We start from the raw sequence: 144,179 nt of genomic DNA on the forward strand, positions 1-144,179 counted from the left end.
TAAAGTCACACCAGCCATCTACTTCTAAAAAGCCCTTATCAAAGCTATTTCTTCAAACTCAACATTTACTAATTCAACAGATGGGTTTTTAAAATGAGGAATGTAATTTTACTTTCAACTCACTGATTATATACTCAAATGGCGGCTTAAAAAATAATTTTAGAATACACAAAGACCTGAATTAAACCATTCTCAACATTTTTTCAGGACTGTTTGCTAACTGGCTTGTTTTTATTTACATATGAGCTTTAAACATGTCTACAACAGGTAGTACACAGAAATAATTATTTGCAACTAAAAAACCTGTCAAGTAAACCCCCAATGTAACATCACTGCTTTTTCCTTCTCTTATAAGAATCATTACTATGAACTCGAACTCGCTGGTACACAGAGGATGCTATTTTCATGCTGTCTTTCTTTGTAAGCGTCTTCTCTACTGCTCCAGGTTTCCAAAGTAACAACTGTGCATCTTCTCCTCCAGTTAGCAAAGAATCATCCTGCATATTCCAACAGAAAGAACGGACTGTAGCAGCATGCCCTCCCTGAAGCCTGGTCACATGGACCAATCCTGATGTGGTACAGCTCATTATGTGAATAATTCCTGTGTTTGTTCCTCCAACTACAAACAATTTGTCCATCTTTTCATGATATAGGCCGCCAATCAAATAGTCCAAAATCCCTTCTTTCACATTAATTACTTCTCTGACATCCGGGATGTTCAAACATGTAATTGGTTCATCGGTATCCAGATGATTAAGATCCCACCAACAAAATCCTTCATCGTGTGTCATGCAGTAAATCTGTTTATAATCTTTCCCAGACCAACCAATATAGCTTACTGATGAAACTGAGTTACAGGTTGTAACCAGTGCATCTTCTTCATTATCAACAGTAATATCAAATACATTTACCAGGCCGTCAGTTGAACCTGAGACTACCATGTTGGGATTGCTGGGATGGAAACATACTTGAGTGATATCATCACTATGTGTCTCTGAATATGCACCAAGTGGGTCTTTAGTAGTAGACAAATCCTGAGAATTAATTCTTGCATCCCAAAATACCAACAATGCATCATCATCAACTTTTTCTGTACCAGCACAAATGACATGATCATTACAGCTGATATCAAAACTGATAAAAATATTGGAAGGGTAACCCTTGAACAGCTGGACAGGTTTTTCACTGGCTAATCGAGCATCCCAACATTTTACAGTGCCATCAGTGCATGAGGAATACATGCTGTCACAGGAATTTGCAAACTTGACTCCATTAAGTCCAGGATATCCTCTAAATTCTCGTAGTACATTTAATCTTTCTTTATCATATATTCTGATTGATCCATTAGAACATAAAACAGCAACCAAGCTTCCTTTTTCTGCTTGTACAGTCTTTGATGTGTCTATGCCAAGCAGATAAGTAGGCTCTTTAGTTTCTGAGGAACGTTTAACAATGTTCAAATTAGCAAATTGTTCCTCAATCTTCTCCATATCAGGAGTGCATCCAAGGGTAGTAAAAATCTGTAATAAAAACAAAAATTAAAATTAAACCCAAAGCGTCTCTACATTGTGATTAAATCAATAACATTTCCCTCTGAGAGCTGGCACAAAACAACAGAACTAAAATCTAATATTTTAATCATTTCCCTACCATGATGTAACTAAAACTCAGTTGCCTACTTCTAATTCAATCACTTTTTATATACTGAATCTACTGCCAGTAAGAGAATTTTAAAACATGTACATACCTTGCTTAGTAATTCCTTTCAGCTCAAACTTAATAATTGGTCCTACGCACAGTCCTCAGCATTAGCCAGGATGTCCACTTTGAGATCATCTTGACCTGGCTGCAGCTGCCTTAACAACTATAGAATCTAAACATAGATGTGTTAGCAGAAAAATGGTCCCTCAAAGATGTTCATGCCATGGGGCTTCCCTGGTGGCACAGTGGTTGAGAATCTGCCTGCCAATGCAGGGGACACAGGTGCGATCCCTGGTCTGGGAAGATCCCACATGCCGTGGAGCAACTAAGCCCGTGTACCACAACTACTGAGCCTGAGCTCTGGAGCCCGTGAGCCACAATTACTGAGCCCGCGTGCCACAACTACTGAAGCCCACGCACCTAGAGCCCGTGCTCCACAACGAGAGAAGACACCACAATGAAAAGCACTGCAACGAAGAGTAGCCCCCTGCTCGCCGCAACTAGAGAAAGCCCGCGCACAGCAACAAAGACCCAACACAGCCAAAAGTAAATAAATTCATTTAAAAAAAATGTTCATGCCTTAATCCCAGGAACCTATGAGTATGTTAGGTCACATGGCAAAGAGGAATTGAGGTTGTAAATGGAATTAAGGTTGCTAATCAGTTGACCTTAAAATAGGGAGATTATTCTAGATTATATGGGTGGGCCCAAAGTAATCACCAGTGCCCTTAAAAGTACTGACAGAAGAAGCAGGCAGAATATGAGAGTCAGAGGGAGATGTTACTATGGAAGAAAGGTTCAGAGAGATACACTGCTGGTTTGGGCAAAGGAGGCCAATAATTGGGTGGCCTCTAGAAAGCGGAAAAGGCAAGGGAACAGCCTCCTTTAGAGCTTCCATGTGAAAGTGCAGCCCTGCTAACACCCTGATTTTAGCCCATTGAGACCCATTTTGGACTTCTGACCTCCAGAGTTATAATAAATTTATGTTGTTTTGAGCCACCAAGTTTGCGGTAATTTGTTACAGCAGCGATAAAAAACTAATAGAGGTACCCAGTAGGAATTCTGGAGATGTGCTTCTCAGGCAGTAGCAGCTTGTAAATGTTGGAGATGCAATCTGAGCTTAGGCATTCTGGCTTCAGGGACTGTGCTCTTAACCACCACACTAGATTGCCTCTCAATGGTAGGTTGTATACAGAACAAGTTCAAGGCCAGAAAAATATGCATGCCTAGTGACTTTATCACAAACTTTTCTATCTTGCTTTCACCAACGAATATTCCAGCCTGCCTCACAAGTTCACATTTTCATTCTTAAGATGAAATGCTTTTTTTTTTCTGTTGCTTTAGTGATAGCTTTTTAACCGTCTGTCTTTTCATCTTTACAAGGAGAAACGAATACTAATTCAAGAGTTGTTAGAAGGATTAACTGAAATAACGTGTCTGGCATATCATGATACACATTCAACAAATGTTATGTAAAAATGACCAGTATTACCATTATCAATACCACTAACACCACATGGGGAAGAATTTGGATCTATCAGAGTGGCTCCAAACAAAACAATTAAACCAAAAGGCAAAAAATATTTATAAGTTGCATTGGGGTTCAAAAAAAAGAATAAGGGGCTTCCCTGGTGGCGCAGTGGTTGAGAGTCCGCCTGCCGATGCAGAGGATACGGGTTTGTGTCCCGGTCCGGGAGGATCCCACATGCCGCGGAGCGTCTGGGCCCGTGAGCCATGGCCGCTGAGCCTGCGCGTCCGGAGCCTGTGCTCCGCAGCAGGAGAGGTCACAACAGTGAGGCCCGCGTAACGCAAAAAAAAAGTAAAGAATAAGCATCCTCCCCAACTTTAAATTTTGACTATTTAAAAACTTACAATAGGGCTTCCCTGGTGGCACAGTGGCTGAGAGTCCCCCTGCCGATGCAGGGGACGCGGGTTCATGCCCCGGTCCGGGAAGATCCCACATGCTGCGGAGCGGCTGGGCCCGTGAGCCATGGCCGCTGAGCCTGCGCGTCTGGAACCTGTGCTCCGCAACGGGAGAGGCCACAACAGTGAGAGGCCCGCGTACCGCAAAAACAAACAAACAACAAAAAAAAACTTACAAAAGTTGAAAGAATAGTACAACGAACACACACACACATAGCCTTTCACCTCCAAGGTTCAACAACTTGCTTTCTTCTATCTCTATAAGCACACACACACACATTTTTTGATGAACTATTTGAAAGTTAAATGCAGACAAAATATCACTTCATTTCTAAATACTTTCACACAGAGCACCTCCCCAATCTTTTGTTTTCTTAACACTGAATTTTTATAAGTCCAGGCCAGTTGTCTGATAATATGTCCCATATTCTGGATTTTTCTAATTGTTTCCTACTCATGATTAGATTCCAGTTTAATATTGTTATCAGGGATAAAATTTAGGTGATGCTGGGTACTATTTTTTTTGGCTGCATTGCATCTTCGTTGCTGTGTGCGGGCTTTCTCTAATTGCAGCGAGCGGGGGCTACTCTTTGTTGCGGTGCGCGGGCTTCTCATTGCAGTGGGTTCTCTTGTTGCAGTGCACAGGCTCTACGCACGCGGGCTTCAGTAGTTGCAGCACACGGGCTCAGTAGTTGTGGCAGGCGGGCTTCAGTAGTTGTGGCACATGAGCTCAGTAGTTGTGGCTCATGGATTCTAGAGCACAGGCTCAAATTGTAGCGCACAGGCTTAGTTGCTCCGCAGCATGTGGGATCTTCCCGGGCCAGGGATTGAACCCGTGTGCCCTGCATTGGCAGGTGGATTCTTAACCACTGCGCCACCAGGGAAGCCCTGGGTACTTCCTATTGCATCACATCACAGAGACTCATAATAACAAGTTTGATCACTTAAATTCTTCTTGGTGCTCAAACTGTCCCCAACTTGACGACTGAGAAACTCCTCAAGCAGCCAGCTTCTGATATGTCGTTATCACAATTAGTATGTGAGCCCTAAATGGAACAACTCTGTATAAGAATAAGTCTGAAAATGGTGAGCATCCTTCAAGTATTCTGAGACTAAATGACCATTTACCTCCACAGCATAACTGTTGGCTTTACAACCAGATAGGCTAAAATGGCCTTCTCTCCTTAAACATGTCATGCTTGCTTCTGTCTCAGGACTGTAGCAATAGCTGCTTCTCTGCCTGGAATACTTTCTGTACCTTTTTTGTGTAACTCCTTCCTGTTATTCAGGTCTCAATATGTTACCTCCCCAGAGAGAGCTTCCCTGATCAACCAACCTAAAGTAGCCTGTCACCCCCCTATTATACTGCCCATTTGATTAATTAAAAAATTAAAAATGCTTAATTATAAAATATTTCAAATATACAAAGAAGTGTAGAAAAAAGGAAACAGACACCCAAGTACCATACATATTACCCAGATTTAACATTTTGCCACATTTGCCTCAGTTTTTCATTTAAAGAAATGAAACCTTATAGACACAACTCCTATGATTAAGAAATTTTTTAAATGGCATCACAATTATATGTAGCTTTGTTGCAATTTGCTCTTTTCACTCAATATTTTTTAAAAACCTGATTTTACTGGTGAGGTGAACTTATTACCTGACTCTCTTGCTTTTTTGTTATCAATATGATTGTTGAATAAATGAGTGAATAATTGATTCAACTTTCATGCATTAAGAGCTGAAGAGTTCCAGGAGAAACAGAATAAATCTAAAATGATATTGCATGTGTCTGTGTGTTTGCAGGGGGAGCTGCGCTTATGGAAATTAGTAAAATAATGGTATTTTTTAGCAGTACTTTAAATAAAGTACAAAAAGGAAATATAGGAGACTTTATTTGTGAAAAAAAACTTATTTAACTTAATTTTTTTTTACTACAAGCTCTTCAAATACATCCTAAAATGTGTGTTCACTTAAGAGTGTACTGCCTATACACTTCAAGGAAAAATCCTTTTTAATTCCAGATAGAAACAACTGCCCATTCTTGAAATACTAGTCAAAGTGTTAATGAGATTACAAAAGAAACAATTCTTTGCTACTGCTTCATATTGATCTCTGCATATGAAATATCAGATTTTAAACAATAAGAAAGTTTAATGTGACTTTTAAGCTAATAGTAAGTTATAGGACTATGACTATGCACTGCTACCCCCAAGCAGGACAGTAGTGCAGTACTCCTTCCCTCCACAGTGCTGCCTGGAGAGTCTGTTTCACACTGGAACAGTCCCCTGCAAGGATTCTGGGGATTGATGAGGCAAGCAGAGTGGGCCCAGATGGAACGCTACAACAAACACTTTTAAGACAGTAGTAATGGTAACAATCTCAATGGTTGTCCACCTGACACACTGTTTAAATGCAGCATAGTACTTAAAAAAAAAAGACAGATGTTAGAAGGTAGGTAGCTCGGGCTTCCCAGGTGGCGCAGTGGTTGAGAGTCCGCCTGCCGATGCAGGGGACACGGGTTCGTGCCCCGATCCCGGAAGATCCCACATGCCGCGGAGCGGCTGGGCCCGCGAGCCATGGCCGCGGAGCCTGTGTGTCCGGAGCCTGTGCTCCGCAACGGGAGAGGCCACAGCAGTGAGAGGCCCGCGTACAGCAAAAAAAAAAAAAAAAAAAAAAGAAGGTAGGTAGCTCCTACAACACTCTCATGCTATAGAGTTTATATTCATTTGTCCATAGATACAAAGAGTAAAATAGTTTAATCTCTTAGGGAAAAGATGAAAACCTCTGGCTTATGCTTTAACACATTAATATGCAAGTGAATCATATTTGAAATATAACTTCCAAGGCTACATAGTTAATTTTAATTTAATATACTAATGGATCATTCTAAAATGAGGAATAAACCCTTTTACTTCTATGTATGCCCTTCTCTGTGTGTTCTTTGTATGACCCACTTCCCAGTCCTCAAGATAAGCCATAGGCTCTCTTTTCTTCTCACTTGACATTCTCACAAGGCAACCTCATTGACATTCATGTTTTCAAGTGCCACCTAAGTGCCAATGAGCTCATCTATTTACAAGTCCATATTTCCAAGTGTCTACTAGTCATTTCTCCTTGAACATGTCCCACTACACCTCAAAGTAAAACTGATTATTTATGCCCCCACCAACCTTCTCCTTAAAAACAAAAGCAAAATATGCTTCTCAATGTTCTCCATGTTGGTCAATGGTATTGGCACCATGAAAACACTCTGATCCACCCAGTTCTCTAAGCCAGAACCTCTGGGGAATATCCAACTCTCCTACTCAGGGCTCTCTTCCAATCCATTTATTTTTCTTTTTTGTTTTTAAAATCTTTTTTGGAGTATAATTGCTTTACAATGGTGTTAGTTTCTGCTTTATAACAAGGTGAATCAGCTATATGTATACATATATCCTCATATCTCCTCCCTCTTGCGTCTCCCTCACACTCTCCCTATCCCCCCTACCTCGGTGGTCACAAAGCACCGAGCTGATCTCCCTTCCAATCCATTTCTAAATCTCACTTTTGCTGAAGGCTACTAAGAGTATATTGAACTATACGGTTCAATCTATTTCTGTAGATCAAAACAATATTGACAACTTCATACAGTTCAACCTAACAAAAACATATAAAGAGAACAAATAAGGTTATCCATAATTTTAATCTTTTCTCTATTTATTTCTGTTAGATGCATAAAAGGAAGCTTAGTTAGCATTCTAGATCTCAACAGGCTAGTGAGAGCTGAGGATGTAGAGTGAGCCTTTCTTATATTAATACATACACACACACACACATAAATGAAAGAGGGGACAAAAAGAGAGGGACAGAAAAGAGTACTAAAGCAAAGACTAGGGAGGAGAAAAGAGAAATGAAGATAAGCCAAAAGAGAACAGCAGAGAAAAGAGAAAGTAATGGATGGAGTTACCGCCACTACCTGTTGGATCATATTGCAGTTCTTACTTTCCCAACACTGACATGAGACAAGGAGAAGAGGTCCAGGTAAAGGAAGTTTAGTAGAGTCTAAAGCTATGTTGGTTCACTTGGCTAAAGAGTTTTCATTAAAAAAAATTCCTTGTCCTTGAGTTAGGAGATGTAGCAAGCAACCATAACCCAATTTAAATATTGGCCTAACTGTTCTGAAAAAATTACTAATATCTCATCTTGACCCACCTGGTACAGATCAGGAAATAGCCGACCCCCAGCAGTGCCCTGGCATTGAGCCACCACCACTGCTGTTGTGGTCTTTACTGGGATACAGAATTCTCGTGTCTGAATATAATGCAGTAGCTGGAAGATGTTTAGAAAGACACCCTAAAACAAACACCTTAGGGTAAGCTTCAAGGGGGTGAAAATATTAACTTCTTGGTGAACTGCCATCTTGAAACACATTAGAAGGGAAATGCTGACTAATCTCTAATCTGAAGAACTGTCCTTAGGTAATTAAGAGTTAGTTACTTGATAACAAAATCCCTAAATATAAGTATTTCTTTTGTGGCTTTTGCCTTAGTAAAATTTAAGTTATCTTTATCAATCAAAATATTTTTTCATTTTACTTCCTATTAAAATAAACCCAATAAAATGTTATTTCTATATATAAAGTACATCCTAAATACATCTAGCCGCAACTAGGTGTTGCTCTTATTCCTGAATTGGCCAAGTTTGAATATGAAATCTGAAGGACAGCCTAGGTAGCTTAAATCATTCCATGATGGAAGAGGAAGTAGCTTTCTTTCTCATTTAAACAAGATGAAAAAATTGTATTAAACGAAAACACACATTTTATACCTATTTAGAAACTATTGATTACAAAAGGCACTATACTAAAAGTTTTTGGCATATTACTTTGTAGGAAGTCAGAAATGAGCAGTATCCTTAGAAATAGATATATTTCTGTCTTTCGGGTATGAATAAATGTTCATCATACTTGAAAGATCTGACAGCATAAGCAACAAATACTATTACATTTTTACTACTAAAGAATAAGAGTTGTATTTGAGCTGTATGTTGGATAAAGGACTAGTTTTCTTTTGAAACAATTTATCAGACTTGGGTCAGAAAAACTAATTCCCCACAGCTGAAACTTAATACTGCCCATTGACCGCCTAGAACTAGCTCTGATGATTGCACAATGCAGAGATTCGGCTAATGTCCCCAATGCAGGGAGAAGCTAAATGGGAAAAGTGATTCAGGAATGGGCTCTAATAACTTCACAATCCACACTTATAATTTAACTACAATAATGCTAACATATCTATCAAATTGGGCTAGGATGATTGAGTCTCTCAGAGAAGAAAATAATCGTAATTGGAGTTCAACAAATGTTAGGCGGTGTGCTAGAAACTTATTCATACATCTAATTTTTTTACCCTAATCATTTAACCCTATGAGACAGGTATTATTATCACCATTTTACAGAGGAAATTGAAGTTCAGAGAAACTGAATAACTTGCCAATGCTCTCATGGGTAATAACAGGGCAGTCTGATTTGAAACCCAAATTGTAACTTTAAAACCTGTGAACCCGTGTTCATTTCAATTCTATGCTATTCCTCTTCCATGTAAGTACTAAAATATTAGTGTCAACTTTAATTAAGGAATATGCCTATTAGGCTTTGACAGAAAGAATTACATATTAATTCTACATATAAGCAGAGGAGAAAGAAAGGGAGCAGGATGGGGGCTTCCCTGGTGGCGCAATGGTTAAGAATCGCCTGCTAATGCAGGGGACACAGGTTCGAGCCCTGGTCCAGGAAGATCCCACATGCTGCCGAGCAACTAAGCCCGTGCGCCACAACTACTGAGCCTGCGCTCTAGAGCCCGCGCGCCACAACTACTGGAGCCCACGCACCTAGAGCCCATGCTCCACAAGAGAAGCCACCGCAATGAGAAGCCCGCGCACCGCAACGAACAGTAGCCCCCGCTCACCACAACTAGAGAAAGCCCGCACACAGTAACGAAGACCCAATGCAGCCAAAAATAAATAAATAAAATAAATAAATTTATTTAAAAAAAGGGAGCAGGATGATTGAAAAAACACAAACACAGAAAAAGGTTACGGTAAGCAGCCATTACTTTTAATTTTTTTGTGTCCCATTTTTTATTATGGAATTTGTATGGAATAAAGAACAGTAAAAGAAACCCCTATGCAACCCATTACCCACCACGAACAATTACATTCCTCAAAACTTGGGCTTCCCTGGTGGCGCAGTGGTTGCAAGACAGCCTGCCGATGCAGGGTACACGGGTTCGTGCCCCGATCCGGGAAGATCCCACATGCCGCGGAGCGGCTGGGCCCGTGAGCCATGGCCGCTGAGCCTGTGCGTTCGGAGCCTGTGCTCCACAATGGGAGAGGCCACAACAGTGAGAGGCCCGCGTACCGCAAACAAACAAACAAACAAACAACGTATTAGCAGTGGAGGGGTCAAACATATATCGTATTTTATTTGAAGGGCAATTAAGAAACTGTAGAGGACATCTAGCATGATGGAACCCCTCCAACTCCCCCCTCCCCCCTCCGTGTGGCATCAACGTTGTTTCAGTTGCCTGTAGCACCAGGGATGGATCCAAATTAACCTAATCATAGTAATGCCATCCTTTTAAACCAGTAATTGGTTCAGAAACCTTACATTTTTGCCAGTCCACGCATGTATTCCCCTCCTAACAATCTGTTCACATGTGGAATGCTAATTCTAAAGGGTACCCAATCCGACTGATGGAAACAACTTTAATTCCATGTGTATGAGATTCAACATTTTCTGACTATTTAAGTCAATTTGCAGTGGAGTTTTTGTTAATGCAGCCAGAACCAGCCTAACTAATTAGGGATAATCAAATAAAGTCTTGGGTGTTATCACCAAGTACTGACTTAATGTAAGAGGCTCCTACAAATAAAGATATAGGGAACATACTTTAAAAAGTCAAATGTCATTCATATTTAAGATGGGGACTTTGATCTTTTGTTCCCTTTAGAACATTCTATCCTCTCCCCTTACCCACCTATTCCAAAAAATAGGATACACAAAGGAATTGTCTGAAGACTATGAAAACCTATGCTCAGTAATAACGGTAGGATCCCTGCTTCTAAAGACATCAACAAAACAAAAAAACAAACAAACCTCTGAAATGCTACAATATTTTAAAACTTAATATAAAACTCTCTCTGGTAAGTTTCTGTGTACTTTAAAAATTTATCTATATTTTTGAATTTCTAAAATAGTCCCATGGTTCAAAATTCAAAAGGTTCCAAAACTAATATCTTAGAACATTTCTGTCCTCAAGCCCCTTTCTTCTCCCAGGAGTCGTCAAATGTTACCAGTTTCTTATGAATATTTTCAGAGATTGTCAATTTGGAAATAATGCAGTGAAGTAATTTTCAGCTTGTCAATAATCTGTCAGTGTGATACAATAAAAAAGCAATACGTTTAAGAATAAAACATACTAATTTCAAGCCCTTGTTCTACCACAAACCAGCAAAGTCATCATTGTACAAATTAACCTAACCTCTGTAAGCCTCAGTTTCTTCATCTTTAAAATGGGGATAGAAATGGACATACTTGATATTGAGCACCTTTTATAGCCAAGTACAGTGCTAAATGCTGGAGATTCAGATGAGAAACATACTTGCTGCCTTCAAGAACTTAGGAGACAGACCAGTAAACAATTACACTATAGGGTGATGGTACAAGGACAGAGATAATCAGAGGATGACACAGGAACACAAAGCAGAAGGAGGTAGTGGGCATAATTCTTGGCATAAAGAAAATAAGCAAATATTGATTTCCTTTCTTTCTAATAACTTCATTTGATTTGCCTTATTTCATTTCACATTCACATTTTAAAAATACCATTCTACAGCTTTTAAAAAATGAAAGCATTCTGTTACTTTTATATTAAAACTATTTTTTTTAAAATGAACCAATATGCAAAATTTCATGAACATGAATATTAAATCAGCAACTCAATTCTGAATAAACCACTGACATATCAAATTGAGTGGGTGCTTTTTAAGATTTCATTTTTCATTTTTTAATGAAAAATACATTTCTAAAGAGCAAATGAACTTCAGTATTTTTTTTTTTTTTTTTTTTTTTTTGCGGTACGCGGGCCTCTCACTGCTGTGGCCCCTCCCACTGCGGAGCACAGGCTCCGGACGCGCAGGCCCAGCGGCCATGGCTCAGGGGCCCAGCAGCTCTGCGGCATGTGGGATCCTCCCGGACCGGGGCATGAACCCGTGTCTCCTGCATCGGCAGGGGGACTCTCAACCACTGCGCCACCAGGGAAGCCCCCTTCAGTATGTTTTAGAAGATTATATAGTTTCACTGAAGTAAAACAAGCTCTCAGTGAACTTCTCCAAAATTCTTGTCTTTTAGTTAGGTACTAATCAGAAAGGCTTAAGATCTACCCTATTAAAAATACCCTTGAGGGGCTTCCCTGGTGGCACAGTGGTTGAGAGTCCTCCTGCCGATGCAGGGGACACGGGTTCATGCCCTGGTCCGGGAGGATCCCACATGCCGCGGAGCGGCTGGGCCCGTGAGCCATGGCCGCTGAGCCTGCGCTTCCGGAGCCTGTGCTCCGCAACGGGAGAGGCCACAACAGTGAGAGGCCCGCGTACCAAAAAAAAAAAAAAAAAAAAAAAACAACCCTTGAATCTAAAAATATGTATATGTATAACGGATTCACTTTGCTGTATACTTGAAACTAACACAACATTGTAAATCAACTATACCCCAATAAAAATTAAAACTACCCTTTGACCTCCTTGGACAAATGGCCTGAATCTGGGTCTGGGACAGGGAAAATACAAGATGAGCCTACAGCATCGAATAGTGCCTGAAAGTAAAGAAGTGCTTAAAAAAAAAAAAAAAAAAAAAAAAGACACAAGAGCCAGGATCTCCCACTGGTCACTCTAGACCAGCTTGGGCAAAAAAGCAACCAAACAATAAAATAAACACCCATGAATCCATACTGATAAAAATAAATGATTGAGTGAGTAAATAAATGAGGGAGAAGGGACATAGCTTCCTTACAGAAAAATTCCAACTAATATAAGCAGATACAACCTCCTCCAGGAGGTGGAGCTCAGTTCTCCTCTTCTGGAGTATAGGCTGGACTTAATTACTTGCTTCCAAAGAACAGAGTATTGAAAGAGTAAAAGATAGTAAATTCAACTAGAGAAAATCAGAAGACACCACCCTAACCAACTGATCACGGTCAGCATCTTTGGTAGTAAGTCATGTTGATGTCACTTGCCCTCTGATGTGATGTGATGAGAAAGACAGTTTACTTCTGTGGCATTCCTCTCAAAAATTCATAACCCCAGCCTAATCTTAAGAAAACGTCAAACAAACTCAACTGAGGGATAATTTACAAATACCTGGATAGTACGCTTCAAGTTTCAAAGTTGTGTTAGCAGAGCATTTGGAAGCAGTAGCTGCTAATGTCTAATGTCATGTGCTAGTGGCAAGGTCAGTGGCAAATGGGAAAAATCTAATGTTAGCTACAAAAGTTCTATACTGGACATTAAAGAACAGTCCCTGATATGCACTACTAATATGTCCTAGAGAAATCAATACCTTGGTATAAAAAGCATGCATTGGTTTAACTTCTGCAGAACATTTCTAAGAAAACTTTTAAATCAAAAATTTAGAGAGGGCTTCCCTGGTGGCACAGTGGTTGAGAGTCCACCTGCCAATGCAGGGGACACGGGTTCGTGCCCCGGTCCGGGAGGATCCCACATGCCGCAGAGCGGCTGGGCCCGTGAGCCATGGCCGCTGAGCCCGCATCCGGAGCCTGTGCTCCGCAACGGGAGAGGCCACAACAGTGAAGCCTGCGTACCACCAAAAAGAAAAAAAATTGAGAGAAATTTGTGTGTATGTTTTAAACTGACACATAATTGGCCTTAAAACAATCTATCAAAGAACCATTTGTTTTAAATTGGGCAGAAGTGCTGCATATTTAGTGGAAGGTATGCTAAACTGACATCTGCTACAATTTCAATGTAATTTTAAATATCATATTCATTAATGACTGAGACAATGTCTTTGTAAATTAATCCTGGTTAGCGAGCCTGAATATGCTATTCTTGTTCACACGAATGTTCAAGATACTGGTTGCAGCAACATATGGCACTTCATGCATTAAATACACTAAAATTCTTAGGGAGAGCAGTTTTTAAAGTGCAGGAATTTGTTACCAAGGAAAAGAGGAAGGGGGTGGGAAGGAATGACACACACACTCTCTCATGCAGTATGAGATTATCCTTCAGGTTCCAGATATAACATTCAAAGTATCTTTAAAAAACAAAGACATTTTCCTCAATAACATCTTGAGATATCCAGTTTCTCAAGTAAATCTTTCACCCCAAAGTCACCCTTTATAGTAAGTCTATGAATACCCAGCTTCTTTCAACAAGAACAATGAACTGCCTTTGCCTTTCCAAAACAACCAGCTGGTTAACCAAACAGAGAAGAAACCAAACTTCTTCAGTCACCAGATGTCTTAATTTGGAACAGATAGTAGCAATGTGGAATAATCCAATTCTTGAATTGGTACTCTATGTTTACTACTTCTTTTTCTAATTCTCAATAGATGCTTTTCAAAATTAAGCAAATGGGCTTCCCTGGTGGCACAATGGTTGAGAGTCCGCCTGCCTATGCAGGGGACATGGGTTCGTGCCCCGGTCCGGGAAGATCCCACATGCCAGGGAGCGGCTAGGCCCGTGAGCCATGGCTGCTGAGCCTGCGCGTCCGGAGCCTGTGCTCCGCAATGGGAGAGGCCACAACAGTGAGAGGCCCGCGTACCGCAAAAAAAAAAAAAAAAAAAAAGAAATTAAGCAAATGCTCTCTGTAATAACTGCAAAAAAAGGGAAGGGGGAGGGGGAATAAAAAGAGTAATGACCTATAATAGAATGATGTTAACATTATCAAAGAATAATCCACTTGAATATTATGTTATAGTTAGAAACTGATAAGCAATATCATTAAATCCCTAGGACTTCCCTGGTGGTCCAGTGGCTAAGACTCCATGCTCCCAATGCAGGGGACCCAGGTTTGATCCCCGGTCAGGGAACTAGATCCTACATGGAGCAACTAAAGATCTTGCATGCCACAACTAATACCTGGCACAGCCAAATAAATAAATATTTTTTAAAAATCATTAAATCCCTATTCAATAATTCAGAAACGATTCTCGAATGGCTAACATGACAGGCCTAAAACACACTGGATTTGGCAAAGTCCCTGCTCTCAACAAAGAGCAGCGGGGAGACAGACAGATATATAGACAAATAACTAATTATAATAATGAAAATAGTGATAAATATTATAAAAAATAATATTGGGTAAGGCAAGAAATGGGGCAGGAATAGCCTTTTAGATTTGGTCATTAAAGGCAAGCCTCTCTCATGAGGTGAGATTTGAGCCGAGACCAGAATAAAATGACGGAGCAAAGTACTGGACCTTGTGAACCAAGAGAAAAATAATGAAACAAAAATAAAAACAAAAATAAGCAAATGGGACCTAATTAAACTTAAAAGCTTTTGCACAGTAAAAGAAACCATAAACAAAACAAAAATTCAACCCTTGGAATGGGAGAAAATATTTGCAAACGAAGCAACCGACAAGGGATTAATCTCAAAAATATACAAATGGCTCATGCAGTTCAATATCAAAAATACAAACAACCCAATCCAAAAATGGGCAGAAGATAATTTTCTCTCCTGGGCAGAGAAAAATAGCAAGTGGGCCAGTGCAGCTAACACTGAGCCAGAGAAAGAAAGGGATGTAGGAAATAAGGTTGAAGAGGTAGCTGCAGTCAGATAAGAGCTTTGCAGGTCCCAGTAAGGACTTCAGATTTTATTCTCAAGAGAGAAAGCAAGCCACTTCAGGTTGACAGCAGGTGAGAAACGTCTGTGAAGAGATTCCTCCAGCCGCTGACTGGAGAACAGACCTAGGGCAAGAATGAAAGTAGTAAAGAGGCTTGTGCACAATTCTGGGCAAGAGATACGAAAGTAGGGAGAAGTCGCTGGATTCAGGCCACAAGTATGAAAGAGGAATAAACAGCATTTTCTCATTAGACTTCAAGAGGGGTATGAGAAGAAGTGTCAAAGATGATTCTTAGGTTTCTGGCCTCAGCCACAAAGTGAATAGACCACTGGCATGTTACTTTTAGGATAATTACAAGATGATTAATTAGATAATTAGACAATTATCCAACTGTTTAAATAGTCTTTATAAACTGTGGTATATTAGTACAATAAAATTATACACAGCAAAAAACAAAACAAAAACCCACACACCACTGGGACACGCAACAAGGTGCATGAATCTCAGAATTGTTTAGTGACCGAAGCCCGACACAAAACGTTGCTACAGAATTTCACTTATATAAAGTTTAAGAACAGGTAAAACAAATCTACAATGGTGGCAACTGGAATACTGGTTATCTTTTGGGGGAATCCGGACTGGGGAAGAAAGCAAGAGAACTCTGTGAGTCGTGATTATGCACAGATGTATACATTTGAAAAAACAAACAAATCATCACGGAGGAGAATGACCCTCTGCCTCCATCACGATTCTCACACGGAGTAAAAAGCATCAACAGTCTACTGCTGGAGGAGAAACAGCATGGTGAGAAATCCCCTATCTGGCACATGCCAGCAGTGCCTGCTAAAAGTTGCGAGTGGAGAAGGACAATGAGGAAAGCCCTCCAGCATCCCAGGCCCAACACTGCAGTGGCTTATTAACATCAGACAAAGGAGAGGTCTGAACAAGCACTATTAATTCACTCAAAATTATCATAGACCTAAATGTGAGGGCAAGAACTACAAAACTTCTAGGAAAGAAGCAGAGAAGTTATGACCCTTGGGTTAGGTGAAGATTTCTTAGAATCCAAAAGCACAAACCAGCAAAGAAAAACTTGAATTAATTAAAATTTTAAACTTCTCTGCTTTTTGAAAATCAGTTAGGAAAATAAAATGTCAATCTCTGATCAGTTAGGAAAATAAAATGTCAGTCTCTGATCAGTTAGGAAAATAAAATGTCAGTCTCTGGGACGTCCCTGGCAGTCCAGTGGTTAAGACTCCGTGCTTCCAATGCAGAGGGCGCGGGTTCAATCCCTGGTCAGGGAACTAAGATCCCACATGCCGCTGCAGTGCAGCCAAAAAAAAAAAAAAGTCAATCTAAAAGAAAAGAGGTGAAGCTCAAGGTACCAGAAATCAAGTCTATTTGGGAACAACAGAGTAATTGCAATTTGCGACAGCCAAGCTGCAACGAGTTACAGGCAAGTCTGTTGAAGGTTTAGGATGGGTTCCTTTTATGGGCAAGCAGTGCAAAAAAGGAGAGTCCAGGGCTTCCCTGGTGGCGCAGTGGTTGAGAGTTCGCCTGCCGATGCAGGGGACACGGGTTCGTGCCCCAGTCCGGGAAGATCCCACATGCCACGGAGTGGCTGGGCCTGTGAGCCACGGCTGCTGAGCCTGCGTGTCCGGAGCCTGTGCTCCGCAACGGGAGAGGCCACAACAGTGAGAGACCCGCGTACCGCAAAAAAAAAAAAAAAAAAAAGGAGTCTAGTTGGGGGCCATGCAGCAAGTCACTGGTTCGAAGATGGGAAGAGATTCTTGGAGGATGCTCATTAGTCACAGGTTAAGTTTTGATAAATCTGTAAATTTGATAATTCTCTAAATCGGGTATTCATGGGAAATCAGTCTCTCAGTGTTTAGGTTTTGTTTTTCTGAGGGCACATGAATGGGTCTACATTTCATATCCTTTGGTTCCATTTTAGATTAAAATCCTTTCACTCTTCCCTCGCTTGAGCAGGATCTTTCTCAGACAGTATCGCTGATCAACCTTATTGCGTGGGCATTTGTTTAGTCAGAGATGTTGTTAGATGTTGGGCTGTGTGTCCCTTGGAGCTGCAGAGGACCATTCTAAGATGTTCTGTTCCACCGAAGAGGGAAATGGCAAGTGGATTTTTGGCTTCATTTGAACAACATGGGGAATCTCAGTCATAGTCCTCTAAGGTGGTCAGGTTGGTTTCCATGGTCAATTGAGCCTCATGATAAGCCTTAGGAACTTTATCCTGTACGTACATCTGAGGGAAAGACATTTGCCTACTGAAATAAGACAGCAGAAATTTCATTAGGAGGATGACACCCAGGGTCAGAAGTCCAGTTATGGTTACTGGCCGGAACAAACTTCTCAACCAGTTTCCCCAGCTACCTATATTTAATAGGTTGAGAATGTCCCAAGTCCTGGAGCTTGGCCTATTTCAGTTAACAGATTGATACTGTCCATCATTTTTTATTTCTTGCATTATTTTTCCCCATTTGTTAACATAAAAACAGCCTTCTGCCCCAAGCAGAGCACAGGTTCCTCCCTAGTGTGCAGTGAGGAGGTGTAGTGCTCTGTGGTTTTGTAAGACTACTTGCGCTAGGCTGTCTGTTTGGGTTTGTTGATTTTCAAAGGCTCTAAGAGAAGCATGAAAGGTAGTTGCCATGACTACAGAGAGGTTTCAAATTGCTTTTTCAAGTCCGTTACTCCAACCCAAGGGGAAAAAGACTCAGGCAAAGCCACGCCCAAACCCCTTTCTATCTACTATGGGGTTATTTGTGGGCATCCATTCAAAATTATATCCATCCCAGCTTTGACGTGCTCTTTTAAGTTGTTAGGAGAAAGAACCCAGACTGGGTACATAGGCAGTGGAAGGGCAACGACTCCACAACGTCCCTTCCATTTAAGGAGGAGTGTTTCTGCACAGAAAGAAATAACCAGTGTTTTCTAAAGACAGGATGTTACGTGGGCCCCCTTTTTTTTCCTGGTATAAAAGAGCTCTCAGGATCAAAAACATGGTCATTTACACATAGCACATGACAGTCAGCATGGTGGGAATGGCTGTAAGAACATTTTAAATTTCTATACATTTGGAATAACAGGTGAGTTTGATTATTGTGGGTGAGTTTCTCATGGAGGTCTGGGGAATCTCCAGGGAGAAGGTAAGTTGAATTAAGTTCCCACCAGTCACCAGATTTTTGATCAATTCCCTATTAAGTACCATCGAAAGGAAGCACATCCGCTTCCCATTCCCTGGTACCATTATAATTTTCATTATCCCACCACAGAGATACATTAATGGAGGAGACATTTAGTCTTCTTGATTCCAGCAGGGAGTGAATTCATGATCATCTGAGTCATATAGAATTGTATAGTTACAAGCGTTTAGTGGGAGGGATGCCAGAGTTTTGCCAGTACCATAAATGTTTTCGAAACACAAAGAAAGATTTTGGGTAAGAGTCCAGACTTGATTAAGGGGTATTCCTTTATGGGCAGGGGGCACCCAATGGAATGCTGTAATGTCTGGTGCCAATTTGCTGCAAGGAAGAACATGCACCTCTTCAAAGGTACCAAAGGAAAAGCCTACATCTCTGCCAGACAGATTTCGCCATCCTTCTAAGGTTAATGGCCAGGTTACCAGTTCAGGTTCATCATGAATGTTATTAGCTCTGGCACAAATCAAACAATCCGTAAGGCTGGCAGAATCAGGGAGTTTTGGTAAGGTGCACCAAGGGATGCGCTAAAGCTAATGAGAGCAGCAAGAAAGCCAAAGAAAGGGCAATTAGAACTTTAAGCAGCATGACACAGGCCTGTCTGGATATCCTGGGAAAGCTGTCTACTTCTGATGTCATCTGCTTCAGTAGAAAATTTTAGCTTTGAATCACCAGTTAGGTTGCAGATCTACTCAAGTTTGGGGGCCTTTTTTTTTTGTGGTACACGGGCCTATCACTGTTGTGGCCTCTCCCGTTGTGGAGCACAGGTTCTGGACGCTCAGGCTCAGCAGCCATGGCTCACGGGCCCAGCCGCTCCGCGGCATGTGGGGTCTTCCCGGACCGGGGCACGAACCCGTGTCCCCTGCATCAGCAGGCGGGCTCTCAACCACTGCGCCACAAGGGAAGCCCCTGCGGGCCTTTTTATAGAAGAGACGCATGAATCCAGGAGTCCATCCCTTGGAGTTTAGCGACACAGGGGTTACTCAGCAACAGCTGGTAGGGGCCCTTGCAACAGGGTTGGAGGGAAACTTTATGGATATGCCTTCTCCAACAGACGAAGTCACCAGGCTGCGAAGTGTGGTGTTTGACATCTTTGTCTCCTGGGAGCATGCTGTGGAAAGATTATTCCTCCAAAGCATTATTATTGTCAATGGATTTAATTAGACTTTTGCAAATCTGAAATATATCCCCTTTTATTATTTGTAGGTCAAAGGAAGCAGGGACTAGATGCGTTGGCTGTCCTATAATTATTTCAAAGGGTGAGAGCTTATGAATCCTGAATGGAACGGGTCCCAGAGTTAGAAGAACCAGCAGAAGTATTTTTGGTTGAGGTATTTGGAGATTTTTAACTAATTTAGCCAATGGATCTTGATAATTCCATTTGTATGTTCAACCAGTCCTGAAGAGTGAGGATGATAAGCAAAATGAAAATGTTGTAGAACTGGCCAGACAGCACAGATTTGTGAAAGTAATTGTCCAGTAAAGTGGGTTCTCCGGTCACTATGGAGTTCCAGGGTGGTTCCTCAAATGGAAGTAATCTTTTTTAAAAGGACTTTAGCTACAGAAGAGGCAGCTGCCTTTCTACATGGAAATGCTTCAGTCCATGTGAAAACATGCACACCATTACTAGCCTCATATATTTATATCCATGAGACAGGGACAATTGTATGAAATCCATCTGCCAGACCTCAAATGGTCTATTGGGTAAATCAAAATGTCCCCAGGCAGTGTAGATAGTCTTCTCTGGGTTGAATTTAGGACAAGATATGTGTTTTTTGTGGCCTTGCCGACGTTTCTCCACCAAGATTCATTCATAAATGTTACCATTTTCTCACTGGACCAATGGTTTAATTCATATATGGTAGTTAAAAAGGGAAATTTTAGATTTTTTTTGGCAGGACCAATTAATTACTGGGTCCAAACCAGAGTCCCTTTACTTCACAGTACCAACAGCCTTTGATTTTCCAATTCTGTTTTTCTCTTTCAGAGGCCAACTGTTGTACTTCCCTGGCTAGTGCCCTTAGGTCCTCGCCAGGGGGAGTAGCCTTCTGGACTATGACAGAGGTTTGGCTTATAGATCTCAGAAGGGTGGCATTTTTTGCAGGAATACTGGTGAGGTGGTTTCCTTTGGCTTCCAGAAAATCAGACTTGGAATGCCCAGGGGCTTTAATGACAGCTAGAGCTGCTGGCAGCAGTACAGCATCCAACAAATTTTGGACATAAGGGCCATTCTTAATTTTAACTCCACTAGAAGTAAGGAAACCCCACTGTTTCCGTAACATTCCAAAGCCATGGGCTATCGATACCAAAGGCATGTCAACTATCTGTACAGACATTTGCCGTCTTGCCTTTGGCTAAAACACGTTTGAATGAGAGCATGTAACTCCTCTTGTTGGGCTGAAGTGGTTGAAGGCAAGGGTGCAGCCTCAATGACCTTGCATACCTGGCACAGAATTTGCCATTCTCACTTTTTAGGTAAGAACCATCAATTAACCAGATCAGCATTCACCAAGGGGGTTTCTTGTAAGTCATCATGAGGGGTCAAGAGGTGATCCATCAAAGTCAAACAGACATGGGGAACTTCATCAGTGCAAGAGGGAAGGGGGATAGCAGGGTTTGAGACTGTTATAATGAATAAGAGTCATATGAGGGGAGGTTAGTAAGAGGATTTCATAGGTGGTAAGACATCTCGCTCAAAGGTTTTGAGTGTGATGCAAAATTTAAGAAAGGCTCAACAGGCTAAGGTACAAAGATGATCAAGGAGGATCCTATAACAGTCTCTTCAGTAGCCTTTACTAAAAGAGTGGAAGCAGGCATCGCTCTAAGGGGTGGGGGTGGAGTACTCTCAGGCCACTGAATCTCACTGTTGGCTGTAGAAACATAAAGGTCGGCGATAGTCCCCATGTTTTTGGGTAAGTAATCCGAGGGCATTCCCTTCCTTCTCATATACAAAAAGGAAAATGGGTAGCTGATAATTTAGGTGTCCAAAGGCAGGTGGATTTATTAGGCTTTCTTTCAAGACCTTAAAGCCCAAGCTATCTTGATCATCCAAACAATGGGGTCAGGTTGGTGTTCTTTAGTAAGGCATATAGGGGCTGAACCACTAAGGAGAAATTTGGGATCCAATTATGACAATGACTAGCTAGTCCAAGAAAGCCTCCAGAGAATTTTCTGTCATTTAAATCAGCCTTTCAAACTTCTGAGAAGTAAGAAGGCCTCAGTAAAGCCTTGAGGCATGACTGTCCAGATGTACTGTTGTCCTTCAGGTAAAGGCAAAGAGACACTGACTACCCCTTTCAACAGGGACACTAAAAACCCACTGTATAAGTTGACTAGAATGTAAAAGTTGCTTCTAGTATGGATGGATACCAACAGCATGTGGGGATTAGAAAAGACAGGACAGCAGAGAATTACAATGTTATTTATTGCCCTACGGTCTTGGACAAATCTCCATCCTCATCCTTTTTTTTTAACAGGCAAAATAAGGGTATTACAAGGACTAGAACAAAGGATAATAAGTCCTTGGGCCTTATGGTCCTCTGTAATGGGCCTTACGCCCTGGATATTCACAGGATATTTGTTTATTCTTAGGAGAGGTTTTGTGTGGTCAATCCAGATCATAATGGGAGGGGCACCATGAATTGTGCCTTTTTCTGTTAAGAATTTTGTCCAAAGATTAGGGAATTCCAGGTTTAATAGGACAGATGAGTACAAAGTTTGGACTGCCTTGGTTTGTAGAGTGCCAATAATGGCAAAAGGGGTTAAATTTTCCTAAGTGTTGAATTCAAACTCAAGGGATATTTCTGCCTTTTCAGAGAAAAAAAAAAGGCAGCATTGTATTTCTCCAGAAAATCTCATCCCAGTAAATGTTTGGGAGCAGGCATTTTTCTTGCAAAGGTCCAGACAAAAAAATATGGGCTGAGAAATAAGGACACATTGCAGTTTTTTAAAGATTCCCACTGTTTGAACATACATATTACTCCAAGAAAGGGACTGTTTAATTGTAGTGGGGTTGAGCACTTATAAGAGTAGCTCCTGTGTCAAATAATACTGTAAGGAGGGACTTTCCTGGTGGCGCAGTGGTGAAGAATCCGCCTGCCAATGCAGGGGACACGGGTTCGAGCCCTGGTCCGGGAAGATTCCACATGCCGCGGAGCAACTAAGCCCGTGCGCCACAACTACTGAAGCCTGTGTGCCTAGAGCCCATGGTCCACAACAAGAGAAGCCACCACAATGAGAAGCCCACTCACGGCAACAAAGAGTAGCCCTGGCTTGCCTCAACTAGACAAAGGCCGCGCGCAGCAATGAAGACCCAACACAGCAATAAACAAACAAACAAACAAATAAATAAATGTATCTTTAAAAAGAAAATACTGTAAGGAATTGGTCCCTGATCTGGAGAGTAGTTTCCTCCAGTCTATTTAATGGCAGAACAAGGAACAGTCCCTGTGTGTCCTTGGAGTCCCATCATTGGGGGTGGGTTTGGCCATGGGTTCTTAGAAGGTTGTGACTATTTGGATTTCAATTTGTAGCCATCTTTTTTCCATGGTCAGGTTTTTTACAATAATGACATAGTTCTGTAGGACGGATTTGCTTTGGAGTTTCTGTCCGTTGGTGTTGTAGATTCAAAATCTTAGTTGTCTTTTTTCTAGAGTCACTTTCTATGGTGTGAGCTAATTTATTAGCCAGATTGACAAGGTCAGGGGTGAACACTGTCTCCCATTCGATACAGGTTCTTTTGACCAACAAGGATAAGTCCTTGTGCAGGCAATTTATACACATGGAATTAAAAGCCACCTGAGTGGGGACTTCTCTGGTGGCGAAGTGGTTAAGAATCCGCCTGCCAATGCAAGGGACAGGGGTTCAAGCCCTGGTCCGGGAAGATCCCACATGCCGTGGAGCAACTAAGCCCGTGTGCCACAACCAATGAGCCTGCGCTCTAGAGCCCGAGAGCCACAACTACTGAGCCCGTGAGCCACAACTACTGAAGCTCGTGCACCTAGAGCCCATGCTCCACAACAAGAGAAGCCACAGCAATGAGAAGCCTACGCAACCAAGAGTATCCCCGCTCGCCGCAACTAGAGAAAGCCTGCACACAGCAACAAAGACCCAACACAGCCAAAAATAAATAAAATAAATAAATTAGTTTTAAAAATATATACTGTTTTAAAAAAAAAAAAACCACCTGAGTGGACTCAACGTCTATGGGGAGTCCAGAATTTTCTTTGGAAACAATTTGGAGTTTGTTGTAATAGTCATGGAAGGATTCGGCAGGCTTTTGGATGCATACCTGAGTTTTATTCCAGTCCACAGGTTTGGGGAAGGCTCTAGGGATGGTTCTGTGCAGCCTTTTGGCTATATGATGAGGTTGACCATATAAAAGGGCCACTGGTTGGTTTAGCTTAAACCCTAGAAGTTGTTCAGGGTTTCCCCAACCTGCAGTTTTAATCCATTGTGGGGCCTGACATTCTCCAACAAGCAAATGAACTAATAAATAGAGACCAGAGAGACTATGTTGGTAGGTTGGGGTTACAATACTGAATTCCTCAGCAAATGTATGGGGATCCTCAGTTACCTTGGGGAAATCCTTAATTACAGCCCTAATTTTTTGGTCTTTGTCCATGGGGCGTAGGAAATCTAGGGCAGTTTTTAGTAGGATGCTCAGAAGGTCTCATTTTGAAAAAGAAGATCTTAATGGGCTCAGTTTGGTGAGGAACGAAAGTAAATTCAGACAGAGGAGAGACTCAGGAAGGGGCAAGGAGGGATACAGAGGAGGTGGAACAGTGGGGTTAGAAAGGACCTTGGTTAGCACTGAGGAAAAGGGCTCTGGAATTTTTTTATCCATCTTTGGTTGTTTATTTTGCTTCAGTCAATGTAGAAATAAGGAGGCAATTTTAGAATCCTGAATGTTTAGTAGCCTCTAGATACCAATTAAAATAACAATCCCACTCAGATTGCTTAATATTGTAGCCATGGTCTTCTAACTTAGTTCAAAGAAAACAAGTTTGGGGAGATCAAAGTTTCCACAAAATGATAATTGGAGTTCTATGTTATCCTCTGTAAGATTGGTCTATTTAGTCAAACATGCACATGAGGAAGGACCATAATTTTTTTAACATAAAACTGGCTAGGGGGCTTCCCTGGTGGCGCAGTGGTTGAGAGTCCGCCTGCCGATGCAGGGGACACGGGTTCGTGCCCCGGTCCGGGAAGATCCCACATGCCGCGGAGCTGCTGGGCCCGTGAGCTATTGCCCGAGTCTACGCATCCAGAGCCTGTGCTCCGCAACGGGGGAGGCCGCAACAGTGAGAGGCCCGCGTACCGCAAAAAAAAAAACAAAAAACAAAAAACTGGCTAGGATTCCCCAAGGGGGAGGCCACCTTTAGTACATTCAGATGACTAGATAAAATTAGCAGAAACAAAAGAGTACTTACCAGAAAGACAATCTGTCTCTATCTAGACTTTGAATAAAGTAAGACAGCTCAACCAAAAAGAGGTAGCTTGAGATCTGAGAGGACTTACCAAACTGAAAGTTACAGCGACTCACAGAAGCAAACAGTGCAAAGGACTCAAGTGCAGGAACCTCACTTGATCCCAGAAGTTCAAGTGGTTGGCGCCTTCAGATCACTTATGACACCATGCAATGTCAACCTAAAAGAAAAGAGGTAAGCTGAGGCAAACTCGAGTTACCGAAAATCGAGTTTATCCTGGAGTAGCAGAGATATTGCAGTTCAGGACATGCATGCTGCAGTAAGCTACAGGTGAGTCCACTGAAGGTTTAGGCTGGGTTGCATTTATGGGCAAGGAGTGCAAAAGGGGAGGGTCCAATTAGGGGCCATGCAGAGTTCACTGGCTCAAAGATGGGGAGAGATTCATGGGTCAGAGGTTAAGGTTCACTCTTTTGTAAATCAGGCATTTATGGGAAATCAGTCTCTCAGTCTTTAAGTTTCATTGTTCTGAGAGCACAAGTGTGAGATTCTCCATTCCATATCCTTCAATTCCATTTTAGATTAAAATCCTTTTACAGTTTTATCCACATCAGGCTGGAGGGACGTATGGGGGGATGTAAAATAGATATTTGGATACATCAGTTTACAGCTCTGGAGGAAAGTATAAAACTGGGTCATCAGACTATAGGAAATAGGCAGTAATTAAAAACTAGGGAATTGGATGAAACTCGCGAAGGGGAATTATACAGAATGATATAAAACAACAGGTCAAGAATGGAATCCTGAGGGCTTCCCTGGTGGAGCAGTGGTTAAGAATCCGCCTGCCAATGCAGAGGACACGGGTTCGAGCCCTGGTCTGGGAAGTTCGCGGCATGTGGGATCTAACTAAGCCCATGCGCCACAACTACTGAGCCTGCACTCTACAGCCCGCAAGCCACAACTACTGAAGCCTGCACGCCCTAGAGCCCATGCTCCACAACAAGAGAGGCCACCGCAATGAGAAGCCCATGCACCGCAGCAAAGAGTAGTCACCACTCGCCACAACTAGAGAAAGCACACGTGGAGAAATGAAGACCCAATGCCACCATACATACATACACACATACACACATACATACATACATAAATATAAATTAGGGGGGAAAAAAAAGAATGGAACCCTGAAACACCAGTTAAAGAAATGGGCAGAGGAAAAATAAAAACTATAAAGGAGACAAAAAAAAAAAAAGAACCAGAAGAACCTCAGAAAAGTGGCCAAACAATAGACAGCTAGTATTAACTGATTAATAACTAGGTTCCTGTATCAGTCTCTTCACATGCACTGCTTCATTTAACCCTACCAATAACCCTAGAAAATAATCTTTTTATTACTGCTTTTTAGGTGAGGAAACTGAGGCTTAGAGAAATAGGTATTGCACAGTAGTTGAGAGAATGGGTATACCGCCAGACTGTCAGGGTTCAAATTCTGGCTTCACCAGCTGCATAGCACAGGGAGATCAGCTCCATGCTTTGTGACCACCTAGAGGAGTGGGATAGGGAGGGTAAGAGGGAGACGCAAGAGGGAGGGGATATGGGGATATATGTATATGTAGAGCTGATTCACTTTGTTATAAAGCAGAAACTAACACACCATTGTAAAGCAATTATACTCCAATAAAGATGTTAAAAAAAAATTCTGGCTTCACTAGTTATGTGTTTCAGCTTCCTGTTCTTTAGACAGAGGTTAACAGTTCCAACCTAACAGGGTTGTTATAAGATATAAACTAATTACTACATGTTAGGTGCTCAGAATGATGCCTGGCCCGGAAGAACAGGAAGTGCCAGCACAGAGAACTTCAAAGAAATGCAAGTGTCAAACGATAGACTTGCAGAATAACCTATTAGATTTTACATATATATATATATATACATATCCCCCATGCTGTTAACCATGATAACTGACATCAAACTGAATATATACACTGGAGGGAGTGGGGGCAGGGAGACAAGCAGACTAGATACTTCTACGGTGAATTCACAGTATGAAATGTTCTCCCCAAAAGTCACCAAACAGAAAGATGCTTTAACACTTTAGCATACTAATAATTCTTTTAATTTCCACTGTTAACCAGTGCCTGAAATAAGGTTAAGCCAGAATGAAGCTTCCTAATACTGGAGAGCTTATAATCATGTCCACATATCTCTCATACAAAAGGCAACAGTTTATAAATATTTATAAATTGATAGCTAAAGATATCTTCTTTTACATTTTGAAGTATAGATTCACTATTTACTATTCCAAATTATATGAGTATCCAAAAGGGATCTATTGCAATAGAAATCAAAACAGTGGTAAAAACCCTTAAACATAAATATTTATAGCTTTATATTCGTGTAAAGATTCAATAGGACAGACCAGTTCTCTTAACCACTTTGCGCCATATCACGGGAAGATGAGAATCTAGTTAAGTTCTAAACTCATTTCCTTTCCTCTGAACACAGTGAAAGATCCTGATATCAGAGAAATAACCAACAAAAGGCATAATTCTTGAACCATGCTACAAAAGCCGGATATTAAGAGGAAAAAAAAAATTCCACACTTACTGTATAGATCTGATGTGAAGGCTAAAAAGGACTGGAAATAATGTACTGTCAAGTTTAACTTTACTAAACATAAAGACTTAAGCTGCCAAATTCTTTTTTAATACTCGCCTTCTTTGCTCATGGCACTGATGACTACTGCCATCGAGCAACAGGTGCAGAAATTAGAGAATGACAAAAAACATCATTCAGGACTTAATTACAAAGTCTCCAAACAGAATAAATTTCCACTGTTACCCAGGATAACTGAGATTTTCTTAAGTTGTTTTTTCCTCTTCACCTGGCAATATAAATTCCTACCTCTATGTGAACTCCTAGATTTTATCCTCAACCCTGATCTTTCTTCAAAATTCCAATCCTATATTTATGTCTGCCTAGACCTCTACCCCTGAACGTGTTGCCAAAACTTCAAATTAAATACACTCAAAATGTAACTCAAACCTATATTCTCCATCTCTGTTAAGTGCACCATCTTCTCAGTCACCAAGGCTCAAAATCTCAGAATGACCTTTGATTAAAGGGAGGCAAATGACAAGATTCCCCTAGCTAATAAAGCCTACCTTGAAAATCGCCCTTTACATCCATCTCCTCAGTTTGTCCTGCCACTATCCTCCTGTTTTCCATTACCTCTCGCCTGCAACTGCAATAACCTCCTCTGTGCCTGATACAGAGCATGACAGGAAACACCTGACTTAACATCTGATTCCTGGCCAAAGATGTCAAGAACGGGAAAATTTCTTACCTCCCACACGAGAAATACCATGTGAGAGTTTTGTTCTTAGAAGCCAACTTCATGTTGTAAAAAATATTGACACTCAGTATATCAGAAATAAAAGCAAATATAGATTTCACCAACATTTCTTAAGTATATAAAACTAAACACTTAATTTTTATAAAGTATGACATACATTCTTTTGTTGTTTCTGCATGAACTGCAGATGTTTGAACATGTGAATTACACACTATATTTTATAGCAAGCCCAGACTCATCAATACTTTAATAGGCTAGGCAAAATATTTTCCCCACAATACAACTGCAAAAGAGTTGCTACTCTCTCCAAGAAGCCTACCTCATTTTCTTGAGTTATCTAGATAATACCCATGCTTCAAGATATAGCTCAAATTCTAGCAGTACTACAAAATCTTTCTTAACTCAGCCTAAAGTGAGTTTCTACTTCCTCTGAATGCCAAAAGATCAACTGTTATTCATTTAGCAATCATATACCAAATATACTAAAGTGTTATTTATCTCTAGTTATATGTTCTATATATTTATATTTGCTTCTTTCTCCAGTATAAAGTATAAACTTCTTAAGGACAGGAACCATATTTTCCAATTCTCTAATATCAATCCTCCACCAGCCTGAGACTAACTCCACAGCTTACCTCACGAAATGCTACTTCCTATGAGGAGTATAAAAATATAAACACACACAAAACACACTCAATAGAGGCAGGCAGGAGGCAAAGATAAGGAACTGCACATAGATGTAAAACAATGACAGTCAAAGACAGGAAACACACACGCACACGCACGCACGTGCACACACACACACACACACAGACCAAGCTTTAGAAGCAGCTATCCCTTTTGTGGAGAAATTAAATAGTAATAATATTATCAATATTGATAAAACATCCATAACCACAGTTTAGAGGTAAATTCACTCAACCTCCTAACATCATAGAAAGCACCAGGAAGGCATAACTGAGGAAGCTAAGGAAAGGGCTAGGATTTGGGAACATCACCTTACCATCTTACACAGTACCCTATAGGCAGAAAGTATTCAACAAACACCTGATGGTTTGAATGCAATTTAATAACTAGATCTACAAACCCAAATTTCAGACCAGTATGTTCAAAATGCAACTCTTCTTTCACAAAATACTTTACGGGATCAAACTAACTCAAAATTCCAGTATAATGCACTAAATACTATGTGCTTTGCTTATATGATACAAACGTGCTTTTGATGCCAAAAAGATACATCCACATTATAATCTTTCAAGATTTTAAAAAATAACCCAATGATTCATAAAATTGTATTCTTCCTATTTTTATAATGGCTCAGGGTATTTGTGTGATTTTCAGGCTCCCTTCTTAGTTCCTAAGAAATAACTTCAATTTGACTTTACAACCTCGGGGTGGGGTGGGGGCAGGGGAAGGGAAAGTTTGGAAAGAATAAAATAGTTCTGCAAAAATAATTCAGTGCTACACTAAATACACATTTATGATAGGCTAATGAAATCACAGTGGCGCAGTGGTTAAGAATCCGCCTGGCAATGTAGGGGACACAGGTTCCAGCCCTGGTCCAGGAAGATCCCACATGCCGCGGAGCAACTAAGCCCGTGTGCCATGACTACTGAGCCTGAGCTCTAGAGCCCGCGAGCCACAACTACTGAGCCCACGTGCCACAACTACTGAAGCCCGCGTGCCTAGAGCCGGTGCTCCGCAACAAGAGAAGCCACCACAATGAGAAGCCCACGCACCACAACGAAGAGTAGCCCCCGCTCACTGCAACTAGAGAAAGCCCACGCACAGCAACTTAGACCCAACACAGCCAAAATTTAAATAATTAATTAATTAAAAATAACAACAACAAACACTAACCACTATGAAAACTTTAGCTGCAGTATCTATTCTTTCTTCCTTTCTTGAAAACAGATGCCTGTCATGCATGCTAACAACTTTAGGTCTGAGTAATACAGGGCTGAAGGATTCATGAAGAAACGGAAGCAGTCTGACAGAATTAGAACCAAGATAAAAATACTCTAACAAGCAGCCAAGAATTGGAAACACAATGGAAAACAAAGGAACGTGTCTCTGAGATGGACCTAGTCAATATGAGTGAACTGAAAGGTGTTAAAGGTGGAAATGAAGGCAGTGTTTTTATGGGAAGTAAGGAGGCTTACTTTTTTTTTTTTGCATGTGACCTTCAGTAAATCACAGATCCAATCTGAATCTTGGTTGCCTCACATTTCCACTTGTTCTGTTTACTGATACTTTTGTATGCATCAGTGACATTAACAGTAACTAAGACATAATGTACTCTTGTTATAATCCAGGCACTGTTCTAAATGCCTTATATGCATTATATCTCATTTAACCTTCCAGACAGCCCTACAAAGTAGGTACACTTACTTCTCCCATTTTATATAATTAGGAAGTAAAGCTTAGAAAAGGTAGGTGATATGCCAGAGGTCACTGTGCTCACAAATGCATAGCAGGGACTGGAACTCAAAACTGGTTTCAGAGCCCACACTCTTAAATACTTTCTTATACTGCCTCTCAAATGATATAAAGGAAATATTTTACAGAGCATTCTTAAATGGCCATTCAAATGTAAAGTCCTGTTATAATTCTTATTTGCACTAATCAAAATGACTTCATACAACCAAGCAACAAAAAGTTAAAAGATTTAAAGCATAAATATGTGGAAGGCCTTAACAAAGTTTTTTAAGACAGTGGTAATATCAATGATGTGAAATCCAGTGCAAATTTTAGCTGAATGGATGTGTAAATTTCCAAGTATTTATAGGCTTAGAGACTTAAAATATCAGCTACAAGATATAATTTAAAATATAAGCCATCCCCTAGAGCTTTTTCTCTTTTAGCTATTATTTCACATTAATACTTGATGAATGATACTGAATAAAATCATTAAGGAAGGAATTTATTTAATAGTGTTTGTCAGGCACTGTTTTAAGCACTTCACAAATATTTACTCATTTAATCCTAACAGCCTACAAAGTAGTTATAACTGGAGCCAGTATTCAACTCAGGTCGTCAGGTTTAAGGATCTATGCTCTTAACCACTAGCTCCATTGCAATTCAAGAAATGGTGAAATTCTTCTTTTTTTTTTTTAGGCCAATAAAAAGTACTAATGATCAGGATGAATGTCCACAAAGAGAATGGAGCCATCACTTACCTCAGCATACATACTAATACAAAGGAACATGTAAAAGAAATATATTAACTGATATGGTAAACTAATCTACACTATCAGGAAAAGTTATTAGTCTTTGGAAGAAGAGGTTTCTTTTAATTTTCCTATGAAATTGTACTGTTAGCAAACCAAAGGAATGAAATTGGGAAAATAATATTAATTAACACTAATATTAATTTAAAAGACTTGATAGACAGGATTTTTATCATTTTTTGGTCCAGTCATCTTATGAAGCAGCAAAAAACTTAAAAAAAAGAAATCACATGAACTAGTGGATTTCACAATAGAATTCATGCTAAATTTGAACCCTTTTAAGGTATAACAGATACTTAATACAACCTTATATTTTGTTTATGAAAGAATTACATTTTTCAAAGGACTAAAGTATTTGTTATTTCATCTGTTTCTCACAACTCCAAGAGTTAAGTAGGAGAAGTACTATTATTCTTATTTTACAAATACAAAACTTAAGCTCAGAAAAGTTAAATATTTTGCATGGTCTAGATATACCTTCTGACTCCAAGTGCTTCTTCTATTACATCATGCTGCCAAAAATTTAAGCTTTATACTTTTCAAGTTGTTTCAAAGCCAAGAAAATTTGGAAAATATACAGCAGAAAACATAATGAAGTTTTATGGTCGTTAAAATGTAAAGAGATTTGCTAAAAATCTCACTATTTTATGATGTACAAGTTATCTAGCTGAAATGATGAACAAATTAATTCAGCCAAAATGAACTTGGAACCCAAGAAAAATCTTCATTTAAAGCTAAGTGATAGGGAGTTACTTACACACACACACACACACACACAACGTAACTGAATCCAATTTTAAATGCATAAATGCGAAATAACGTAACTCTACAATAATACTATTTTTCAGGAAGTAAAAAAAAAATCACTTCTAACTACCATTCATCTCAATCACTTAAATGCTAACTTCCCAGAGATTAACCGTTTCAAAGATAGTTTTTAAAAATGTTCATTCCGGGACATCCCTGGTGGCGCAGTGGTTAGGAATCTGCCTGCCAATGTAGGTGACATGGGTTTGAGCCCTCGTCCGGGAAGATCCCACATGCCGCAGAGCAACTAAGCTCATGCGCCACAACTACTGAACCTGCGCTCTAGAGCCCGCGAGCCACAACTACTGAAGCCCGTGCGCCTAGAGCCCATGCTCCGCAACAAGAGAAGTCACTGCAATGAGAAGCCTGCGCACCACAATGAAGAGTAGCCCCCACTCACCGCAACTAGAGAAAGCATGCAAGCAGCAATGAAGACCCAACACAGCCAAAAATAAATAAATTTATCTTTAAAAATTTTTTTAATGTTCATTCCTCTATATCTATTTCACCTGAATTACTACCTAGCCAAGGAACAGAGAAGGCTGGTGAACCAAATAGGAACATTTAACAAATAAGTGAAATAGCTTAGGTTTGGATTATCAGTTATATAATTAATTATCGAGAAAACACCCAATAAACTGTACCTTAAGTGCACAAAAATAAAAATGCTGTAGCTATAAACTGTGTACTATACCCTCACAGCCCTAAGTTAGGTGGTGGACCACCCACATTGGACTTGCAAAGACGGCCTAAAACTAGTCTTGTGATCATTAGCTTGACACCACTTTGAGGGAATAAAAGCACTAAAGAAGCTGATAAAGAATTTTTTTGGAATAAGTTATTTGTGGAAAAATATTACAGAATTTTTTCCTCAGGCCCACTTTACCATGCACAAGAGTGGTACAAACTCAGACCTTTTTTTAAAATTTCTTTTTAAAAATTATTATTTTTTATTGGCGTAGAGTTGATTTACAATGTTGTGTTACTTTATGCTGTACAGCAAAGTGAATCTGTTATACATATACATATAACCACTCTTTTTTAGATTCTTTACAGTCAAACTCAGACCTTGATCTGGTACCCTGTAGACTGCTGATACAAGAGCCATGCCTGGAAAAGTCCAAGAGACTGTGGCTGGATACCTGCTCAAACAGAACAAGGACAAATGGGTGCATTGCACTGCATTGTTATTTATAGAGCAAAGAATGTGAGACTTTTTCTTGTGGACCTGATGATGGCAAAGGTATGGAGCCAGCAAAAAAAGAACTTTGTGTAATAGGTTTGTCTAGAGGCATTTGGACGCCAAGAGTTCACGGGGTGAAGAAACTAAAGGCTGGAAACTAAGGGCTGAGGATAAGTCTTAAGAAGTTGACTACAGGTATTGCCCATTGTAGCAGACTGCTAACTCATCAGCAGATCACTAGGGTAGGCACACAACTAGACTGGTTAGGTGTGGCTATGTGACAGAGTTTTAGCCAAAAGAACCTGAGAAAAAGCAATGTAGGTCACTTCTAGGCCTGGCCCACAGAAATGTCCCACATGTGCTTCTCCTTGCCCTTAACCCTTCCATCTCCATGCAAAAAGCACAGAGACTGTTACAGAGTAGTTCTTATATAGTGAATGCCTACTTGAAGCTGGGTCCTTTCGTATTTTATCTTATTCCAACATATCCATACTGGGTGGAATGGTAACAAACCCAACTCATCAGATTCTGTCTCCTGAGAATTATTAATTCCAGCCAGACATGAGAGCAACAGATTATTACCTTCTTCTGAAGATAACAACAAAAAACTGAAGTCATCAGACCTACTAACTCCCTGCTGGGGGGACTAGAGGATATCAATCATGAGGGACTATCAGTCCAGTTCTCCAAGAAGCCTAGTGCATATTCTAGCCTTAGGAGCAATGAGACTCAGCGTATTTAGTTGCATAAATGGCTTCCTTATAATAAATCCCCATCACCTGAGGTCATGCTTCTTAAACTAGGGGACACACCTATGACTATAGTAAACTGGCTATTATAAGAAGCCACAAAATAAACTGTCTATCTCTGTAGAACAGCAATGTTATGATGTGGCAATAGTTCAAAATAGTATCAAATACAAATATAATGAAATTGAATGCAATACTCACATGAATTTTTAAGGTAGAAGATTAGAATATAAAGAAATTTCACTCTTCTAAGGGGTTAATTCAGGCTTTGTATTCACATTATCACAGGAATGTTCATTTACCTCTTCTGTTTTCCAGGGGAAAAGCTGAAGTACCAACCTATGGTAAATTAGAAGGGTCTTTTCACAGCAATCCAGAAGTCTTTTTTTTTTTTTTCTCTTACAGCATATCCTACTAGACTTTAAGCTGCACTAGGATAGGATGTGTTTTACTCTTCTTTATACCCTTTGTGGCAAGCTAAAAATAATGCACCCCCAAAACATCCAAGCTCTAATTCCTGGAACCTATGAATGTTTCCTTATACATCAAAAGGGATTTTGTAATTAAGCTAAGGATCTTGAGATGGAGAGATTATTCTGGATTATCTAGATGGGACCTAAGTATAAACACAAGTGCCCCCACTAAGACGAAAGCAGACGGATTTGACTACGGAAGAGAAGGTGATATGATTACGGAAGCAGAGATTGAAGTGATGTGCTTTTAAAATGAAGGAGCCACAAGCCAAGGAATTTAAGAGGCTACCAGAAGCTGAAAAAGGCAAGGAAATGGGACCTCCCTTCAGAGTCTCCAAAAGTAATCAGAACTCAGAAAAGCAGTTAAATGAGCTGATCTACTTTTGCTTTATGCTATCTACAGTAGTCTGAGGAAAGAATACAAACCAGACAAGTACCACTTCTGCATTCACAGGGAATACTATCCTGAACCCTGGATAAGCAGATAAGTGGGCCACATATGCTTAAGAGGTATTTCACACTCAAGTGGTACTAGGCTGCATGTTATCCACTGTATGTGTGTATATATAGAATACTTTAATTATAATATATATTGCATATTAATGATAATCTAGCTTCCACAGAAAGAATTTGAAAAGCAGAAAACTGTCATATGTAGTTAACATCAGTAATTTATACATATTATATCATTTGATCCTCACGACACCAGGAAGTAGACAAGTCTGGAATTGATTTCAATTCTGCAGTGGAGGAAGCGGCGGCTGAGAAGGTGACTTGCCCAAAGGTTAGTAAATGGCTCCTACTCTGAAGTCTTTCTACTAGATCATTTTACCTCGATAACATCAATCGATTTACTTCTAGGTATGTTGTATTAACTTCTAAAATAACTTCAAGTTAGGAAGGAAAACAAGACCAACATTTTACAAGCAATATCATATTTAAATTTTACGTGCATGGAAGCCGAATGTCACACTCAATTAAGTGGTCAGAGAAAAGCTGAAGAGAACACGTGGACGAGTAACTTAACATATCTGTTTCTTCGCATGAAAACGAGAACCGTAACAGTACCTAACCCTTTAGATGTTGCTGTGTGGATTAAATGAGATAATACACGTAAAGTGCCTATTATAGTAGCTAGTCTCAGAGTTCGAACTATATACTCCAGCACGTCTCTTTCCAAAGGAAAATCTGCTTTCTGACCCCGAAAATTAACCAACCCAGGAGGTGGGTAATTTAAGAATGCGAGGGAAGGGAATGAGGGTAGGGGAAAAATAGGTCCTGGCTACCTCTCCTTGAACACTTGACGAATAGGCGCTTTGTTTTTACTCAAGAATAACCCAGAGAAGTGCGGGGGGCGGCTTCGGCGACACCAACCTAACCCTTGGAAGGCCCGCGGGGCAGGGACAGCAGAGGCATGCATGACCCAGGGGCTGCACCAGAAGCCCCAACACGTGGTTCTCTCCTCCCAGCTCCTCCCCATTTCCCTCTGCTCCTCGTGCTACAGGCTCAGCGGCTTCGGCTTTCTACAGTCAACTGGCACTGTCGCTGCCCGTCTAGAGAGGTGCCCATCCCAGGAACCTGCCCAACTCAGTTCTGGGAAATATACCTCATCAGGGAGCCCACACCGGCTGCAGGAGAGAACTCGGCGCACAGCCTCTGCGCGGACCGGTCGACCGGAACTCCACCCTCCACCTCTCTGATTGGATAAGCGCACAAAGGAGGATGCAGAGGATTGGTCAGCAGCAGAGAGGCGGGCCATAGCCCAGGGGAAGGGAAAGAAGTTGGGCGGGGGTAGCGAAGAAGCGCCAGGGGGTGGCCTCTCTCCGGATTGGACGAATGCAAGATATCTGCGCCAGCGTAGACCCAGTTTCCGTATAGCGCTGCACAGCACTGCCTTTTACGTTACGTTAACGGAAGTTTTAACGACTTATCGTTTGTGCTGAAAGCTTAGGTTTCCTTGCTGCGTGGCCAATAAAGGGCAAGAATAAAACGAGTTCCGCCTCCTCCTCGGACGAATGGGTCCTTCCGTTGACATAGAGCGACGTGAGTTCCTTTCAGCGTTTAGACGCTAGAACTCCCACAGAGCCAGACTCGGGTAGAGAATTGCTATGTTGACCAGATAGTAACTGCGGGTGAGAAATACTTAGTAGTTCGAATCGGGCCCTGAAACACCCACATACGCTCAGAACTCGTATGATTTCAGCGTTGTAATGTGGAAGAATTAGGCCTTCTCGCGGTCCTTTGCTTGGCTGTGTCATTGGCTGAAAAAGCTGTTAATTTGAATGTAACTCCGCCTCCACCCCCAGGGAACCTTGGGATTTGAAGTATCGGGCGCAAAGATCCTATGGCTTTGAATGTGGTTGTCGCTGAGTTCTTCGTTGCTAACAACCGCTGACATTTATTGTGGTTTTCATGTGTTCCGTTGTGCTTTTTTAATCCTTTCACTTATCAGCACCATTAAAGCCAAAGGACACTTAGGAAAACTGGAAAGACTTCATGTATGTTTGTAAAGATAAATACTGGTGTTTCAAACATTCCACTACTGTGCCTGGCTCTCTGCTAGATGTTCGTAATTAACGTACTAAGCGGATACTAAGTCTTGGCTTTTTGCCTTTACAACAAAATGGTCTTTGATTTGCATATTAGTGTCCATTCGAGGATATTTGAAAAGTGCCCTAAACTTAACAGCTATCTATACTGTTTTGTCGCTGCTTACATAAATCAAGTGTTGATACGACATGAAGCAGAAGTGGCTGCTGTCTTGACAGAAAAATAGTGCTGTAATTAAAATGTCAAACGTGACCAGTTTCAGGAGGCACACACATTGTATATTATTCGAGATTGTATTATCACGTCTATTTTCAGTCTTATTGGAAACATGTTAGTTTAAGGCAGAATTTCCCTGCCTTTATTGAATCATGAACTCCTTTCACTTCTGTGAGCACATTTAGTAATGTTTCATCACTTTGTGTTTAGCAAAAGTAAAAATCAATGTATAAATACCAAAACTTTTGGAGTGGAATTTTTCCTTCCAACAAATTTTTTTCTATTTAATATGTAATACAAATTTTCATATATGTAAGAAAAGGGCTTGTTGCTGGACTAAAAATTAAGTACACTTTTAGAGGATTTAAGCCAAGCAGAAACCGCTTTTTTGACTGATGGTTGGAATAATTGCTTTTATGTTTAAAAAAATCAAATTATTTTAATTTTTTGTGTCTTGTTTGTAGATGATGAGAGAAGGTTTCAGGTTTTATTTCCAAATGAAACATGAGAAACATAACTTTTTTATAATTCTCAATAAATAGCCAAATTGTGTGTAATCACCACTATATTTCTCCTTTAAATATTTTATATGATGTACTAAGTGACATATATGGATACGAAAATCACCCTGAGACAAAAATGCAGATTTATTAGTTTTAATGCTTTCCATTAACTAACATTTTGAAAGAATTTTCCTTTTGACTCCTATTTTAAATCAGTGGTCCATTTGGGATGTTAATTAAATTCGTTTGACTAAGAATAAAAACCATTAAAAGCTGCAGGTATCAAGACTGCTACTGTCGTTAGCAGGGTTCAGCAGAGTGATAAATCAACTGAGTGACTGACTCCTAGACACATTTGGCTGATCTGTATTAACTGTCCTAAGTGCTCACTTGGAGTCTTTTGGACGCTCTCAAAGTGTTCCATTTTAAAGAGAAAAAACTTCAGTAGTTATTTTTTGTTTAACTGAGAATTTAAAAGTAGAAATTGCAACAGGCACCATTACTGCTTTTTAAGATGTGAACCCAGGAATCACCTTGGTACACCATCTGTTGGGAAATAGTTTAAGGAATGACCTCAAGGTGAGATAAATGCAAGATGACTTTTGAGATACAGGAAGAGAATAGTACAATCCCTGTTTGTAATATTTACTTTTTAATATCAACATTTTTCTTTTTCTATCTGTATTTTTAAAAATAGTGAACATGATATAACAGTATAAACTTTGAAATCTAACCATATATATGTATATATGTTTATATATATATGAATGGTTAAAAAAATTATTGAAAAATATTTGATATGAAAGGTGTGGAGGTGTTAAAGAAAAGATTATTCATGACACTTTTTAAGATGGTAAGGCAGACTTTATTCAACGGGGGCTACTGTGGTAGGGTTTTGTAATAGGGGAGAGAGCTTGGACTCAACTCTGAATACAACAGGAAAAGTGGGAATTTATAGCCCAGGAGTAGGGGATAGGGGGTCAGCGGATGGAAAATTACTATGAAGAAACATCAGGCATAGGGGGGATTATTGCTACATCACTCAACAGTATTCTTATTGAAAGCAGGTGGGTGTAATCAGACATCAACTGGGGGATAATGAAGGATGAGGCACTCAATCAGATATTGAGGGAGGGTGATTCTGGTTAAGCTGCCTTAGCAGAATTCTTGCTACAGGATTCTTTTTTTTTTTTTTTTTTTATGCGGGCCTCTCACTGTTGTGGCCTCTCCCGTTGCGGAGCACAGGCTACGGATGCGCAGGCTCAGCGGCCACGGCTCACGGGCCCAGCTGCTCCACGGCACGTGGGATCTTCCCGGACCAGGGCACGAACCTGTGTCCCCTGCATCGGCAGGCAGACTCTCAACCACTGCGCCACCAGGGAAGCCCTACAGGATTCTTAAACACTACAAGGAAGGACATGGGAGCTGAAGGTCAAGCCTAGTCAAAAGAGCACACATATATATACAGCCCACGCATACTCTTACTCCTATATATACATAAAAATATTTGTATTTGCTATTGTTAAAATATGAAGTCTGAATTACCCATAATAACTGCTTGGAAATACTCAGGCTCAATCACTATACCAGGGCTCAACCAGAGAAAAAGAATCAGTAGGAGACATATATTAAGGAATTTTTTGTGAGGAATTGACTTAACACAGTTGTAGGGGCTGGCTAGGGGATAAGTCTGAAATCTGTAGAGCAGGGTGTCAGGAGAGGCAGGCTGGAACTCTCAGGCATGAGCTGAAGTTGCAATCCACAGGCAGAATTTCTTCTGAGTACCTCAGTTCTCTTAAGGCCCTTCCACTTGATTGAATCAGGCCTACCCAGGTTATCCAGGATAATCTTTATTTAAAGTCTACTGATTATGAACGTTAATTACATCTACAAAATACCTTCACAGCAACACATAGATGAAGAACTTCAGATCATTCGTTTGAGAGTGCAGTTTCAGGCTTGGAACTCATTCCAAAGAACCATGTTTGACACTGTGTCTTGTATTTGGGGGAGTGGGTTAGTATAAGCATATAGGATATACAGACCAATTCCATTTTCCACTCTCTGGTAAAATACATCTAAAAGGAACAGCTCTACCTTCAAACTCCATTCCAGCCTACCTCTCTAACTCCCTACCTCTTTTGGCCAGCTAGTCCTTGAGATCTTGGCCTGACAGCCTACATTTGAAGTCTTTGGCTCCATTCTTTAGCACCAGGAATACTTTGCCCAACTCTTCAATCACAGAGGTTTCCCAGTAAATAAGGCCCACTCGTAGGCAGGCCGGCCTCTACTATATAAGGAGTACTTCCTGGTAAGCTACCAGGTCTAAAGCTTTTGAAAATGTCAGCAACACTGCCCTTGAAGCCAGAAGGTGGAGTGGTGGCTAAAACATCCTGTAACAGGTGCCAGCTGGTTTATACCAGTCACCATGCCCAAATTTTTTCAAGATAGTGGTGGTATTTTAACTACTTCAGTTTTAAGATGGACTTTCCTATCACCCCTTTAACTTAGACAGCTGAAAGTTGAGGAAGAGGCAGAGCTAGTACTGAAACTGATACTTATGTTGATCGAAAACACTACCTACCTCCAGAAAACCTCTCCATAGGGCTGCTCAGAAGTGGTGAATCAACTGCTTTAAGCTGTTTGTTCTCTTCCTGCCACTTTGAAGTTGAAAAGAATGAACAGACAGTAAAATAGCACACTAAATGGAGTCAAGAGGAGAAGAAAGACCAGACTATCTGACAAGCTGGTCTTTGGGTCTTCTGTTTAATTAAGAATTAGGACCATAGTTTATTTAAAGAGAGAGGTGTAGTTAGGATCAATAGGAACAGCTTAGGATCTTAATAATTGCCATGAAAATTCATTTTTTTTCTTTTTTGCTTTTCGGCCGTGCTGCGTGGCTTGTGGGATCTTAATTGCCCAACCAGGGATTGAACCCGGGCCCCGGCAGTGAAAGCTCCCAGTCCTAACCCCTGTACCACCAGGGAATTCCAATCACTTTTTTATTAGATAAGTTATGAAAGTGCCCATTTACCCATGCATGTGAAATTGATCCAGGGCCCTTCCTCAAGATCGGCTGTAAAAGGATATAGCTGAAAGAGTTATTGAATTGCTAAGATGAACGCTACTACACATTTACACTTTCTTTTTTATCGTAATTTTACTTTCCAGTTTACTTACTTTTAAAATCTGTTCAGTGTGGAAAAGTTCCATCGTATACAAAAGTAGAAAAAAATATCATGAACCCTAATGTATATGAGCCTATCACCCAACTTTAACTGATGGCTAAACTTACTTATATCTATGCTCTCACCCACATTCCCACGACATCTCCTATCTGATTATTTATAAGAAAATCCCAGCATCATTTCATTTGTAAATAGTACTCTTTGTAACTCTAAATAAGGACTTTCCCCCCCAAATGTAATACAACAGGCAGATATTTTAATAATATCTATTACTCAAAACTAGGTGTGTGATTTTGAGCAAGTTGTTTAATCTTTCTAAACCTCAAATTACTCATCAGGTGACCATATATTCCTTTCAATGGGGTTATGAAGATTAACACAGTGTAAATAAAGTGCCTAGCACAGTGCATGCCACAGTGCAGACGTTCAGGAACTGTTGGTTCAAATTCCAGCATTTGGTCTACTTTCACCACTTGCTCTGAGAGATTATAGGAAGGATGACCAAAAACAAGATGTTTGCTGAGCCCTTTAGTTGTTGAAAATTATCCTTGAAAAAAGAAAAAAACTTTAATGATAGCACTAAGAGTGTACAACAGCCAGGAAGTGGAATCTAAGAAGTTTAAATGAAGTAGATCAAAGTTATAGGCAAAGTAGAGTACCGCCCAGTAATAAGATAATTGATATGAACTTATGTGAAATACACTCGTTGACTAATCTCATATCCTTAGAGTTTTTCTTTTTTTCATGTCATCTCCAGTTGATCTATATGATGGTATAATACAAAACTATTGATCTGAGCTGTAAAAGAAATATGAAACCTTTCTGTTTTCTTTTGTAGGATTTCTGGAACTTTTAGCCCCCAGACTCAAATACCACTGGTATCCCCACTTATTGTCTACATCTTTTTGGATTTACATATTGTTTGATTCTCTCTCACCTCTATTCTAGAAAAATATTTAGTAAGAGGTTGGATTTAATTTTCTAAGCGTTATATTAAATAAATTTCCTTGCCGGATGACACAATATCCTAAGTCGTGCCGAGCATTATAAAGATGAATCTGATCATGATTGCCAGCATCTTGATATCTGAGCAATAATAATATCACATTGCAACAAAACCGTGTTTTCTTTCATTTAGAGAAATACGTTGTGTATAGAAAAATAAATAAATAAAATTAAATTAAAAAAATACGTTGTGATGATGGAGATAAAATACAGGGTCACAGTGAGAGTCAGCAGCTTGAATAAGTTTGTAATCAGATGATTATAAATGATTACAGATGATTGCTCTTAGGCTGATGAAGTGAAAGGTTAGAAGAGGAAAGGAACATTAAGTAGATTATCTCAGTCATGAATATATTAATCTAATTAATTAGCATTTTCTCACCCTTAAATTCCCAAATTGAAAATCTAAACATGGTAGTTGTTGGTTGTACTATAAAACTGACTACTTTTGATAATCATTTCCCACTTAAACTTGAAGCATGTAATAATTTTTCCTATAAAACTTCCACACTAAGAAAATGTATATTTCAAAAAAAAAAAACCACATATCTGAGTACTAGTTAGAGCAGCATGAGCAGTGAAGGAAAGAGAACTGTTTCAAAGAGGAAAGTCATAAATACCAAGTCTAAGTGAGCTAAATTGTAACTTCTGTCCCCCACCCTTGAGAGAAAGCTCTGTGCAGGAGAAAACAAATCTCCCTCTTTTCCCTTGTAGATGGCTTGTCTACCTATTTGGTGGACTAAGATAAGGGAAAGCAAGGACTTCAAAGTTTTGCCAGGTCTTTGAGTAGATAGATGGTGGAACCAGAGGTAGATGACTGTAACATGAAATGGTTACCATATGGTCATTTCTTATGTACAAGAAGGCCTCTGGGCATGATTAGGAAGCTGGAGAATAAAAAATGAGAAATGGAAACCACTCTGCAAAAATAGTATCAAGTACTACATGTATTATGGCCAGGAATTTACATAAAATGTGCTTTATTTAGAAAATGTTTCTCCTTAATGTGAGTTGACTCATTCATTCAACAAATATTATCTATCACCTGTTATGTACTCAGTATATTTTACATCCTGGAATTACAATGTTAAAACAAAGTTCCTGCCTTCATGCAGCTTACCTTCTAGTGGGAAGACACTAGAAATATAAATGTAATGTATGTTTGAAAAGTATATAATATAATTTCAGCTAATGACAAGTACTATACAGGGTGGAATATTCAAATATTTAACATTGGTATGGCCAGCTTTGTGATACTTGGTATGGGTTCATATTCCCTTGTACTCTTCTGTATTTGCTCCCTTCCTTCCCTGCCTCATTTCCCTTTCCTGCTCACTCCAACTTCCTTGACATTGAACTTCCCAATAACGTGTTAATATATAAGCTTTCGCTTGTAACTATGTTCCCACATACCCCTTCCTACTCCCACCCTAACCCCTCAGAACATGGGCCGGCCTTAGACTAGTTGTGACTGGTGTTATGCCTCTAGTTGCCAGATCATGGGAAAGTCTGGGAGATGCTAGGATAGCAAGAACAGGGGATGCACTCAGGATGTGGGGCAGCAGCTATCTGCTAGCCAGCACAGAAGCAGAGTATCTCAATATTATAACAATTGATGTAGCCTTGATGAAGTAAATCGGCTGAAAATCAGCCCTGCTCCTCTGAAGAAAAATAAAGCAAGCTAAGAGGGTGGAGAGTTATAAAATAGCTGTGTATTAACTCTGTATTCTTCCTGAGAAGTATAGAGTCTTTGGGAGGTGTGTGTGTATGGATATTTTATACAACAGTTATCTGTTGGATGACCAGAGAGCATGGGAGATCTGTTTACCACACACTGATTGGGAGACTTCAGTGGGAACAAAACTAGGAGTGCCAAAGACAACCTTAGACTCTTCTGATAGTGCCTCCTTTGTGTTGTCCTGGACTGAATAATTCATATTTTGGGATATATATTACAACGACAAATTGTTTCCTATAGACTGAACTGGTATGATAGAGACAGATCCAAGTACAAGACAGTTTTGTAGGTGGGTGTATTCTGTGTGTGTTTTAAGGGGAGCAGAGGTTGCAAGAAGGAAATCCTAGGAACCTCAGGGATGCCCTTCTTTCTGAGGCTGATGTCTGCCCATGCACTTAATCACATGTCCTCTGAGGCCTTGAATCATCCATTGTGTCCTCATTTTTTCAACCTTTTCCTCAGTTCTACCTTTTCCTTCTTTCTACACATATGTGAGTCTGTTCCATTCTATAAAAACCTTTCCTGTGACCCTGAGAACCCACTGATTTATTCCATTTTCTATATCTTATATGCTGCCTCTATTTCATCACCTCACCCTCATTCTTCGATCGGGTAGAATATAGCTTTCATCTCTAGGCTTCCATGAAAACTTCTCTCAGAGGTCACAAATCAACTCTTAATTGCCAAATCCAAGGGTTTTCTCTACTCTATCAGCCCTCATTTCTCATTTATCAGCCCTCTCTCCCCAGCCTCACACATCCTGCACACCAGTCACTCATTCCTTTGAGAACATGTGTCGAGCAACTACGTGAGCAAGTGGGTATAAAAAGATGAATAAGATACCTTCCCCCTCCTCACTGCACTGCCTAATGGCAGAAACAGATGCATAAAAAATAAACTCACTTCAGTGAGTTTGACTCGTAAATGAAAGTATAGACAGTGACCTATTTTATGAGAATCCAGAAGAGGGAGCAACAAGTTGCCCAAGTTTGTCCTTCACTCATAGCTCCATGCCCCTGATCATGCTCCTCTGTATGTTTGGGCTCTTTGTGGCCATATGGAAGGACATCATGAAACTTTCTCTTACGGTTCCTACCCAACCTCTCCTCAGATACAAAGGCTTTTTCTTCCTTGCTCCCCAGTCACTTTGCGCTTTATGCTCTGATTCTGTTTCACTCAGGAAGCATCATAAGATAATAACTAAAAGCTCCAGCTCTGGAGTCGAGAAGACTCTAGCACTTCCTGGATGTGTGACAGAGCAGATGACATATCCATTTAGCTTCTACTTGCTTCATCTCTTAGACGAGAAAGTAAGGCAACTGACATAATAGGGTTGTGTTGAGGATTACATGCATTTTATGCATAGAACATAGTATTTATTATGGTCATGTCAGTCTCCCCTCTTGAATACATTCCTGAGAAGGACAGGGACTGTGTTTGACTTTACTTTTGTCACCACTGTCTAGTCCAGAGCTTGACACTTGCCCGGTACATGTTTGCTATGATGATAAAGGAAGAAAAAAAAAGTATTCTGAGAAGTTTTGATGGAGACTATGTAAACTAAACTGCCAAGTTCCTCCTTACTGGTCATTGCATCCATTCCTCATATGTTGTGACTCTTGGCTGCTAACAGCTCATAGCTGTATCCTTCTGCTTGGGAGAATTGCTCTTAAATGATGGGAGCTACTTAATCAGGGAGGTTATACGCTACCACCACCCTCTCACCCAACCCAATGACTGCATGATAAGGGGGTATAAAAGGCTTGCTTCCTTTCTTGGAGGTGACACACACAACTCCAGGGTGCCATCCATACTCCAGAGCTCCTTGTAGGATCAGACTGAGGATAAACTTCAGCTGAACCCGCATCTTTGCCTAGCCCCTTCTCCTACTCTGTTCTGTTTCCTGCACTGCCTTACACGTTTCATCTGACATCACTCACTTTCTCCAGAAATCACTGGCACAAGAATCCTCATCTCAGACTCTGCTTCTTGGGAACCTGACCTAAGATAATAAACATCTGATGTTAAAACAGTCACGCAAAGAAGACAAGAATTGAAAAGATCAATAATAAAAGCAAAAGGAACAACCAAATGGCAGAACTAGATTTTTCCTACTTCAGAACAATCTCTTCTTAGCCGAAATATGTGATAAAAATGACAGTGTAATGAGATCTAACAAGTCAGCTAAAAACCAAAAAGAAGACTATTTGAAATATGGATTTCTATACACTTTTCCAGCAAATGAATCTTGCCTTAGTGACTATAATGGATTGAGGTATTAGCTAATAATACTATAAAAACACTATTAGCAAGGTATTTAAAATCGATGCATCCAGAATATGAGGCTAAATTTCAACAATCTTTTGAGCAATATTTAAAATTATGTGACATGCAACACTTTATACAATTTCACTAAACTAAGTGATAAATGTTTAGAATTCTAAGATTTCTTACTTCTGAGGTTTCCTACCTAAAAGTGAAAGACAAAACAAAACAAAAATAGCAATAACTAAAAAAAAAAATCAATTCATACGCCACTGGGGAAATATTTCTTTCCTGCAACAGTTAAAATAGCTAAAATAAAGAATTTTTTAAAAGAGACAAACTAAAATACATTCTTTAGGTAACATTCTAAAGGGAATATGCATAGAAAATATTGTGCAAAGTTGAAGAGACAAGTATCAAAACAAGTTATGCAGTGTGGGAGGTTCCTATTCATTTGGATGAACATGTAAGTGTTTCTCATCTGTTTCAGCTTATAGTATTTGTTAAATTCTGAGTTAAGAATGAAGTACAGGAAGAACTGATTTTCTTGAGCCATTAAAAGAAAGATATCCCAGAGAGGTTATGTTTTCAGTAATAAATGACTTTGCTAATAAAAACAATTTTGCATGGGAAAAGAAAACTGATTTTTTTTTAGTGGAGCAACTGGTTTCACTAAAATAAATGAATTCTCTGGAACATGGTTACAGTGCTAATAACACGTGAAATCAAATCACTGGATTCTTCATTGGTAAGTTACAATGACAGGAAAGTTGGAGCCAGACTGTATGAAATTCTACAGAATATCATCTATTTTAATAGAAACAAGACTTTAAAATTTTAGTGTAGACTCTTTACAATACTTTTTAATTATCCGTAGAAGGGGCATAAAATTTTTTTATACAACAGAGAGAGGTTTACTGATATTTTGTGGCAGAGTACTTAAAAGAGCTGCCAAAGTGAAGATGAGTTTCACATTTTCCCTTTACAAAAAAGAAAGTGTTTCAAATTTCCTGTGCTGACAAGTGGCTCTCTGCAAATGCAATGTTGGCAGATATTTTGGGGAACAGAAAAAAGGAACACTTTATCTGTTCCTTCAAGGTAATAGCGACCTTTTAACAATGAATAGAAAAGTAATTGCTTATCAAAAGCAAGTACAGGGACTTCCCTGGTGGTCCAGTGGTAAAGAATCTGCCTTCCAATGTAGGAGACTTGGGTTTGATCCCTAGTCGGGGAACTAAGATCCCACATGACACGGGGCAACTAAGCCCACACGCCACAACTACTGAGCTCGGGTAACTTAAAGAGAGAGAGTCTGTGTGCCACAAACTACAGAGCCCACACACCTTGGAGCCTGCACACCACAACTAGAGAGAGAAAACCCACACACCACAACTAGAGAGAAGCCCACACACCGCATGTAAGAGCCCCGTGCTGCAACTAAGACCCGACACAGCCAAATAAATAAACTAAATAAATAAAATTTTTATTAAGAAAAGAGATGATTCACTGAGTAGCCATCATATTAAAAAAAAAAAGCAAGTACAATTTGAAAACACGTTTGGAAATGTTTCTATCATTCTGTGACTTTATTGCTGAAAATGATGTTTTGTCATCTATAAAAAGTCTGCTGAAATTGGGAAACAGAATTGTCAAACTTGTTTGAAAGTTTTCCAATGAAGAGTTACAGTAGATATTTAATCCATATGTTAGATATAAATATTCACCATCTGATTGACATTAGGGAAGATTTCTAGTGGAATTTCAACAAAAACTTCCACTTTTCTAGTGGAATTTTCAACAGAAATTTCCATAATTAGGCTATAGATAATAAAAATGAGTATCCTGATTTTGCACCACTTCCCTTTGAACCTTAGTACCTTTTTGAAGTATGTTTTTCATACATTACAGACATTAAAACCAAGAAGTGAAATAAATTGAATGTAGAATCAGACTTTCAAGAAGCTTTATAGCCAAATTGTTAAACCAAGATTTTAAAACATAATGAAATTATAATAATTATTATCATTGCTGAGAGCAAAACATTTGAGAATCATTAATAAGTAAAAATTATTTCAGAAATCTCATCCTTTAACAATTTTGATTCCATGTATATTTTACAATACAAAGAACATTATTATAGTACATGTGGGTAATTTATTAAGTAAAGTTTAGGGATAGATGCTTAAAAAATTTTTTATGATGAATGTGTGATCAACAAAGTTTGGTGACCACTGGTCTAGTGAATAGTAAGTACTTCATTGACAGAATGCTCTTTAATCAAACTCTCCAAGCTGATACAATTAAATATTTTAATTTCATTCTGAAATAGGTGAAAATCCAAGATATAAGAATAAAAATATAATTTCCAATTTGTTCTTGGCCAAACAAGTTTACATGAAGTAACGTAGTGTGTGGAACTCAAGCATCCTTCCTATAACAGGAGAGCTATGTCAAGAGAGCAAACATGTGAACCAGCCTGCTGCAGAGTGGATTGGGTCTGCCTTACTTGTTGACTATCAAGAGCCCAGAGAGATGGGCCACCTTTCACACATTAATTCTACTCAACACAGATGTCATAGTCTCACCATTTCACCAAATAGATAAATCCCTCTTACATTCACAGAGGTGGAGAAAGCAACATCTCCCTAAAACTTCCCAAAGTATACAAGTTTTGGCAGACATTCCTGTCTTACTGGCTGAGGGAAAATGTACAAGAATAAGAGAATGAGTTCCCTCAAAAACAGTTAAAAAATCCTAAAGGCAGCTGTTTAAAAATTTAATACAAAGTTCAATCACTTTCCCATAAAGAGAAAAGACCCAGTTAGAAAATAAAATGAATAAAAGATCCCATATACTATTTCAAAGATTGTATACTCAGGGAAAAACCTAAGAAATGTTCTGGGCCTGTATGAAGCCAATTGGAGGATACTGAAGATGATTCGAGTATATTTGAGTATAATTTGAGTGAGCTTGGTTGTCATTTCAGGGAAGACTGCCCAGATCAAATCACTTTATATAGGCCCAGCATATATCTCTCCCTTCACAATTTTATGTTTATATGTACAATTGTTTGCTTAATCTCTATTTCCCCTACTGGATTTCATAAAATCTATGATAACAGATACATTACTTTAGTTACATTTATATCTCCAGTGCCTAGCAGAGTTCTTGGTATAATAGGCACTCAACAGATGTTTCTTAAGTTAGTGATGAATGAATGAATGAATGAATGAATGAGATGGAAAGACATTAGAAACAATGATGTAAAAAGTGTTATTGCTATGTAAATCTCTACACTGAATATAATAACAATCAGAATATCAACAGCATTATGTTTTGGAACTTGACAAAGTGTTATTAGAATTCATCCAGATTCTGGGGATGAGTGGTGGTGATAGTCGCACAACAGTGTGAATGTGCACAACTGTACACTTAAAAATGGTTAAAATGCTGAATTTTATGTGTATTTTACCGCAATAAAAAAATCTGCCTGGCCAAAAAAATTCTTCTAGAAATATGAGAATAGATGGAAAAAAAACTTTTTTAAAAAAGAGCATTTATGGAGAATTAATTAGTCTTATAAGAATTTTAAACTTCTATAGCTACAGTACTTGAAACTCTTTGCAACCAGATAAATCAACGAAGCTGAATAAAGAATCCAGAAAAAGACTAATATTTATATGGGAATTTAGTGTATGATAAAGATGATATTTCAGAATAATGAGTAAAAGATGGCTGATTCAACAATAGTTTTGGAAAAATAGGATAGCCATAAAAGAAAAAGACTGAATTTAAATTATCTCACCACTTTAGAAAAATTATGAACTTTGGAAAGGTGGTTTGCATTCACGATAAAACAGAAAACCCTCAAACAGCACGAAAGTGTTTACAGTAAAAAGTGAGCAGGGAAGCAGGTACCTTCATATACTATTAGTGGTGCTATAAATTCATATAACCTATCGGGAGGGCAATTTGACATCTATCAATAATAAAATCCACAAAAACGTTGACTTGTCAGTTACTTTGCATAAATGCATTAAAATGTATATACAAGGATAGACTCCGTATCACTGTAATTTTTAAAAACCTAGCAATATCTTAAATTTATAAATAGAATACTGGTTAAACTATACTACAAGAATACAATAATATGCAGCCATTAAAATTAGGTAGATCCTTCATACAATTTTTAAATGAAACTACGGAACCATATATATAGCTCATTTTTATTTAACTTTCAAAGGGATTTTTATGCTAGTGTATACATTTTTAAAAAGTCTACAGGGTCAACAGTGGTTACTTCTGAGGAGTAAAAGGAAGACTTTTATTCTCCCCTTTGTATCTCAGTTATATTTTAATTTTTTTTGTAACTATGAGCAAGTTTTATTAACTTGTGATAAACTTTAAAAAATATCAATGGACCGAAATGGCCGCATAAAATAGCTACATTAAAATGCCATGTACTGGGCTTCCCTGGTGGCACAGTGGTTAAGAATCTGCCTGCCAATGCAGGGGACGTGGGTTCGAGCCCTGGTCCTGGAAGATCCCACATGCCACGGGGCAGCTAAGCCTGTGTGCCACAGCTACTGAGCCTGCACTCTAGAGCCCGCGAGCCACAACTACTGAAGCCTGTGCACCTAGAGCCCATGCTCCGCAATGAGAGAAGCCATGCAATGAGAAGCCCGCCCACGGCAACGAAGAGTAGCCCCCGTGCGCCGCAACTAGAGAAAGACCGCGCATAGCAAGGAAGACACAATGCAGCCAATAAATACATAAATTTATAAAAAATAAAATAAAATGTCATGTACCCATTCAGAAATCTTTGCTGCAATCCCCCTTCTAGAAAAAAGCAGCCTCTAAGCTCCAAGAACAGGGTCTCTATACAGACTGGAATAGCACATGAAAATTTGTTCTTCCAGATATTGACTGTAGGAGAAAATTAGACTCTCCATTGTTAAAGGAGAATTAAATTGTAGTTACAAAGTTATGGAAGTAATTTATTTGTAAATTTTCAAAGACTTTCATTAAAAAGGGCTTTCTTTTAAACACAACTAATTTTTAAAAAAATAAGTAGCTCATCTCAAAGCATTCAGGTCAATTTCTTTTTAACTGACGTTTAGCTATAAAACAATACACTTTATCACTTTTTCTCTGTCAAAGACAGCGAAAGTAAGTTGTTAACGTTACTTCCTGATTTTGCAAAACTCCAATATATGCTTTGAATGGCTACAAGAAATAGAGAAGTTCTTTCTCTTGAAAACACAACTACTGTTCCACTCTTCTGTGGTTATACGTATTACTAAATTTTGAAATATAAATGTTGATTCTCGAGGGAGCACTCTCTTCATAAGATAAAAATATTGTGAATACTATTCTTGAAATACCACATACAGAAATAGAATCTTTTTAAGAAATGCCAACCTATATCACCAGAATTTGTATTGAACACTTATTTGAAACATTTATATATTGAAAACCTTGAAAAATGTAGCATATGTAGGTTAAGGTCCCACCAATATTATTATTATTATTATTTTTTTTTTTTTTTTTGCAGTACGCGGGCCTCTCACTGCTGTGGCCTCTCCCATTGTGGAGCACAGGCTCCGGACGCGCAGGCTCAGCGGCCATGGCTCACGGGCCCAGCCGCTCCGCGGCACGTGGGATCCTCCTGGACCGGGGCACGAACCCCCGTCCCCCGCATCGGCAGGCAGACTCTCAACCACCGCGCTACCAGGGAAGCCCCCACCAATATTATTAATGATACATTAGTAGGTATATAATATTGGAAATCACCATCTTGCTCTCCTTTGAACATAGTGGAGAGGAAAAGCTGTGTAAGTCTGGCAACAAAGACTAATTTCCAATCTGGTAATAATACATATTAGCCTTTTACAGTTTGAACTGGTAGTTAAATTATTAACAGTTGGGAAGTCTTCATTCTTTGTCATCTGTTAAGGACTCCAATAGCATGAGAGGTATGGGTTTCTTACAGCTGTTTTACACTTTTATAATTATTATGGTACTAACTTATGGGTTTTTCCCCCCTCCTTGCAATAGAAATGTCTTTAAGTGCAGTATTTCAAATTTGGGATTTTAAGGAAAGTTTGCATAGCAGAAAATAAAATGCTGATTTGATAATCTGGATAAATTTAGGGCAATAGTCAGAAATTTCAGTTCAACTTACTCTAGAAGAAACTGAGTTTATTAAATACACATTATTGAATGTACTAGATGTATTTTTAAAGAACTTTCATAAACGTTCTTCCTCTTTTCTTTCAAACCAAACCACGATTTATAAGGATTATTATTTTTGAGGCAGGAGAAATTATTTTTATATTGACAGTTTTTCAACAAAATACTGTCAATTTAAATGTTGATAAATGTTTAGAAGGTATTTGAAACATGGTAGTTTATGCTATTGCATGATTATTAATAAACATTAGTGGGCTTCCCTGGTGGCGCAGTGGTTGAGAGTCCGCCTGCCGATGCAGGGGACACGGGTTCGTGCCCCGGTCCAGGAAGATCCCACATGCCGCGGAGCGGCTAGGCCCGTGAGCCATGGCCACTGAGCCTGCGCATCCGGAGCCTGTGCTCCGCAACGGGAGAGGCCACAACAGTGAGAGGCCCGAGTACCGCAAAAAAAAAAAACAAAAAAAAAACATTAGTGATATGTGATTTTCCATTGCACTAATTGAAATGTGGATTTAATAAAGAGGAAAATAATGCACCTGCATTTGCTTGGTAGCAATGAATTCAAAACAATTTGGAAAATTTTTTAATGAATTGTAAATATGTTGAATACATGAATTTAAAACAATCATAATCACTATCAATCATTTCAAGGTTACATGATAATTCTGAAGCACAGATTGTCTAGACATTCATATAGTTACAAGATAAATTAAGGACAAAGTTCACTCTTAAGGTTATTGTTTAAAAATGCTTTGAATCTGATGATGTAGATATCCATTAAACCCATACTATAACTTTCACTATAAATAAAATGTTGATTAGTAAAGGGCATTTTCAATTTTTATTTTAAAAAAAACACTGAAAATAAATGTTCTCAGTTTTACAAATATGAATCACACAATTATTGATCTCAATCGTGGGGTTCTGTCTTAGACCTTCCCTGGCATACACAGCACTGGCAAATGTGAGGATGCCACTTGAAGCCTCATGCCCATAGCACAGATTGACCAATGGAGGTAACTAGGACCAAACCAGAGTCAGAGAAAGTAAGAGAGGGCCTTGGGTAGTGAGCACAGGTTCAGCAGAGTCAACACTATGCCTGTAAATACTGGCTAGATAATCTATTTTCTGAACTGGGTTGATACTATACAAAGAAGCGAGCTTTTAATTTCTTTATGTAAAGACCTTCAATAATTGCGAGGCTGAAAGGAGAACTCAGTAGGAGAAGCACACTTTCTAGATGAAGGGATCTTTTTAAAGGATCTGATTATTTTGAAATGCAGTATAATATATTATTATGTAATATTATATGTAATACAGCAATGTAATAGATGTACAAATAAACTTGTAAAAAAAGGGGGGAAGAATTTTTGCAAGGCATATGTTACAAATGGGTAGTGAGGCAAAAATTCAACAAATAGTTATGTTCTTCACAGACAAATATGTCAAAAATGACTGTACGTAGTTTTGATGTGTCAGGAATTGGCTCGGGGTACCTGAGACTTCTGAGTTCAAGCCCCAGGGACTTAAGGAGAGGAGCTTCTCTCACTTGTGGGATCGCTGGTGCTCAATGTGAGTAATCATTTTTCCTCCAGCTCTGAGGTTTCTTAATATATCACAACTGGCCAACAGGCCACAATACCCTTAAAAGACTTTCAGTTGGCTCTGAGGCCTTGAAAGGGTTTGGCAGTATAGCATCTAGGCCAAGCCCACCAAGTAGATTAGTAACTTAATAACTATGTGGCTTATTTAATAAGAAAGTACCATTATAATATGTTACAATATAATAAATCAAGTGTGCATCCAAATTACCTGTTGGGCTTGTTAAAAAAATTGCTGGTTCCAGGCTCCAAATCTTTTTTTTTTCTTTTTTTGCGGTACGTGGGCCTCTCACTGTTGTGGCCTCTCCCGTTGCAGAGCACAGGCTCTGGACACGCAGGCTCAGCGGCTATGGCTCACGGGCCCAGCCACTCTGCGGCATGTGGGATCTTCCCGGACCAGGGCACGAACCCGTGTCCCTTGCATCGGCAGGCGGACTCTCAACCACTGCGCCACCAGGGAAGTCCCTCCAAATCTTTTTTGATTCAGTAAGTCCTAGATGGGGCCTGGGAATGTGCATTTCTGACAAGTTCCCAGGTGATGCTGATGCTGCCGGTCAGGGAAATGCACACTGAGAATCACGGCTCCAGGTAGTTTAGCTAATCCCCTAGACGTGGTTCCCTGATGTTTTCTCTTTGTTTGACAAATGTGAGATAAAAGCTAGATTAATGGTACTGAAATTTATTGCTTAAGATCAGGTGCTACAAAGTCATTTGATGGATATTCTTAGCTTTAGGTTTTACATTCTTTCCGATTCATATGCAGTCTAATCTTAGATTTAATGTAGATTTTAAAAACTGTATATAATAAAATTAGTTCTAGCGTGTAGTACCTACTAATTTCACAAATTTATAAACTGCAGAAATACACTTACTGCCTCTTTCCCCAATTCTTTTGTTCCCCCTCTAACTCATTATAATCGGACTACTAATCCTACCACATATATTATTGACTTTGCTCTCTTTAAAGGTAAACAAGAAACCCATGGCTTTTCTCTACCCTTATCCTGAATCCTTCCACTAGCATTTGACACTGTTGATCTCTTTGTTCTTCTGGAAACCCTTTCCTCCCTTTCAGTCTGGATTTTAGGGTCCTTTTCATTGACTTCTTATCTTCCACCCCCTTTCTCTTGCCCTTGGCAGATATCATTAATTGTAGCACTCCTATCGACAGAATTTTGAATAATTCTTCACAACACAGCCCTTAAACACTCTTAGTTGATCGGTTTTTGTCCTTGAGGTGAAACGTGTTGTAAAGACTCCCTCCAGAAGCAGATTTTAAGTACTAATTTTCTTAAAATAAATTATACATTTTTGATATACTTCAGTATACCAACAGCTATTAAATATAAAGGGAATACAAATAGCAATAAATATCCATTAAAAATGATAGTTACAAAATGTTCAGTACTGGACTTTTAAACATTCTAGTATAACTTGCTGAAGACGTGTACAGGCAGGGAGCCAACAGAGATAAGATGATGATGATGAAAGATCAAACTTAAAATTATTTGTAGAGGTAATTTTAAGGGTCTTCTATCTTCTTACAATCCCATGGTGATTTCTGAGACATAAGAGAATTTCAGATCTAACTAGACTGGGACAGAGAATACATTCTTGATGATAAAGCAAAGACTTTCTCTTTGAATCTAGCTATTAAAAGAAACAAACTTGCTTTATGTTTCAAAATTACTTTGGGTACGAGGACTCTTTAAATCTCTGCGGAGAAAGGAAATAGAAATGCTGTTAGGAAAGAGGACAGGATATAGTCTTTTTTTTTTTTTTTTTGCGGTATGTGGGCCTCTCACTGTTGTGGCCTCTCGCGTTGCAGAGCACAGCCTCCGGACGTGCAAGCTCAGCGGCCATGGCTCACGGGCCTAGCCACTCCGCGGCATGTGGGATCTTCCCGGACGGGGGCACAAACCCATGTCCCCTGCATCGGCAGGTGGACCCTCAACCACTGCGCCACCAGGGAAGCCCTAGTCTTATTTATTCATCTCTGTTGACTCCCTGCCTATTTGCAGTCACATGCAATTACAAAATAATAATAATAATAAATAAAGACACATAGAAGAATCTTTAGAGTAGCATTTTTATAGCAAAAAAATTAGCAGCAATCTGAAAGTCCATTAATATAGTAATCATTGGTCTTCCCTGGTGGCGCAGTGGTTGAGAGTCCGCCTGCTGATGCAGGGGACACGTGTTCGTGCCCCGGTCCAGGAAGATCCCACATGCTGTGGAGCGGCTAGGCCCGTGAGCCATGACCGCTGAGCCTGCGTGTCCGGAGCCTGTGCTTCGCAACGGGAGAGGCCACAACAGTGAGTGGCCCGCATACCGCAAAAAAAAAAAAAAAAAAAAAAAATCCCACAAATCAATTTTTTAAGGACAATCCAGTAGAAAAATGGGTAAAACACTGGAGTAGGCAAACCACAAAAGGAAACTCGAATGGTCATAGAGGGAAAAGCATTCAACTGCACTGAGGAGTATAGATGCAAATAAAAGCAACAAGATACCATTTCATACTCACATATTAGCAAAAACTAAAAAGCATAAAAATAGGATGTGTTGGCAATGATGTGAAGCAAAAAAGTACTGTTATTGGGATTGTAATTGGTACTATTGCTTTGGAGAGCAATTTGTTTGTAGCTACTAAAATTATAAATGTGCATAATTCACAACCCAATACTTCCACTTTGGATATGTACCCAAGAGAAACTCTTGCATAATTCCACAAGGAAATTGTCACAAAGGTTTTTATAGAACTTTTTATTTTTCATTTTAGTTTTTAAAAAGTGTACAATTCAGTGATTTTTAGTATACTCACAAAATTGTGCAATGATCACCAATATCTAATTAGAAGATTTTCATCATTTCAGAAAGAAACCCCATATCCATTAGCAGTTATTCCCCAATCACTCCTCCCCCACCTCCCCCTGTCCCTGGCATAATTTATCTACTTTCCGTCTGTCCATATTTGCCTATTCTGAACATTCCATGTAACAGATTCACTAAATATGTAGTCTTTTATATCTGGCTTCTTTCACTTAACACAATTTCAAAGTTTCATCCGTTTTGTAGCATATATCAATACTTTTTATGGTCAAATAATACTCCATTGCATGGACATCCCACATTTTGTTAATCCATTCATCAACTGATGGGCGTTTGGATTGATTCCACTTTTTGGCTATTATGAATAATGCTACTATGAGTATTTGTGTTTAAGTTTTCGTGGGGACGTAAGTTTTTTTTATTGAAGTATAGTTGATTTACAATACTGTGTTTCAGATGTACAGCATAGTGTTTTTTTTTGCAAATTATATACCATATAGGTTATTACAAGATACTGAATATAACTTAACCCTGTGCTATACAGTAAATCCTTGTTGCTTATCTATTTTATGTGTAGTAGTTTGTTAACCCCACATTCCTAATTTGTCCCTCCCTTCCTCCCTATCCCATTTGGTAACCATAAGTTTGTTTTCTGTACTGAAACAAACTCACAGACATGGACATATGTTTTTAATTCTCTTGGGTAAATACCTAAGAGTGAAATTGCGGGGTCATATAATTACTCTGCTTATATTTTGAGGAAGTGCCAAACTGTTTTCCAAAGACACTGCACTATTTTACATTCCCATCAGCAATGTTTGAGGATTCCAATTTCTCCATATCCTCACCAACACTTGTTATTGTTCATCTTTTTTATCAGTCATCCTAGTGTGTGAAGTGGTATCTCATTGTGGTTTTGATTTGCAGTTTTCTAATGACAAATGATGTTGAGCATCTTTTTATGTGCTTCTTGGTCACTTGTATATCTTTTTTGGAGAAATATCATTCAAATCCTTTGCCTATTTTAAAAATTGGGTTATTAATTTTTTGTTATTAAGTTGTAAGGGATCTCTATATATTCTAGATACTAGACCCTTATCAGATATTTTCCTCCCATTCTGTGGATTGTCTGTTTCCTTTTTTTTTTTTACGGTACGCAGGCTTCTCACTGTTGTGGCCTCTCCCGTTGCGGAGCACAGGCTCCGGATGCGCAGGCTCAGCGGCCATTGCTCACGGGCCAAGCCGCTCCGCGGCATGTGGGATCTTCCCGGACCGGGGCACGAACCTGTGTCCCCTGCATCGGCAGGCGGACTCTCAACCACTGCGCCACCAGGGAAGCCCTGTTTCCTTTTTTTGATGGTATCCTTTGAGGCACAAAAGTTTTTGATTTTGATGAAGTCCATTTTATCTATTTTTTCTTTTATTGTTTGTGCTTTTGGTGTCATATATAAGAAATTGTTGGGCTTCCCTGGTGGCGCAGTGGTTGGGAGTCTGCCTGCCGATGCAGGGGACGCGGGTTCGTGCCCTGGTCCAGGAGGATCCCACGTGCCGCGGGGCGGCTGGGCCCGTGAGCCATGGCCGCTGAGCCTGCGCTTCCGGAGCCTGCGCTCCGCGGTGGGAGAGGCCACAGCAGTGAGAGGCCCGTGTGCCGCAAAAAAAAAAAAAAAAAGAAATTATTGCCTAATCCAAAGTCACAAAGATTTATTCCTATGTTTCCTTCTAAGAATTTCATAGTTTTAGCTCTTAATTTATCCATTTTGAGTTAAGTTTTGTAAGTCTATTTTTTTTTTTTTACCTTGAGATTTTTTTTTTGAGCAAGTTTAGGTTTACAGAAAAACTGGGGGAAAAATACAGATATGGCCCTTAATCCCCTCCCCAACTCCCCCTATTAATTTTTGCATTAGTGTAATATTTGTTACAACCGAGGAGCCAACATTGATACATTATTATTAACTAAAGTCCATAGTTTACTTTAGGGCTCACTCTTTGTGTTGTACATCAAAGCATGTTATTTTAATATAAAATTGCATATTAATATGTGAAAGAAGCCAATCTGAAAAGGCTATTACTGTATGATTCCAACGATATGACATTCTGGAAAAGGCAAAACTGTGGAGACAGTGAAAAGATCAGTGGTTGCCAGGGCCTTAGGGGGAAGGAGGGAGGCATAGGCAGAGCAAGGGGATTTTTAGGGCATTGAAATTATTTTGTATGATGCTATACTTGTGGATACACGTCATTATATATTTGCCAAGCCCATAGAGTATACAACACAAAGAGTGAACTCTAATGTAAACTATGGGTTTTGATTAATAATGATGCATCAGTGTTGGTTCAGCTATTATAACAAATGTAGTGCACAGGGGCAGGATGTTGATGGTGGTAGAGGCTATGTAAGAGGTTTGGGGAGAGGAGAGGGGGGGGAATGTGAGAACCCTCTATACTTTTTGCTCAGTTTTACTGTGAAACTAAAACAGCTCTAAAAAATAAAGTCTATTATATTTTCTAATGAAACATATTGATAATTTAATTGTCCCTTCTAGACGAATAAATTGTGGTATAATTATATAATGAAATACTATACATTAGATAACAAATGAATTAGATCTATAAATTATAAACGGATATATCTCAAAAACATAATGCTGAATCAAAGAAAAGCAATTGTTGAATGATACCATTGATGTATATTTAAAAGAACACATAAAATATTGTACACTGGTTATGGATATACAAATATGTGCATAAAAGTAAAAAATGGACTGGAAGGACTCATAACAATTGCCTCTGCAAATCATGAGAGGGGATGGGAATATGGCAATGATTAAAAGATGCTTAGGGGGCTTCCCTGGTGGCACAGTGGTTGAGAGTCCGCCTGCCGATGCAGGGTACACGGGTTCGTGCCCCGGTCCGGGAAGATCCCACGTGCCATGGAGCAGCTAGGCCCGTGAGCCATGGCCGATGAGCCTGCGCGTCCGGAGCCTGTGCTCCACAATGGGAGAGGCCACAACAGTGAGAGGTCCACATACCGCAAAAAAAGAAAAAAAAATTTTAAACAAACAAATAAATAAATAAGTCATGGGGATGTAAAATACAGTATGGTGACTATGGTTAATAATACTGTATTATATACTTGAAAGTTGCTAAGACAGTAAATCTTAAAAGATATTATCATAAGAAAAGAATTGTAACTGTGTAGTGATGGATGTTAGCTAGGCATATTACGGTGATCATTTCATAATATATACATATATCAAATCATGTGTACACTCAAAACTAATATAATGTTATTTGTCAATTATATCTCAATTTTATTTATTTTATATCTCAATTTTAAAAAGTAAAATACAACAGACTGGAAGCAAATATGACAAAATACCAAGGGTAGTTCATTCTAGGTAATGGGAATATAGATATTTATTATATTCTTTTAACTTTTCTGTAATTGTTATAAATTCTCAAATAAAACACGGAATGGGTGGTAAGGAAGTGGAGACCATATACAGACAATTCGCAAGAAGCTGAGAACAGAGACATGAGGCAGACCATGTTTGTGTGCTCTTGGCAGCAGTTTAGTAGATAGGGAAAAGTCTATGTTTCAGGATAAAAAAGATAACTCCAGGAGAGAAATTCTCTATGAACTCCAATATATATCATTAACTGGAAAAAAAAAAAAAGAGGGGAGCAATTTGCAGAACAATATGTACAACATCCTGCTTTTGTTTAGAAAACCCAACTTTTATAAAACACAATTATGTATTTCAACATGTGTGAATATATACATACAAAAGAAAAAAAAAAACATCCCTCCAAATGGCAACACTGGTTACTTCTGGGAGGAGAATGCAATTGTTATAATGGTCAAATAGGACTTCTGCTTTTCTTGTATTTGAATTTTTTTACACCAATGTATCCATATATATCTCATGTAATTTTTTGTGGCAAGTTAACTTCACATTTCTGTGAAAAAATTTCACTGTAAGAAAACAGCTGACTGACATTCAATAACCTTATGTTTTCTAACAGAACTTTTTTTTTTTTTTTTTGCGGTACGTGGGCCTCTCACTGTTGTGGCCTCTCCCGTTGCGGAGCACAGGCTCCAGACGCGCAGGCTCAGCGGCCATGGCGCACGGGCCCAGCCGCTCCGCGGCACGTGGGATCTTCCTGGACCGGGGCACGAACCCCTGTCCCCTGCATCGGCAGGTGGACTCTCAACCACTGCGCCACCAGGGAAGCCCTAACAGAACTTTTGAAACATTTTTTAAATGCCTTACTGCAATGAGCACTGTTGAAATTTTAGAAATGTTCTAATGAACAAAGGTAGTGATTTTATGTTCTGCTTATTTTATTTTTAAAAAATATAACTTGATAATGTGCTCTGCAATTTTTAAATGTCTTGAATTTATTACAAGGGTCTTATTTTCTAAAATACAACATGAATCTTCAATGTTCATACGAGATTTATGCTTATAATGAGGTAGTTTTACATTTTTTTTAATATAAATTTATTTTATTTATTTTTATTTTTGGCTGTGTTGGGTCTTCATTGCTGCACGTGGACTTTCTCTAGTTGCAGCGAGCGGGTGCTACTCTTCGTTGCGGTGCGTGGGCTTCTCATTGCGGTGGCTTCTCTTGTTGTGGAGCATGGGCTCTAGGCGCCCAGGCTTCAGTAGTTGTGGCTCATGGGCTCTAGAGCGCAGGCTCAGTAGTTGTGGCACACGGGCTTAGTTGCTCCGTGGCATGTGGGATCTTCCTGGACCAGGGTTCAAACCCATGTCCCCTGCATTGGCAGGCAGATTCTTAACCACTGCGCCACCAGGGAAGCCCCAGTTTTACATTCTTTATCAAGCATTCTCTTTGTTTTTTCTTTTAGTTCTGATTGAGATTCCCAAAGGGAATTTTCTTCTTTCTCTTTCTCTCTCTCTCTTTTTCATTTACATGTTCATCTCCATAGCTAGCAAGATTTGTTGAATGAATTATAGAATTACTGAGGTCTTTGGCGTTTACCCTGTCCTTGCCCCCCTCCCTTTATTTTTTAAAGAACCATCTGTTTAGGGTGATTACAGGTCAGAGCTATTTGGATAGTAGGCTGGATTAGGTAATGCCTAGTGGTCACTTTAAACCTTGTGATTCAAACAAGAATTATAACGGAGACTTATAACCTCTTATTATGACCCTTCTAAAGCTATTAACTCATTGTTTCTCTTTGGAGAAGCTTGAAACTTTCTTAGACGGGTGTCTACAAACCTTTTACGGACAGGACAAGATAGGCTCCTTCGACTATTCCCTCAGTGAAAAGGGAGTAAAATTTCTTCCGTTAAATTTCAGTATCCTCATAAAACCAATAGAAATGTTCCCTTTGTTTTTGTATGCTTCGTCTAGTACAGTTTATTAAATTTTAGTGTTGAAAGGGATCTTAGAGAACATCAAGTCCAACGTCTTCATTTTATATGTGAGGACATGGTGTTTCACGAAGATGGAGCTAGTGCCTAAAGGTATACAGCAAATTATAGTCAAAGACAAAACAAAGTCAAAACAAAAATTCTGCTCTTCTGACGTCATCTGTAACATACTGGCTTGAGTCTGTTTCTTTTTTTCAACATATTTGTTTTGTCGTATTTACTGGAGAAAACAGACACAGAATGGGAACATAAAATTCAATAACAGTTTGGCACCAGCATCTTCATGCAGAATGGAATTCATACACAAAAATTTTCACAAGGATGAACAAAAGTTCTGTAAAAAATGAAGAGTTCTTTATCAGGGTCAGGATTTGAGAGAAACCACTGCTTGCAAGCTGGGAATCTGAAGTCAGCTTTATGATAGACTTGCAAGGGCAAGAATAAGAATGTAACATATTATGACATGGAACACCTTAAAGTCCCCCAAAACAAAATTCTATGATCTTTCTGTTCTACTTACAAAACCATCTCATGGAAAAGTCACCAAAGGGTTCTTTGAGAGTTTCAAGTGAATGATATGGAATGGCTATACTTGCAGATCTGCACTGTATAGTAACATGTTTGAGGGCTAACTGGAAGGTAAATATAAGACAATATAGTTATTATGTCCTTTTAAAATAGGTAATAGACACACATACACACTTCTAATGAGGAAGCTAAGAGCCCTCCTGAACAATAATGTTGAATCAGAAAAATCAGGTGCTCATGGGTGTATTGTGGATTACCTGACATATATAGAACATATTTATGGTGTCTCTGTGATTCTACTAGCAAACATCCTTCCTACACTCACCCCACAATCCATGTCTCAAGCAGTTGGGGTTGATCAGATGTGTGATAGGTTCTGACTTCAAACCAAAGAAGAAAGTTCAGTCTCAAGTATGGTGGGATAGGAGATAAATTGAAGAACGCCAACATTACTCCCAGAGCATGTCTAGAAAGCCCCAGTGCATCCCCTGGGAGGTAGTCCTTGTTGTGGAACACATGAAGGCCTGCAAACTGCAGTCCTCATGCTGTATTCCTTAGGGTCATTCACGGGGTTCTTGGTGTGCCATTATTTGCTTTACAACCCTCTAGTGAGGGTGGAAGGTTGGGGGAGTATAACTTCACATTCAAAGTTCTCCTAAGTCACTTGGGGCTCCTTTAAATAACTGCAACTGTAGCAGTCATGATCTCATGTCACCAAAGTTCAAGGCCTTGGGCTTCTTCATATAAAATCCAGGATTAATAATAAAAAATTGCCTTACTTCTCTTCTCAATAAGTAAACAAGACAAAGCTAAACACACAACTCTCTTCCTTTATCACAGATTAAAAATATATCCTGGGGGCTTCCCTGGTGGCGCAGTGGTTGAGAGTCTGCCTGCCAATGCAGGGGACACGGGTTCGAGCCCCGGTCTGGGAAGATCCCACCTACAGCAGAGCAACTGGGCCTGTGAGCCGCAACTGCCGCGCCTGCGCGTCTGGAGCCTGTGCTCCGCAACGAGAGGCCACGACAGTGAGAGGCCCGCGTACAGCGATGAAGAGTGGCCCCCGCTTGCCACAACTAGAGAAAGCCCTCACACAGAAACAAAAAAAAGATGCAACACAGCAAAAATAATTAATTAATAAACTCCTACCCCCAATATCTTAAAATAAATATATATATATATATACTTATTTATTGAACAAACAATAGTTTTGATTACCTTCAAGTTGGGTGTAATTTCATCCACAAGCAATAAATAGTGCAGCTCTTCTACTGGTAAAGAAAGGCAACATCCACTATTACCATTGTTTACTGAACAATTTAACAAACTTCTCAGCTTTACATTCTACCACTCCCTTCCAGGTACCTTGATGCTCCAGACAAACTGCAATCCACTTTTTTGCCAAACACGTCTAATACATCCCATTTCCATGTTTTGGTTCATCCAATTACTTCTACCTAAAATGTATCCTCTGTCCCACCACACTGCTCTTAGCCCATTGAAATTTTATCTCACTTATTTCATTCGTTCATTTATTTCAACAATGCATCATAAAGTTACAGTCTGCCTAAGTATTTAAGAAGACTGCACATGATTATCTGCTAATAATATTATAGATTTATGCACTTGGTAAGAAATTGCCATATATGCGCTCTAAGATGCCAGATACATCTAAAGTATTTCGTAATTCTTACCATATGACCCAGCAATCCCACTCCTGGGCATATTATTCAGACAAAACTATGATTCAAAGAGATACATGCAGCCCTATGTTCATAGCAGTACTATTCACAATAGCCAAGACATGGAAACCACCTAAATGTCCATTGACAGATGAATGGATAAAGACGATGTGGTACATATATACAATAGAATACTATTCAGACAAAAGAGAACAAAATAATGCCATTTGCAGCAACATGGATGCAACTAGAGATTATCATACTAAGTGAAGTCAGAAAGACAAAGACAAATACCATATATCACTTATATGTGGAGCCTAAAATATGACACAAATGAACCTATCTATGAAACAGGAACAAAATCAGGGACATTTGAATAGACTGGTGGTTGCCAAGGGGCAGGGGGGTGGGAGAGGGTAGAAGTGGGAGTTTGGGATTAGCAGTGCAAATTGGTATATATAGAATGGATAAACAACAAGGTTCTACTGTATAGCACAGGGAACTATATTCAGTATCCTGTGATAAGCCATAATGGAAAAGACTATGAAAAAGAATGTGTATGTATGTGTATATATATATATATATATATATATATATATATATATATATATATAAACGGAGTCACTTTGCTGTACAGCAATTAACACAACATTGTAATTCAACTATACTTCAATAAAAAATAGATTAAAAAAATAAAGTATTTTGTAAATCTACGATTAGCCTTAACATATATAACATAGTTGGAAAATGTAGACAACTTATTTTTAGAAAAGGAAGAAAAATATTTCAGATATAAATGTCATGTTTGGGTTTATAATTAATTAATTAAATTTATAAATTAAGTTATATGTTCATTTAAAAAATTTACAGCTTGTGCCCATGAATAATTTAAATAAGATTTTGGGAATATACTGCCAAGAGAAAGAAATATTTTTAAAATATTTATTTTGTAAAGCTATTTGAAACATTTTGCAGAGTGGAAATGTTGAGGGACTATAACTTCTTTTTTTTCTTTTACTTTTTCAAGTTTGTCATCACAGCATTTCAATCAGAAATTAGCAAAAGTAACACCACCATTAAAATGAGTTTGGTGAATTTTATCCCTTAAGTCAGCCCAGATAAAAGCAGGGAGGGGGGGACACTGGGGGAACTTTAAATATTAGGGGAATTAGAATCCACTTTATTGTCACCAACCCCAGTTGAGTCTCACAAGTCTGGGCCTGGAGACATTTGGAATCCAGGGGAGTCTTTGTGCTTAAGTAAAAAAATTGATATTTAAGCCCTGACTATATTTCATCTACATTTTAATTATAAATATCACTTTAATTATAAAAATCACAGATTGTGAAGTAGTTGGTTATGTGAAAGATTAAAGATCAAACCATACAAAGTAATATTCTCAAGAACATATTTATATAGCTTATTACTAGAAACTAAAGTTATATCCCCATATATGCAGAATATTTTCTTCTCAGATTTTATTTTAATTCCAAAGAAAATAACATCTTAAAACTTATTTGGATACAAATCACATTCGATACAATGGGGTATTATAGTAATTACATGTAAAACATTTCAAGAATCTAAATGATTATCCTTTAAATATTTGCATGAAAAGTGACAAAATTTTTACTAGATGAATTGGATGCATTTATTTACAATCTAAACCTTTAAAACAGCTAGAACAAGTAAAATGTAGACTATTACATAATTTTAAACTTGTTTGTTTGTTTTTTGTTTTTTTGCGGTACGTGGGCCTCTCACTGTCGTGGCCTCTCCTGTTGCGGAGCACAGGCTCCGGACGCGCAAGCTCAGCGGCCATGGCTCGCGGGCCCAGCCGCTCCGCGGCGTGTGGGATCTTCCCGGACCGGGGCACGAACCCGTGGCCTCTGCATTGGCAGACGGACTCTCAACCACTGCGTCACCAGGGAAGCCCAATTTTAAACTTTTTTAGATCACCGATCTCTCTGAGAAGCTGATGAAAATTGTAGAATTTTTCACCCAGATAAATACACATACTGAAGCCTGTCTAGGGACTGGGTATTCATTCAATATATATTATTATGCGTGCTCTGTCCCAAGGATCCAGAAGTAAATAGAGGTACAAGCCACTTTTCCTCATAGAGCTTACATCATGGAGATGAAGATAGAAAATTTAAGAAAATAATACATAATCACAGGTTGTGATATGTGCTACAATGGATTTCAGTTATGAGAACCCCTAATTTAGGACAAGGGACAAACCTCAAATCTGAAGAAGTAATATTACTGTAGTAACTATTTTTTAAAAAGAGAATCCATTTTACATCTCATAAGAAAATGTCATTATGTAACAAAGGAAACTTTAAAAATATGTATTAAATCAAACAAATATTGCAAACAGCATAATAGGTAAGTGTATGAACTTTTAAAACCTGAGATAATGGACTTTATGACATTTAAGGTTGAAATAAACCCAATGATGTTGTAGACATCATGATACAATCTGTTAGTATAGGTCATAAAGAGATTTTAAAATTCACTTGGCTTTTAGAAAATGACAGGAAAATACCCTTTAAAAACACAGTTTAGATTTCTGTCATATCCTGTCGCTTACAGTACTAGGAGCTAGGCTTTTTAGACATCCATGGAAAGTGCACCAAGACTAAACATGATGAAAGGAAAAAAGAAAGGCAAATTAGCAGATACCAGATAGTTGAGGTTAAAAAGTTAGTGTTTATTTCTGTAAACATTTTTATTTTAAAAAAATATTTCTTTTATTTTTCTTTGAATTTTCCCTCCTGTGTGTCTCACAAGGAAGGCATGGCATGCTTTGTTTATAAAGATTTGTAGTGGTCTGGTGTGCTTAAAAATGAAGAGCTTTCTAAAATGTCCTTTGTAATTAGCATGTTAAAACTTATTTTTATTGTGCTATTTATAGCGTATGTAACCACCATTAAAATCCAAGTGTAAAAGTTATTTAAAATTCAAGTTTAAAAGTTTTCTTTTTATTTTTTTTTATTTTTTTATTTTTTTTTTTTCCGTACGCGGGCCTCTCACTGTTGTGGCCTCTCCCGTTGCGGAGCACAGGCTCCGGACGCGCAGGCCCAGCGGCCATGGCTCACGGGCCCAGCCGCTCCGCGGCATATGGGATCCTCCCAGACCGGGGCACGAACCCGTATCCCCTGCATTGGCAGGCGGACTCTCAACCACTGCGCCACCAGGGAGGCCCTAAAAGTTTTCTTTTTAACTTATGTATATAACAGCAAAAACTGGAAGAACATGACCAAAAGTTGACAAAATAATAGCATAGTAACATCCACTACATCAAATTACTTTCTCAAACTATTGCCTCTTCCCTTTCTCAAAATAATCTCCACAGCAAACAACAAAAACTCCCTTCAGAAAAACTAATTCAGCTATAAAGTTGCATTTTAAAAACTGGGCCTTATTGATATCCAGATTAAACAGTTTGGTTTTAAATCTAGAGTAAACATTCTTCATTAACAAGAATGAAATTGCTCTGGCAATAAAAAATCTTTGCCATATAAAATTGTGTGATTATACATAATTTTACTCAAAACAAAAACATTTTAACATTTACTCATCTTTATCAATCATTTTATGAAAATCTGCCTTTAAATTATACTCATATCACTGAATTAATTTTTATGTTGTCTTTGAAAGACATTTAATAAACACTACTTGTAAAGAAAGCTAGTAGACAAAATTAAATTACATAAATCTACTATAGTAGCATTGCTTTATATTAGGTCTTATAATGACTTTCAGGAAGCCCTAGTTTTTGCAGTTCACATGTCATGGCACTTTATAGTTACAAAATAAAATGTCCATATGTTTATTTTGCTTGTAAAAGTACCTGTTCCTTGTATTATGATTAATTCCTGGATTAATGGATTAACAGTCAACTACCTACAACACTCAGTCATGGATTTTACTGAAACATGTTTTATGCATAAGTTTTAAAAATAAAGTTATGAAACTTTTCACTAAAAGTACAGTGTCAGAATGATCATATATAGAGCCCAAAGCAGTTTGAACCTTAAAGAATTTCTTCAGTGTCTTCTATTTCTAAAAACAGTACTTATATTGAATAAAATGCTTCACAGGAAAAGACTGCTAGAATGAAAATAACTAGATATATTTTATAAATCTCTACCAGACAATACAGAAACAAATGCATAGAAGGCAAACAAAACACCCTCCAATCTTGAATTTGGCTTTTATTTTAAAATACATTTAGCATGGAACTATCATAGGACAGAAAATAATAAATCACAAAGAAATGGAATATTTTCAAATACCTTTTAAGCTAGATATAAAAATTAATAAGATAGCATATACTCAAATTATGGGAAATAGTCCCTAAAATTTGAATCAGTGAACACATTTTGAAAGAAAAGTTCTTTGCACATTTTCCAACGTACCGATATGTTCCTAAGTGCCTTGGTTTTCTGTTAAATAATAGGTAAATGTCGAAAATTTAGTTGCTTTATTAACAATTATCAGATTTACTACTGGCAAAAATTACCATGTCCCTAAATTCTCAATCATAATTATAAAAATATGAGCTCAAATAGTTATGCTGCCCAAAATAGAAACATCTTAAGTTGATACCTCTGGATAATCAGACAGATATTGCACTAAGTCAGTAATTCCATACCTGATGCTCATTTACATGGAAAGTTAATTCTCTTCTTTATGAAAAACTTAATACAAATAAACTTAATGTTAATCTAATTACAATTACACTTCAAAATATAAAGGCACGAACAGAATAAAGAATAGTTTAATATTTATACTCAAATATTCCACCATGAAAATAATAAAAGGTTGAAAAAAATAATAGGACCTAAAATACTGATACTTTAAAATTTTATAATTTACCATAGTAGCTAATAAATGGTATTAAAAGTTAACCCTGCTAAACCCAATCATTTGCAAATAATTTAGAAAAATGGTTTGTTTACATATGAAATGTGCATTGTCCCATCTATAAAGTTCAATTACAGTTCCATTCATTGGAAATATCTACCTGTAGTATAAACGATCAAGACAATGTACAAAAAATATATCTTGTTCCTATAACTTACAATGCACAGAAAAACACCTACAAAAATGGAAATATTTATCCATTTAGGTTCCCAATAAATTAGTGAGAAAGTTTAGTCCATTCCACATTTCTTTCTAAACAAAGGCTAAAGAACTGAAGGTGGTTTACTGCTAGCCCTGTTAGCTTGACGATATTTTTTTAAAATATTTGTCTGATTATATGTAACTTAAGATGAAGTTAGTCTTATTTTTATATCACAGTATACATGGCATTTCTTAATTCAGCAACAGAAAGGCACAATTAGCAAGCAATAAAATTCAGTACCTGAATTATTAAACTAATGTCCAGAACAAGTGCAAATAAAGTACATTCAACACAGTGTACAGAACTGGGGAACAAAAAAAAGGAATCCAAAAACTAATTTTTCTGAAAATTTGGTCCATTAAAAATGCCTCCTATGTTCAACGTCATGAGTAACATGAAAGGTGATGGCAGTATAAAAAGAGGCAGTAAATCAATATGTGGTAGCATACGAATTCTGGCCTAGTAATTATGCAATTTGATTAGGAAATGGCTCCCATAGTAAATAAACGTTAAATATATCTGTTAATAACAACATACCTGTATTAAGTCCAAATACACAGGCACAACTGTTTGCATATTATTATTGATTTTATAATACACCCCCATGGTTTAAAAAAAAACTTAGGTATATTATTTTATATATAACATATATTAGACACATAATTGTATATTATGTTCCTTAATATATATTATATATAACTTGAATCCGTAACAGCCCAAAACTCTCCAAATATTACATGAACATTCCAAATGGATACTTATCATTTTCTCAATGTTGAAATAGCTCAGCTCACCTAAAACAATAACTGGATGTGCAATGATAAAATGCACTGACTCCTATGAATTTACTTAAATAATTATTTAAGTTAAATTCCTGCAAAAGCCTAACTCTGATTTGGCTTTTAACTAGAATATGGTTTTAGATATCAGTAACTGATACCCTCCTTTCTTATCATAAACAATATTTCTCCATCAAGAGATACCAATAAAGAAAAATATGTAAGGAACAAAAAATGTGATAGAGAAACCAACCATTCCATAGGTAATATACCGATAAGGAAGTTCAACTTCCATGTGCTGTCTTGCTTTTCGAACATCATTACATGGTATATTGAAGATTTTACAGGCTAAAGGAATAGTGATCCTTTTCATTATATCTCTGACTACTAGTACAAACAACATCCCTAAGAGAATCCGCAATATGGCTTTTCCAAACAGAGTCACTGAAATGGGGGACCTAGGTAAAGGTAATATATCCAGAGGAGGATCTAATATTAGACCCATTTTATAGGTAAAATGAGATCCACATGCAATCCCAGCACCACTTCCTAGAATCTCAGCTGTGTCTCCCCGGGATGTACTCCAAGTGTCTAGAGTGAAAGAAAAGATCCCCAAGGCTAAATGAAGCCCGATGATGATTAATGGAGCATATTTGTGAGTTTGGTTGAAGTTGTCAATCAGGTCCACAAATGGATAGAAGATAGCTAAGATTAAAATGGTATATACGAATCCAGCAATAACATCCTGAGAAAAGAAGAAGGTAGAGTTGTTTAGTATAATACTTTTTTGGCATTTAAGGAAATATATATATATATATATTTCACATTTCAATGTTAATAAATGTACATTTTTTAAATATGTCACATTCTTAAAGTAAACTTTATATAATAGGTACTAAAAGCTGTTTTAATAATACTAAAAAGATTCATTGATGATAATAAAATGATTATGCTTTTATAGCTCTGCCCTTTTACAAATTAATACATATATGCTATACACAAATGTATATTCAAATGAACAATAAACTATGCTTAACGTATGTAGTGATTTCTGGGAAAAACAATATACAGCTGACCCTTAAACAACATGAGTTTGAATTGTGTGGATCCACTTAACTGCTGATTTTTTTCAATAGTAAACAGTAGTACAGTACTACATGATCCCCAGTTGGTTGAATCTGAGGATGCAGAACCCCTGATACAAAGGAACTGCAGATACAGAGGAACCAAGTTTATGAAGGGCACTCTAATTATAGGTGGATTTTTTTTTTTTTTTTTTTTTGTGGTACGCGGGCCTCTCACTGTTGTGGCCTCTCCTGTTGCGGAGCACACGCTCTGGATGCGCAGGCTCAGCGGCCATGGCTCACGGGCCCAGCCGCTCCACGGCATGTGGAATCTTCCTGGACCGGGGCACGAACCCGTGTCCCCTGCATCGGCAGGCGGACTCTCAACCACTGTGCCACCAGGGAAGCCCTATAGGTGGATTTTTGATTGTGCTGACCTCCGTGTTGTCCAAGGATCAACTGTACTTATTTTTCAAAGACTTCATCTTCATGCATTTAATAATCACACATTTAAATACATAATTATTTCCATGACTAAAGAGGATACAAAGCCTATTTTTCCTTTTCCCATTCATTCATTTATTCACTGAACAAATACTTATTGAGTACCTACATGTGCCTGATGCTATTTTAGGGGCTGAGTATACACTGCTTAATAAATGAAAAGATTCCTACTGCCATAGAGCTTACATTTTAGTGGGGATGACTGACAGTAACCATGTGAGTAAAAAATAGATAAATATTACAATTTCAGATTGTTATAAAGAAATTAAAACAAGACAATGGGGTAGAATGATGAAAGACCCAATTAGAGTGATTAGGGAAACCTGTCTGAGGAGGTGACCCTTGAGCAGAAATCTGATTCCAAAAAAGAGTCAGCCCTATCTTTAGATCTAAGGAGAAGTGTCCCAGGTAGAGGGAGTGCCAAGGCCTTGAGGCAGAAAAGAACCTAGTGAGTTCAAGGAACTTAGAGAAATTCCGTGTGGCTCAAATAGTGAGAAGAGTGATGTGATATGAGATCCAAGAGACAGGCAGATGTCAGATCATGTAGATAGGGCCCCTGTAGGCTAGGTAAGAAGTTCAGATTTTATTTCAAAAGTGATAGGGAGCCTGAAAGATTCCCAAGTAGGAGTGTAATAAAATCTGATGGATATTTATAGAAGAACATTCCATCTGCTGTGTAGAGAATATATTATAGGGGTAAAGTATGGAAGACAGGAGACACTAGTGGGAGGCTACTGTAGTGGTTCACTCTAGATATGGTCCATATAAAGAGACGTACCTAGATGGATTTAGTAAAATATTTTAAAATTAGAGTTGACGGACTTCAACTTGGTGATGATCTGAATGTAAGAGAGAAGCAAAAGAAAAAGGGATCAAAAATGACTCCTACTTTTAGGTACAAACAACTGGGTAGAAAATAGAAGATGGTTTATTGGAGGAAATAACACTATTATTAAAAGAACTTTCCTTTCTGAATCATTCCCTACATGAACAAAACTGTTTCAGAATTTCCACCTTAAAACAAACAAAACAAAACCCTGGGATCTAGTATCACTGAAAAACTTATCAGAAGAGTTGCTTATATTCACTGCCTCCACTTTCTCACTTCCTATTTTTTCCTAAACTAATCACTGCATTGAAACCACTCTTTTCATGGATACTAGTGACCTTTATGCTGCCCAAAACAATGGTTACGTCTCAACAGCATTCAATACAGTTAAGCAACAGAGTAGTTGCTTAATGTTTTTCTGTCCTAAGATTTTTATTATGTAATAGTTAGTACATAGAATAAGATACGTAAAGTATATATGAAATTACAAAAAGAATATCTATGAAATCACTGCCCCCATAAAGAACTATAATATTACCAGTACTTTGAATCTATTGGTATGCTGTTTCCTAGTTCTATCACCCTGCATAAGCCTGAGTATTAGCTGAATAAATACCTGCTTTTAAAAACTTTTATCACATATCTCCAAACAAAACATTACCTAGTTTTGCTTCTTTCTGAGCTTTATAAAAATGTTAGGCAGTATGCAGTCTCCGTTGATTTGCTTCTTACACTTAACATTAAGTTTTTAAGATTCATTCATCATATGTAGTTAGTTATAGGTCATTCACTGCCACAACTATGTAATATTTTATTGTGTGGTTATACAATTTACCTATTTTCCCACTGATGGTCACTTAGGATGTTTTCAGCTTTTGGATTAGTTCATTGGTTATGGTTAAGCTTGAATGCTTTCTTAATTGGTATATATTCTTAAACCAACCAGCATTATAAACAATGCCTCTATGTTCTTTCTTTTTATGTTCCCGTATGGGTCTATGAAAGTTTCTCCAGGACATATGCCTAGGAATGTAATGGCAGAATCACAGTATATGTGCATGTTCAATTTTACAAGACAATAAAAAATTTCCAGAATGTTTATAGAAATTTATATCCCATGAGTTGTTGGTATTTCTTGATGTTTTATTTGCATTTCCCTTATAATTAATTAAGCATTATTTCATATGTTTATGGACTGTTCCTTTTCTATACAATGTATATTTGTGTCTTTAGGGCAACTATTCCTTTGGATTTTCTTTTGCTTGCTGATTTACATGATTATATATATATATGATAACACATCAATTATATTTTTAGATGTATATTTCAGTATGACATAAAACATCCAATATTTGTTGTCCTTTGCTTTTCTTTTATAGCTCTATGAATAATAAACTTAGATCGCTACAAGTCTCTATACAAATCTGCCTCCTTTTCTGATTGAATTATTAATTATTTATAATATTATCCTGGATAAAAAGGCACATTTAATTTCCATGCTACAGAACCAGAAGGAAGAATGATTGAATTCAGGACATAAACATGGTGGCTATCATTGTAATATCAATTTAATGTACAATATTAAAATGTGTAACTAAGTGGTTTTAAGCATTATAGCACAAAGTATGCAATAGAGAAAAGCTGATGTTAAAGGTAGCATAAAGAACTCAAAGTAGGAAATTTTCCAAAAAGAAACTTAGCAAATAATTTTAGATACTTATTAATTATAGATAACATATATGCTGTAAAAGTTAATTACACATTTGAATGGAATGTTCATGGTTATCAAATTTATGGTAGAAGATATCAAATACCATAAATTCAATAAAGATTTCTTATGTATTAAATCTGAAATTGTCTCCTTTTCATTTCTTCCAATCAGTAAATAAAACTAGAGAGGCTAGTGATTCGCTGAGGCTAGAATTCAAGACTTCTGCTGGCTCCTAGAGGTTTGTTTTTTTTTTAACTGTAACATATTTCAGGTGTTCAGCTTCTAATTCAACATGTCAGTGATGCCAACAGGGTTTCTAACAACAAAATGTATTATTGGAATGCAATCCTTGATTATAAAGGCATTATTAGGGATGGATTTTGAAATTTTTATCTTTAATTAAAATTAAAATTTAATACATGTTCAGTACAGAAAAACTAGAAAATATGGATAAACATTAACAAGTAATTATTACCCAGAAATAACCACTATTAAAACTCTTAGTGTTTACTGTTCTGGATCTTTCTCTATAACATGTTTTCAGGATTTTCCCTGTTGTTTGGTTAGTTTGATTTTTATGTCTTGTTATAAAAATGGGTTTGAGGCTTCCCTGGTGGCGCAGTGGTTGAGAGTCCACCTGCCGATGCAGGGGACACAGGTTTGTGCCCCGGTCCGGGAAGATCCCACATGCCGCGGAGCCGCTAGGCCCGTGAGCCATGGCTGCTGGGCCTGCACGTCCAGAGCCTGTGCTCCGCAGTGGGAGAGGCCACAACAGTGAGAGGCCCACGTACCACACACACACACACAAAAATGGGTTTGAGAGGTACATTCTACTTCATGATCTCATAATACCTTTCTAAAAAGACTTTCCACATATAGAAAAATAAACTTTTAGTACAATTTTGGGTAAATGTAATTATAACATATTCATAATTTTACTAATGTAGAAACAAAACAGTAATTTGTCAAGTACTTAATCTAGTAATTTAAAAATGGCTTGTGTTTCAAGAAATTTTTAGAGCTAAGTTTGATAATGAATAAAGGAAAAATGGGGACTTCCCCATTAAGTTAAGACTCTGCACTCCCAATGGGTTCGATCCAGGTTGGGGAACTAAGATCCCGCATGCCGCATGGCACAGCCAAAAAAGTAAACAAACAAACAAACACATAAATACATACATACATACATAAATAGAGGAAAAATGGATGTAGTAACTCCTCTACTTTTCTGGGGATTAAGAAAATCTATTTAGGAAGGTAGGCAAATGTTAAAAATAAACTTAAGTGTTGCTCTTTGTGTTATAACAATAAAAACAAAGCGTATGGAAAATACTCAACAAAGTGCTCGTTATAAATTATTTAGACTACATTATTAGAACTTTCTTCTTAATGTTAATAAAGACATCTGCTTAGATAGTATGGCATCTAAGCACCTATTAGCAACTTCTAGGGCATACTCTGCCTATAGTTCCATAGTAATTTCACAATAAACAATGAAGATACAAATTATGATTAAGACAATAGTTCAAAATGCAGGTAATTACTGAAGCATTAAAATATAGGAAAAAGTAAAAATTGTGGGAATATATTAGATCCATAATGTAAAAAGGGGGGATTCATTATGACTATAATTTCATATATTAATTATCAAATGATAAAACCAATGTTATTGATTCGGAATAATCGTGCTTATAATACAGAAACATAATTTACAATGCTTGCAAGTCATCTGTGATTTTACTTTTAAAAGGAAAACAACTTGCAATGCTATACATAATAAAATTCAGTAGCTACTCAGAATAAAACTGATAAAGACATTTTATAGGACAAGATCGTTTTTGAATAATTAAAAGACGGGCTGGGGAATTCCCTGGTGGTCCAGTGGTTAGGACTTGGTGTTCTCACTGCTGGGGCCCGGGTTCAATTCCTGGTCTGTGAACTAAGATCCCACAGGCCTCACAGTGCGGCCAAAAAAAAAGACCGAGGGTTATTGGACTCATGATTTGGTTGTCAGACGCATGATTTGAAAAATAATACATCAATATTGTTTTTACTTCAGCTGATTCAAGAACAGATGTTATCCAGTATCTAAACATGAACTGAACTCAGCTTGAATATTTAATCAATTCACTATACATTTCCTTTTTTTGAAGAACAGCATGGTTGAGATTACATATTCAATATATTAAGATTCTTATTCCTCTTTTATGATGATAATGAATCTAGGGATAATATTATCATTCATAGATGTATAACCTCTTGTTAGTTTTTTAGGTGCGATATTGCTAATTGGTAGTGGAAGGGAATAACTGTAACATGGCACAGAGATGGAAAACATTTTCTTGTGACTAATATTAGATTTGATATAAAAATGTGATACTTAGTCTATTATAAAATTAGTAGAGATTAGTCAGAAAGATAATTATATGCCAATTCATAATTTGCATTAATATAAATAATTATAAAAAATAAAACACAAATAGCTTGCTTCTTAACATAGCATTTGGGACTTCTGGAAATTTACTAGTGAAGGGGCAGCTGCTGCTGGAAGCAAGCAATCTGAGGAAGAAGTAGAAACCCAATACTTCTACAGCTACGGAATAAGCTAATGACACACTTTTATGAGCAGAAAAGTCTAAAAATGTGAACTTGTTAAGGACAAGAAAAATTTTATATAACCCATTATAAACTTTTGGATTCCATGAATTCATTTCTATCTCTCCACCTTTCTTCTGATCCTTTATCTACAAGATAATACATAATATATTCACAGAGTGTCCTAAGAGACACCACACTAAATGCAAGGGATAGAGAGTTACTTTTCTCATGTTGCTTATTATCTAGTGGGGTTGAGAGATAAAGAAGAAAGCAATAGCAATTTAGCATAAGTGCTATGCCAGAATTATGTTCAATATGCTCTGGGAGAAAGGCTACCTAACCAGTCTTGAGAAAGGAAAGATGGGGAAGGTAATGACGCTTTAGGAGATAATTTTTTTTGTGAGTCATGAAGAACAGGAGATGATAGTCCGTTAGGCAAAGAAAAGGAAAAGGGCATTCCATGTGGCGGTTAAGGCATTCCTAACGGTATTGAGATATGAAACACCCTTTGCATTTGAGGAAACACAAGTCATTCAGTATGGCATCATACTTGTGTTTTGGGCAGTAAACTACAACAGGAGGCTAAACACTGTATGGATCAGTGTCCTACTGGAAGTGGGGCTGCTAATTAAGAAGCTGCTGCAGTAATCTGGTTAAGAGATGGTGCAGGCCCGAACTAGGAAATGTCAATGGGATAGAGGAGAAGGGAAGTGAGTAGGTGTGGCTGGCTGAAAGAGTACAGTGTCTCTGTGCTGCTGCTTTTGAAACTGAATTGCATTCTCAAAATAAAATATCTGATGTAAGCCAAGAAAACTAGAGTTTAATATTCAAATACAAGTGGCACCAGGACAGTTTAAGTTCATTTAGCTTCTAGTCACTGGGTCCTCACTTATAAGTAGAGCTCCTTGGTGTCTGTATTTACATGGTTGGTTTTGACTCAGTGGTAGGAAAGGCATAGAAGAGAATGAGAAAGAAAAGAAAAGTGAAACTGGAAGGAGGGAGAAATGTTATCCTGAGTATAATACTTGGTTATTGTGGGAACTGTTTGTATGAAATACGTGATAACTACGTTAAAACTTTACAAAGCATCCTGTTTCTATTTTTGCAAAACAAAGAAGATTTACAATAACTACATTTTCTCATTTAGGTTTCCAGTAAGTTTGAAAATGATTAAAAATTATACAATTGCCTGTCGATTTTAGAAAAAAATAAAGCTCTATGAACACAATGTTTTCCTTACCAGAATGGAGTGCATGCCCATGTAAATTCTACTTAGGCAAACTAGAGAACACCAGCAGGGAATAAGAATCAGTCCATATATAAGAGGATACTAAAGGGAAAAAAAAGTAAAATTAGTTAAATAAATTAGGTTAAATATAAACAAGCAAATAAAAAATCACTATACTACAAAACTCCAGGAGAACAAGAACTATGTGTTTTTTGCTCTCCGTTGTATTCCCAGCACCTAACCATAAGCATGGCACATAGCAGACATTCAGGAAATACTTTTACATGAATGAACAAATGAATCAAATGGAATGCTTCTACAATCTTCGTTGTGGGAATTGGCTCATTTTTGCTTCTACAGTAAAGATTCAATCACTGGTATGCTACAGAAGAAAAACAGGTAAGAGACATACTTTTACTGTAGCTCCAAAATGAAAGTGCCTCTGGAATAACGCCTGAATCTGGTCCAGGTGAATATCATTGCTCCCTTGGGGAGGAGGCATTATCTCCCTCTCACTTCCATCAGTGACTGACTGCTATTTGCCATTTCCACATCTTCCTTTCGATATTCAGCATCACGTAATTTGTTGTCCATTTTTGCCCCTCCACTAAAATTTCAAATGGCAACCTTATTGCAAAAAATTTTGGTGGGATACTGGGAGCAGAAAGCCATAAATTGGGAAAAAACTTAAAATGTAGACAACTCTTAGTATTAATGGCACTGGTATTAGACTTGGCTTTGAAGCTCCTGATATTAAGGGGAAGGAGGAAATGATTGATGGATGGGCATGCGCCTGATAACTTCAAATTTCTCAATGAAATTGAAGCCAAGATAGTTCAATTCAATAAGAATTCAAGGTGGCTCAATAAGAAGTGGAGTTGAAAGAGTTAAGTAAGGTTGCAAGAAGAGTGGTCAAGATTTAGTACACAGTTGTTTTGATTTGACTTCTCTACTGCTTTTAACATGGCCCACATATTTCTTCCTGAAAGTCTAAATACCTTGATTTCGACAGCATCACACTCTCGTGGTTCCCCTTTGACCACCTATTTTTTTCTGTGTTTTCTGCACAAGAGCATGTATTCCTCTAATTGTTCCTTAAACGTTAGTTTAACTAAGGGTTCTGCCCTTAGTAGTTATTGGCAGTCTCACCTTTTCTTATCTTTTAACTACTACTTAGCATGCTGAAGACCTATCCATGTCCTTGGATTAAGAACCATTTAGCCAACCCCTGCACATATCTCCATCTTGAGATCCTTATGGAGGTAAACATACTATACCTCAAACCCAACTCATCATCCTACCACCTAGACTTGTTCCTCCTCTCATATTCCCTATTTCACTTGGAAGTATCATAATCTAAATGAGAAGTATGAATTATCCTTGATTTCTCCCTTATCCCTCATATTCAACCAATAAGCAATTCTTGCTGATTTTACTTTCTAAATATTTCTGATTCTGTCATCTCTTCACCCTACTTATACTGTCCTTATTCAGATCCTCATAGTTTCTTTTCTAGGCTCCATGTATTTCTTCAGACATTCTTCCATATGCATGAGGAACTTGGTTAATGGGGCAGACAGACATGTAACCCTATAAGGAGGTTAAGGGCTATGATAGGAGTATAATAAAAATTCAGAGGGAGTCTAAGGGATGGGCCTTTAACTTAGTTTAAGGATGTTAGTTGAGTTTCCCAGATTAAGATTCAAATTGTCCCAAAAGATAAGTAGGATTTACTCTTTAGAGGAAAAAGAAGCACAGGGCAAAAAAGATAGAGGACATTACAAACAGCAGGAGCAAATGAAGAAATGCTTGTGTCCAAGAAGCTGTAAGTAGTGAGGTTTTCTAGGAGAATAAGTTTTAAATTCTTGCTGAGGAAAGGCACTAAATAATAAACACAAAATATGCAAATTATACAATATGTAAATATATAAATGACATTTTATATAACATATACAAATTATACAATAAAACATGATAAGTACTATGGAGAAATAAAAAGAGAACAGGTGTTGAAACAGTAATGTTCACCAAATATTCCTTGTGCTCCTTTTGCAGTTAGATTGGGGCCATGTGACTGGTTCTGACAATGAACTGGGAAAAAGGTGGCTTCTGCCCCTTTCAATCATTCTATGAACTCTCTCTTCCCTATAGATGTGATGCTGGAAGCTGCATGTTGAGATGCATCACAAGATGGGCAAACTTCTATCAGCCTGGGTCCCTGAGGTTCTAAGTGGAACAGAGTTGTTTGCTAACCCATAATGGATATGAAACACAAATGAGAAATAAGCTTTTGTTGTTAAGCTGTTTTCAGGGTTAATCATTACCACAGCATAACCACACCTATCATAATTAAAACTGTAACAGAAATAGGATGAGGAGTATGGGAATGTGAGTGGGGCAGGTTAAAGTATTAAAAGATAGTCAGTGTAGGCTTTATATTGACAAGCTGAGATTTAAGGCAAGACTGGATGGAAGTGAGAGAATTAGCCAACCAGGTATCTGAGGAAAGAACATATATGAGGCAGTGGGATCAGGTAGAGCAAAGTCTTTAATGAGGAAATGCGACTGGCAAGGAAGCTAGTGTGGCTGGAACAGAGAGAGCAGGTAGGAGGAGAGGTGAGAGACGTCATGGCAACCAGAGCCTAAGAGCCCTCGTAAGAAATCTGATTTTGGGGGGAATCAAATGGGGAGCCATTGCAGGGTTTTGAGCAGAGCAGTGTCATGGGATTCGACAAAAAGGGAGCAAGGGTGGAAGCAGGAAGACCAGTTAGGAGGCTGCTGTTACAATCTAGGTGAGAGATGATAACAGTGGCTTTTGTCTCTGTAGCAGGCACTCAGGTTTTTTCAATTTTTCTGTTAATTTTTTTTTAACTGTTAATAGCAAGGGAGAGGCAAAGAAGTAAAAACTACCACCACCACCAAAAAAGTCTCCTATGCGTCTTTCTTCTTTCTCTTTTTTCACTTAGACCCCATAAGGAAGTTAAAAAGTAAAGTTATTGGTGGGAATTCTCTTACACAATAGATAGAAGAAAAATTCATTTATTAAGTCTCAAAAGCTAGGACTGAAGGTAGGCAAAAAGAAGCATTTTAAGTTAACTGAATTTAACTTAACTTAATCCACCTTTATTCAGGTTTACTAACTCCAAGGTGTTTAAATGGGAGAGTTAGGAATGCGAACAAGCTACATGCGGAGGCTTTTCCCCTATTCCAGAGCACCTTTAGATCTCACTGGGGTAAGATGACTACTTGGGAAAAGAACAAGTCACTTTTTTTTTCATTGACGGTTGATTTTTTTAAGCCATTAGTCTCTACCTTCACAATATTTTCCCTAGATTTTTTTTGTGGAAACAAACACATTTGGGGGAAGACCTGATTCAGTTCTGACTACATAACTTTCACATTCGCTCCCCACAGAACAGAATTCAGTATAATTACAGTATCAAAGCAAAGAAGTATTTTATCAAGCAATCTTTTAAGCAGATAAAAAAGATCACAGATCTTAATGACTATAAAAAGTAAAACCACCTAGAAAAACTAGATAAAGTAATATTCCTAAAGTGGGACCATGTTGGGGGAGGAAGATTATGCATAATAACCAATTCATCTGGCACACTTATTTTATATTTAAGAATATCCAAATTATAACTACCTTTTTATTTTATGTTAAACTGTCTCTAAAATTTAGGACCACTAATATTTAGGACCACTGTCCTCATTTAGATATTGCTGGAAAGAAAACAGATTTATGTGGAATTATCCTTTCCTAAGAAATGACAGAATCTATTACAAATATATAAAATATACATAGACCACTCCTTTTCAGTCATTTTTGTTAGCTCCCCCCTTTAGTCACAGCTCTTTAGTATTAGTGTGCCCATTTCCCAATCTACACTCACTCCCTTAGTGATCTCATCCAGTCCCAAGGATTTATATACAATCCATATGTTCATGACTCAAATTTCCATCTCTAGCCAGGACATGTCTCCTGAATCTCAGACTTTTATATCCAACTGCCTATGTGATCAATGTCTAACAGGCATCTCAAATGTAACATGACTAAATCTGAACTCCTGATTTCTCTGCCATCTCCACATCTGACCAGCTTAAATTCCTATGGTTATCTCCTTCCTAATAAATGGCTTCTCCACTGTTCCATTCCTCAGGCCAAATACCTTGTTGTTAACCTTGACTTCCTCATTCATACCCATCATCCAATCCATTAAAAGTGTCAGTTATACCTTCAAAATATATCTAGTTATTAATTGTAATCTCCATGGTAACCACAAAGTATCTAAAAAATATACACAAAAGGAAATAAGAAGGAAATAAAAATGGTACGCTATAACCCTCCAGTTCCCTTTCCCATTGGATATGAACCCTGGTCTCGGTGGTCATAAAAGGAGGAATAGTAGTCCTGAAGCTGTGCTCATAGTGTCTGCTATATAGCATGTGGGCTCGTTTAAAACAAGGTTAAAAAAAAAAAAAAAAAGGTACGCTATAAAAAACTCAAACACAAAAGAAAACAGTAATGTAGGAAATTAGAAGTAAAAAATGCATAAGACACACAGAAAACAAATAGCAAAATGTCAAAAGTCATTCCTTATCAGTAATTACTTTAGATGGAAATGGTTTAAACTCTCCAGTGAAAGGCAGAGATTGGTAGAATGGATAAGAAAACACGATCCAACTATATGTTGCCTAAAGAGACTCACTTTGGATCCAAAGACACAAATAGGTTGAATGTGAACAAATGGAAAAACATATTTCATGCAAATAGTAACCAAAAGAGAGAGCTATGTGGCACTACTAAAATCAGATAAAACAGACTTCAGGTCAAAAATTGTTACCAAAGACAAAGGACAATATGTATTGATAAAAGGATCAATTCATTAAGAAGATATAATGATTGTAAACACATTTGCACCAAACAAAGCCCAAAAATAACTGAAGCAAACATTGACAGAATTGGAGAAATAGTTCTACAAGCCAGTCTCATCAGCATTGAAAACCTGCTTTTCCACATAGCCTTTTTCCTAAATAACACTTAGCAGACAACCTAAACATTCTCCCACAGCCTCTTGATCTTGACTCAGGATTATTGCAAGTTTAACATTTTTCATGCTATATAGTCTTTTGAAATGTGCAGGCCAGTTAGTACTACAAGAGAAGAATTTAATATTTTCCTTACTCTGGGTAACATGATTTCATTGGCTTTCAGCTTCATAACGATGCTGTCCACTATGCTTTCTTTTTTCAAATTGGTTATCATCTCATGAATCCACAAAGTCAGCCACTTTTCCATCTTTTCCACAGCTTCATCAGACACTACAGATACTACTTCAGCATTTCCAGAGTGGCCTTACATACACATCAGTGAATTTCCTCTTCCCTTTTCTGGATATACTATATTGTTGATGCATTAATATTGAACTCATGGTCAAAAGAACTATAACTGGTGCCTGAATGAATCTTACCTCACACACATATATTTCCTTTGTAAAGCATATCACAGCCTTCTTGTATGTAGGAACACTAAACAGCACTGCAGCTTGGGGACCATTTTAAACAGCAAAGCCATCAAAAAAAAAAAAAAAAAAAAAGCACAAAGAGGGCTTCCCTGATGGCGCAGTGGTTGAGAGTCCACCTGCCGATGCAGGGGACACGGGTTCGTGCCCCGGTCCAGGAAGATCCCACATGCCGCGGAGCGGCTGGGCCCGTGAGCCATGGCTGCTGGGCCTGTGCGTCCGGAGCCTGTGCTCTGCAGCGGGAAAAGCCACAGCGGTGAGGGGCCCGCGTACCGCAAAAAAAAAAAAAAAAAAAAAAAAGCACAAAGACATGACAAAGGTGGTACTGAGCAGACTGCAAAAAGGACTCTTGTTTGCAGTATAACAGCTGAAACAAGAAAGCAGTTTATTGCCTTGTTCAGCCTTGGCTGGGAACACGTACGCCAGGTGACTCAAATTTTTCACCACTCTGCACAGGTCTGAATGTACTGATTCTCGAGTGACAAATTCTACTGAGCAGGTAAACTTACAAACAAGCAATCCATGAATAATGAGGATCAACTGTATGTAGAAATTAAACTACTCTTTTTTTTTTAAATTGTTGTTTGGCTGTGTTGGGTCTTAGTTGCAGCACGCGTTGCAACTCAAGTGCTCTTCCTTGCGGTGCGGGGGCATCTCTAGTTGCAGCCCACGGGCTTCTCTCTAGTTGTGGCCCGCAGGCTCTAGAGCAGAAGGGCTCAATAGTTGCGGTGCAGGCTTAGCTGCCCCGTGGCATGTGGGATCTTAGTTCCCTGACCAGGGATCGAACCCGTGTACCCTGCAACGGAAGACAGATTCTTAACCATTGGACCACCAGGGAGGTCCCGAAATTAAACTACCCTTAAATAACCATAGGCCAAAGATGAAATCACAGGGAAGTTATAAAATAGAGACAAGTAAAAATGAAACACAACATACTAAAAATCATGTAACACAATAAAAGCAGCACTCAGAGGGAAGTGTATAACAGTGGAGCCCTACATTAAAAAGAAAGAAATCAGTCACAACTCTGTACCTTGAGGACTAGAAAAAGAAGAGCAAACTAAATGCAAAGCTAGCAACTGAGGGAAATAATAAAATGACAAGAGTGGAGAAAAATGAAATACAGAATAGAAAAACAAGAGAAGCAACACAACTAAAAGTTATTTCTTTAAAAAGAACAACAAGACTAATAAATCTACAGCCTGGCTGACAAAAAAAAAAAAAAAAAAAGAAGAGGATGCAAATAACTAAAATCAGAAATGAAAGTGGAAACATTACTATTGATCTTACAGAAATAAAAAGGATTACAAGACAGACTTCCCTGGTGGCACAGTGGTTAAGAATCTGCCTGCCAGTGCAGGGGACACAGGTTCGAGCCCTGGTCCAGGAAGATCCCACATGCTGCAGAGCAACTAAGCCCGTTCGCCACAACTACTGAGCTTGCGCTCTAGAGCCTGCAAGCCACAACTACTGAACCCACGTGCCACCACTATTGAAGCCCTCACACCTAGAGCCTGTGCTCCACAACAAGAGAAGCCATTGCAATGAGAAGGCCACGCACCGCAATGAAGAGTAGCCCCCGCTCGCCATAACTAGAGAAAGCCTGCACACAGCAACGAAGACCCAACACAGCCAAAAATAAATAATTAAATTTATTTTTTTAAAAAAGGATTATAAGAGAAAACTATGAACAATTATATGCTAACAAATTAGATAACCTAGATGAAATACACAAATTCCTGGAAAAACACAAACTACCAAAACTGACTCAAGAAAAAATATAGTCTAAACAGACTTACAACAAGTAAAGAAAGTGAATAAGTAATCAAAAACCTCCAAAGTACTAGAGAATGGACTTGAGGATATGGGGAGGGGGAAGGGTAAGCTGGGACAAAGTGAGAGAGTGGCATGGACATATATACACTACCAAACGTAAAATAGATAGCTAGTGTGAAGCAGCCGCATAGCACAGGGAGATCAGCTCGGTGCTTTGTGACCACCTAGAGGGGTGGGATAGGGAGGGTGGGAGGGAGGGAGACGCAAGAGGGAAGAGATATGGGAACATATGTATATGTATAACTGATTCACTTTGTTATGAAGCAGAAACTAACACACCATTGTAAAGCAATTATACTCCAATAAAGATGTTAAAAAAAAAAAAACCTCCAAAGAAAAACCTGAGTCCAGACAGCTTCACTGGTGAATTCCACCAAACATTTAAGGAAGATTTAATGTCACTATTTCCCAAACTCTTCCAAAAAACAGAAGCAGAGGGAACACTTCTTAACTCATTCTGTGAGGCTGTTATTACCCTGATATCAAAACCAGACAAAGACATCACAAGAAAACTACAGGCCAATATCCCTTGTGAATACTGATGCAAAGATCTTCTACAAAGTATTAGCAAACAAAATCCAACAGCACATTAAAAGTATTATACACCACGATCAAGTGGTATTTATCCCAGAAATACAAGGGCGGTTCAACAAAGAAAAATCAATCAATGTAATACACCACATTAATAGAATGAAGTAAAAACAAAACAAAAACACGGGCTTCCCTGGTGGTGCAGTGGTTGGCAGTCTGCCTGCTGATGCAGGGGACACAGGTTCGTGCCCCAGTCCGGGAAGATCCCACATGCCGCGGAGCGGCTGGGCCCGTGAGCCATGGCCGCTGAGCCTGCGCATCCGGAGCCTGTGCTCTGCAATGGGAGAGGCCACAACAGTGAGAGGCCCATGTACCACACAAAAAAAACAAAAACAAAAACAACACATTATTATCTCAATTGGTACAGAAAAAGCATTTGACAAAATCCAACACTCCTTCCTAATAAAAGGTCTCAAAACCTTGGAATAGAAGGGAACTTCCTTAACGTGATAAAGGGCATTTATGAAATATCTACAGATACTATTAAGTTCAATGGTTGAAAGACTAAAAGGTCCCTCCCACCCTGCCTGCCAAGATTAGGAACAAGACAAGGATGTCTACCTCTCACCATTGCTATCTAACACTGTATTGTAAGTTCTAGCCAGAGCAATTAGGCAAGGAAAAGAAATAAAAAACATCTAAATTAGGAAGTAAAACTATCTCTATTCACAGATGACATGATGTTAAAAACAGAAAATCCCAAAGAATCCACAAAAAACTACTAGAGTTAAGAAATTAATTCAGCAAGTTGCAGGGTACAGGATCAATGCACAAAAATAAGTTTTGTTTCTATACACCAGTGATGAGTAATCTGAAAAGGAAATTAAGAAAACAATTCAATTTACAATAGCACCCAAAAGAATAAAATACCTAGGAACAAATTTAGCCAGATAAATAAAAGAACGGTATACTGAAAACTACAAAACATTAATAAAAGAAATTAAACTGAAAACTATAAAATATTAATAAAAGAAATTAAACACCCTTATATTTGACAGGATATATTTATGCATTAGGATATATTTTATGTATATTCTATATGTACATATATATTACAAATACTTATATGTACTTAAAATAATAGTATTTATTTTAGTTATTGTCTAGTGTCTGCATATAGTAGACAGTCAATAAATACTTGTTGAATGAAGTAAACATAAGCCTTTAGCCACTAAGAACATCAGTCTTACAGTATCTCATTCAAGATAACTTGGGGTCAAAAGCCATGGTATCATTCAATTCCTGGCCTCAAACCTGGGCTATGTTAAACTTTAGTTCTAAGAGCATCTCTGGAATTCACCATGATAAACTGCAATCTGAAAATCCTGTTGGGTAAACTAGGAAAGGGAACTTCCAATACTTGTTTTAGAATAAACATTATTAGGTAAGGATTCTGTAGCTTAAGCTTTTAAAAGTAATATATACTTTCTAAAACAAAGTAACTCAAGTTGCATAGAAATATAAAAGCCACTTCATTCTACAACACAATATGAACTATATTTTCTACACTAAAAGCAAAAATAAATAATCAAAAAAAATTTAATCAAAATAGCATGTCTTCCTTCATGGTACCTTCCACACTGGTAGACTAATGTAGAGTAATATGTCGGTTCAAATAGGTAAAACAAAATCTGACCCATATATAGTCATTTAATGTACATATTAATAAAAATGTGTACTAAAACATTTTCAACTCAATCTACTGTTTTGACCTATACACATTTGTTGTCATCTTAGTTACTGTTTCACTGTCAAACTTTTATATCACAGTTTAGCAAAAGAACTCATCAATAGAACTTAATTATAATTTTAAATGTCTTTTATATTACAAACCACAGTAAGGAAATACTATTTATTAGCAAACTAGTTGATGTGACCTTATGTTAACAAAATAAGTCCATTTCCCAATTCCTATTATAGGGAAGGGATTTGTGAGGAAAAAAGATAAGGGCTACATGTAATATTATACAGATTGCATCATTTTAGAGCTGCTAAAGGAAGCTCTAAAGCCCACAGCTTTCCAGATAGTTAAGGTGAACAACAAATTCTTAATTCCCTCTGCAGAAACCAGAGTAGAAACAAAAGAAATTTAGTAAATCCAGGCAGTATCCAATTCATTAATTCATTATGATTGTAACCTGTCAAATCATTTTTAATCATTTTTAATCTAATTGTCTCTTGGATAATATAGCCTATTTGCTCACAAGGTCCCAGAAAATCTCTCCAGTGTCTAGTACAGGTTCTGTAGAGATTTTTTTTTTTTTTAATTCCTAATTCAAATCTCTAGGGTTGGGAGCAAATCTAGTCTGGGATGACAACAGCTCTTTAAGTGGAATAAAGGCAATTAAGTACAGTAATTTTCAAAATGCAAAAGGCATTGCAACAGAAAACTCAAACTGGATTTTTTTATACCCCAAATTCAATTCTAGGCAGATGTTAGAAGAAATATGTGTGGGTTTGTTTTTTATTGAGATGTTAATAGATTAAATAATTTAGCGTACAATTTACCATGTACCAGGCACAATTCTAAGAGCTTTACAAATATTAGCTCATTTAATCATCAGAACAACCCTAAGGGGTAGGTGTTCTAATTTAAATGAAACAGGCAGAGAGAGGCCCAAAATCAAACAGGTATTAAGTTACAGAGATGAGATTCAAACACTGGAAGTCTGATTCCCAAGTCTGAGCTCTTAACCACTATACTAAGCTGTATAAAGTGCATTGTTTGTTTAATTCCTTGTATCCCTAGGATCAAAAATACCACAGATACATTTTACTTAGTTTTTCTTAGAATGGAGGCTAGGTACAAATTTCACTTAATTACAAGTACAAAGGATCTTACACTAATTCCTCTCCCCTCTCTTTACAAAATAAGAAACAGACCCAGCAATGCTAAATAACGTTTAGTATTATATTCTAGTGGCCTATTCTGATGACTTTTCCAATTTACCATGCTTATTACTTTACACTTTTATCACTACACAAATAGGTTATAATTTTGAGTTTGGTAGGGATTCCTAGCTTCTATTTTCTTTTTCTTAGAGAATGTTGAGGTTTATCTGCTGAATTTATGTTATTTTCTCTAAAAAGAATGTTTTTCCTTAAGTCTTCAGATCTTATCAAAAAAGATGAAAGAGGGAATTCCCTGGCAGTCTAGTGGTTAGGACTCCTCACTTCCACTGCCGAGAGTGTGGGTTCGATCCCTGGTTGGGGATCCTGCAAGCTGGGCAGCCAAAGAAAAAAGCAAAATGACAACAACAACAGCAAAAAGATGAAAGAAAAATGTACAAATCCTTCCTATTTTCAAATCAATAAAAAATTACCAAACTCAAAACAGATTATATGACCTCCTAGATGTTTTTAATTTCATGCCACTAATCTTTTCATTGCAAATCCTATCACAGAACACTTATCTAAACATTTCCTTCAGTTATTCTACAAAATGTTTTTACTCTTACTGATATGCTTTCCTTAAATATTTATCACTCATAATTGGAATTATTTTTTATATTAGGACATTTTCCATTCACACTCACTGAAGTCAGTAAGTCAATAAAATTACTTACAATTAAAGCAGTTATAGGGCTGCCCTGCTGGCACAGTGGTTAAGAATCCGCCTGCCAATGCAGGGGACACGGGTTCGAACGCTGGTCTAGGAATATTCCCACATGCCGCGGAGCAACTAAGCCCGTGCGCCACAACTACTCAGTGCTCTAGAGCCTGTGAGCCACAACTACTGAGCCTGCGAGCCACGCGAGCCACAACTGCTGAGGCCCACGCACCTAGAGCCCGTGCTCCACAAGAGAAGCCACCGCAATGAGAAGCCCGCGCACCACAACAGAGTAGCCCCCACTCGCCGCTGCTAGGGGGAGCCCGTGCGCAGCAACAAATACCCAATGCAGCCAAAAAAAAAAAACATTAAAAAAAAAAAAAAGCAGTTACAAAGACTGTTCTTAGTAGAATTCAAAAATTTTTAAAGTAACTTAGGGCTTCCCTGGTGGCGCAGTCGTTAAGAGTCCACCTGCCGATGCAGGGGACACAGGTTCCTACCCCGGTCCGGGAAGATCCCACATGCTGCGGAGCGGCTGGGCCCGTGAGCCATGGCTGCTGAGCCTGCGCGTCCGGAGCCTGTGCTCCGCAACGGGAGAGGCCACAACAGTGAGAGGCCCGCGTACAAAGTAACTTAAACATGGGACAAAGGCAAGCACCAAGAAAAAAATTATATTTTCCATTTGAGGAATGGACAGTGTTTATATGAACAACAAAGGACAGGAAGAACACATTACTGATATATCTTGCACTGTTCTCATACACTGCTAGTGGAGTAAAAATTGAGGCAACCTTTCTGGAAAGCATTTTGTCAATACATAAAAGAGCTATAAATGTTCATATACATTGAATCAGTAACCTCTCTCCTAGAATTCTTCACTAAAGAAATAGAAATGAGGGCAAGGATTATATATATAAATATGTTTATCATAAAATTATACCATACAACAGTGAATAAATCAACATTTATTGATAATAAAGTAGTGCTTAAAATATCAGTTTTTGGGAATTCCCTGGCAGTCCAGTGGTTAGGACTCGGCGCTTTCACTGTCAAGGGCCTGGTTCAATCCCTGGTCGGGGAACTAAGATCCCAAAAGCCACGCAGCAAAGCCAAAAAAATAAAATAAAATATCAGTTTTTGGAGCTACACAGACCTGGATCTAGCCACTTACTACATGCATTTATTGGGACTCTAAAAATGTAAATAACAGATATTAAATTATCTTAAGGGGAAAAAAAGAGATGTATCTGTAAAGTTACAGAGCATCTCACAGAACCCTAGGGCAGAATGAGGCTAAGCTTCAAGAAGAAACTGGAGAGCTTCCCTGGTGGCGCAGCGGCTGAGAGTCTGCCTGCCGATGCAGGGGACACGGGTTCGTGCCCCGGTCCGGGAAGATCCCACATGCCGCGGAGCGGCTGGGCCCGTGAGCCATAGCCACTGAGCCTGCGCGTCCGGAGCGTGTGCTCTGCAACGGGAGAGGCCCACGTACCGCAAAAAAAAGAAGAAACTGGAATTATAAACTGGACAGTCACAGGACCATCTCTTCTCTTTACATATCCACTTCATTCTTCTTTTTCTGCAGACTAGTTTCTCTGTTCTTCAGTCCACATGGTAGATAAAGGTTTCTCAATTCACTACTTCTTCACTGAGGAACCTGCCCAAACAGTACTCTTCTCAGTTCCTGATGGGCAAGAACACGTAGAGAAAATATGGCAGCCCTATAGCTGAGGGAACCTTCAGAGGGTTGGGAACTCGGCAGACTCCCCGAAAGGTGCCTACTTCTTCAGGTGTGGGACCATGGGCTAGTTTTATAGTCTCTTTGAAATGCAGTTTCCTCGTTTATAAAGATAATAATGTCAACAGTAAGGACAACCCTATAGTATAAAAAGTATTTTGCAGGAATATGAAAATATTTCATTCATTAATAATGTTTTCTAGGAATTTTTACTGATAGAAAATTTATGACATAATGTATTAGAATTCTTTAGAGAAAAAGAACCAATAGGATGTATATGTATACATATATATTGAGAGATTTATTATAAAGAATTGGCTTTATTATGGGATTTATTTTAAGGATTATGGAGGTTGGCAAATCCAAAATCTTCAGGGTAGGAAAGCAGCCTGGAGACCCAGGGAAGACTTGATGTAGCTCAAGTCCAAAGGCAGTCTGCTGGCAGAATCCCCTCCTCCTTGGGGGAGGACAGTCTTTTTTCTCTTAAGGCCTTCAACTGATTGGATAAAGCTCCATCCACATTATGGAAGGTAATCTACTTTATCCAAAATCTACTGATTTAAATGTTAGTGTCTTCTAAAAATATCCTCACAGAAACATCTAGAATAGTGTTGGGCCAAAAATCTGGGTACTGTGGCCTAGCCAAGCTGACTCATAAAATTTACCATCACACATTATATTAAATAAAAAAAGAATAAAGTCCATATACAATATGGTCCCAATTATTTCAAAATTGTAAGGAAATAAAGTTAATACTAGCTTTTTCCTATTCTTGTATTTTCCAAGCCTTCTATAAGGTTCAGTACTTATCCTGTTTATCCTCTTAGTAGCATTTAACAATATTAACTACTTTCCTTTTCCAGAATACCCTCTCTTTCTTTCACTTGTAGTTTATAGTATATTCTTTTTATGATACTGTCTAATCTATACCCCTCTCTTCTGCAAACATCCCCACTTAGACCCAGCAGTGTGGCCCTGGAGACATGCTCATACTGTGTGATCCTGCTCTATTGACCACAGCCCCTGAATCAGACACGGACACTTGGCTCTAGGGAAGCAAATCCATTGGCTGGGCTAAGCCGATTAGATTCTTTTTCCTAATAGTAATAAAGTCAGAAAGTCAGTCAGTCTCTGTTACGTGCTTGAATTTGAAAATGATGTAGAGCTAGGGGTGAGGCTGACATACACATGCCAAAGTGGAGACAGAAAAGGAAGAAGCAGAAATGCGAGACCATGCAACCTCAAGAAACAAAGATGGATGGCATGCCTTTAGTTCTGATAGCATTCCAGAGCCTAGCTCCAATCCCTCAGGAGGCCTGGTAGCACTTTCTTATCCTTGACATCCACGAGACAGTCCCCCTCTAGCCCTCAAATAACGTTTTTTGGTTTTTTTGTTTGTTTGCTTAAGCTAGTTCAAATGGGTTACTAGAACACTGCACCCCCACAACACACACACACACACTCACACTCACACACACGCTGCCTTAATTAGACAATCCCTAAGATATCCTCTTAACCTCTTGAACTGCTACTTGTCAGATTCTGTTCCAGGTTCTTTTTACTCTATCCATTCCTTAAATATTGATGTTTTTAAATTTCTTTTTCCTATAGACCCTCTGTTCTTCTTACTCTGTATCCTCACTGGGGGCAATATCATCCACTCTAATCACTTCATTCTGCACGTCTATGTTGTTGACACCAAACCTGTCCAGGTCTCTTTCATGTATACAGCTGCCTCCTAGATAGTTGCAAATGGCTGTCTTACAGACACGTCAAATTCAACGTATCTAAAACAGAACTCATCTCCTCCACGCTCCTGCCCCTTTCCACAAATCTGACCTGATTTCAATATCTTCTATCTCTATAAATCAAACTAACATTTCTCACCTTTCCAAATATCTGCAAATTTGGGAATAATCCTTTATTCCACTTTTTCCTCTTTACAGCCACACCCAGTTAATCACCATGCCTTGTCAGTCTACCTCCTAATAACTCTCAAATTCACCATTTCTCTCTACTGCCACCTAAAGGTCAGGGGCCAGCAAAGTCTTTTTCTGTAAAGAGCCAGAAAGTAACTATCTTGGGCTTTGTGGACTATACAATCAAGGTCACAATTACTCAACTCTGCCGTTGTAGCACAAAAGCACCACAGACAATTATGTAATGAATGAACATGGCTGTGTTCCAGTAAAGCTTTACTGTATAGTCCCTAAAATTTTGAATAATATAATGTACACATGTCACAAAATATCATTCTTCTTTTGACTTTATTCAACTATTTAAAAATGTGAAAACCATTCACAGTTCACAAGTCATATAAAATCAGGCAGCAGGCCTGTCTGCAGTCTCCTGATCTAGGTCCCCATCGTCTCTCCCTTACACTGGCAGAGTAACCTCTTACTAGGCCTGGCTTACCTGCCTCCAGTCTTGCTTCTCTCCAGTCCATTTTCCATCCTACAGACACAAGTGTATTTCTAAAACACCAATCTAATCTCCTTGAGCAAACAGACCATATTTGTTTTAGTCACTCTGATATCTGGAGGGCTTATGTTATTGCCTAGTACTTATTAGAAATGTGAAGAGATCATATTTGTGGAATTGAATGTTATTACCTTGATTAAAGCTTTTCAGTCAGTGAGAAGGAAAAAAGTGTACAACTACAACAGAACAAATAAACTTGTCATTATTCTCAGCTGAGATGATTTTCCCTATAGAGAACAGATGAGACTATCCTACAAATTATTAAACTAATGGAGAGTTGAACAAAGTTTATATGTGATCAATGTATAAAAACCAAGGGCATTTCTATATTCCAGCTGCAAAAAGTTAGAATATTTGAATTTTAACAAGATATCATTTACAACAGTAACAAAAATAAATAAAGTAACTAGAAATAAATCCAACAAAAGATATGCTTGATCCATATGGAGAAAATTACAAAACTTCATGAAATGCATTTAAGAAAACATAAATAAATAAGATTTACCATATTCAAACATAAGAAAATTCAATATTGTCAGGCTATCAATTCTCTCCGTATTAATTTATAAATTCATTGCAATTTCAATAAAAGTCCAGACAGGTTTTTACATGGAAATTAAAGGGCTGATTCTAAACTATATATTGAAAACAAATATTCAAAAATAGCCAATACAGTCTTGAAGAATATGATAGAGAATTTTCATAAACAGATACCAAGACTTATTCTAAAGCAACTATACCAATTAAGAAAGGCGATAATATTGCTAAGGAGATAGACAAACAGGCCAGTGAAACAAAACAGAGAACCCAGAACTAGACCCATACATATAGAGGAACTTGATATGTAACATAAGTGGCATTATAGATAAGTGGAGAAAGGATAAACTATTCAAAAATGGCACAAGGTCAGTTAATTATTTATATAAAACATTACATCAGATCCATACCTCACAGCACATACAAGGCAACTGAAGGTAGATCAAAAACTTAAATGTGAAAGGACAACTTTATCTTTCCAATTTAAAAAAAACCACAAAAGGATTTTTCTTTTAGAACTAGACAAAATCAAAAGTACCCGAAGACAGATAAATAAAAACAGCAAGAATTCTGAAAAAATATTTATAAAACTACAATAAATGTAATAGTATAGTACTTGCACAAAATATTAGATATATCAATTCTAAATCAAATAATGGACATAGACCCAAATATATACCTATACTTAATATATGATAAAAGTGACAGTTCAAGTCAGTAGGGAAAAATGGATTATTCAATAAATGGTGCCATTGGGAAATATCAAGTTGGATTCCTTTCTCAAAACAAGAGATGATTCAAAAATTTAAGCATAAAAAAATGAAACCATAAAAGTACTATAAGAAACCATGGTAGAGGGGGCTTCCCTGGTGGCACAGTGGTTGAGAATCCACCTGCCAATGCAGGGGATATGGGTTCGAGCCCTGGTCTGGGAAGATCCCACATGCCGCGGAGCAGCTAAGCCCATGCACCACAACTACTGAGCCTGCGCTCTGGAGCCTGTGCTCCGCGACAAGAGAGGCCGCGACAGTGAGAGGCCCGCGCACCACGATTAAGAGTGGCCCCTGCTCCCACAACTAGAGAAAGCCCTCGCACAGAAACGAAAACCCAACACAGCCAAAAATAAATAAATTAAAAAAAAAAGAAACCATGGTAGAAAGCCATCCTAATATTACACAAAACCGCGAAACTATGAAATAAAAGATTGATACATAAAAAGAAAAATTTCTCCTTGGAAAAAAAGTCAGAAGAGAAGTAATGATTAGGGAAACATACTTCCAAATCACACCACAGTCAAAAGGCAAATTTCACCACTACATAAAAGGCTTCAAAAACTAGTAAGTAACCCAAGAGGAAAAAAAAATATGTCCACACAAAAACTTATGCAAAAATATCCATGGCAACATTATTCAGAATAACTAAAAAGTGAACTCAAATGTCCAACAACAGATGAAAGCATAAATAAAATGTGGTATGTCCATCCAATGGAATATTACTCTGCAATAGAAAGGAATGAATTACTGATACATGCTGTAATATGGATGAATCTTAACACATTATGCTAAGTGAAAGAAGCTATTCACAATAAACTACATATGTATGCTTCCATTTGCATGAGATGACAATAGTAGGCAAATCTCTAGAGTGGAGTAGTGGTTGCCTAGGGGTGCCTAGGGATTTTTCTAGGGGAAAATAGAGAACAACTGCTCTGGGTATGGGGTTCCTTTGGGGGATGATGATAAGGTTCCAAAGTTGATTCTGGTGATGGTTGTACAATACTATGAATACACTGAAAGCCATTGAACTGTATATTTTAAATGGGTGAATTTTATGGTATATGAATTACATCTCAGTAAGCTGTTGTATGTTAAAAACAAAACAAAACAAAACAGTAGAGGTAAGAGAATTTCTGTTTCTGCCCATAAATGATTAACTGTTGTAAAAAAAAAAAAAAAAGCTGTTCCACTGTAAACAACCAGAAAACTAGACAAATTATATGAAAGAACTGTTTTCAGATACTGGAAAACAAATAGCACAGGACTGTGATTCATGAGAAAAGGGAAAACAAATGAGATGAGCCCTATGACTGCCCTGGCTTGCTGCTAGAGGCAGTCTCCAGGCTGTAGCACAGGAGGAGGAAGCAAAACAAAGTCCAACAGTCTCACTGAGTTGAGGGGAGAGAAACAGGAGTTCCCAGAGGTCAAAGCAGCAATAATTTTCAAGAGAGTACTGAAGAGAGGACTCTGCACAGAGAAAGAGCCCCGTGGGGGTGGAGGGGTCTCTGCAAATCATTGGCTGAGTACTAGCCTGTGCACACACGGGATGAAAATCCACCAGGCTGGGGGAAAAACTATTGGAAAGCAGTAGGCCAAATAATTCCCAAAGCTTCCACAGGCCTGTAATTGCTTTCCCACCAGGCAGAGTGCTGAGGGAACTGGGTAGTCTTTGGAAGGTTATCACCTTAGTAGTGAGGCTAAATTAGCTCTAGACTATGGTTATTCTAGACCCACTCTAGCAAGCCTAAAAAGATTAAACTGACAAGCAATTTAATTGTACACTAGACCAAAGACCCAATAGGAACTTCCAGATATAAAATATATAGTATCTAAAATCATATCTCATTCTACTTGATGAGTTTACCAGAAAACTAGACATTGCAGACATTGCAGTGAATTTGAAGTTGTACCAATAGAAACTATCCAAAATGAAGCACAGAGAGAAGAAACACTGCAATCATCATCATCTTCTTCTTCTTCTTCTTCTTCTTCTTCTTCTTCATCATCATCATCATCATCATAGCATTAGTGATTTACAAGTGACCAGTGTTAAACAAATCTAACATACATGAGATTGAAGTTCCAGAAGGGGATGATGAGAGAAGAAGGGAGAAAAAAATATTTCTAGAAATAATGCTGGAACACTCTACAAAAACAATAATGTATTCTGAGTATTCTAACATATGTAGATGTAAAATGTATGACAACAATAATACAAAGGAGGGAAAAGGGAAAAATGAAGTATACTGTTGCTATACTTGAAATGGTATAACATTATTTGGAGGTAGAGCAAGGACTTAAAGAAAAAAAAAAGAAAACCAAACAGGTATAGTTTTTAAAAATTAGTAAAATACCAACAATCTGATAGGAAAAAAAATAGAGAAAGTCTTTGAATTTGCAGTACTGGAATCGTCAACTTTTAAATAAATTACGCTGTTAATATACTAGAACATCATGCACATGTGAAAAAAACCAGATAGCTCTCTGTATAAAACATGGAAAATGCTAATATGGAGAGGCAATATAACAGTAGTAGAGTGTCACTTCATAGCAGAACTGCCTGGGTCTGAATCCAGGCTCTGTTAGGTACTTGCAGAGTCATTTTGGGCTAGTTACTTATCTGCCACAGTTTCTTCTACAAACCAGTGACAATACTCATGGGATTTTATGGAGATTAAAAGTCATGTAAGGCATTTAGACAATCGTAAGCACAAAATTAGTATTCATTAATTTTTGGGTAAAAGAAAAGGAAAATCTCCCCAATATATTTCTACATTAAAAAAGCAAGGTCCAGAATGGTATGTTGCCATTTGTATGAAAAATAAACTATATAAATATATGCCTACAAAAGTAAAGACTATCTCTAGAAGACTAAATAAGAAACTTCTAACAATGAATCCCTCTGGAAGTGAGATTCTCATAGCTGTGGAACAGAAAAAGAAGAGAAACTGTACTCTCCTCTTCATATTTTTATGTAAATATTGAATTTTCTACAATCTATTACCTGTTCAAATAAATTAATTTAAAATGAAGATTTAATAAAATCAGGAAAATGTGCATTTCAAACACAAGTATCACACTAGGTAAAAAGAAATAAAGTAGCAAACCAATTTGATTTTTTAATAAACTGTGTTTCTTCCAAGAATTACTATAATGATCAGTTTCCTTGGCTCTTGAAGGCTTTTCTGGTCTCTCTCATTTGTGACCTACTTTTCTAACTCTTAGTTCTTGCCTTTCTTTTATTGTTTCATGATCTCACAGATATCTTCCTTTTTAATCTACAATAAACTACATTATGATGGAATATCTTATGTTCTTTTTTTCCCCAAAGACTTCATGATGCTTAATTTTTTATTTATATTAGGAAAATAGAGGAAAGGAAAGGTGATCAAATCAGCATTTGATTTCGGTCAACAACTTGATGTTTAAAAGAAATATTTGTCACTATTGCACATGTATGTACACATTATCTTCTCAAGGCATATAAAAGCTGTTTTTGTATTTTAAGAACACACATATCTATTTCAAAAATTTTATTATTGCAAAGATTATTTAAAAATCACAAAGTATGATATGAAAAGAGTTTTCTCTGTAAGCTCTGGAGTTTGTCTATACGTTTAAAGACAGCTTGTGGGACTTCCCTGGTGGAGCAGTGGTTAAGAATCCGCCTGCCAATGCAGGGGACAGGGGTTCGAGCCCTGGTCTGGGAAGATCCCACATGCCGCGGAACAACTAAGCCCGAGCGCCACCACTACTGAGCCTGTGTTCTAGAGACCGGGAGCCACAGCTACTGCCCGCACGCCTAGAGCCCATGCTGCGCAACAAGAGAAGTCACTGCAATGAGAAGCCTGCGCACCGCAATGAAGAGTAGCCCCCGCTCGCTGCAACTAGAGGAAGCCCGCGTGCAGCAACGAAGACCCAATGCAGCCAAAAATAAATAAATAAATAAATTTATTTTTAAAAAATAAATAAATAAAGACAGCCTGTGACTCACTAGCTCTGTTACTCTAAGTCATTTATTCACCCTCTATGTCAGTTTCCTAATCTGTAAACTTGTATTAATAGTAGGACCAAACATTGGGATGTTTTAAGAGCAGACTAAATGAGATAATAAACATTTCAAACAATGTCTGACCCATAGTAAGACCTTAATAGATGTTAATAAAGATAATAATATAACTATTATTATTATGAAAAGTAGTGAAGCATATGCCCTAGTTGGGAATGGGTTAGCCTATAAAGTGTGAGATGTCACTAAGTTTTTAAAAATGAAATTCATCTAAAACTTGCTTAATGTTATTAAATTAAGTATATAATTAGAACTCATTATATGCCATATTATTTAAAAATTAAGACTTTATATTTCTGGAAAGAACATGCAGACATAAATACAAAAGGAGTGCTTTATTTTTTATTTTAGATTATTCTTCAAAAGACTATGTTCTTAATATCTGATGTCCCTTACTTCTTATTTTTTCCCAATTCAGGCTACAAAAAATTCCAACAAATAATATGAGAGCAATAATCATTACCTTGGCCAATGGATCAAGCTATTTAATACCTGGAGAAATGCCATAACACTTTCTATCTTGCATTACTGGAAAAAATTCTTCCAGCATCAAATAATTGTTTGGAGCCATACTGTTTCAATCTCCCTCTTTGTATTATTAACATATCTTTAAAAGATTCAAAGAATCGAACTGCAAAAGAACTGAGACAGCAATGTTGGAGAAATAAAATATATTCTAAGGATCAAGAGTTGATTTTACTGGCTGGAGGTTGGTTTGTTCGTTCTGCGGACCAGTCCCTTAATTTAAGAAAAAAGTTAATAACTATGAAGAATCTAAGGGGACTTCCCTGGTGGCGCAGTGGTTAGGAATCCGCCTGCCAGTTCAGGGGACACAGGTTCGATCCCTGGTCCGGGAAGATCCCACATGCCACAGAGCAACTAGGCCCATGTGGCACAACTACTGAGCCTGTGCTCTAGAGCCCGTGAGCCACAACTACTGAACCCATGTGCCACAACTACTGAACCCGGGTGCCTAGAGCCAGTGCTCTGCAACAAGAGAAGCCACCGCAATGAGAAGCCTGCGTACCACAACGAAGAGTAGCCCCTGCTCACTCCAACTAGAGAAAGTCCACGCGCAGCACCGAAGACCCAATGCAGCCAAAAATAAATAAATAAATAAAATATTTTTTTTAAAAAAGCATCTAAGGAATCAGACTTCCTTGATATTTTTGAAGGGATTGAAGAAAGTACATTTTTTCCTCAAAAATATTTGGGGAATTTCAGTAAAATGCAATACCCCTCACTTATCTAATGGATCAGAATCTCTGGGAGTAAGGTGCAGAAACTGCACTTTACAGAAGCCCCAAGTAATTTTTCTGGCTTACTGTCATTTTAAGAACAAATGAATAATCAAACAGAAAAGGTTCATTTAAAAGGCTCCATGTAAGTGAACCTTGTCCAGATTTCAAGTTAAGAACATGAAGTGAGGAGTGAGTGAAGTAGTTGTCTCAAGCCAAAGGGATGGCATGTGAGATAACTCAGTTTCCAGAGAAGTTTCAGCATCCTAGGCACTAGAAGTAAACACACCTGTCCTGAATAAGCAGTAGGAGCACAAGCAGATGGAAACAACTGTCAACCAAAACTGCTATTAATTAGAAAAACACTAGGCTTGCGTTGTTTAATTCTTATCCCACTTTCCAATATATATTTTTTTCATTACCCGCTCTGGAAATATAAGCCTCCTAAGTACTATAATACTAATTGGCAGAGAAGAGGACCAAAGCACCTTAAGCAAAGGAAGGTACTTTTGTTTTCAATCATCACAAGGATTTTTTTAAAAAGTAAAAAATTTAAAAAGTCATTTTGGTTTTTTGTACTGCATTATTACAACCAAACATTTATAAACACAGAACTTTCATGTACGGGAGTCTTTCTTTCAAAACAACTAACCAAAGACAATCACTCAAATTTTGGAAGTTTATTCAAACTTAGAGTGGACACGTAAAAGAAGAAACTTAATTTTCCAAGATTAATTCTAATGTAACTGGTCAGTTTCCACATCTGTAAAATGACAGTTTGAGACTAGGTGATTTTTAAAGTCCTGTCTAGCTCAAATTCTAAAACTGTATGATATATAAATTCCTCAAACTTTGAATTCAATATACTAGGTTGTTCAAAAACTGTAATGTAAGCATATTCTGATAATTCAAATAACTCTGAAGTGTTAAAATATTGATAGCTACGTCCCATAAACAATCCAGCAGTACTGTTTTCAGACTTCCGGTTAGCATGTGTTCTGAATGAATGATGAGCAACAACGACTTTCTCTTTCTTGGACTGCTAATATTAATAGCTTGCAACATAGCTACTCAACGAGGAGTTACAAAAGGCTCTATCATTATGGAATCTGGAAAATCTCATAAAAATAAGAGAAACATCATTAGCTAACCAGTTAATATTATAAGTCAGTGACAGTCTTAAATTCTGAAGCATTTAGATTAAATAAACTTGAGATATTTATCTATTATGCAAAACAGGCAGCACTACTTTACAATCTGAATATTACTGTGTATCTCCTTAGGTTAAACAGGAAAAAAAAACACTGTTCATGGTACTCTTCCCTCATAATTCTGCCATTCTTGCTATACACATTACATACTTTCCATGTTCCTGTAAGAGAGATGCACTGCACAGAAATGTCGATGAGGACAAGGGTTTATCTATACTGAAATTAAGTCTGAGATAAGTAAGCTTACCATAATGGAGTTTTATACAGAATGTGTATTTCTCAGTGTGAGATGATTTTGTGCTGTAATGGAAAAAAGATCAAGGAAATCTGATTCCTTAGATTCTTCATATAGTTATTAACTTTATTCTTAAATTAAGGGACTGGTCTGCAGAATGAACAAACCTCCTTACAATTTAAAAGGCAGATAACTAACACAACATTGTAAACCAACTATACTTTTTAAAATAAGAATTTTAGAAAGACATAAAAAATCAGTCTAAGAATAAATTTTGCTTCTATATAAAAAAAGAATTAGCTTTTAAATCTAAGTAACATTTACAGACCATGAAAAACTGAAACATGGGAGGCCAGAAGAAGTAGGCAAAATATAAAAGTTTACTGTTAAAAACTCATCCCCAGCTGTCAGGCTGATCTTGCTGTCATATTTACCATTTTTACAAACCCACTAGTCTGACCAAGAACCCTAATTTTAAGAATAACTTTAAAACCATTTGTAAAGCTAATTCAACAATAATACTGTAGCTCAAAGTGATAGTTCAGATCAGTGATCCAAAAGCTAATTAAACTGTGTCTCTCAGCAAATTAGCAACCACACCCCTTAAAAAGAGCAGTCAGGCGGTGCTCCATTAACTTCCACAAAGGGTGGCTTTCATTTAAAATTCATTACTTCATTGCCTGAACGACCATGTTTGTTTCATAAACATTGTCTCGGGATAAAGCCAATGACTTTACCTACGCCTGAAAGAGAAATCAGTCTGGGGAAAGGCACCGTATAAAACGGGTGAATCTTAGTCACCCAACTATTAATTATAAGGACATTACATTACATTAAGGAATCATAATTATATTCTGTGCACCACATGAATTAAAACCGCTTAGAAACTCAACCGAAGCCCGATGATAATGTTTTACTCCACGAATAGTGTTTACTTTAGGTTCCAGGAAAGGTATTACTATTAAAATAGAGTTTGACGACTAAGTCTGAAGGTTTCCCCCATCGTTTCATTATTTTTTTTTAAGCTAAAAAGGGCCTGTTTGCGGGTACTGTGAAAACCTGTGGGAAGAGAGGTTTGGGAGGGGAACGGCCAAATTCAAATAACTGCAGACAGCAACAACGGCTCGGAGTCCTTTAACTCCCCTAGGCTGAGCCGGGCGAGGACAGGGACCCTTACCTGCCAGCGGCCATAGGTGAGGAGGATCATGGAGATGGGGATGGCGGTGCCGGACATGGCATGGGTGGAGGGCATGCTGTACTCTGAGTTGTAGAAAACCTCCAACTTGACCACGGGCGGCGAGGCGGGCCGCGGCCAGCGGATGATGTCCTTGGTGCACTGGCCCAGGTACATGGCCAGCACCCAGATGACCACGAGCCTCCGGCCCACTAGGGCGTCCAGGTTCCAGATCCAGAAGGGGAAGAACAGGATGTAAAAGAGTTCATTGCCCAGCTCCGTGCCGAAGCAGAACAGGTAGTAGAGAGGCATGTTGCTCACGTGGGCCAGCTGGCCCTCCTCGCCCGTCAGCGAGTTGCGGCGCAGGACCCCCGCGCGGCGCTGCGAGGCCGGGCCCAGCTCGGTCGCCCGCCCGTTCCGCACGCCATTGGGGGCGCCGCCGCCGCCCGGCTTGGCTGGGCACTGATTGCGGTCGCTCCCGGGCCGCGGGGCGCCTCCGGACGCCCCCGGCTGCCGCTCTCGGCGCCTGGATTCTCCGGCGAGGGGCGCCTCCGCCTTCTCATCCTCCCTCGGGTCGGCGGCAGCTGTGGCGGTGCGGCTCACCGGCGCTTCCACCCCGCACAGCCGTTGGAAACGAGCCACTTTCTGCGGGTCCTGCAAACTGCCGACCAGCTGGACCAGCCGCTGCCTCAACGACATGATAACGGGACCGCGCGGTCCGCGGGCCGGAGGACGGCGGCGGGAGGGTGGACCGGCCGCCGGTGCAGCCCCGATCTGTCTCCGCGCGCCTGGCCGGCGGCGCCTCCCTCCACCCGCTCGGGTCTGCCGGGTGACGGCGCCACAGGCCTCAGCGGCCGCCGCGCGCCCCCGCCCCGCGCGCCGCCGCCCCGCGCGCCCCTCCCTCGCCGCGCGCTCCGCCACCGCCGCGCGCTCCGCCACCGCCCGCGGCCTCCACGCGCCGGCGCGCGCCGCGCCCCGCCCCGCCCCCATGGCCACTATGGAAGGGGGCCCGGCCGCTTGGGTCCGCCCCGAGCTCACACGGGCGGTGTCCGGGCTCCTGAGGCTCGGCGGGGCCGCGGCCTTGAGGTTCTCCTTATTAATACCCACCAGGCGTCGCGGCGCTCGGCGGGCGGGACTTTGCGCGTCCTCCTTCTCCAACTTCAGCCCTCGTTCCCCGCCAGCTGGGGTTGCTGGCTTTTCTCGGTCCAGCGTTGACTGGGAGAGGCCACGATCCTGGTGCCAGGTTCGGCGGTGCCAGTGGCCAAGCACCCGGACGACCTGCTGGCACAGAATCAAATGGTGAATGAAGGCTAAGTAACCACCATGCGCCCGGAATCGTTCGACTCAAGGAATAACAAGTAATTACGGAGCTGTCCCTGAGGGTTGGTGTCCTGAAAGCCACGTGCCAGTTGACTAGTGGTGACAAGAGTAGATATAGATCCCAGGACAATAGCGTGTCATTGATTGTCAAAAGTTCACAAATAGCTGTATTAAAACCAATAAATCACTGAAGTAGTAATTAGTGAAAGGGTATTGTGCACACACCAAAAAACAGTTTGCAAACTGGAATCACTCAAACCAAAACATGGAGTGAGGCTCAGGGTTATATTGTTATAAAGCAGCTTATATAGTGCAGAGGCAGTGACTGTTTCTTCTTCATAGTGATTGGTTAAAATAGTAGAATTTTCAGTGGTTACCTCATACCAACCTTGAGAAACAGTTCAAGTTTTGTTTATAATTTCCAAAGGCATAAGCAAGAAATGACTAAATTGGTTTTGTCTGCCCAGGGAATTTTCAAGACTGGCCTTTGTTTGGTTTTAAGAGATCACAGTTATTATTGACTTACATATAGAATTTCCTTTTAGTAAATTCTAATAGCAGGGTTGCACAGAAGATAACATAATTGGTGGCTGAACACAGGGTGTAGATTTTTGAGTTTGGTAAGGCTGGTTGAGAGACTTAACTTTCATGTTTCACAAGTTACAAACTTGACTTCTAGAAAGAATGGTTTTTTATCAGAAGGGCTCTGAACTCTAATTCCAGGAAGTTATTTCAGGTACGGTGAATGTCTATAATTTTAAAATTTGAACTTCTTCCAAGAAACAGGCTGGAAAATTCCCCTCCCTTATGTCATTAGAAATATTTTCTTCTTTCCCAGGGAGAATTATTCTCCTTCTCCCACTCCACTTGCCAGGCCGTGGCCATGGAAAGATGAATAAATCATCAACCGTGTGCTCAAGTTGCTCACAGTATGAATGGGAGACAGAGATAGATCCACCTCTGGAGTACAGAGCAGATGGTAAGTGCTAAAACTGAGTCATAAACAACATGCTCTGGAAAGAAGAAACAAGTTGACTAGGGACAGCAAGAAAGGTGTTAAGAGGTGATCCAATTGAGCTGGATCATAATTGAAGAGCAAGATATGAATAAGTGGAGAAGTCCATCTGAGGAAGAGAGAACATGAATAAAGACGGGATGGAAATGTGCAAAGGTGTATTTGGTAAACAATTAATAGCTCATAGAATACAGAGTAGGAAGGGTAAGTGGCTGGAATGGGGTTAGAAACGGAAGATAGGACCAGATTGTAAAGGCTGGGGATTTTATTTCGTAAGTAGTGGGGAGCCATCAAAGGCCTTTAAGCTAGGCAGTGACACCAGCAGAACTGTGCTTTAGAAAGATGACTAGGAAGGAAATCAGCAGTGAATTGCCAGAGGTTAGAGACCAAAGGCCAGGTAAATCATTAGAAGATGATTACAGTAATCAGGCGAGAGAGAATGAGTGCCTGAACTAGAATCGGGTTCTGGGAATTGGAAGGAAGGGATTTGAAAGAATTTCATTTGAATTCAGAGATCTGCAGGCAAATAATAGGCCATCCCTGATTGGAAATTATTGTGTCTAATATTGAGACATTTCTAATCTAGTGAGGAAGACAAAACATGAGAAAACATGCAAGTATATTCAAAGATGTAAAGCCAGGCATAATAAACAGTTCTAGGAAGTGAGATACAAGCAATCACTATGTGGAGTGAGAGGCAGGCAGCATTGGGTTAGCTGTGACTGGTTCTGTGAAACAGATGGTTAGCTGGCATAGTCAAGGAGCAACTTTGTTTGTAGAAAGAAATGTCGAACAGTCTCAATGAGGCACTTTACATATGCTTTTCTGTGAAAATAATTTGTTTGTAGGGGAATTATTCAGATTTATCCAAGAAATTTTTATTCTGGGGATTAGTCTAAAGATAGCAGAAAAAGAGGAAAATATATAAAACAAAGTAGAAGGTGATCTTTACAGATCTTACTCTATTTGCAGTGGGGGTCCTGATAAACCCATCATAAATTGAAAATATCGTAAGTCAAAAATGCCTTAAATAAACCTAACCTACCCATCATCTTAGCTTAGCCTAGCCTACCTTTAAACGTGCTCAGAGCACTTACTTTAGCCTACAGTTGGCCAAAATCACCTAACACAAAGCCTATCTTATAATAAAGTGTTGAATATCTCATGTAATTTATTGTATACTGTAGTGAAAGTGAAAAACAGAATGGCTGTATGGATACAAAATGGTTATAAGTGTCTCAGCTCTTTACCCTTATGATCTAGTGGCTGACTGGGAGCTGCAGCTCCCTGCCCTGCCCAGCCTTTTGTACTGCATATCCCTAGCCCTGGAAAAGATCAAATTCAAATTTGAGGTATGGTGTCTACTGAATGTGTAATATTTTGCACCATCATAAAGTCAAAAAATCTTAAACCAAACCATCACATACTGGGGACTGTCTGTGTATTCCATGGCTAAATTATGACTCCTTCAGCACTGGCAGATTTTATCAGAATGCAATATTCCCTTTAAAGGCAATGGAGACAAAAATGATGGGGAAATGGGAATTTGGCCTATGACTGCACTAAAGAGGAAAAAGAATGCAAGTTGACCAAACTTGAAGAGGCTAACACTGTCCTGCGTGTGCAATAAATCTGTTAATGATAAGGACAAAGTCTTAGCTGAAAACCAAAACACCGCACTGGAAAGAATAGTAGTTTTGGTGGATTCTATTCACATTCACTCTGAACTTTTTATAATAGAATATCTTAAAACTTAACAGAAATTTAACTATATCAAAAGATTCAAGTTTAAACATTCTGTGGCAAGCATTTTTATAATAAAGCATAAACATTTTTTAAAAGAAAAAAATATTGCTCCCAAGTAAGGATATGACTATATGGGTATGATTCAGTGTCTTGCCTGCAAAGCCAAAAATGTCTTAATCCATGTCCCACAATTGACATGTTAAACAAATTTTGTTATATCCTCTCTCTCTGTACTTCAGTTTAACTTTATGTAATATTGAAACATTCTTCTTTTTTTAAATTTAATTTTATTTATTTTTTTATACAACAGGTCCTTATTAGTCATCAGTTTTATACACATCAGTGTATACATGTCAATCCCAATTGCCTAATTCATCACACCACCACCACAATCCCCTACCACTTTCCCCCCTTGGTGTCCATATGTTTGTTCTCTACATCTGTGTCTCAATTTCTGCCTTGCAAACCGGTTCATCTGTACCATTTCTCTAGGTTCCACATATATACATTAATATACGATATTTGTTTTTCTCTTTCTGACTTACTTCACTCTGTACGACAGTCTCTAGATCCATCCACATCTCTACAGATGACCCAATTGCGTTCCTTTTTATGGCTGAGTAATATTCCATTGTGTATATGTACCACATCCTCTTTATCCATTCGTCTGCCGATGGTTATTTAGGTTGCTTCCATGACCTGGCTATTGTAAATAGTGCTGCAATGAACATTGGGGAGCATGTGTCTCTTTGAATTGTGGTTTTCTCTGGGTATATGCCCAGTAGTGGGATTGCTGGATCATATGGTAATTCTATTTTAAGTTTTTTAAGGAAGCTCCATACTGTTCTCCATAGTGGCTGTATCAATTTACATTCCCACCAACAGTGCAGGAGGGTTCCCTTTTCTCCACACCCTCTCCAGCATTTATTGTTTCTAGATATTCTGATGATGCCCATTCTAAGTGGTGTGAGGTGATACCTCATTGTCGTTTTGATTTGCATTTCTCTAATAATTTGTGATGTTGAGCAGCTTTTCATGTGCTTCTTGGCCATCCATATATCTTCTTTGGAGAAATGTCTGTTTAGGTCTTCTGCCCATTTTTGGATTGGGTTGTTTGACCTGTTTATATATTTGGGAGATTAATCCTTTGCCTGTTGATTCATTTGCAAATATTTTCTCCCATTCTAAGGATTCTCTTTTTGTCTTATTTATGGTTTCCTTTGCTGTGCAAAAGCTTTGAAGTTTCATTAGGTCCCATTTGTTTATTTTGGTTTTTATTTCCATTACTCTAAGAAGTGGATCAAAAAAGATCTTGCTGTGATTTATGTCAAAGAGTGTTCTTCCTATGTCTTCCTCTAAGAGTTTTATAGTGTCAGGTCTTACATTTAGGTCTCTAATCCATTTTGAGTTTATTTTTGGGTATGGTGTTAGGGAGTGTTCTAATTTCATTCTTATACATGTAGCTGTCCAGTTTTCCCAGCACCACTTATTGAAGGGACTGTCTTTTCTCCATTGTATATCCTTGCCTCCTTTGTCATAGATTAGTTGACCATAGGTGCGTGGGTTTATCTCTGGGCTTTCTATCTTGTTCCATTGATCTATGTTTCTGTTTTTGTGCCAGTACCATATTGCCTTGATTGCTGTAGCTTTGTAGTATAGTCTGAAGTCAGGGAGTCTGATTCCTCCAGCTCCATTTTTCCCCTCAAGACTCCTTTGGCTATTTAGGGTCTTTTGTGTCTCCATACAAATTTTAAGATTTTTTGTTCTAGTTCTGTAAAAAATGCCATTGGTAATTTGATAGGGATTTCATTGAATCTGTAGATTGCTTTGGGTAGTAGTGTCATTTTCACAATATTGATTCTTCCAATCCAAGAACATGATATATCTCTCCATCTTTTGGTTTCATCTTTAATTTCTTCCATCAGTGTCTTATAGTTTTCTGCATACAGATCTTTTGTCTCCCTAGGTAGGTTTATTCCTAGGTATTTTATTCTTTTTGTTGCAATGGTAAATGGGAGTGTTTCCATAATTTCTCTTTCAGATTTTTCATCATTAGTGTATAGGAATGCAAGAGATTTCTGTGCATTGTTTTTGTATCCTGCAGCTTTACCAAATTCATTGATTAGCTCTAGTAATTTTCTGGTGGCATCTTTAGGATTCTCTCTGTATAGTATCATGTCATCTGCAAACAGTGACAGTTTTACTTCTTCTTTTCCAATTTGTATTCCTTTTATTTCTTTTTCTTCTCTGATTGTCGTGGCTAGGACTTCCAAAACTATGTTGAATAATAGTGATGAGAGTGGGCAACCTTGTCTTGTTCCTGATCTTAGAGGAAATGCTTTCAGTTTTTCACCATTGAGATTGATGTTTGCTGTGGGTTTGTTGTATATGGCCTTTATTATGTTGAGGTAGTTTCCCTCTATGCCCACTTTCTGGAGAGTTTTTATCATAAATGGGTGTTGAATTTTGTCAAAAGCTTTTTCTGCATCTATTGAGATGATCATATGGTTTTTATTCTTCAATTTGTTAATATGGTGTATCACATTGATTGATTTACATATATTGAAGAATCCTTGCATCCCTGGGATAAATCCCAATTGATCATGGTGTATGATCCTTTTAATGTGTTGTTGGATTCTGTTTGCTAGTATTTTGTTGAGGATTTTTGCATCTATATTCATCATTGATATTGGTCTGTAATTTTCTTTTTTTGTAGTATCTTTGTCTGGTTTTGGTATCAGGGTGATTGTGGCCTCATAGAATGAGTTTGGGAGTGTTCCTTCCTCCGCAATTTTTTGGAGGACTTTGAGAAGGATGGGTGTTGGCTCTTCTCTAAATGTTTGATAGAATTCACCTGTGAAGCCATCTGGTCCTGGACTTTTGTTTGTTGGAAGATTTTTAATCACAATTTCAATTTCATTACTTGTGATTGGTCCGTTCATATTTTCTATTTCTTCCTCGTTCAGTCTTGGAAAGTTATACGTTTCTAAGAATTTTTCCATTTCTTCCAGGTTGTCCATTTTATTGGCATAGAGTTGCTTGTAGTATTCTCTTAGGATGCTTTGTATTTCTGCGGTGTCTGTTGTAACTTCTCCTTTTTCATTTCTAATTTTATTGATTTGAGTCCTCTCCCTCTTTTTCTTGATGTGTCTGGTTAATGGTTTATCAATTTTGTTTATCTTCTCAGAGAACCAGCTTTTAGTTTTATTGATCCTTGCAATTGTTTTCTTTGTTTCTATTTCATTTTATTTCTGCTCTGATCTTTATGATTCCTTTCCTTCTGCTAACTTTGGGTTTTGTTTGTTCTGCTTTCTCTAGTTCCTTTAGATGTAAGGTTAGGTTTTTTATTTGAGATTTTTCTTGTTTCTTGAGGTAGGCTCGTATAGGTATAGTACTGCTTTTGCTGCATCCCGTAGATTTTGGATTGTCGTGTTTTCATTGTCATTTGTCTCTAGGTATTTTTTGATTTCCTCTTTGATCTCTTCAGTTATCTCGTGGTTATTTAGTAACATATTGTTTAGCCTCCATGTGTTTGTGTTTTTTACGTTTTTTTCCCTGTAATTCATTTCTAATCTCATAGCGTTGTGGTCCGAAAAGATGCTTGATATGATTTCAATTTTCTTAAATTTACTGTGGCTTGATTCGTGACCCAAGATGTGATCTATCCTGGAGAATGTTCCGTGCGCAGTTGAGAAGAAAGTCTAATCTACTCTTCCTGGATGGAATGTCCTATAAATATCAGTTAAATCTATCTGATCTACTGTGTCATTTAAAGCTTCTGTTTTCTTATTTATTTTCATTTTGGATGATCTCTCCATTGGTGTAAGTGAGGTGTTAATGTCCCCACTATTATTGTGTTACTGTCAATTTCCTCTTTTATAGATGTTAGCAGCTGCCTTATGTATTGAGGTGCTCCTATGTTGGGTACATATATATTTATAATTGGTATATCTTCTTCTTGGATTGATCCCTTGATCATTATGTAGTGTCCTTCCTTGTCTCTTGTGACATTCTTTATTTTAAAGTCTATTTTATCTGATATGAATATTGCTACTTCAGCTTTCTTTTGATTTCCATTGGCATGGAATATCTTTTTCCATCCCCTCACTTTGTCTGTATGTGTCCCTAGGTCTGAAGTGGGTCTCTTGTAGACAGCATATATATGGGTTTTGTTTTTGTATCCATTCAGCAAGCCTGTGTCTTTTGGTTGGAGCATTTAATCCATTCATGTTTAAGGTAATTATTGATATGTATGTTCCTATGACCATTTTCTTAATTGTTTTGCGTTTCTGTTTGTAGGTTCTTTTCTTCTCTTGTGTTTCCCACTTAGAGAAGGTCCTTTAGCATTTGTTGTAGAGCTGGTTTGGTGGTGCTGAATTCTCTTAGCTTTTGCTTGTCTGTAAAGCTTTTGATTTCTCCATCGAATCTGAATGAGGTCCTTGCTGGGTAGAGTAATCTTGGTCATAGGTTCTTCCCTTTCATCACTTTAAGTATATCATGCCACTCCCTTCTGGCTTGTAGAGTTTCTGCTGAGAAATCAGCTGTTAACCTTATTGGAGTTCCCTTGTATGTTATTTATCATTTTTCCCTTGTTGCTTTCAATAATTTTTCTTTGTCTTTAGTATTTGCCAGTTTGATTACTATGTGTCTCGGCTTGTTTCTCCTTGGGTTTATCCTGTATGGGACTCTGTGCTTCCTGGACTTAGGTGGTTATTTCCTTTCCCATGTTAGGGAAGTTTTCGACTATAATCTCTTCAAATATTTTCTCTGGTCCTTTCTCTCTCTCTTCTCCTTCTGGGACCCCTATAATGAGAATGTTGTTGCATTTAATGTTGTTCCAGAGGTCTCTTAGGTGTCTTCATTTCTTTCCATTCTTTTTTCTTTATTCTGTTCTGCAGCAGTGAATTCCACCATTCTATCTTCCAGGTCACTTATCTGTTCTTCTGCCTCAGTTATTCTGCTATTGATTCCTTCTAGTGTAGTTTTCATTTCAGTTATTGTATTGTTCATCTCTGTTTGTTTGTTCTTTAATTCTTCTAGGTCTTTGTTAAGTATTTCTTGCATCTTCTCGATCTTTGCCTCCATTCTTTTTCTGAGGTCCTGGATCATCTTCACTATCATTATTCTGAATTCTTTTTCTGGAAGGTTGCCTATCTCCATTTCATTTAGTTGTTTATCTGGGGTTTTATCTTGTTCCTTCATCTGGTACATAGCCCTCTGCCTTTTCACCTTGTCTATCTTTCTGTGAATGTGGTTTTTGTTCCACAGGCTGCAGGATTGTAGTTCTTCTTGCTTCTGCTGTCTGCCCTCTGGTGGATGAGGCTATCTAAGAGGCTTGTTCAAATTCACTGATGGGAGGGACTGGTGGTGGGTAGAGCTGACTGTTGCTCTCGTGGGCAGATCTCAGTAAAACTTTAATCCAGTTGACTGCTGATGGCTGGGGCTGGGTTCCCTCTCTGTTGGTTGTTTGGCCTGAGGGGACCCAACACTGGAGCATACCTGGGTTCTTTGGTGGGGCTAATCTGTACTCAGGGAGGGTTCACGCCAAGGAGTACTTCCCAGAACTTCTGCTGCCAGTGTCCTTGTCCACACGGTGAGCCATGGCCAACCCCTGCCTCTGCAGTAGACCCTCCAACACTAGCAGGTAGGTCTGGTTCAGTCTCCCTTGGGGTCACTGCTCCTTCCCCTGGGTCCGGATGCGCACACTACTTTGTGTGTGCCCTCCAAGGGTGGAGTCTCTGTTTCCCCCAGTCCTGTCGAAGTCCTGCAATCAAATCCCACTAGCCTTCAAAGTCTGATTCTCTAGGAATTCCTCCTCCCGTTGCCAGACCCCCAGGTTGGGAACCTGATGTGGGGCTCAGAACCTTCACTCCACTGGGTGGACTTCTGTGGTATAAGTGTTCTCCAGTCTGTGAGTCATCCACCCAGCAGTTATGGGATTTGATTTTACTGTGATTGTGCCCCTCCTATGGTCTCATCATGGCTTCTCCTTTGTCTTTGGATGTGGGGTATCTTTTTTGGTGAGTTCCAGTGTCTTCCTGTCGATGATTGTCCAGCAGCTAGTTGTGATTCTGGTGTTCTCTCGCATAAGGGAGTGAGAGCACGTCCTTCTACTCTGCCATCTTGATTCCTCCTCTGACACATTCTTAAGACTCATGTCCTATAAAGGTAAATGTTGCTGTCATTTCTAATGGAACTTTCCTAAAAGTAGTGGGAAAACACAATATACAGTCTTAGCCTTGGTCATTTTACCTTCAACAGGTAATTTATCATATTGAGTTGTGATAAATCATTGATTCAGCTACTTTTACAATGAGTTCAAAGAACTTTATCATTAGAAATGCACCTTCTAAGTAATTTATGTTCAAAACTATGTTATACTGTATTGTATACTTGAAAGTTGCTAAAAGAGTAGATCTTAAAAGTTCTCATCACAAGAAAAAAAATTGTAACTATGTGAAGTGATGGATGTTAACTAAAATTGTGGTAAGGATTGTGCGATATATACATATATCAAATCATTATATTGTACACCTTAAACTAATACAATGTTCAATGTGAATTATATCTCCATAAAACCCCCTGGGGGTGGGGGAAACTGTGTTACTTAATACGAAAATGATGATATTCATTTTAAACTGAATATTCATTATAATTAATTTATTTTCTTTTGTCTACCAGGAACCCAAATTAATTTCATTCTTTTTTTTTTGTTTAGAATTTTTTTTAATTTTTATTGAAGTATAGTTGATTTACAATGTTGTATTAGTTTCAGGTGTACAACAAAGAGATTCAGTATATATATATATATATATATATAACTGAATTCATATATATATAATTTACATATATATGTGTGTGTGTCTATATATATGTTCTTTTTCAGATTCTTTTCCATTATAGGTTATTACAAGATAGTGAGTCTAGTTCCCTGTGCTATACAGTAGGTCCTTGTTGTTTATTTCATATATAGTAGTGTGTATATGTTAATCCCAAACTCCTAATTTTTCCCTCCCCCTGCCCTTACCCCTTTGGTAACCATAAGTTTGTTTTCTATGTCTGTGAGCCTATTTCTGTTTCAACTTAATTTCTTATTTGTTAAACTATAGAATTTATATGTTGTAAACTATTTACCTTAAATTATTGCTATTACTAGAATATTTTTGACATGTAGATGTCATTACATAGCACTTATGGCATCAATAAGTGGTCATTATGAATATTTTTGAAAGATTAAACCCATGTTTATTAACTTCTTTACATATAACCTAATGGTTTTATCCTGCATCTTTGATTAGTTTTATATTTCTCAAAAATAGGATTTCCTTTGAATTCTCAAAAAGATACCTATCATACCACAAAGGTAAAGAAAATGTATGACAAATATAGATAAAATTTTATAAGTAACCATTGAATTTTTTATCCTCTACATTTTCTATGCCCCAGCCTTTAAATCACTTTCTCCCAAAGAAAGATTCTGTGGGAAAAAAACCTTATAGAAAAATGGTCTGAGTGTATCTCAGTCAACAAATTAAATGGCCTCTCACCCACTTTGTTTCTGGTGCACATAGGCTGAGATCACCATGGAATTTTTTTCCTTACTGTGCAGACCATTTACACTCAGGTTTATTTTACCCCAACTCTTTAGTACTTTTTTTAAATCATTTTTTTCTCCCTAATATTTTACTTCTTTGTTTGTTAACATCTCTCCTTGCAGCTGTACTTTTCTTATTCTCAAAACCTGATTCCTGGCTCACCCCCACCCCACCTCCACCTTCCCAGAAATGATTGGAAATACAGGTGTACAACCAACTCAGAAGATTTTTTTTTAAGTTCAGTACATGAAACCTCCAACCTCATCTGGCCATTCACCATTCCAGACATTTTGGCAGGTGTTAATTTGCCCCTAATATTTTGATGTTTGTAATGTACTAAATTCTCCAATAAATATCCAATGGAATATTCTGCTTAAATTTCTAAAGAAGGTAAACTTTTTAATAAACTTTTGCTCTCGGTGACAATATTTATTAAATGTGTTTGTTATGTTTTTGAAAGTACAGTAGAATGAACAACCTGGTTTTTTTTGCATTTTTTTTATTGTGATCAATAATACATAACAAAATTTACTATTTTAACCTTTTTTAACAACCTATCTTTTTTGTGTGTGGTTATTTGAGGACTTTGAAGACTTTTAAGATCAGGATTAGAGGTGGACTTATAGAATTGAAGAGCTGGAAGGGGTTTAGAAGCCACCTTATTAATTTCCTCATTTTTGAGAGTCATTCAGTCTATTCATCTGGTACATGAAGCACCAAGTGTGCTAGATTCCCAGAGATGCAATGTTATTAAAACACAGCTCCTGCTTTAAAGATGCCTATGTTCATGTACTCACTGAGAGTGCTATCTTCCTTCTTTTGGGCTGGCAGATTAGATGACTAGGTGTTGTCTTGAGTTTCCTTCTCTGAATTCTCTCACCCATTCTTTATTCTTAAGCCAAGTTCAGTTGACAAGGAAGGAAGGAGCATTCTAGGAAGTGGTTGAAGATTTACATTGTAAAGTGGGGTTTCAGAGTCACAGTTGACTCTATACAGGAAATCTATAATGGTTGCTTCAACCATAACAAATTCTGTGTTTATCTTTTAGGTTCAACATAATCAGTTTCTACCTTAGCAATCCAATGTTATTTCCAAGGAACAAGGATGAAGCCTCCATGCCAGTCAGGCTTGTCTTTCATTCATAGACCACCTACATCACTAACTCAGAGCCTCCTTTGCCTACCTGGAACACTGGCTTTCCTTCCTTCTACCTACCAATATCATGCCCCATATTCAAGGTTCATGTGAGAGAAAGTGAAACTGCCACAGATAGCAGCAGAAACAAAAGGTTTCAAAGACTCCTGCCAAGGTTTGAGCCCCTCCTCCCAGTTGTTCCTCAGGCCACCTTTGCTGCCCTGCCTTTCTTCATGCTTGACTGTTCAGTTTTTCCTTGGATTTCATGAGCCAATAAATTCCCCTTTCTATTTAAATTTGTTTGAGGTAGGTTTTCCAATTTTCAAATCAAATATAATCAGGCAGGTAGTTAGAGGCAGAGTTAGAACTAGAAGTCAGATCTGATTGCTAATCTACAGCTTTGCTGACAATTTTTTGTTGCTGCAAAACCTCTTGCTGTCCCCCAGAGGCAAGGCCCTGTGCTGAGCTTCTAATTCCTTTTTATTTCCAGTAACAAAATGCTGGGAGCAAAATTGACACTGAATAGTTAATGAGTTACTATAAACGTATGCAGTTATGGAAAGAACACTATCTTGATTCAGAAGAGCTAGATTTGGGGCTTGGATCTGCCACTGACTTCCTCTAAGATTCTAAGATCCTAGGCAAATAAATCACTTACAACCTCAGAGGTACAAATCCTCATTGCAAAGTGGAGAGAACAAGAGCCTTATTGGATTATGGAAAGGCTAAAATGACATTATATAGGTAAGAAATTTTTTAACTCTAAAATGAGTTAATCACAGAATATACCTTGGAAATTTTATTTAAAGAACTGAGTCTGGTATATTATCATTTTAACATCACCATACAAATATCCATCATTATCTCAAACTCAGCATATTCAGTTAGAATCATTGTCTTCTTCATACCTCTGGCTCCATTCACCACCCACTCAAATCTCTTCCCTGCTTTAAAAACTGCTTTTTGAGGGCTTCCCTGGTGGCGCAGTGGTTGAGGGTCTGCCCTGCCGATGCAGGGGACGCGGGTTCGTGTCCCGGTCCGGGGAGGATCCCACATGCTGCGGAGCGGCTGGGCCCGTGGGCCATGGCCGCTGAGCCTGCGCGTCTGTCTGGAGCCTGTGCCCTGCAACGGGAAGGGCCACAACAGTGAGAGGCCCGCGTACTGCAAAAAAAAAAAAACTGCTTTTTGAAAGGCAAACTGGATCACAGTTCTATCCTGCTTAAAATCCTTCCGTGTTTCCCCATGGCCTTCAGGATAAAATTCAAATTTTACTTTGGCATTCCCGAAGGGCTAAAGTTAGATCTCTCAGGATGCAAGAGGAAAAACAGGTGATTGAGGTCTAGTCTATCCAGAGCTTTGGTTTTACAGAGGCTGCTTGGCTACTACCAGACTTTTTGTTGTCTTCTCCTCTCACCCCATGAGGTATGCAAGCTAAGGGGACGTTGACAGGCAGAGTGAGGGAAGCCAGGTGCTATTCAGGCCTCATATACAAGGTCGTCATCATCCTGCTCCTGCCTCTCGCTCCTACCACCGCCCTGATACCCTCTATATTTAGTTATTCTGAAATGAATTGCTCTGAATATTTCATTCTCCCTTGTGCCTCTGTGTCAGTGCTCTGTGTCCGTTCTCCGTGTCACTTTATGTTATTTCTGTCTTGAACTCACTTCCTTCCATCTCTCACCTGGCTGAGTCCTTCAAGACTGTTTCCTACACGAGAACATGAATTAGTTGAAGACAGGAATAATATCCTTGGTTTCTATATACCTAGCACCTAAATGTTGTCAACCAAAAATATATATATATATATGTGTGTGTATGTGTGTGTATAATAAAATATAGAAGGCTGAAAATAGGAAAAAGGTGTATTGGGGGTCTTAAGAATTGCAGTTCAGGGCTCCCCTGGTGGCCCAATGGTTGAGAGTCTGCTGCCGATGCAGGGGACGCGGGTTCGTGCCCCGGTCCGGGAAGATCCCACATGCCGCAGAGCGGCTGGCCCCGTGCGCCATGGCCGCTGAGCCTGCGCGTCCGGAGCCTGTGCTCCGCAATGGGAGAGGCCACAACAGTGAGAGGCCCGCGTACTGGAAAAAAAAAAAAAGAATTGTTCAGAAGATACAGATTCAGGTAAAACCAAAAGAGTGTTTCGGGGAAGAGAAGGAGTCAGGAGCTTATAAAGACAAAAGCCATGAGGCTGTACTCTGACACAAGAAAGGAAATATTTGTCCTCAAGGGGTAGGCTGTCCCAACTTTTTTTAGGGTCCAACAATTACTTTGAGCTTCTGGGCAGATTTTCTAGATGCCTTTGTCAGGACAATAAGTGGTCAAAAGATCAGATTCCATCCAGGCAGAGACATGCATAAGTCATATTTCCTCAGTGGTCTCCTGGCTCCATTTTAGAGAGCTCTCCTAGCAATACCAACTCTATTTTGATTTTCCTTCCTCAGTGTTTACTGAATAACTGAATGAATATATATGAGTGAATGAGCTTTAGAAATCCATTCCTACAGAACTCTCCTAGAAAGACCCTGAAGCCTAAAGAAATTGTTAAAACGTATATGAACTTGATTATTTGGCTTTGGCTCATTCCCAGCACAACTGTAGGTTATAAGAGGTCATTCCCTTGTCTGTCCCTATACAAATCTTTGAGAGACCTGATGATCCTTAGAGATGACACAGGTCTGTTCAAACCAGTGTGTCCAGTAACTATTTGGTAACAAATTCCTTGGAATTATTTGACTTAAATGATCACTAGAGGGAACAATAAAGTGAAGCTTTTCCTTTTTGGATACCCAATTTTGATATTAAAGTTAATATTTATTGGATCTTGTTATGTGATGTGTACTATTTGATACGCTTTACAAATAGTAACTAATTTAATCTTCACAACAACCCTGTAAGGTAAACCTTTCTATCTTCATTCTACACATGAAAAATTGAGGCATAGAAACATTAAAGAATATGCCTGAGGTCACAGAGTTGGTAAGTAGTAGAGCCTGCTTTGGACACCTGAAACCAGAGCCCACAGTCTTAACACATTATCTATATTGCCTCCCAGGAGGTCGTAAAACAACCAGTTCAATCTTTGCTATTCTCTTATTACCATTATTAGTCAGGAAATTCCATCTTCTGCCTTATTGTAAACAACATTCAATTGACTTCTGAGTCCTGAACTCTCATATTTTATCTCCATTCATTTTAATTACAAGAGCAAATATTGAGTGCTTACCAAATACAAGGCATTAGACTAAGGGCCAGAGAAGATACACAGAGGAATGGGCACAGTCATGCCCTCAAGAAGTTTATAATCTGGAAGGAGAGAGAAAAAATGTAAAGTTACTGTAATAAAAGATGACTGTGTTAAATACTTTAATGGAGGTACAGACACAGTGTCAGAGGAATAATGGTGGAAGAGATTAATTCCCAAACAGGGAAAGAATAGCATGTGTGTTGGATAGAAATTCAGAGGGGGGAATTTTGGAGGGAAAACACTCAAGGCGCAGAAAATAAAATGGGCAAACACAACAAGACTGGAAATATCAAGGAAGGTTTTAGAAACAGCTGAAAGCTTTCAACGGGAGGAAGAAGAGATGAGGTTAGACCTCTTGGAAAGACGTAAAAGCTTCACTAAGGAATTTGGGCTTTATTCTTAGGCAACAGAGAGCCAAAAAAGAGCAAAAAGAGTGCAAAGAATGCTGAGGCTGGAGTAGTGATCTTGAGGGAGATTAATTTGCTAGCCATGTGAGAAATCAAATAAAATTGGAGGCTAAGGATACCAGTTAATAATGGGCAAGGATGAAGTTAATAAGGGCCTGAATGAGAGCAGTAGCTGTGGAAAGAAGATGGCAGATGTAAGATATTCAGAAACTATGTCTACTTAGGATGAAATAGTGTGAAATCAGTTTAATAAATGTCATATTCAAGGACAGACTATGTCAAATCTGAAAGCATTGTTCAGGGGAAGTGGGGGGGCTGTTGCAATAAGGGGGAACCTGTGACCAGAAGACCTGCAAGTATCTCAGCAGTTGTGCAAAAAGGGGTTCTCGTTTATAGAGAGGAGTGAACAAGGCTAGAAAGGACCAGGTGAGGGGATGTGGGATGCAAGGGTGGGGTGATGGGAGAGTAAACCAGGCATGTTTTACCCCGAGGCCAGCCTCTTCTCAGAGAGCTGCCCTTAAGGAGGGGCTGTATGCTGCCTCAGGCTCAGGGTGGGTCCGAGTTCAGGGTCCTGGGGGAAGGAAAGAAGCTTAACCAAAGTTTGCTTAATATCATTTTGTTCCTGTTGATCAGTGGGGACAAAACAGTTCAGCTAGTCATTTATGAGGCAAAGAATGGGGATTTAGAGGGTCTGTGTGTGGCACTGTCATAGACAAACAAGGCAAGCGTCTTATCCAAGTCCTATGGGGAAGAAGGGTGAGGGAACTGCTTAACCTTCAGATAAAGGTCAACGTTGTCAAATAAAATAAGAAGACATTACTTTATACTCAGATTCCTGTTGAGGAGCAAAAGTGTTAGTATTCTTTGGATGTCAAGTGCAGACCTGTTTGAGTTTCATTTCAACACCTAGGCATACTCATTCATTCTAACACACCCACATCTAGTAACAGGACAAAGACTCCAGTATTATAAAATTTATCTGGAGCTTAATCATTCCACTGTTTTCAAAGTTGTTCTTATTAGAGTTTAGTGCTAGTCACTAAGAACAGAAATGGTTGCCAGATACTAAAATTATTGCTGAAAGGTGAAGTCCAAACGTTGGATCCTAGGCTTCAAACCTGTAATTTGAACACTGTAGTTTTAATTGTTGCTAGTTCAGGATAACAAGGCGAGTTGACATGAAGCAGCCTTAGATTATCTCAATGTGAGGCTAGAAAAAGCTGACATTTCAACCATCCAGTCAAGAGGCAGACATCACAGCCACTGACGAAGACTCTCCTTGACCAGCCTAAATCAACCTCGGGCTCAGTCCTTGGCCCCTTAGTCTAGTTTTAGCAAGAATCCTGCTGAGTGGGTTTAGTGAAAATCCCCCACCTTTGGTATCTGATCACCTTTAATATCAGATCAAATTCCTCATACTGCACTCTTGATATCTTATTACCGTGGGCCAGCCTTCAGCAAGAATCTCCCTTACCCCTGATGTTTCCTCTTAGTAATGTTCTATTCACTGACCTCTACCCTGCCCCTTGGCTGTAAATCCCCACTTGTCCTTATGGTATTCAGAGTTAAGCCCACACAACCTGCCCTACTGCAAAATCCTCGTTGCAGTAGTTTGTCTTGAATGAAATCTTCCTTACTCTCTTTAAAAATGTCATGAACATTTTTTTTTAACAACGTCAAGTTCGCCTATACATCCAGAAGTAGGCTATCACTTCAGAAGCAGGTCCTATTACTTTATTCTTCTTTTTCATATTGTTTTGATTGTCTGGTGCACAAAATTATTTAGTTTCAAGTATAAATTATGAGTATATAAATCCATATCACTCCCACTTACTGTCTGCGGAGAACAAAACAATCTTTTGACTTCATAATTTCCATTTTTAAAATCTTTTTATATTAACTCTGCAACTAAATTTAGCTGCTTTAGATTTTCAAAAATAGGTATTTTCATCCAAAAATATACTCAACTGAAAAAGAATTTAAATGGAATACTCTTATACACTGAGTTATCAAGAATACCAGAATATCGGGCCTCCCTGGTGGCGCAGTGGTTGAGAGTCCGCCTGCCGATGCAGGGGATACGGGTTCGTGCCCCGGTCTGGGAGGATCCCATATGCCGCGGAGCGGCTGGGCCCGTGAGCCATGGCCGCTGGGCCTGCGCATCCGGAGCCTGTGCTCCACAACGGGAGAGGCCACAACAGTGAGAGGCCCGCATACCGCAAAAAAAAAAAAAAGAAAAAAAAAAAAAAAAAAAAAAGAATACCAGAATATCAAAAGAATAATGATGCTTCATTATTTCATTTGATCCTAACAGTGATACTATAATAAATTATCATCACCAGTCTATAGTTGAGACAACTTAGAATGTGGCAGAGCTGGAATGAGAATTAAGTCTGCTGGGTATTGGTGGAGTACTGTCTTCTTTTTACTACACTGCCCTATACAATACATAGCCAGAGAAATATTCTATGTAGGAGTGAAAGAAGATTAAATTAAAAGGAATGATAGTATAGATGAAAGCATTTAGTTTGAATATATCTGTCTTACCTGCATTCTTTAACTGGTTCATCTTCAACATAATTCAGAAATCACCATTTACAGAGGAATAATATTTGTATCTACAGATGTATATATTTCTCTTCTATGGATAAATGGCGCTCCTGAACAGTTTTTAAGTATATTAATGGAAATGATTGAATGAATGTTTGGGGCTATATGCTATAACTTAATTTATTAAATATATATATTATTTGGGGGATTCCAGAGCTGATATAGTTTCTAGATGTACCATTGCATAGGGTAATATTTAATCAGACTAACATGGCCTTGATAACCAAAATCAGAAAAGGACAAAACAAGAAAGGAAAATTGCTGGCTACTTGCACTCATGAAATAAGATATGGATATTCTAAACAAAACATTAGCAAATCAAATCAAACAATGCATTAAAAATGCTAGCATATCAGATTTATCCTGGGAACACAAGGTTGGTTTAATAGTAGACAACTGATTAATGTAATTTACCACATTAACAGATCTAAGGACAAAAACATGATCTTCTCAGTAGATGAAGGAAAAATATTAAATAAAATTCAACATCCATTCACAACAAAATCGTTTTTTTAAATTAGGACTATAATGGAACTTACTTAACTTGATAAAAGTTATCTGCAAAAAACATATACCAAATATTTTATTTAATAGTAAAATACTAAATGTCTTTAAGATCAGGAGCAAGTAAAAGATATCCATTATTACCACTTCTCTTCTTGTATTGGAAATCTTAGTTGCTTCAATAAGACAAAGATAGGGATGGAAGAAACAAAACTGTCATTATTTTGTAGATGATAAAATTTAAAAATCTAGAAATTAATTATTAAAATCGATAAGAGAAATTGGCAAGAATGTATAAAAACCAATATACAGGGACTTCCCTGCTGGTCCAGTGGCTAAGACTCAGTTCTCCCAATGCAGTGGGCCCGGGTTCAATCCCTGGTCAGGGAACTAGATCCCACATGCTGCAACTAAAGATCCTGCATACTGCAACAAAGATCCCATGCGCTGCAACTAAGACCCGGCACAGCCAAATAAATAAATAAATAAATATTTTTTTAAAATCAATATGCAAAAGTCAACTGCCATTCAACAAGTAAAACATCAACAGCAAATGTCAATTAGAAGATGTAATTTTTATTTTTTTAATGATTTTTAAAATTTTATTTATTTATTTTTGGCTGTGTTCGGTCTTTGTTGCTGCACGCAGGCTTTCTCTGTTGCAACGATTGGAAGCTACTCTTCATTGCAGTGCGTGGGCTTCTCATTGCGGTGGCTTCTCTTGTTGTGGAGCATGGGCTCTAAGCATGCCAGCTACAGTAGTTGCGGCGCATGGGCTCAGTAGTTGTGGCTCGCAGGTTCTAGAGCACAAGCTCAGTAGTTGTGGTGCATGGGCTTAGTTGTTCCAAGGCATGTGAGATCTTCCCGGACCAGGGCTTGAACCCATGTTCCCTGCATTGGTAGGCGGATTCTTAACCACTGTGCCACCAGCGAAGTCCAGAAGACGTAATTTTTTTAAAAGATGCTATTTTCTCTTCTTTTCTTTTTTTTAAATAAAAATTTATTTATTTATTTTTATTTTTGGCTGCATTGGGTCTTTGTTGCTGCACACGGGCTTTCTCTAGTTGTGGCAAGTGGGTGCTACTCTTCATTGCAGTGTGCAGGCTTCTCATTGTGGTGGCTCCTCTTGTTGCAGAGCATGGGCTCTAGGCACGCGGGCTTCAGTAGTTGTGACACACAGTCTTCAGTAGTTGTGGCTCGTGCGCGCTAGAGCGCAGGCTCAGTAGTTGTGGTGCACGGGCTTAGTTGCTCTGCAGCATGTGGGATCTTCCCGGCCCAGGGCTCAAACCCATGTCCCCTGCATTGGCAGGCAGATTCTTAACCACTGTGCCACCAGGGAAGCCCCAAAGATGCTATTTTCAATGGCAACAGAAAAACCAAAAGTACTCAGGAATAAATTTAATAAAATAGATATAATCCCTTTTTGATGGAAATGATAAAATATTATGAAAATACAATACAATACATTAAAATCCTAAGTAAATAAATATGTCAGGTTATTAGATAAGACTCTATTTGATAGTTTTAGTTCTCCCTAAATTTAACTACAGATTCAATTAAGTTAAAATTTAAAACTAGACAGATTTTTAAATTTTTAGTGGAAACTGATAGCTAATTCTAAAATTCATATGCGAGAAAAAGGATTAAGGTTAACCAAGAAGAAGAACTCCTAAAGAAGGAGAACAGGGTGAGAGGACTTGATCTACCAGATAACAAGACATTAAAGAACTATAGTAAGGAAAGCAAAGTGTAATTGGCATGGACTTGTATGCAAAGACCAACAGAGCATAACAAAGACCAAACAAACAAGCAGAACAACCTACCAGCATAATGGCCATTGCAGATCATGGAGGAAAGACTGGGCATTCAATAAACAATGCCGAGGCCATTATGAATCCCTATGGGAAAGCAACAGATCATTCCTCATATAATATACAAAAGAAAATTCCAGGTGGATTGAGATGTAAATGTGGAAGGTGAAACTTCAAACCTCTTAAATGATATGTAGGAAGGTACCTTTATTATATTAGGAGTAGAGAAAGGTTTCTTAAATTGAGCACAAAAACCATAAACCATGAAAGAAAATATGGATGAATTCAATACACTTAAATTAAGAACTTCTATTTATCAAGACACCAAAAAGAGTAATAAACTGAGAAGATACTGTGACACATAAAACTAACAAAAGATTAGCATCCAGAATAATTGTAAGACTGTTAGTTAATAAGAATAAGACAAACTAATACAAAAAAATTGATGCAAGACACAGGCATTTCACCAAAGAAGAAATGGTTCATAACCATATAAAAATATGCTCAACCTCTTTAGTAATCAGGAAAATGAAAATTTAAACCAAACAGAGATACTATTTCATGGCAACCAGACTGGCAAAAATTTAAAGTGCGTTAATACCAGATATTGGTAAGAATATTTGGAGTAATCAGAACTCTAATACATTGCTGGTAGAAGTTGAAATTGCTACAACCACCTTGGAAAATAATTTGGCATTTCCTGGAAATAAAGAACACAAGCATAACCAACATCCCACTGTTTCCACTCCTAGGTACACTTTAAGGCATCTCTTGCACATGTGCCTTAGGAGCATATAAGAATGTTCATAGAAGCAATGTTTGTGGTAGCAAAAAATGGGAAACCCAAATGTCCTCCAACAGAAGAATAGACAAATAAGTTGTTGTATGTTCCCACAATGGAATACTCAATACAGCAGTGAAAGTAAATTAACTTTTTTTCTACTGTCAATGAAAATTCAATTAACTATCAAGTTAAGAAGAAAAAAGGGAATTTTATTTGAGCCAAACTGAGGATTATAACCCCGGAAGTAGATTCTCAGAAAGCTCTGAGATCTGTTCCACCTATTATAAGTTGAAGGAATAGTCATATACATTTTTGAAACAAAGAATTATACATCAAAATAATATACAAAGTTCGCCAAGGTTACATAGTCCAGGTAAACACATACAGCGAGCATGACCCCCTACAGAGATGGGAAAGAACACTTTTTTTTTTTTTTAATAAACTTAGGTACAGATCTTATTTGGATTACGCTAATTTTATTTTTTTACTTATTTATTTTTTAATTGATTAATTATTTGGCTGCATGGGGACTTAGTTATAGCACATGGGATCTTCATGGAGGCACGTGGGATCTTTCATTGCAGCGTGTGGGCTTCTCTCTAGTTGTGACTCATGGGCTCAAGAGCATGTGTGCTCAGTAGTTGCAGCACAGGGGGTCTTAGTTCCCAGACTGGGGATGAAACCTGCATGTCCTGCATTGGAAGGAGGATTCTAAACCACTGGACCAGCAGGGAAGTCCTAAGAGCACTATTTTTTTTTAATAGTTGAAGAGTTTTATTTTCTTTTATTTTTTAATTTTATTGGAATATAGTTGATTTGCAATGTTGTGTTGGTTTCAGGTGTACAGCAAAGTTATTCAGTTTTACATATACATATTCATTCTCTTTCAGATTCTTTTCCCATATAGGTTATTAAAGAATACTGAATAGAGTTCCCTGTGCTGTATAGTAAGTCTTGTTGGTTATCTATTTTATATATAGTAGTGTGTGTATGTTAATCCCAAGCTCCTAATCTATCCCTGCAACCACAAGTTTCCCCTTTGGTAACCATAAGTTTATTTTTTAAATCTGTGAGTCTGTTTCTGTTTTGTAAATAAATTCATTTGTATCATTTTTTCAAAATTAGATTCCACATATGAGTGATAGCCTATGATATTTGTCTTTCTCTGACTTACTTCACTTTGTATGATAATCTCTAGGTCCATCCATGTTGCTGCAAATGGCATTATTTCATTCATTTTTATCGCTGAATAATATTCCACTGTATATATGTACCACATTTTTTTTTTTTGCAAATCTTTTCAGGCATTTAAAAAATATTTTTAAACATCTTTATTGGAATCTAATTGCTTTACAATTTTGTGTTACTTTCTGCTGTAAAACAAAGTGAATCAGCTATATGTATACATATATCCCCATATCCCCTCCCTCTTGTGTCTCCCTCCCACCCTCCCTATCCCACCCCTCTAGGTGGTCACAAAGCACCAAGCTGATCTCCCTGTGCTATGCAGCTGCTTCCCACTAGCTATCTATTTTACATTTGGTAGAGTATATATGTCAATGCTACTCTCTCACTTTGTCCCAGCTTACCCTTCCCCACCCTTTGTCCTCAAGTCCATTCTCTACATATGTGTCATTATTCCTGTCCCGCCCCTAGGTTCATCAGAACCATTTTTTTTATTCCATATATATATGTGTTGGCATACAATATTTGTTTTTCTCTTTCTGACTTACTTCACTCTGTATGACGGACTTGACGTCCATCCACCTCACTGCAAATAACTCAAATTCGTTTTTTTTATGGCTGAGTAATAGTCCATTGTATAAATGTGCCACATCTTCTTTATCCATTCATCTATTGATGAACACTTAGGTTGCTTCCATATCTTGGTTACTGTAAACAGCACAGCAATGAACATTGAGATGCATGTATCCTTTCGAACCACATTTTCCTCTGGATATGTGCCCAGGAGTGGGATTGTTGGGCCATATGTTAGTTCTATTTTTAGTTTTTTAAGGAACCTCCATACTGTTCTCCATAGTGCCTGTATCAATTTACATTCCCACCAATAGTGCAAGAAGGTTCCCTTTTCTCCACACCCTCTCCAGCATTTATTGTTTGTAGATTTTTTGTTGATAGCCATTCTGACCGGTGTGAGGTGATACCTCATTGTGGTTTTGATTTGCATTTCTCTAATGATTAGTGATGTTGATCATCCTTTCATGTGTTTGTTGGCAATCTGTATATCTTCTTTGGAGAAATGTCTATTTAGGTCTTCAGCCCATTTTTGGATTGGGTTGTTTGTTTTTTTGATATTGAGCTACATGAGCTGCTTGTATATTTTGGAGATTAATCCTTTGTCAGTTGCCTCGTTTGCAAATATTTTCTCCCATTCTGAGGGTTGCCTTTTCGTCTTGATTATGGTTTCCTTTGCTGTGAAAAAGCTTTGAAGTTTCATTAGGCCCCATTTGTTTATTTTTGTTTTTACTTCCATTTCTCTAGGAGGTGGGTCAAAAGGATCTGGCTGTGATGTATGTCATAGAGTGTTCTGCCTATGTTTTCCTCTAAGAGTTTTACAGTGTCTGGCCTTACATTTAGGCCTTTAATCCATTTTGAGTTTATTTTTGTGTATGGTGTTAGGAAGTGTTCTAATTTCATTCTTTTATATGTAGCTGTCCAGTTTTCCCAGCACCACTTATTGAAGAGGCTGTCTTTTCTCCACTGTATATTGTTGCCTCCTTTATCAAAGATAAGGTGACCATATGTGTGTGGGTTTATCTCTGGGCTTTCTATCCTGTTCCATTAATCTATATTTCTGGTTTTGTGCCAGTACCATACTGTCTTGATTACTGTAGCTTTGTAGTATAGTCAGAAAGCCAGGGAGCCTGATTCCTCCAGCTCCATTTTTATATCTCAAGATTGCTTTGGCTATTTGGGGTCTTTTGTGTTTCCATACAAATTGTGGAATTTTATGTTCTAGTTCTGTGAAAAATGCCATTGGTAGTTTGATAGGGATTGCACTGAATCTGTAGATTGCCCTGGGTAGTATAGTCATTTTCACAGTGTTGATTCTTCTAATCCAAGGACATGGTATATCTCTCCATCTGTTTGTATCATCTTTAATTTCTTTCATCAGTGTCTTATAATTTTCTGCATACAGGTCTTTTGTCTCCTTAGGTAGGTTTATTCCTAGGTATTTTATTCTTTTTGTTGCATTGGTAAATGGGAGTGTTTCCTTAATTTCTCTTTCAGATTTTTCATCATTAGTATATAGGAATGCAAAAGATTTCTGTGCATTAATTTTGTATCCTGCTACTTTGTCAAATTCACTGATGACTCTAGTAGTTTTCTGGTAGCATCTTTAGGATTCTCTATGTACAGTATCATGTCATCTACAAACAGTGACAGTTTTTTTTGTTTTTTTTTTGCGGTACACGGGCCTCTCACTGTTGTGGCCTCTCCTGTGGAGCACAGGCTCCGGACGCGCAGGCTCAGCGGCCATGGCTCACAGGCCCAGCCGCTCCACAGCATGTGGGAACTTCTCGGACTGGGGCACGAACCTGTGTCCCCTGCATCGGCAGGCGGACTCTCAACCACTGCGCCACCAGGGAAGCCCAACAGTGACAGTTTTACTTCTTTTCTGATTTGGATTCCTTTTATTTCTTTTTCTTCTCTGATTGCCATGGCTAAAACTTCCAAAATTTGATTGAATAATAGTGGTGAGAGTGGGCAACCTTGTCTTGTTCCTGATCTTAGAAGAAATGGTTTAAGTTTTTCACCATTGAGAACGATGTTGGCTGTGGGATTGTCATATATGGCCTTTATTATGTTGAGGTAGGTTCCCTCTATGCCCACTTTTCGGAGAGTTTTTATCATAAATGGGTGTTGAATTTTGTCAAAAGATTTTTCTGCATCTACTGAGCTTATCATATAGTTTTTATCCTTCAATTTGTTAATATGGTGTATCACATTCATTGATTGGTGTATATTGAAGAATCCTTGCATTCCTGGGATAAACCCCACTTGATCATGGTGTATGATCCTTTTAATGTGTTGTTGGATTCTGTTTGCTAGTATCTTGTTGACGATTTTTGCATCTATGTTCATCAGTGATATTGGCCTGTAGTTTTCTTTCTTTGTGACATCTTTGGTTTTGGTATCAGGGTGATGGTGACCTCATAGAATGTATTTGGGAGTGTTCCTCCCTCTGCTATATTTTGGAATAGTTTGAGAAGGATAGGTGTTAGCTCATTTCTAAATGTTTGATAGAATTCACCTGTGAAACCATCTGGTCCTGGGCTTTTGTTTGTTAGAAGATTTTTTTTTTTAAGTGACAGGTTTTTTTTCAACCTTATTTTATTTATTTATTTTTGGCTGCATTGGGTCTTTGTTGCTGCATGTTGGCTTTCTCTAGTTGTGGCAAACAGGGGCTACTCTTCGATGCAGTGTGTGGGCTTCTCATTGCAGTGACTTCTCTTGTTGTGGAGCATGGGCTGTGTCGCGTGGGCTTCACTAGTTGCAGCAAATGGGCTCAGTAGTTGTGGCTCACGGGCTCTAGAGCACAGGCTCGGTAGTTGTGGCACAGGGGCTTAGTTGCTCCACAGCATGTGGGATCTTCCTGGACCAGGGCTCGAATCCATGTCCCCTGCATTGGCAGGCAGATTCTTAACCACTGCGCCACCAGGGAAGTCCTTACATTTAGGTCTTTAATCCATTTTTTATATTTGTGTATAAATTTTATATTTGTGTATGATGTTAGAGAATGTTCTAATTTCATTGTTTTACATGTAGCTGTCCAGTTTTCCCAACACCAGGTATTGAAGAGACTGTCTTTTCTCCATTGTATATTCTTGCCTCCTTTATCAGAGATTAATTGACCATAGGTGCATGGGTTTATTTCTGGGCTTTCTATCCTGTTCCATTGATCTATATTTCTGTTTTTGTGCCAGTACCATACTGTTCTGACTACTGTAGCTTTGTAGTGTAGTCTAAAGTCAGGGAGCCTGATTCCTCCAGCTCTGTTTTTCTTTCTCAGGATTGCTTTGGATTTGGGGTCTTTAGTGTTTTCATACAAATTTAAAAAATTTTGTTCTAGTTCTATGAAAAATGCCATTGTTAATTTGAGAAGGATTACATTGAATCTGTAGATTGCCTTAGGTAGTATAGTCATTTTGACAATATTGATTCTACCAGTCCAAATACATGGTATATCTTTCCATCTGTTTGTGTCATCCTCAATTTCTTTCATCAGTGTCTTATAGTTTTCAGAGTACAGGTCTTTTGCCTCCTGAGGTAGGTTTATTCCTAGGTATTTTATTCTTTTTGATGCAGTGGTAAATGGGATCATTTCCTTAATTTCTCTTTCTGATCTTTCATTGGTAGTGTATAGGAATGCAAGAGATTTCTGTGTATGAATTTTGTATCCTGCAACTTTACCGAATTCATTGATGAGCTCTAGTAGTTTTCTGGTGGCATCTTTAGTATTCTCTATGTATAGTATCATGTCATCTGCAAACAGTGACAGTTTTACTTCTTTTTCAATTTGGATTCCTTTTATTTCTTTTTCTTCTCTCATTGCCGTGGCTGGGACTTCCAAAACAATTTTGAATAAAAGTGGTGACAGTGGACATCCTTGTCTTGTTCCTGGTCTTAGAGGGAATATTTTCAGCTTTTCACCATTGAGAAAGATGTTACCTGTGGGTTTGTCATATATGGCCTTTATTTATTATGTTGAGGTAAGTTCCCTCTATATCCACTTTCTGGAGAATTTTTATCATAAATGAATATTGAAAGGAATGCTATTCTTTTAAGAAGTTGCATGCTAGAGATAGAAGAAAGAGAAAAAAAATTGATTTTTACGCTTGGGCAGGCACTCGCATCTTTGAGGAGCTCTGGTTAATGTGTAATTCAGATGCACAGTGCACATTAGGGAGGGAGGAGGCCCAAACAAACACACACAGAGAATTTTGTGTTTAATTTTTTCTTGTCCTGCCTTAAAATATAAATTTTATTTCATCACTACATATCAACATAGATGATTCTCAAGAACAAATTGTTGAGAGAAAAATTCAAGTCACAGAGGAAAAACACAGTATGATTTCATTTATACAGAGACCAAAGAAACACAGACCCAGATAATATATAGTGGTTACCTCTTGGGCAATGGGGAAAGGGCATGAAGTAGCTTCTAAGGTACCAGTGACTTTCTATTTCTGAATTGGGGTGGATGATCCTTTTATTAGGATTCTCTAAACTGCGCAGATACCTTTCAGAAAAAGGAATGAAAACAAAAAATTTTAAATTACGGCCATCGTGGTGGAGTTTGTGTTTCATCATACCACAGCAAAGCCTTTGGCACATTTGCCAGAGTTTATGGACTCCTGATCCACAGGCACCTGAGATTATAGCAATATCTGGGTATTACTGTACTTATAGCATACATTTATAGTGTACCCTTGGTCAAGGTTCACTTTTATTTGCAAGTGGCAGAAACTAAACTCAAATTAATTTAAACACAAAAGGGTATCTATTGGCTGTGTAACTGGGAAATGCAAGATTGCTTCTAGCTTTAACTACAGCTAGATTCAGAGTCTCAGATGATGTCATTGGAATAATGTCACAAACCCACAATTCTCAGCATTTTCTTCTCGCTGCTTTTGGCTTTATGCTCTTACAAGCTTTCTCCAAATGGTGACAATGATGGCCATCTGCCACTATAGACTTATTTTCCTCACAGCAGCAGAAGTGTGCCTTTTCTTCAGCACAAATGTCCCAAAGAGGGCTGTGATTACCCCTGCTTGGTCCCTCCCCATGATCAATCTCTGCTGCCACAGATGTGCAGTATCTAGCTAGGTCTGCACCATCTGTTTATTTCCTAAGGTGATGGTGGTGGTGGTGGTATATGCAGAAGTGTACCCCTGATGGAGAAGGGTAGGAAATCAGCCCCACAAGAAATGGATTCCCCACAAGAAAGCAGGGAGGAAATGTCTACTGGGTAGAAAAGACTAACTATCATAATTCTCTGGCAATACTAAAGTGGCCTGTCATGTCCAGCATCATGTGTTTGTTGCTCACAAGAATAATTTCAGATCCTCAATAGGCACTCCTGTTTCAAATTCTTAAACTTTGGAATCAACTCCAAGAAATTATCATCCTTCTTATGGTATATGAACCGTTTCAGTACATGGATCTGGCAAGTATCCAACAATATTATAGTTCAAGGATTAGCTCTATTCTAAAATTAAAATTCTATAGTTCTAGAATTTCTCAAGAAAGTCATGTATTACAGCAATACATAGTGTGACATTTTATGATTTATGCAAAATGATTCACAAATTATCTTAACCAATGGCCCCACACCGTCAGTGCCAATAGCATTTCTCTTGGCTTAATTGCTTGCTCGTGGACTAATTATTTTACTTTGTCTAAAGCAGGTAGTATTGCCCAAGATACCAGACAAGTGCTAAGAATTTCTGACTAGATTTTGGAACTCATTTAGAGACAGTTTTGTCCATTGCCTCCCCAGTTTTCTTCCCGCTTTCCATTTTGCTTTGTTAGCTATTAAACTCTTACTCTCTACCTCCCACGTCGTCAGAGCCATTTCATCATGTTTGCAGAATTTGATGTCCAACGTGTGTTGTGTTGAAGGCAGTATGTGTGGTGGTTAGGAGATCAACTTTAGAGACAAGTAAAAGTAAGCTCAATTCCTAACTCTGTTACTTGCTGGCTGTGTAGTCTTGGAATAGATCACAATGCTTACCTCATAGGAATTTTGCAAAGAATAAATGAGGTTATTTATGAAAAGAGTTTAACACATTCCCCGACATATAGGAAACATTTAATAAATTGTAGTTCTTATTGTTGATCCTCTTCTCTTTACAAGGTGCTAAAATTGCTATTTTTTTTTCCTTTGAAGTATTCACTGTATTTGAAGTTTTCTATTACCTCCCATCCTTTATTCTAGTTTCCTACCTTTTGGTCACTGAAACAAAATTTCTTTCTGCAATGAAAGATCCTGAAATAACGCAGTACCTCACTTGAAGAAAAACTGATTTAGAGAGTAAAATGAATTTGTCGAGTCAGCTTTGTTTAGAGTTGGTATTTAAAATTGGCAGTTATTAAGTATACGATACAGGAAGAGACAATCTGACTATAAAATACATAGACCACCATAACTGTGTAATTTTAGAAACTTACAGGAACCCTAGGTTGGATTTCCTTATCATTTATTTTTGGCTGCATTGGGTCTTCGTTGCTGCATGTTGGCTTTCTCTAGTTGTGGCAAGCAGGGGCTACTCTTCGATGCAGTGTGTTTCACGACATTTTTATGAAAAAGAAAAAAGGTGAAGACAGGGATATTATGAAAAGAAAGGAAACATAAAAATTGTAAATATTTTATTGCCACACTAAAGAATATTTTTAATTGGAGTTGTGCATGAATATGGTACCTGTGTGATAAACTTTCTGTATTGAATTGATAAGTGCTTTTAAGTTGAGAAATACTGCCCCAAGTCTATATTACACCATGTTTATACTTTTTTATCTGTAAATTTAAACAGATATGCTGCTAAAGGCGCCAGATTTTACTGCAATATTCTTATGATTCTGAATCTATCATAAAATAAGTTTTAGAAACATTCCTGATGCCATTAACAAAAGAACCTTGACAAGTGAAGTGTTCCTTTTACTTTTACCCCTTTAGTTACATACAGTCACATTCTAGTTGAAAGTTAGTCATAACTTTAAAGGTTTTCCATTAGTATTTCACATTTGTTGAACATTATAAATTGGAAAATTTTGGTTATTATTGGAATATCCAGATATTGAAAATGTTGGAAATTATAAAGGATGAAAATATTAGTTGTGTCTCTGACCAGTGAATATTGCTTCTAGTGGATTGAAAAGAATCATTTTTTAAAGTCATGCTTGTTCAATGAACCTAATGTTTATTGGAGTAAGACTGTCACTATGCATATTAAAAATAGTTGGGCTGAATCTCATACCCATTCAAAGATTTATCAATTAAATGCTGATAAACTTGCTAACCTCCTCTCAGTTTAGAAAAAAGCTAAAAGATTAATTCACTTCAGCTACCTCTTGTCAAGTATTTGTTTTCAGTAATGTAGGGCAGATGACCAAAGAAAGGAATACATCGCTTAAAGAAGGATTAGTGTGGTAGAAATGGTTGTTTCATGTTTCAAAGAGTGTTTTCAATCTCTTTTATTCTTTACAACTTAAGCTGCTTATTTTGTTTGACATGTTTTTCCAGCGACTGCTGTTGATAGCACCTCTTTGTTTTGGATATCTGCTTTTATTTTCTTTCAGACTTTGTTGGCTTAATTTCTTTTATAATTCCAACTTTTTCTTACCTTTAACCTCCACCTGGCTTTTGATGTATCCTTTTTTCTGTTGCTCACATAGGAAAGCTAACTTTTTTTTTTTAAATAGAAATTCTAGCTAACAGCTTGAGGGCACTGGTGGAAGAAATATAGTTGCAATGACTCCGTGGTTACAATAATTGTGCCTTCAGACCTCCTGGAAAGAGGTTCCTTTGGTAAATGCCTCTGGTCTAATAGACCCTAAAGAACTAAAGAATCTCTCTTTGGGGTGTGTGTGTGTGTGTGTGTGTGTGTGTGTGTGTGTGTATGTACCTCTCTACATATGTCTACATGTATATACCACATACAAATATGTATATATATCATAAAAACAGAAATATAGATGTGAAATAAGATCTTCACACAACAAAGCACACAAATCAAATTAGTGCCAGCCCACAACAGAATATCATGTCTATCTAAGTAGCATGTTAAAGAAAGGCTTGTCTCATAAAACCATCTGGGGTGGATTTATTAGAAATGTCATCAACACCACAATTCTTTCTGCACATTAGTTTCATTTCAATGTTTATGAGGCCATATATGTCAACCTGGGCTCTTACACAATCATTGAAATTTATACTTACAAATTTATGAATCTTGTATATTCAAATATTTTTATATACTTATGAATTTATGTATTTTACAACAAATGAAAAATGCAGGAGATTTATCTATACATATGATTTCATCTATGTAAAGTATACAAAAAATATTAGAAGAAAATACATAAAATGATAATGATTGTCCCTTGTATTTTTCCTTCATTTTATTTTCATGTCATTTTCAAATTCTCAGTAATTATCTTTACAATTTGCAGAAATTAAATAAGACATTGTATTAATATATTCATATAACTGTATGGTGATTTCTAGTATGTAATGACTGTTGTAAAGGTTAGCAGTCCAAATGCAATAATTTAACATTCTATACATAGCTGTGCATTTCAGTTTATTTCTTTTGAAAAAGAAAGTTTATTCCAGAGCTTTCTCAAAATATGAACAGAATGTATTAAATCAAAGTGTAATAACTTTAAAAAAGTGGTCTCCAAACTTTTTTGCATATTATTTATTTCTACATTAAATATGTGTATTACTGTACTAATATAATGTACATTATGCAATATATAGACACTTTTAAGGGTGAAATAAAAATATAAATCGACATTTATTTAATTGTTTCTTGCCATACCTAGTGGATTGTCTTGTATAGCCCTGAAGGACACATGAGACTTTGGAGACCATTGCCTTAGAAAACTAAAAAGTCAAATAACTTAGGGTTTTACATTTATTTACATGCTGTGTTCCTTTCCATTATTTAAAAAAAAAAAAAGATGTGAGAGTAATAGTAGAAAGAAAATGAGAACTAAAATTTGCATGTCTTTGGTGCTAGATTTTGCATTCATTTTTTTGAAGATTGTGTTTACTATTTAAGTTCAAAATTTGGCACTCGCTGCTTACAATTATGTTTCATAGAATTTTATAGGAAAGGCTGGAAGTATAAATGAAACTGTCAGGCACAGCCCGTGAACTAGAAGATGTGGGCAGAGCAAGGTTAGGCTGTGTCTAAGATACACTCTAACACATAATCTAGAGAGCTGTCCTTGGGCAAAGACGAGCACCACTGGTTTGAATTAGACGAGTGTTTGGCTGCTTCTTTTAGCCTTCTAGGACAGTGTTCCTCAGGAATAAGCAAATAGTTCAAGGAATTCAAGCAGGAGCTCAAGAAATATTTCCAATCTCTGTAGTCTCCATTTTTTAGCAGGCATACAGATAAGGGGATGGGAAATTAATACTGAGTCATGTAGAGAAAAAAATCTAATGTCCACCGATGCAAAAAAAAACATTATTAATAAATTTATATTTAATAAACCAATCAATGCTAGCTCAATATTCTAAATAGAAAGGATCAGGGAGGTAATAAACTGAAAGAAAAACATAATCATTTTTTTTGTTTTTATTTTGAAAGTGTTTAGATCAGATTTGTAGTATGTACATATGAGTAGATTATCTCCAAATCTATGTTAAATTAATAATCAACTACACCTTCACTTTTAGACTTGTCAAAATTACTTAAGAGAAGCAAAATGAGCAGATTTAATGTTTATCTGTCTGCTCATTGGATATACAAATAAGTAATGAAATAAGCAAGAACTGACTAACACCCACATTTGTTCATCATTTTTTATGTCATCCAGTTGGTTGGCTATATTAGCATAATACTTCCTTTTAAAAAGATTTATTGGGGGAAAAATGCTATCAACAACATGTTTTGGACAATTCAGGAAACTAGAATGGACTATATTGTTAAATTTCTTGGGCATAAATATGGCATTGTGGTCATGTAGGAGAATACATGCTGAACTATTTAGTAGTGAAATGTCACGGTGCCTGCAACTTATTTTCAAATGATTCAGAAAGTGAGAGAGAGAGAAAAACAAATTGGTAAAATGCTAACAAGTGGTGAATCCAGGCAAAGAATATATGTAGGTTTATTATACTATTATTTCCTTTTTTTCTGTAGATTTGAAATAAAAAGTTGGAGGAAAATATTGTAAACAAAAAAGTTTTTGAAGCCTATAAAAGGGTTTTCCCCTTTGAAGCCTTTTGTAAAGAAGCAATACCCATGACTTTTATTTTATTTTTTTAATATTTATTTATTTATTTTATTTATTTAGGCTGCACCAGGTCTTAGTTGCAGCACACGGGATCTTCGTTGCAGCATGTTTAGTTGCAGCATGTGGGCTTTTAGTTGCAGCATGTGGTCTTGTAGTTGTGACACCCATATGGGATCTAGTTCCCTGAACAGGAATCGAACCTGGGCCCCCTGCATTGGGAGTGTGGATTCTTACCCACTGGACCACCAGGGAAATTCCCCCATGGCTTTTACAGGCTAAATAAAACCTATTTTAGGGAATTCCCTGGCAGTCCAGCGGTTAGGACTCTGCGCTTTCTTTCACTGCCAAAGGATCGGGGAACTAAGATCCTGAAAGCCACAGGGTGAGGCAAAAAAACCTATTTTAATTCCTGAATCATATTCTAATTTAGCTGAAATACAGGTTTATGACCAAATACTAAACTTTTGTCTTCCCAAGAAATTTTAAAAGGAAGGCAGTATAGGTAACTCACAACAAGTTTGCAAGATGGGAGTCTTTGGCATCAGATCAAGATAATGAACATTCGGGGGGATAGCTGCTGTAGGTAGAAAATATGACTGTCTGGTCATAGATAAAACTGACATGTTAGGCTACAGATTGGACTAATGACACATACCTGAAAGCTTAGCATAATACACTGCAAGGAGCTCCACAGTGTTTGTATCAGTGAGGCTCTAGTCAGAAAAATAGAAACCATTTATTGAAAGAGAGAGTTTAATGCAGGGAATTGGTTACACAATTGGTTGAAGCGCTGAGGCTGAGAAGCCAAAGGGGACAGTGAAGCAAGAGTTAGCAGAGCAAGGAGGCTCTACCACCTCTAGAGCTGAGGGGATGGTGGGAGGAGATGATGTCATCAGAGCCTGGAAGCTGGGGCTGTCCTTGGGAGCTAGAGCCAGGGCACTGTGGGGTGGTGGGGTGACTGCCAGGTAGGAGCAGGACCCCCAAAGGGAGGGGCTTTTCCATGGGATCTGGAGCTACGAAGGAGACAGTCACTGCCAGAGAGACGGGGAGAAATCCCTGCCTTGCCCCTTCCTCCCACTCTAACCTTTCACTAGTGCTTCTCCATAGCTGAACCTTTGGGGAAGCCACTGGGCAAGGGAGTTTGTGAAAAGTAATTTCTTGTAATAAAGAACAGAGTAGGGAGGACTTCCCTGGTGGCACAGTGGTTAAGAATCCACCTGCCAATGCAGGGGACACAGATTCAAGCCCTGGTCCAGGAAGATTCCACATGCCGCGGAGCAACTAAGCCCATGCGCTACAACTACTGAGCCTGCACTCTAGAGCCTGCGAGCCACAACTACTGATCCCACGTACCACAACTGCTGAAGCCTGTGCTTCTAGAGCCCGTGCTCCACAACAAGAGAAGCAACCGCAATGAGAAACCCGCACACTGCAACAAAGAGTAGCACCCGCTAGCCGCAACTAGAGAAAGCCTGGGTGCAGCAACAAAGAACCAACACAGCCAAAAATAAATAAAATAAAAAATAAATTAATTTTTAAAAAATGAACAGAGTAGGGAGAGGGCAAGGGATGGATCTGAGAGCCAACATCTAGAGAAGAGGCACACATACTATTATACATTTTTACTGTTTTGCTAAAATTTCTCAAATTCACAATCATGATAGGCTTTTCAGGAACAATAGGAGATACAAAATTCTTGTAATAATGGTTGATGAGTTGATTTAAGACTAATGAGAAAATAGGATTTGAACAACAGTGTGTTCAAAGTATATCTGGACTTCTACAGGATTGTTACAAAATATCTAATTCATTTTACACCTTCAGTTAATAGTCAAATATTGTATAATTATATCTGCCATTGGTATTACCTAACTAATATGTAAACAAAAATCTCTGGAGAATGAAATTAGTTTTCCAGGAGAATTTACAATCTTAAATTTTGAATACCTGGTTGCCTGAAGGTAAAGCATCATCCCTGGGATATTGAACAACTGTTGGGACAGCTGGCGCAAATAAGGGAGCAGTTTCTATGTGGTTAAGTATATAATATATTCAGTTATCCACTGGCAGGGAGTTGTACAATGGCACAGAAGCAAAGATTTATCAGTGATGAAAAGCTCCATTAATTATTCTCTTCTAGGTAGATCATACTCTAGATAGGGAAGAAATTCTGGGACAACATTCAACATCTTTTCAGTCTGTAGACCACATCAGGGGAAGAAAGGGGAAATAAAAGCCTTGCATTTCACCTATCCTACCTGCTTCCACTCCTCTCTGTAAAGAAAACTTCTGTGGGAGAGAGGGACAAAAATGTCCTGTGACCTACTTCTGTCTCAGCTAGATCACTTTATCATACTAGAAGCAAGCACATGGGGATGGGATTGAAGATTTGGTGGTAGAATGGAGGGAGTGATGAGTCAAATGGGGGAGAGGACAAGATCTAGTTGGCCCTTGTTGATGAGGTCATGCTTAGAAAGTGAACACGAAATGCAGAGTCTAAATTAAAGATGACAAAAAGGGGCTTCCCTGGTGGCACAGTGGTTGAGAGTCTGCCTGCCGATGCGGGGGACGTGGGTTCGAGCCCTGGTCCGGGAAGATCCCAGATGACGCGGAGCGGCCGGGGCTGTGAGCCATGGCCGCTGGGCCTGCGCGTCCAGAGCCTGTGCTCCGCAATGGGAGAGGCCACAGCAATGAGAGGCCCGCGTACACACACACACACACACACGCACACACAAGAAAAAAGCTAACATTGTTATTAGAATCTAATTAAAATTATTTTTAAAAAAAAGATGACAAAAAGGCAGAGATGTTTTATTCAGCTTGCACAATTTTTTTTAGAATTTTAATTTATTTAACATTACAAATTGATAATTTCATTAAAAATGTAAATTCTAGCTTCTCTTATGATTGGGATGCTCTGGCCGCACTGGGCCCTCATCCGGTATGGTAAACATTTGCTGGAGCAGGCCCTTTCCAGTACTGCACATCCCAGCTTTACCTGGTTCAGGCATGGGTGCCTGGCCTCTGTCAGCAAATAATCCTCTTTTCTTCTCTTCATTCTAGACTGGCTAAGGATTTGTACTAGCTATCACCCTCATATTCTGTCCCCTCATATTCGGATATCTTTTTTTTTTTTTTTGCCGTATGCGGGCCTCTCACTATTGTGGCCTCTCCCGCTGCGGAGCACAGGCTCCGGACACACAGGCTCAGCGGCCATGGCCCACGGGCCCAGCCGCTCCGCAGCATGTGGGATCCTCCCGGACCGGGGCACGAACCCTCGTCCCCTGCATCGGCAGGCAGACCCTCAACCACTGCGTCACCAGGGAAGCCCCTGTCCCCTCACATTGAATCAGTTTCTATAATGCTTAGGATCTAGTACTTGGTAAGTCAGTAGTTGTTGAATCAGTGAAACCCCAGCCCAGAAATTCTAGTAAATACTCCCGTTTCAAATTCCTTGGGAAAGGACGAATATATGAAAGTGATTGTGTGATTACGTGCACAAACACATCTTTGCCTATAACTAAAAGAATTTGCTTTGACTTGAAATAAATAGATTACAAAACCAAAACAATTTTAAAAAATCTAGAATAGGGAAGTCCCTGGCGGTCCAGTGGTTAGGACTTGGCGCTTTCACTGCCAGGGCTTTGGGTTCAATCCCTGGTCGGGGAGCTAAGATCCCGCAAGCTGTGGCATGGTCAAAAACTTCAAAAAAAAACCAAACAAATGAACCAAAAAAAAGCAAAACTAGAATAAAAGGCAAATATCCAGTGATAAATGTCAACTAGCTGAGGTTAAGTCTTCATGTAAGCTTACTTTGAGGCTTTCCCTTTTGTAATGCTTACCCCATTACAACTTGTTTGTTGCTTTGCACTCCTGCTAGACCATAAGCTCCTAATGGCAAGAATTCTGTTAATCTTTTATACCGCCATATTCTAAAGTACATATCAAAGAAGTTCATTGGTTCAATAAATAGATGAAAATATGTCAAGAAGCTTTTTGCTCATTTGTTGCTCAAGCAAAGCTATAGCAACTAAACGGCATTATTTTTCAGATTCCTAGCAACCAGAACAAAGAGAGAAGCCGCCAAGGGCCTTAGCTTGTGGCCTAACAAGCCAGGGATTAGCCTCTGTCTCAGAAAGCAGTGTGGAAAAAAAAAATACTCTAGCTAAGAAAGTCACTGTGGATTCTACTTGTTAGTGCCTTGAGGAGCAGAGTACAGGTTCCATATCAGTGGCCTGGGTTTCAGGGCAGGATTTTGGTCTCTGGAAAGGACACAGTCATAGAGGAACTTGCTTTCAGATGGGAACCTAGTTGATAAAGAACACAATGCAAACCTGGTTACTTGCAATGAGGGTTTAGGAGGTTAAAGAATCCCATTATTAGTCCTGTCCAACAAGATTAGAGCAGCACAAGCTTAATTAGTAGGAAGTGACTGGAGCTAATGCACTAAACTTCCCACTTTCAGGATTGGTCCCAGAGTCTAGGGAGTGGTTAAAACATCAGTGGCTGGGGATACCAAGAACAGAGAATCAAGCAGGCCATTAAAAATCCTAGGGTTAATGCCCATCTAGTTGTTTCATCTCATAATGTGTCTTGTTATGCCATAGTGACATGGGAAAATGAAATAAAAATAGTAAAATACCAGAAGGAAAAATGAGATATACTGCAAAAATGCTTTAAAACCCCAAGGTCTTGATGTAAATAACAGTGAAAAACGCTCAGTGCTCAGTAAAGCTAGACTCCACTACCCTGTGCATGCTTGGATGCTGTGCTATACATTCACAGACCCCTTTGGATTCTGTCTGGTGGCACACTAATCCTCAGTGATTACTCAGTATTTTTAAGAATGTCTTGTGAATTTCAAAGAAAATCTCTTGTAAATTCCTTCACTGAGGCTTTCATTAAAAGTCATTTTTTAGTTGACCAGTCTTAAATATTCAGATAAGTGAAAAATGAATTCACCAGAAAACAGATGCTAGAAACAAACCCATGGATAACTGGAAATTTGATATAAGACAGAGGTGGCCTGACAGATCAACAAAGAAGTATAAACCAACTGGAAAATGAGCAAATGATATAATTAGATATCTCACATCTAATCTTAGCTATATGAAATAATCATATCATATCTTAGAAGGGGGAGCATTTATGGCCAAAAAACATGTGGAAAGATTCTTAACCTCATTAGTGATCAGAGAAATACAAGCTAAAACCAGTGAGATACCATTTCATACCTACCAGACTTGCAAAAAAAACTTGAAAATTGGTCAATTTTTGATGTTAGTGAGGAAATGGAGCCACAGAAACCCTCATATACTCCTTATGGGACTGTACATTTGATCATGACTTTGGGTAACAATTTTGTATTGCCTTATAAGTTGAAAATACCATTTCTAACAATCCTAGATATTTACCCTAAAGAACAATTTTTACACTCACCAGTAGGAATGTGCAGGAGTTTCTTAGCTGTGCTATTCATAATAGCAAAAAGCTGGAAACATCATCAAAGGATAAAACTGTGGTGTAGTTAAACAATGGAATACTATACAGCAGTAAAAAGGATGGACTACAGCTATAGGCATGAATATGGATGAGAATCTCAAAAATGCTGAGTAAGGAAATAAAGTTAGCACAGAAAACTACTTAGAGTATGATTCTATTATATAAAGGTCAAGGACAGGCAAAACTAAAAACATACAATTCAAAAATATATAATTAGAAAGCAAAAAGTCTTTTAAAAGTTGATGTTTATTATTCTTTAAACTGTACATACTTATTGTATTTTACTCCTACATTTATGATATATTCCACAGTAATAAAGTAACATAGAAAGTATTCATTTAATTCTGTATTCTGTGAGAGTAAGTATTACCCACTTGCTCCTGATCACTGCTTGACATCATTATGAAACTAGCCTTCCAAATATGGTTTACATCAACCAGATCCCTACTCAGACAGCATCAAGGCTTCCTATTCACCATAGTGTGAAGTACAATCACTCTGGGTAATAGAGGATTCAAGGCCCTCCCTAGTTTGACCCCAGTTGACCTTTCTTGTCTTGTTTTCCACCACAGCATGTGCTGTAGCCACATGGATCCACTCACTAATACTGAAACACACTGTGAGTTTTTTCACTTCTTGGTCTTTGTTTCTGCCATTTTTACTACTTAATAGTTTTAATTCTAAAAACTGTACTCTTTATCACCATCAAGCTACCTACCAGCAGTTACTATTTTGCATTTTTAAAACAAGCTATCTAGTTTCAATATGGTATAAAGAGCAAGATTGTGGGGTATAAAGCAACAGACTTCAGTTTTAAGTGGAAAGTGCAGATACCAATGCATTTGCCTGTGCTTGTTTGTGACTATCTTTCTGACAGAAGAAATTTTTGTTTGAGCTGAGCACATCTTGTTTTTGCAACATGATTATAGAATTAGCAATTCTGACCACTCATAGACTCTTACAACTATAATAAAGTTATTAACGCTTTGTATTTGTATGACAGGCTGTGAGTAACACAGACATTCAGTTGATTATCAAGTAACATCAGATATCTCCCTCAACTTACAGTTTAGGAAACTGAAGACAAAAGAGAATGTTTC

The 144,179-nt window shown here is 38.3% G+C and overlaps 1 protein-coding gene across 8 annotated transcripts; it reads right to left on the reverse strand.

The window, feature by feature from the left end:
- Positions 1 to 212: 212 nt before the first annotated feature.
- LOC309803531 (WD repeat-containing protein 89) lies at positions 213 to 104,260 on the reverse strand. Of its 8 annotated transcripts, none has more exons than XM_082619899.1 (3): positions 34,635 to 34,884; positions 25,207 to 25,335; positions 213 to 1,520 (listed from the first exon to the last, which is right to left on the reverse strand). In XM_082619899.1, exon 3 carries the CDS (start codon positions 1,488 to 1,490, stop codon positions 330 to 332), a length of 1,161 nt encoding a protein of 386 aa, XP_082476025.1. In that variant the 5' UTR covers positions 1,491 to 1,520; positions 25,207 to 25,335; positions 34,635 to 34,884; the 3' UTR covers positions 213 to 329. The 8 variants fall into 8 exon arrangements, 7 of the variants coding, with proteins under 7 accessions (XP_082476025.1, XP_082476022.1, XP_082476027.1 ...); XR_014293963.1 differs by lacking the exon at positions 213 to 1,520 and adding an exon at positions 17,216 to 17,757 and having other exon boundaries at positions 34,635 to 34,888; XM_082619897.1 differs by lacking the exons at positions 213 to 1,520; positions 25,207 to 25,335; positions 34,635 to 34,884 and adding exons at positions 68,811 to 71,266; positions 78,468 to 78,557; positions 103,417 to 104,260.
- Between the last annotated feature and the right edge of the window lie 39,919 nt (positions 104,261 to 144,179).

This window comes from Mesoplodon mirus (assembly GCF_964341445.2).
Source record: "Mesoplodon mirus genome assembly, chromosome: 4".
In the NCBI taxonomy this organism is placed as follows: domain Eukaryota; kingdom Metazoa; phylum Chordata; class Mammalia; order Artiodactyla; family Ziphiidae; genus Mesoplodon; species Mesoplodon mirus.

Coding starts and splice junctions, on each gene's coding strand:
- LOC309803531 (XM_082619896.1), bottom strand. CDS start 104,112: ATGTCGTTGAGGCAGCGGCTGGTCCAGCTGGTCGGCAGTTTGCAGGAC. Junction 1,521..103,416: donor TCACCTATGGCCGCTGGCAG/GTAAGGGTCCCT, acceptor TTTTTATTACAG/ATTTTTACTACCCTTGGATG.